Source organism: Castanea sativa, chromosome 4 (assembly GCF_040712315.1).
Source record: "Castanea sativa cultivar Marrone di Chiusa Pesio chromosome 4, ASM4071231v1".
In the NCBI taxonomy this organism is placed as follows: Eukaryota; Viridiplantae; Streptophyta; class Magnoliopsida; order Fagales; family Fagaceae; genus Castanea; species Castanea sativa.
The window spans coordinates 42791563-42907107 of record NC_134016.1 but is presented as its reverse complement, the minus strand read 5'-3'; the positions used below and the strand labels follow the sequence as shown (position 1 = coordinate 42907107).

The following is a 115545-nucleotide window of genomic DNA, read 5'->3' as shown; positions in this document are numbered from 1 at the left end:
CCAAGCCCACTATCAAATTCAGATGATTCCTCTGTTTAGCCTTGCAGTGAAAGTACTTGGTATTTCTGCCTCCTTCTTTAAGCCAGTCATTCCGAAATCATTGCTTCCACATACACTTCTCCTTAGACTGGAGTTTCTAAATTTCATTCCTAAGAGACTGGATTCGATGAGGAGCACTTCTATACAACCCACCTTCCTTAGCTTCTTTTAGATCTTCCAGTTTCTTCTTTAGGGAGCTTCGAACATGGCCAAATGTTTTTCTATTCCAAATCTGGAGATTTTCTTGACAAGAATCAATTTTTCAGTTGAAATCCCTAGCTGTAGCTAGGTGTTGCACTCCTCCCCAAGCATCCCAAATTACTTCTTCACAGGAATTGTCCTTTAGCCACATAGCTTCGAAACGGAATGGCCGGCCCTTTTGGTAAAACCTATTAAATTTATAATCCAAACATAATAAAAGGGGTTTGTGGTCTGAGTGAACAACATCTAAGTGATGAATACGGGATGATGGGAACCGAAGAATCCACTCCACCGATGCTACCCCTCTATCCAATCTAATCCACACATTATGATCACTAGGTCATCTATTACACCATGTAAAGGGAAACCCATTAAATCCTAAATCCTAAATCCTTCAACCTGCAAGAGTCAAGCACATCACGAAACCCTATCATCTATCTTTCTGGTCTAGTAAGCTAACCCTGTTTCTCATCTGCAAACAAAATTTCATTAAAATCACCAATACATAACCAAGGAAGACTGAACAAATTGCTTAAATTTATGAGCAAGAACTAAGAGTTTTCCCGGCTAGTTTTGTTAGGGTCTCCATAAAAACCTGTGAACTGCTAGGCTTCATCAACTCCATGGTCAATAATAGCATCAATATGGTTATTAGAGAAAGATTGCACATCCACATTCATATCATTAGGCCAGAACAATGCTAAACTTCCATCAATATATGACGTGGGACCACAAACAAATTAGCAAATTGGATCTTCCTACCAATCCTATCTAAGATAACTTTATCAACCTTCGTTTCCATTAAAAAACCAAACGGGGATCTTTACTGCGAACTAAAGCAACGAGTTCATCTTCTGTCTGTGGGTTCCCAAGCCCACGACAATTCCAGCTAAGGTAACTCATTGGGAATGGTGGTGTTGGATGCCAGCCACCACCTTAGCATTTTCTTTATCAAAATAACTGCGAAAATTCGTGCATTGTTTTTTACCTCCCTTAGTGTCAGCCAACTTAATGTCCATATGTCTAGCATCAATCATATTATTAGAGCTTGGATTAGTTTTGGCAGGGTCATGTACCAATTTAGTCCATTTTCTTGTGGGGGCAGATAGAGAAGAGTTGTCTACCTTATTGGTGCAATCAATGAGTGGATAAAAGCCAACCTGCATCGGGTTAAGGGCATGAAATTCTAGGGTAATGGACTAAACACCACCTTTATTGCTTGAGTTTGAATTATCCTTGAGTGTCAAGCTAACCACCACTTCTTCCAATTGTGATGAAATATTCTCCTTAAATCTTATGGCATTTTCGGGTCCAACTACAACCACATTGCTTCCACGTTTCAAGTCAGTCTTCAAACTGATAGAGGTTGGCTTAGAGGCATCAGGCATATCCAAAGCGGTTTTTGCCTCCATAGCCGAGGAGGTATCATCGCTGCCTTCACTCCTCATCTCACTAGATTGACTGTTGTCTAGCTTATTACTCGTTTGACCGCCACTTGTTTTCTTTCTCCACCATAGGGCTTGGGTACGAGAGCTCCCTGATATCACTGCCACAGTTTTTCGGCTTTCCCGTATTAGTTCTGCTCTCAGCCAAACTTCACACTCCCACTCACCATGAGTTACATGGCCGCACCAATAACAAAAATTGGGCAACCTTTCATATTTGATACCCACCAAGCCCAGTTGTTTTCCTTCAGATCTCAATTTTGTGCATCGTGGAAGAGGCTTTGATATGTCCATGGTCACTTGGACTCTCAAAAACTCCCCCTCGATCCATCATCCTCAAGGTCTGCCACCTACACTACCACACCTACTGCTTTCTCTATCAATTCCCCAGCTTCATGCGAGAGGCTCTTAATAGGAACATTATGGAATTGAACCCAGAATGTAGCATGAGAATAGGTCGCATGGAGAGCAGTTTCAACATCATGTACACGCTGGAAAGCCACTAGGATTTTATCATAAGACCATGGTTCGAATTCCAAAACTCGCTCAAGATCCAAACAATCGTCAAACTCGAACAATAGGATATTCTCACCAATATCCATTATCTTTAGTTCACCGCTGATCTTCCATAGAGGTTTGAACGTTCATGCAACGGCATCTACGTTCAACACTCTTTTGGTAAAGAACTTACCAGCCAACCGATGAACACTTTATCTTCTTGTCTCAGTACCTTGGCACCACCTTCCTCTTCCTCTGTAAGAGGCAAGCGAGCCCACATATCTTCCAAGGCAGCGATGAAAAGAGACAGACTAGCAGGCACACAAGACAGAGGACTAAAAGCTAAACAGACCTTATGTCCTATCAGACCAATGGCTGAAGGGAACTGAAAACCCTAAACACAAGTAGGGACAAAATTTCACAGATGGCAGGAGGAAAACCCTAACCTTAGCCGAGAGGAAAAGCAAATCCTCGAGACTTAATTGATTTTTAATTTTGAAATGATTTTCTTCTTTAAGACTTTTTTTGTTTTTAGTTTTTTTTTTATTTTTAGGAATGACTTTTCTTGTTTAAAGCATATAATTTGAATTTCAAGCTCAAATTTTTGTTTGATATGAAATAGAATTTCTACTCTAGCCTAACCTAAATGTGAAGCTCCCTCCTAGAGACTTGAACCCCGGCCCTTACCCCCACACTCCACAAGCATTTATACTTGTAGAGTGACCACCGCACCAAGGGGGAGCGGTGGTAAGTTCAAATTTTAATTCCAAGTCTTTATGATTTTAATCTTTTAGGAAATATTTTGTCATTAAAACTAAATTAACTTCCTTAGTTACATTTTCTGGTTTTATTACACCATTTGTCTAATCATAAATTTAATGAGAATCTAATTCCTAATAGTGTATGTAATTAATTATAAAATCTTGAATATTTTTTGCATTTTGAATTTTATTAATTAAAATTAATTTAAAACAGGCAATGACAAAAAATAAAACCAAGTATTTACAAAAAGAAAATTGTACATCATTTATTGTAATTTTAAAAATAATAAATAAGTGAAAAATTGGGTTCTGCCCAAAAATGCGTATGCCAAAAAATGGGTGTGCCTGGGAAAATTCTTAGTACTCCCGGAGCATAAATAAATAAATGATATTCTCTCCTCTTCATAATGGACTTTACCATGTGTTAAACTACCGATTGTTCAAAAATCTTAAACTATTAGGATATGAAAAATTTAATCATTTAACCACACAATTTTAACACTCCCTCTCACGTGTGGGTTGAAACAATCTTTTAATAGTTGAGGCTCAACACGTGAGAATTTAAATGAGAGATAGAGGGGAGGAGACAGGAATCGAACTCTGAATTTCCTACTCTAATACCATGTTAAATTATTGATTGTCCTAAAATTTTAAGTTATTAAAATATGATAAATTTAATCATTTAACTACACAATTCTAATACTATAAATTTAATAAGTGAATTTTACCATAAATATGAAAGATGGAAGGAATGAGTGTCATTCCACGTGCTCTGTGAATTTTTAAATATTACTCATGGACCTGTTCTTCAACGAATTCACATAAAGACATTCATTATCGACAAAAAGTAACACGTGAAGAGCATTGTTCCACGCCATTCAAGAAGCTGTGTACGCCAGTTCTAGGCACACACTTTTAAGTAGATTTAAATATTCATTTAATTTCCAGGATATTTCAATAAAATGCAATCAAGCAACATGTTTTCATGCAATCATCAAACATCATATATCATGCTAAAGACAAAATATGAAAGAATGTAAAAGCGACATATAAACTATTTTTGATAAACACAACATATAAACTATTAAAAATGAAGGAGAAGAAGATTCATATCTCATACGGTTAGCACTTTACAGCGAAGTAGATGATTGATCACTTGGTTAAAATCGACTACCGCAATATTGTGTGTGTTTAGATCACCAATTTGAAACAACTTTTTGGATTGGATTTAGATATTTTGATGTAGACCTTAAGAGCATCTCTAATAGATTCTCTAAAACCAATTTTGGAGAACAACTGCACCAAAAACTCACTCCAACAGCTTTTCTTAAAACAAAACTTTTCCAATTTTTTTTGAAGTTGCTACAATAGTTTTCTTAATTTAGAGAACACTGTAACAATTCCAAATGAATTTTTCTTCTTAAAAAATTTAAACAACCGAATAAAAAACAATTCTTTCTCTCTCCTCTCATCTCTTTGTTTCAGTCTCTTTGCTTTCCTCTCAAAAAACGTCTCACATAATCAAAACACAAAACAAAATCCAATTCTTACAATAAAGTTGAATCAGAACAAGCAAATATTAAAAAAGAAAAGAAAAAGAACATGCCGATCTGACCCAGTCTGGTAGTGGGAAGGAGGACGAGCGGCGGTGGGGCGGCGAACGAGGTAGTGCTGCATGGTGAACACCGATCTCCACCGACTTTGTCCTTTCGGCGACCTCGATCTCCATCGGCCTTCTATCTGTGCAGCAGTCTTTCTCCTTTCCTCTTCTCTTTTCTTTGATGTGAATATGTGATAAATGTGAAGTAAACGTGAGGTTGAGTAATAAATTGGGTATGTAAATGTGTGGTCTTTATCCCTTAGTTTTATTATTTTTTTATGTAATCGTGTGGTATTTTTTCTTTTTTGGGATTCAAATGTGTGGTATTTAATATTAAATATGTTTCTTTTTTTGAGAAAAAATAGAAAGGAATAATTGATTAATTAATTATAAGTTATTAAATAATTATAATAATTTAAAAAATAAGAAGAATTACACAACAATTAATGATTTGTTATGAAAATTTTAGTGAATAAATTCATTCCAAATTACATAGATTTGATAAATTTCAAGACTAATATAGATTTGATAAATGAAAAATAATGCAAGCATGGAAAATATGATCATTAAAAAAAACCATTGGAAAGTATGATTATTGAAAAATTTAAAAATGTTATCATTGGGAGATTTAAAAATATAGTTATTGGGAATTAGAAAAGTATAGTAGTTGGGAATGAATAAAGAAATATTGTTATCTCAAGTGCTTCACGAGATCCATTGAAAAAAAAGACCACCCACAATTTAAAAATCTTTACCCATTGGGAGATTTTAAAATATATAGTTGGTGAGAATGAATAAAAAAAATATTAAAAAAAGAATAAAGAAAGATTAAAGAAATAATAATAATGAATGAGGAAATAATATTTAAATGAGATAGAAAAATGTTAAAGAATCTGTTGGAAAATGTATTTCAAAAAGTAAGTAGGTAATTAGTAAATGTAACTGTTCACTCTCCAAATAGTATAAAAATTTGGAGAATCTGCTGGAGATGCCCTAAAAACTAATGGGATGGGTGAGATGGTGTGATTGAAAGTTGGAAAATGTGAGTGAGAGATAAGTTTCCTAGCAATGGAGTACCAAGAAACTCAAATATCCCACTATAATGAAAATTGAGTGATTTTATTGTACTATCCCATATTGGCGAATGCCACAATATGGATGCATACCCACGGAAAATATTACGTTGGCCTCTTTGGTAAGCCATTGAAAAATGAGCTTAAAATGAGAATTGTTGGGTTATTGGGCCTCACACATGATATTGATTATTTAGGTAATGATTTAGATTTTATGTCATTGGGACCAAGGACTTTTGGGCATAGGTTGAAACAAAATGGAGTTTTTACACTACGAATATTACAACTTTACTACATAAGTCTTACAAACTTATGTGTCACCAACTACAAGAAGTAATTCAAATGTTTGTTTTTAATGTTATTAAAGCGACACAATTTTTTTTTTTTTTTTGTAGCCTCAATTTGTAAGATAAAGTAAAATTTATAGTAATTTTAATTATTTTCCAATGTGAAAAATAATTTATAGGAAAAGAGTGCATACACATGCTTAGGTGTGAGTACACACACTTGAAGCATGCGTATGTAAGGTTTGAACATTCGTACACGTACTTATAGTTTGTTAATGCATCCTAGTCCTAGAATAGGAAAAAATAATGTTTTGATTACCAGAATTGCTCTATTTGATGATTTCCCATGTATGCTACAATTTCATTTGACCCATAAATCCTTAGGATTAGGTTAATCAAGAGTGATTAATTATTTTCTATAGTTGATTTGATTTTCTTAGTTGACTATTCTATATTAGATTTGAATATTGTTTAGATATGATTTCATAAAAAAATATTTTCTTATCGGTGTACATTTAATTTGATTGGCCACTGCTTCTCAAAAAAAAAAAAAAAAAATTTGATTGGCCACTAAATGCTAAATTTCATCTAATGAATTGGTTGACTTTCCTTATTTTACTTTGTTTGACATAATTGCCCACACTTCCATTTAACAAATCTAATTTGATTACGTGCCGAGATACTATATTTGAAACTATTTTTACCATCACGCACTCTTGATGCGGTGGTCACTCCACAAGTATAAATGCTTGTGGAGTGTGGAGGTAAGGACCAAGGTTCAAGTCTACAAGAGGGAGTTTCACACACATATACATTTAGATTAGGCTAGAGTAGAATTTCTATCTTGTGTGTGTGTGTATAATAATTCTTTGCGTATATTTCATTTAATGTAATAATTGAAGGATAAAGTTTAGCAACAAAATTAGTTATATAGTCTTAGGCTACAATCTTATTTAATAACTTTTTATTGGAAGTGAATTTTGACAAATCTACTATTAAATTACATCTTTTTTTTATATCATTCGGACAAAGTTTAGTTGGTTGTAGCTAAGGCTACAATTTTACTTATTAAAATAAACACTACTACATATTTTGAAAATCTAACTGTTGAATTGCATGTTCTTTACGTCTTTAGGGTCCGTTTGGATAGAACTTATTGTTGAAAACTGAAAATCAAAAACTGAAAACACTGTAGCAAAATAATTTTTTAAATGTGTAAATAGTGCTGCGAGACCCATTCTTAATAAAAAAAATTGTTAAAAAAGTACATGCACAGTGCGCGCACAGTACGAGCATAGTGCGTGCACTGTAGTTTTGTCCCCCCCGGTAGCTGAAACGAAAAAAAAAAAAACGCAAAAACACAGAAAAAATGATTCAGATCCAAACGCATTCTTAATACACACATCAAATTTTATGTTAATCAGATATTATTTACTATATGATCTATAACCTTATATTTTATGTGTAATTTTAGACTACAAAAACTTACAATTTAAACAATATATTGATGACATAGTAATTGATCTTTAATTTTCTAAAAATTTTGTAAGTATGGAAGATATAAGAAGAAGATGTAATCCAATGATAAATTTGTCAAAATTTACCTTCAATAAAAATATATTGAGTAAGGTTGTAGCCTTAGGCTACAATCAATTTGCAACTAAATTTTGTCTATATCCTTCATGCTTGTAACATTTCTAGAAATTTAAAGTTCAATATCTATGTCATCAATAAATTATTTAAATTACAAGTTTTTGTAATTTAAAATTATACATAAAATATAAGCTTATAAATCATATAGTGAATAATATCCGATTGACACAAAATTTGACATGTGTATTACGAGTATAAAGAATATGCAATTCAACAGTTAGATTTCAAAATATGTAATGATATTTATTTTATTGAGTAAATTTGTAGCCCTACTCTACAACCAATTTTGTAGTTAAAGTTTATCCATAATTGAATAGTTCAAAATAAGGATCCATCATAATATTTTTCTTATTTACAAATGGCCTAATAACACTAGTAGAAGTTGATCCATTCAATCGAGCAAGCTTGGGTGTTTAACACATTTCTAAGCTCATATTCGAATTTCAAACCTAGGTTTGGTTAAGTTGAACTTTTGCAATGGGATAAAAAATGGTTCATGAACTTACAAATAAGTGGCGACTTTTCTTTCTACTCTAACTTTTGATTTAGTGGCGTATACCCAAATTCATGTTTAAGATGGATCCATTCTGGATTGTATGTAAACACCCAAGAGAGTCATACAACTCGTAGGCATGAAGACATTCACAAAGCATGTCTTAGGGCATTAATCGGGGCATATATTGGATGAGACAAAATGAAGTTTGTTAAACTTTAGACCATGAAATGTGTTATTTGTGGGGATGGTACAAAAAAACGGTTGCTCAATTGCTAGAAATATTTGGATCATGGAATGTGACAGACTTTAGACCACAACTGAACAAGTTTTTATATTTTAATATCAGATTTTATCTTCTTTAATTAATTTGAGCTAATTAGAACTCGTTGGAAGTCATCATCTTTTTAGATAGAACAACCCAATACTAAATGAATTTTGATTAAATTATATTTTATAAAATCTCATTACATCATTAGATATTTTTGTGATTAAAGTATGCAGCAACTCCAAATTATAGTGAATGAAAGTTATTAAATTATAAATAAATAAAAAAACATCTATGAGTCTGCGTGAGGGCTTGAAGCTTGTCTTTTCTTAAGCGAACTAATTAAACAAGTTTTATTATTTTATACAAATTGCCCAATTAAATAACTATTGATTCTAAGAAAAAGAGTAGAAACTATTATTATTTTTTTATATTTTTCTTGAGGAAGTATCTCATGAGATGGACACACAGATAAAAATTTTCGACTTTTCTCATGTTTGCACGAAAGAATAACTAATTCTTGTGCAAATTTTACGTGAATTACGAAGTGATGGATACCTATCAAACATGACTAATTTGTATTAAAAATTAATGTATTTTTTTTTTATAAAAGAAATTCAACGGTGGAGATCAAATCTAAGAAAATAAAAGTAGAACTTATAGAAATAACTTGCTACATTGTACAGATCTAGAAGCACATGGCAATTCAAAAATTCTAGGTCACAACTTAAATAAAATTTTTGCCACAATTGTCTACTTGTAAAGTGTCAGACAATAATCCAGGGGGTTGGCTGAGTTGGTTGAGCTCTCAATCTTAACGTGCTTGTACTAAGCTCGACTGGGTATGCTCTCTAGTTCAAGTCCTGCTACCTGCATTTTGAAAAGAATTTCCTAGGCCAACATTTTAATCCTTCGTAGGCTCACCCAGTGCGAAGAGTGATTAGTCTCTGGTTGAAAACTTTGAAAAACACTGTGGGAAACCAAAAAAAAAAAAAGTGTCAGACAATTGTTACAATATGTTATAGTTGTGGGTTTGTAGCGTAAATTGTGACATTGTCATGGCATTAAAATTTGAGTTACCTTAAAAATCATAAAAATTTTGCCACAACTTTTCACATGACAAATCATGAGTCCAAGTGAAAATGTCAAACAACTTGAGTCTGCCATAATTGTGGCAAAAGTTTTGTTATTTTTATGGTACTATAATTATCCTGAAAACTGAAAAAGTGTGAGTTCCACTTTTCGGTTAGATCTAAGGTTCAATCCCTATTTATAAAAGGACTTATAAGCAGATTTTTTTAAAAAGGAATTATAGGGGAACTTACGTACAGTACTTAAGTTCCCTTTTTAAGATTTTGCCATATGGAATTTTTTTTTCATGAGATGAAAGTGCATTTATTTAATTAAGTAGCCACATGACTAAATCTTAAGAGGAGAACCTAAGGAACAACACATACGGTACTATACCTAATTTTTGTCCATTATAAGTAGATATGAAACTATAAAAAAGGGCAAACTACAATTTACTCACTTTAATTTTGAAATTTGACACTTTACCTATTTGAGATTAGTTATGTTAGAGTTTTGTAACCTACCTATGTTAGAAACATGACTAAATATATAATATTATTCTATTTTTATATCTCTCTCCTCTAAAAACACAAAAAAATATAAAAATATAAGATCACAAATAATTTAGCAAAACACTTGCATCATGTAATTTCAAACCACAAGTTTAGATAGCTTAAGTTATGTTTGGTAACAGTTTTTGTTTTCTATTGTCAAAAAACTTGTTTTTGGTAATATAATGAAAAAAAAAAGTTTTCTTTTATTTTTAAAATAAAAAATATGTTTGGTTAGTTGAAATTACAAAGATGGTTCTCTGAAGAAAAAAAAAAACTAGAATATGTTGTTACTAGGATTTAAACTCTAATGTTAACTCATTAAATGAGACAGATTCATTTAATTTAATGAGCGTTTTCATTGACTTTTAAAAATTAGAAACTGAAAACAATCTTTTACGTGTTTTTAGTTTCCTTCAAAAATTGAATTTTAAAAACTGTTTTTGTTTTCTGTCAATTTTAGATTGCCAAACAAGTTTTTTAGTCTCAAAAATAAAAAATTATTTTTAGAAACAAAATATAAAGGAAAAAAATAGTTACCAAATATTTCCTTAAATTTTAATCAATCTGTAAGTAGATAAAGAATTAAATTTTAAATTATAAGTAACCAACTTAAATTTTAACTAACGTAAAAACAGGAAAGTAGTAATTAGAAAAAAAAAAAAAAGGGAAAAAAAGTTAATAATAATGAGTCTAAATCTTCTGTCTCATTTTTCCTGCTCCACTCTATACTCCACCAATAAAAACTTGTCACGTATTCACCGCATTAATTAAATAATACTATTAATTAATAACGGTAGCATTAATAAGTCAATTAATGATAGTATTTAATTAATACGGTAAATACGTGATAAATTTTTATTGGTGGAGTATAGAGTAGAGCAGAAAAAGTGAGACAGAAAATTTGTACTCAATAATAATTACACTTAAAAAGTGAAAACCATTTCAAGGTCCAAACCAACAGTGAAACTCCTCGAACTCACGCAATGTCAGGTTTTAAAGACACTGGAACGCACAGCTGTGCAAAACCAATGTACAGCTGTCAGTTATTTTCATAATTACACTTTTGACCTTGAATTTTCATAGCTTTACACACACTCTAACACTATAGTACTTAGTACCTACTCACTATTTATTAGACCCACACATCTTGTCCTATTTTCCCTTTTGCCACCTTGAGTTCTTGGCCTAGGGTTTGTGACAAAGTGCACATGGATCTTTGCCTTGACACCCAAATCCCAGAAATTTAGCCAGTGAAATAAGGAGGAAAATCTTGGATATCTTCTGAGTGGTTTTGACTTTGAGAAGATTTTATGGTTTCTACATCTTTTGGGTAGCTTTCAGTTTTGGACTTGGCTGTGTTATGAAGGTAAAGGGTCTGCATTTTTATTATATTTGTACTTTTCTTTGTGATCTTGATCTCAATATATATTTTTCTAATCTGGGTCTTGTTCAAGTTTTTGAATTTCTTTGTTTTGGTTTTTCTGGACTTACCTGTGTTCAGTTAGTTTGTCTTGTTTTTTGTTTGAAGTTTAAATTTTTAGTTTTGGTGTCTTTAACTGTGTTGGTAGTAACGTTAAGTCATAAGTGTAGAGCTTTTTTTGTAGGGGTGTTTGAAAACCTGTTTTTGCTGTTGCTGCTTAGTTTGTGTGTAGTTAGTGTTCAATTAAGCAAATTTGGTTAGAAGCTGCATTGGGTGATACTCATTGGAAGCCCAAGTTAAAAGCCATTTTGCTCTCTATCTGCTGACTTAAGTGACGCCATTATGCAGTACCTTTGAGAATCCTTTAATATAAGTGTGTATAAGTGTGTGGTTGAAGGTAATAATGGAGAGTGACATAAAGTGTGGCTTTGTTTGTTTCTTGAGAGAACTGTTTTAAGAAGTAAATTCTTTCAAAAGGGGAAGGATTTTATTTTTTTGTCCATGTTTGTGCTTAGTTTCATATATTTTATTCATTGTTGGTTTCAAGACTCGAAAAAAAGTGAGTTGCGGTAAGTTGATAGAAAAGAATACATTTGGCTGACTTGATTCCTTTTTTGGCAATCGATAACCTACGTCAAAATTTTGGGACTAAAGTGATTGTGTAGAGGGAAAGGTTAGTGCGAAGGGGAGGAGAGAGGGGAGGTGGTGGTGGTGGCGAAAGTAGTGATTTTTGGTGCGAAAACGAGCTCGGTGTGAGCATTTCAAAATTTTGGGATTGGTTTTGAGAAAAGAGAAGTTGGTATTATTATGTGTGAAAATTCCAAATCCTTGGGTCAAGCTTTTCTCATGAAATAAGACGTTGAAGTTTTTGGGTGGTGGTGGCAACACTAGAGTGAGGTGGAGAGGTGGGAGGTGGAAGTAGCATTGTAAAGGAGGGGACAAGAGGGAGGTGGTTGTGGTGGTGTAGGCGAAGGGGAGGAGGAAGGTGAAGGCATGGGGAAAAGGAAGGGGAAGGAGGATAAAGGAGGAGTCAAAGATTGAGTTCATATAAGCCATTTCCCATCATATGGTGTAATTTTTTATTGACCAAGAAAATGTCTTTTTGTTCACTAGCAAATTTTGGATGCACCAAACATTGAGAAATATAGAAAAAAAAAAATCTCAAAAATGTTTTATATTGAAACAAAATGAGCCTAAGTTGGAAGTAGTTTCCATGTTGAGTAAATAAGTGAGGTGGGAGTGGGAGAGCGAAAGTGTCTATTAGGTCCATATTTTGTTTTAGGTCAATGGGATTACACAAAAGAAGGTAGTCTTCTTTCTACCCATGAAAATCTATCTCACCAAAGTAGTGATTAGTGTACATGATCTAGATCTAGGTGCTTGCATAGGCCTTGGTGGGACGAGTGCTTTCAATATCTTGGATCAATGTCTATGTTATCTAGGTGCTTGCCGAGGAACTTTGGTGAGATGTGGGCTTTTGACATCTTGGATCAATAGGATTAAAATAAAATACGTTGAATGTAAGTTTAGTAAAAAGTAGAAACAGAAATGAAGGGTTTGTAGGATTTTTTTGTTTGTTTAATAGGAAAGGGGTTGTAAGACTTGATGGTTAAGAGATACCAAAAAGTGAGCTTTTAATATCTTGGTCGAATAATTCATAGTTGGAATGCATGGGTGTGCCGATCCAATCGGTGCACTCGATTCTGATACGCACGGACGTGCCTACATGCCCATTCGTGACCAAAATTTTTTTACGGTCCGATTTGGTCCGGAACGAGCTGAAACAAGCCCTGAATTGGTCCGATATGGGCCAAAATAAGTGTTTATAAAAGAAGAAGAAAAAAGCATAAATTTTTGTTAAAACGGTGTGTTTTGACATCCTAGTTTAAAGAAAAAACCCTAAACTCATCTCAAACTCTCTTTGACTCTCTCGTTCTCTCCGTCTCCTTTCTCTCTCTAACCCACGACTCTCCTTCAAATTCCCTCCATCTCTCATTTGCCTCACTGACCCAAGATCACTATCCCAGCTCTTCATAAAATCTTAAACCTTGGTCTCAATCTCTCCATCTCTTGGTCAAAGAAACACTACTTCCCAGCAACTTCATCGGCGAAGTATCACACGGCGGCGGAAGGGCAAAGGTATTCAATATTCACTTTATTATCTACTATTGCTCTTAAATTGGTATATGTTTACCATTATATGAAAAAATATGTTTAACAATATATAGAAAATATAAATAAAAATATATTTAATAATTTATCAATCAACGTATCCCGCCGCATTCGCCCCCTACTTTTTCAAAAATTGCTGAGTTGTTGCACTGTACCCGAATCCAAATCCGAATCCGCACACGTGCTTCCTAGATTCATAGTGATGGATAGTTTGAACTTTGAAGGAGATGTGAATTATGTGATAGAACAAGGAGGATGAAGTAGAGAAACACATATTGTGTGATCATAAAATATCTATCAAGTTAAAAGGGTAAATTTGATAAAACTGCCTAGGAAGCATGGACACAGCAAAAAGCTTAGCACATTTGTGGACACTCCTCAAGCATGGTTGCGTGTGTGTCAATGGGGGTGAACTATCAGAAGCAGCATGGGAAGTGACAAAGGCTGATTGGTCCTTAGGAAGCACAGACATGGCAAAAAGCTCAATGTGTTTGTGTTGGACACCTCGAACATGGTTGCTTACCTGTGTTCATGGGTTGCTTGACAAAAAAATTACTTGGATATTTAGGAAGCAACATGCTCAGAAAACGAGTGTAGTTAAAATGAGAATGTTAAGCTGGATAAGTGAAAATATAAGGAACTTGAGATTTGAAATGAAGAAATTTTCTTAAGGATAGGAATGGTCCCTATTGATGAACAAATGAGGGTGAGTCATTTAAGATGGTTGTTGTGTATAGAGGAGAGCAATTAATGCATCAATGAGAAAGTGTGGATTGATTCAAGTCAATGGCACTAAAAAGCATAGGAAAACCTAACATAGCAAGTAGAATTAATGATGCGGCCATGGAAGCAAATTCGTCTACTTAAGACTCTTTGTCATGTGGCCCAAGTGTGAAGTCCAATTGAAGTGAAAATTATGTGATTCCAAAGGTCTTGTTATATGTGTCATAGGGTAAACAATATTTGGGATTTTTATTCAATAAATTATGATGAATTTTGTATTTAAGGACAGAACTATACTTTCAACAATTGTGGCCAATTTAAGGTATTTTGGTAGTTCAATTAAGTTTAGAATTTCCTAGGAGATCCTAAGTATTTTCGGTTTTATCCTCTTTGAGTCCTAATTGACTTTGAGTCCTAATTGACCTAGAGAAAGCATATGATAGGGTCCTTAGAGAGGTTATTTGGTGGGTTTGGAAAAGAAATGAGTTCCTTTAGAGTAAACTAAGTTGATTAAAGATATGTATTATGGAGCTATAACTAGTGTGAGGACAAGTGGAGGCCTAACATGTGAGTTTCTCATCACTACATGTTTGCATTAAGGATTAGCATTAAGTCCCTTGGTGTATTTTTTTTTTGTAGATGACATAGTTTTAGTGGATGAAACTAGAAGTGGAGTTAATTGGTGAGATACTCTAGAATATTAAGACTTCCAATTAAGTAGGACTAAAACAGTGCATTGAATGATCTAAAATAGTGCATTGACACCCGGTCTTTCTACCATGCAATTCGGGGTGCCTCGAATTCTTTGTTCCCTTGGAAGGGTGTTTGGAAACCAAAAATTCCTAAGCGTGTGGCGTTCTTTTTGTGGATCGCTGCACATGGTCGGATCTTCACTTTGGAGAATCTAATGCTTAAGGGTCGCCCTTTGGCTAATTGGTGTTGTATGTGTTGCTGTGATGGGGAGTCGGTAGACCACCTTCTTCTTCATTGTCCAGTTACTCATTCCCTATGGGCTTTCATGGTTCCCTATGGGCTTTCATGCTTTAGGCTTTTGGCATTAATTGGGTTATGCCGGGATCGTTGGCGGGTTTGTTATCTAGTTGGCATCAGTGGCTTGGGAAGCATAATTTGGAAATTTGGAATATGATTCTAGGGTGCTTAATGTGGACTGTGTGGTTGGATCGAAATCATCGATCTTTTGAAGATAAAGGGAAGACGTTGGAGGAGTTAAAAATTTTATGCTAACGCAGTCTATTGGAGTGGTCTCGTTGTTAGGGTTTTACTGAGTGTTCTTCTCTTTCTGAGTTTTTGTCTTCCCTTAGCTTAGTTTCCTGACTCTTCCCTTGTTATTGTGTTGTGTGTTCTTTTTTCTCTTGTTCTTCATCATCACAAACATTTTGTACTTTAGATTTTTTTTTCCATCTTTAATATAAGATTTCTGATTACCTATCAAAAAAAAAAAAAAAAATTCTAGTAAAAGTAAATATAGAGATTAAGGGGTGGTTAGACTTAAAGGTCAAGATATACAAAAAAAAAGAAAAGAAAAAGCAAGAGCGTTTGATATCTTGAATCAATAATTCATAAAGATGGGGAGATAAAAAATAATGTGATTCATAGGAAAGCAAGGTGGATGAAGTGGAGAACTGTGTGCACCTATGGCCAACGGTAGCTTGGGAATAAAGGAACTCACTACCTTTAATAAAGCCTTATTAGGGAAATGGCTATGGTGTTTTGGGGTTAAGGAGTCACAACTTTGGAGGAGGGTGGTAGCTACGAAGTTTGGGGAAGAGTGGGGGATAGACTTCTAAGTTGGTGAGCTAGGGTTGGGGGAGAGGAGGAGTTGGGATGTAGTTTGGGGAAGAGTGGGGGATGGACTTCTAAGTTGGTGAGGTAGGGTTGGGGAAGAGGAGGAGTTGGGATGTATGTTTTACTTAGGATTGGATTTGGTGGTGGATTTCCTTCATATTTTTGAATCCAATACCCCTTCAACTAAAAATGGGGATTGCATGAAATGGAAGTTGAAGAATGAGGATTTTGATATCATGTTCACTTTCTGCCGTCTTTTTCTTGGAAAGGTATTTGGAAAGTAGAGGTCCTTTGGCGAGTTTCTTTTTTTGTTTGGGCTGTAGCTTTGGGATAAGATACTCACATGTGACAATTTGAGAACTATGGATTTTGCTTTCGTTGACTGGTGTGTTATGTGCGGTTTTTGTGGGGAGATTGTGGATCATTTATTGCTTCATTGTGAAAATACTCATCAGTTGTTGTGTTTTGTTTCTGATCCTTTGGGATTTAGTGGGTCTTATCAAAAACGGTACTTGACCTTCTTTTTGGTTGGTGGAATTAGTTGGGGAAGCACACTTCAGATGTTTGGAATTTAGTTTCGTTGTGTTTGATGTGGTGTATATGGAGGGAGCGAAATAAGTAGACATTTGAAGATGTGGATAGTTTGGATGACTAGTTGATTGCTTCTTTCAATGGTTCTCTATTTGATTGGTCGCAGGCTTGGGGACTCACATCTGGTGAATCCTTCCCTTTGTTTATCTGTTCTCTTCACTCTCGTAATTAAGTGTTCTTTTTTTACTCATTTTCTTTCTTTCTTTGTACTTTTTGACTATTTTGTGCATAAAGTAGTTTTATTTATATAGATTTTTCTTACTTGTAAAAAAAGACAGTGTAATCATAGAATACATATTAAGTTGAAGGGAAAATTTTATAAGACTACTATAAGACCAATTATGCACTATTGTACTAAATGTTGGGCTATTAAGAAGAAACATATTCATAAAATGGGTGTAGTTAAAGTAAGAACCTTAAGAAGGATTAGTGGAAATACACAGAGAATTGAAATTTAAAACGAGGAAATCTACTTAAGATAGGGGTTGTGGTGCGGACACAAGATACAAACCCCCAATTATACGCATGTATGGGAGGAAGAGCAAAAAGAAAACGGCCCAACTCGTGGCCTTATGGATGGAGCCTGTTAGTTATTGGGCTTGAGATTAAGCAAGCCCGAGCATTTAATAGTTAGGGTTTCTTTATGCATTTTGTTGTTAACTATTTAAACACTTTTTCTGATTATTGTAAGACAGCTTTTGATAATTATTAAAAAAACGTGTGTTTTCTTTTACACTGGTGCCGACTCCAGTTTGCTTGGTGCTGACTCCAAGCAACTCTTAGGTGCTGACTCCTAGGGTTTATCTTTTGTTCTATTGTTGTTTAATTGCTCCATTGAAATAGTGTGATTGTCCTACGTCAGGTTGTCCTTGTGATGAAAAGATGAGAAAAAATCACTTGAGATGATTTAGTCACGTTGGGAAGAGAGCAATTAATGCATTAGTTAGAAGGAGCGAGTGGATTTAAGTTGAGGGAACGGAAGAAGGCTGATGAAGAATAAAATAACATTACTTTGAGAATTTAAAAGGACATGTCAATTAAGGAAGTGACAAAGACTATGACTTTGGTTAAAATAGAATGGAGGAGATAAAATATGGCCAATCTTGACAAATCTATTGAGGATTCCTAGCCCACCCCGAAAATTTTTTGACCAAGATTTTTTTTTGGCTTTATTTTCTTGAGTACAAATTAGTTTTTAAGTAGGTTTTAGTTTTCACGTCAAACTAGAAGTTCAATACTACTAGTATTAGAAAAACTTCTTATATGTGTGTATATATTTGTGCTCAATGTACTCAAAGGGAGATAAAGTTGAGTAATAATATATTGAGTGTTCTGAGCATTGAGGCGAGTTAGCCTTTGTGTAATGTTTTTCTCCCTTTCCTTCTCTCTTTTCTTCTTGTTCTTGTGGTACTGTACATGGGTATTGTTGGTAATGCCCTTGAATACCATAAATTCTCTTTTTCCCTTCCCCAACTTATGCTCTTTCTTTTACCCATCAAAACCCCTAAGCCCCACATACTTTCTTCTACCAAGTAGCCATTAAATAACTCATCAAACCATGTTTTAGGCCCAATATTGGAGTATGAAATTCATTTGGAATATTCATTATTGAGAATCATGGTAATATTTTATGACTTAATGTTAAATCCTCTATTACTTTTGATAGAGGATTTGATTGTATGAGATGGCTTTTAAATGTTAAATCCTCTTTTACTTAATGTTAATGTTAAATCCTCTATTATATAACTTTTTTACTTAATGTTAAATGCTCTATTATGTTTGATTGTTGTTCCTCATTGTTTAATGTGGTGTATTTGGAAGGAAAGAAATAGTAGGTGTTTTGAAGACAGTAAACGTTCTATGCCTGACCTCAAGCTATTATTTTTTCTCAGTGTGGAGAAAACAACCCTTTTCTTCAATTTTGAATTTACTTGATTTATGCAATTTTTGTATTTGATCTGTACATCCCTGTATACTCCTTGTGTACTTGGGTGTCTCTTTTTTTATATCAATAAATATTTATTACTTACCAAAAAAAAAAAATTATTACAGAATTTGGTGCTTTGGTGGAGAAAACCATTCTCTATTCTGTTTCCTAGATTTGTGTATTTTTGCCTAATTATCTGGCTTTCCTTGGTACATGCCTGTGTACCAGGGGAGTGGCATGTACAAATTCTTATTTCTTTTTATATGGTTTTTCTTTACCTATCAAACAAGAAACCATTCTCTAGATTGTACCGTGTCGTTTATCTCTTGGCTTATTGATCTTGATGTCTTGGTTGCCTGTTGAGGCTTTGCTTTCTTTAGTTACTCATTGTCACCAGCAATGTGCATTAAAACTTCTTTTACAGTGGTCAAGATGAGTACTATAGACATTGTGGACTTGTCTAGTGATGATGAAAGCGAAGATCTGAATGTGAAAGCTGTTAAGTTGGAGCCTGGTATTGTTGGGGGTAGAGTGCAACAGAAAGAAATTAAGCCTCAACTTGTAAAGCACCAAACATCCAGGACCCAATACAGAAGACAAGAATCTGAAGAAAACAGAAGTTCAAATGCTTTAAGTACTGGTCAAAGTAACTCTAGTATATTGGATCAAGGGCAGTCTCCTTTAGATGATACAAGTCTTTCTTCCTCATCACCTATATGTCCAGCACCACTTTGTAGGCAGTTCTGGAAAGCTGGGAGCTATGATGATGGACTTGGTTCTAAAGTCTCAATTCAAAGTATTATTCTTTCAACCGTTAACATTTCAATATTTGCTGACATGTATGTTTGTTTTACTGAATTGATGTTATAATTGTATGGCCATCTCAACTATGGCTCCTAATCAATTGTCCAATGGATCACTCTGAAGCATTGGTCTTATAAACTTCCTTGCCTGGGCTTCTCAGGGAATGATTATATTAAACCCTCATGTGCTGTGCATGCAAACATCTGCGTTAGAGTTTATCAAAGCTTCATTTATTTTTCTCTGATATTTTTATTATAACAGATGGCAAAAGCTATCTTCATGTACACCCGATGTTCCTTCATTCAAATGCCACTTCACATAAGTGGGCTTTTGGTGGTATGTGTGGCCAACAAATTTTGCTTATTTGATTGTGCTTTTATCTATGACTGGTCATTTTATGGCACTACGTGTTTACCGTCCTTTTTCTGGTTGCTTCCTGTTTGCAGCTGTAGCGGAGTTGCTTGACAATGCAGTTGATGAGGTAAACTTAAATCTTCAATCGCTTTGTATTGTTGTTTTGGTTTCCCTTTGGTACTGGAGTGTGAGCCTTCTGGTGTTGCATATGATTTGAAGGATAATATTGTACTATAATTTTCTATTGGATAGAGATGAATTTTATATATTTCAGTAGGAAAATTAATATATTCTCAAGACTTTCAGATTCAACAATTACTTTCTTAGTTATAAGATTTTTCTCTTCTTTTCTTTCTTTAAAAAATGAAAATGAAAGAGGCCAAGTTGGTTATTTCTTTGTGGTTGTGTTAGGTATATATATTTGTATGTCATCAGACTTATTTAGCTTGAATTGGCAATGGGAATTGGAAAGAAGAATCTTAATCTGTGATATAGCAATCATTGAAACTGAAAGATGAAGAGAGTACTTAGAAGATGAAAAAAATATTCTTATTACACTACAACAATGCCATGCATAACGCCTAAAATGGGCTCCCTTTAGAGGTATCGGAATTTGGAAGCCTTTAAGGTTATAAGCTTCTGCTTGGGGTTTTGTTGAGCAGTAAAAAATAACCTCTTATGCTCCTTTGTATCATATTTATTGTAAAAAAAGATATTGCTGCATTAGAGGACAAGATTATCTAGTCAGGTTCATTTTTATCATATACAATGGTCTTTGTTATTGCTGTTGCATGGGTTGTATATGCTCTAGATGTTCATTGCTGGTGGCGTGATTATGTTTTTCACCGGATTTTTTTCAAACTATCATATCATGTTATGCATTTCACTTTTTTCCCCTTCTTTTCTTAAATTGGATAGATCCAAAATGGGGCCACTTTTGTCATTGTAGATAAAATCACAAATCCAAAGGATGGAAATCCAGCGTTGTTAATTCAAGGTATGTATCTGAAATTTCATTAAGAATATGGCTGTTATTGTAGTCTGTGTCGTCGTCGATAAATTTATTCTGTGATATCATTTACTAACTCTCTTGTTTGCAAAACCTGTTTACCTTTAGATGATGGTGGTGGAATGAATCCCGAAGCAATGAGGCGTTGTATGAGTTTTGGGTTTTCAGATAAGAAATCTAAATCGGCTATTGGACAATGTATGGATAGTAGCATTAATTCTGTAGTTTCTTTTGAATGTCTTCCTTGATATTTATTGGTTTACTTGTAGCCTTCCAGATGGAAACGGCTTCAAGACCAGTACAATGAGACTTGGTGCGGATGTTATTGTCTTTAGCCGCCACCTGAATAACAGGTTTGAATTCAATAGTGAAACTCTTTTCAGCCATATCATTTGAGTTATGTGTTTATTGTTTATTTTTCTCTCCAGTGACTTGTACTAGCTTGCTTGTACACACACACACACACATGGATAATTGGATATGCATACTTTCAATAATGAAAATGAGTGTTCTTACAATTAGGGAGTTTTTACTTCTTTTTAATTCCTTATGATATGTAGCAGTATAAGAATATTATGTGAATAAATGAAACATTTTTTCTAAAACCACTCTTTGCATTAGTTTCAGAGATGGTTACACACCAAATTTTCTGTATGCACGTCTTTAGGATGCTATAAAGGTGTGAAATGGTGTTGTGTAACAAAGGCATCACAGGGGCCCTATATTCTAGTCTCAATTAATCGAAGCTCTTATATAATTGGTCAAAATATTATTAGGAACCTGTGGCTTTGTATATCTGGATTTTTTTTCTCCTCATCATTTAAAGTAACTTTTGGTTTGGTGGATGCATAAAAGTGAAGTTCAGATTGCCAGCTGCATGCTGAAAAAACCAGAGTTTATTCATGTTACCAAGTTTAATATGAATCAGATTAATCCTTACAATTATTTTTTTTCTTTTCTTTGCAAGTGTAAATAAGGGGATTCAACCCCTTGAAGTAAACCCCACAGGAAGGGGGCAGTTGCCATTGGGCCATAAGGCCATTGATGATAAATCCTTACCTTTTTTCCTGCTTTTTTTTTTTTCTAAGAAAAAAAATTGTTAGTGATGGTGAAAAAAGAGTCAGGAGATTCTTGAGCACATCAAAACAGTATACTTCTTTATTCTCAATTACCCAGGAAATTTGACTTTCAAGAAGTTGGAAATTTATTTGGCCTGGGGGTCCATCTGCTTTTCACGTATTCAAGGATTCTATGACATCTTGATCCCTTGCATATTTTCTACATGTGCACTTCTGCATTTTGTTTCTTTATTCCCTGTAATTTGATGCTTTACTCATTTGACAGTTATTTTTAATAATGGTGAGAAAAATATCATTAACATGTGAACAAAGATATTAAGAATAAACTTTATACATCAAAGAATAATAATTTTTAATCTATTTATTCATATTGATTTTGTTACTTTTGTTATTGCCAGTACAAACTTATTGTTCCCTAATATTAGTGTATTCCATAATCAGGATATTGACTCAAAGCATTGGTCTCCTCTCATATACATTTTTATCACGAACAGGCCATGACAGAATAGTAGTACCCATGGTGAGTTTCACTGCTCTACTTCCGGGTCCATGTATTGTGAGTAGTGACATTCCATGTATTTTTGCTAATTTGCATTAAAAAATCAAGAATTGTGAACTCGTAAATATCATTTGTTTAGTGTATGAGTACTAAATGTGTTAATAGGATCTATATTCATGCATTGTGGTGTGAACATCTCATTAGTTATACAGTTAACATGATATGCTATACTTTTAGATCATCACAAATGAATGAGGTTATCATTGAAATCCTTGTTGTTTTGTTCTTTGTTTGACTGCTCTCATGCTTGGGGCTTACCTCATTGTACTTCTATTTTGAAGTTCCCAGACCCCCTTCATCTTCCTATGAGATTGCTTTGTAATTTGATAGATACTTTGTGTTAATCATAGTGCATGGAGTAATCTTCTTTTTTGTATAGATTATACTGCTTATATATAAATAAATAAAAATTGTTCAACACATATGATTAGCCTGGGTAGAGTCTTGTTTTGTGAGAATAAATATTAAATCACAAAGTCATGGTAGGTGTCAATTACTGTGTGGTTTCTGGTTTCACGGACTGTTATGGTGCTGTTTGTTCTTTCACCTTCTCTTTGTTGAGATTTCTCTTTTTTTGAAGTCCACCATGTTGATTGCAGGTAGATTATCAGTTTAATACATCAACTGGTACACTGGAAATCTTGCATGGTAAAGAACATTTTATGTCTAATCTTTCGATGCTGTTGCAGTGGTCTCCATATTCGTCAGAAGCAGACCTTCTGAAGGAGGTAAGCTTGTTCAAAATTTTATTTGTTCCGTTGCAACTTGCCTTTTCGACACTGTATGTTTATATTGTATCTAATTCAAATATTTGTTGTGTTAATATGCAAATATTTTACTGTGTTTATTTGGTTAATTAGACAATAGATTACAAGTCACATTATGAAATTTTTGGGAGAGATTGAACATAGGCTAAGGCACAAAACAACAATATTAGAGGATCAATATGGTTTTAGAGGATCAACATGAAACATACTCAAATACCTATTTTCTTACTTGGTCATATAATGCAAAAATATAGAAAAGACCATAAAGATCTCCATATGCCGTATGGCTTCTATTGAGTTAGAGAAATCTTATTTTGCGGAATCTAGAGAGGTTATGTCGTGAGTTATAGGAAAGAAAGGAGTTCATTTAAAATATATTAAATTGATTAAGGATATGAATGACATAGCTGTAGCTAATGTGAGAACCAGATGGATTAGCTCACTAAATCGATTCGAGAAGAAGTCCCTTGGTGTATGCTTTTTGCAGATGTTATAGTATTAGCAGATGTAACTAGACCTAGAATTAATGTTGAAGTTAGTAATTTTGAGAGATACTTTAGAATTGAAAGGTGGGGATGTAAGTTTAGTAAAAGGAGAAACAAGGATGAAGGGGCTAGATGAAGTAGAGAAGCACGCATAGGGACTATTGTGTGATTGTGGAACATCTATTAACTTAGGGATAATTGTATACAGTTACTATGGGACCAACTTTGCTCTATGATACTAAATGTTAGGTTCTTAAAAAAGATGTTCATAAAATAAGGTAGCTGAAATGAGAATGTTAAGATGGATAAGTGGAAATATAAGAAAAGACCATGAAATATTGGGATTTGGAATGAGGAAATCCCCATAAAGATAGAGACAACTATTGATAAGAGAGAGAGAGAGAGAGAGAGAGAGAGAGAGAGAGAGAGAGAGTTATGGTTTGGTTGTGTGCAAAGAGAGCGATTAATTCATCAGTGAGGAAGAGTGAATAAATTGAAGTTGAGAGAACCAAAAAGGTAGAGAAAGACCCAAAATAACATTAGTAGAGGTAGTAAAAAAGTACATGTCAATTATGGAAGAAATCGAGAGTATGACTTCGGGTAGGGTAGAATGATGAAAAGTTGGTGATGGAACACCGGTGAAATTTTGGCAAGACCGATGGTGTGGGGAGAGCTCTCTTGTTGTTTGTTATCCCAAGTTATTTAGGATTTGTCATAATTGGGAGGTTAGTGTGCGGATTTAATGCAATTAATGGGGTTCTTCATTGGGATCTACACTTTGTACGAGCCATTCAAGATAGGGAATTGGAATCTTTGATGACCTCTATGGATATCATTTATGGTGTGGTAATTAGGGGGACTGGGAGGATAAGATGTGCTGGAAACCAAATCAGAAAAATGGCTTCAAGGTTAGTACTTTTTACCAACTTTTGGGTGCCCCTCCAAGCACCAATCATCAGTCTTTCCCTTGGAAAATCATTTGGGGATCAAAGGCCCATTGAGAGTAGCATTTTTTATATGGACTGCTGCTCTGGGTAAGATTTTGACAATTGACAACTTAGGGTTGAGGAAGTTAAGGATTACAGATTGGTGTTTTATGTGCAAATGTAATGGTGAATATGTTGATCACCTTTTCCTACATTGCTATATTGCTTCAAACTTATGGTCCATGATTTTGGGTTTGTTTGGAGTTCATTGGGTGATGTCAAAATCTGTTGTTGAGCTTTTAGCTTGTTGGCAAAGTTGGTTTGGTCATCACTGGAATAGTCATATTTGGATGATTATCCCCCATTGTTTGATGTGGTGCATTTGGATGGAAAGGAATAGCAGGAAAGAAAGACACCGAAACTTTTATGCCTGATCTCAAGTTATTCTTTTTTAGAACCTTATTGGATTGGTTGTCAGCCATGAGGAATCTTTCTTTATTTTTTATTGTTGATTTTTTATATTTATGTAACTTTTGTAACTGATTGTTTACCGTAGTATATTTCCTGTATACTTGGGTGACTAGTTTTTTCTTGATTTATACAATTTTATTACTTATATTAAAAAAAAATACATATGACTGACCTTGACTAGTTTATTGAGGATCTATAGTTAGACCTCAAATTTTTTGGACTACGTCTTGGTGGTGGTGATGGTGGTTTTTTCCCGACTTCAGACCTTGGAAACACGTGCGCGCACACACAGTTGATCTCTAGGTGATTGACCATTTGGTGAAGAGAATCAATTTGATGATTGTTGCCATTATGGTGGGGGGTGGGGGATACCCCTATATCATGTTTGAGAAAAATGGGTCTCATGTTATCCTGTTGTGAATTTACCAAAATTTCCCACTCATGACCATAGAAATAGAAAGCAGTCGCATAGATGTTTTAACCCCAAGGGGTTGGCTAAGTGGTTCCTATATCCATGAGATCCTGGGTTCAAAACCTCTCGTCAACATCTTGGGGCCACCCCCAGGGGATTCCTCCCTGTAATAAAATGGATACTTATCTAAAAAAAAAAAAAAGATGTTTCTTGCGATTGTCATAGCTTTTAGAGTCCGTTTCAAACTTCAATTCATGTGTACTTACAATTTGATGGCAGTTTGATGACATTGGGGCTCATGGAACGAAAGTTATTATCTACAATTTGTGGTTCAATGACGATGGGAATATGGAGCTCGACTTTCTATTGGATCCTGAGGTTGATATTTCTTTTCGGTATTTTGTTTTTTTTCTCCCCTCTTGCGCTTTTGAAAGTATTTCTGATGATGTGCTTTCTGTGACTTGGTGGTTTCAGGATATCCGTAGTAGTGGGGAGACCAAGAAAATTGGCACACTCAAAGCTTGGAAGGAAATAAATGAACAGCACATTGCTCACCAATACCAATATTCACTCCGTGTAAGCCAATTATAAAGAATAAATACTTGAATCAAATGTATAAGAAAGCAATTTTTTCTTAGTATAGTTTCCTCATGCTCCACAGGTATACTTGTCCATCTTGTACTTGCGGTTACCAGAAAGTTTCAACATAATATTACGCGGGCGAGTTGTTGAGCCTCATAGTATTGCCAATGATCTCAAATTCCCAGAATTCATCTTGTACAGACCTCAATGTGGTGGATGTGTGGAGGTTGTATTAAATTTTTGTCAACTCCTTTCTTTTCTGTTTACTCTCTTGGTCTTTGTTAAAAATATGTGCATTTTAGATCTTAAAGTTGTATCTCTTTTCTATTGCCAGACAATATTGATGGTATCCTCATCAACTGCTTTTATTAGTCTAACATAACTGGATCGGTAATGTTTTCCCTTGGCCTGGCTGTAGAACTCAAAAGGGTTCTTAGCTGTTAAAATCCATTGCATAAAATGTCTATTTGTACCCGAAGGAAATCCTGTTTTTATATTGTGTCATATAGTTTGTTTATCACCTTTAAAAAAAAAAAAAAGGTAAGCACAATACACACAACAATATGGTATTGAATGTGACCTCTCTCCATCCTTTATTAATCATTTTTTTAATATAAATCTTTCTGTGTGTACTTTCTTTTAAACTTTTTCTTGTGATGGTCAAGTGTCTGGCTTGATACATATGTATTTGTATTTCTGTTATAAATATTGGGTTTTACTGTCTATGGGCAAGTCCAAAGGGATTTTCTTTAGAAAGGTTCCTTACATTATCCACAAAAAAAAAAAGGTTTTTGTGGCACAGACCTACTGTGATGCACTTTTATATAGGTTATCAATTTCATTTGGTGTTGATTATAGAGTTTTGATTATTTACTTTGCCTTTCTTTTGGTTAACTGTGCAGGGTGAAGTTTTAACTACAATTGGGTTTCTTAAAGAAGCTCCACAAATCAATTTTCATGGCTTCAATGTGTACCATAAAAACCGTCTAATACTGGTGAGTTCTTGGTTATTAAAAAAATAAAAAATCTGGTTAGTATCTTTTACATTAAAAATTTTCACATTGCATTGGTGTGATAGTGTAATTGTTATAATCTGAGAATTTCTTATATAGTGGGTACATTTGACTTTAGAAAAGTGCAATGACTCTTGATATTAAAAAAAAATGCAATTCAAGGGTATTTGGGATTGAACCCTTGATTTCACCCTCTACCCCCTGTTTATGAGGGAAGGAGGGACCGACTGATTACTTCTGTTGTTAGCATGTAGCCTGTTTCATTCGCTGGTTGGAAGACTGTTCAATTTTCTATCAGTTCATCCCCCTCCCCACAAAATTCCTAATCTTATACTGTTCTCTAACAGCAATGATGTATTAAAGCCTTTGCCATTTTCTTTTCCTCTGCAGCCATTTTGGCAAGTTGTGAGCTATCTAGACAGTCGGGGCAGAGGGGTTGTTGGTAAGAAGCTGATAGAGCCTTCTTTATATTAAAAGTTTTTTCTTCCATTTATAGGTTAATTTTGTTAAAAATTGCAGATGCTAGGTTTCTAATGGTTAATATATTATTTAGGTGTTCTGGAAGCGAACTTCATTGAGCCAACTCATAACAAACAAGATTTTGAAAGGACTTCACTTTTTCAGAAGCTTGAAGGTCGATTGAAGGAAATGACATGGGAATACTGGTAAGCTGTTTTTAACATGAAATATTGTTGTATTTGTTGTGGTTAGGAATATTTCCTTTGCTTTTCTCAGTCTTTCCTTTTTACCTTCTCTTATTCGCACTGTTGTGGATATGACATTTCTAATTTGTTGGTTGAAACTTATCTAGGAGATTTTTATGCATCAATGGAAGTTGATTTCTGAATTTTTAGTTTTACGTATTATTTGGAATCATCTCTACAGCATTTTAGAATATCTATTATATTTTTAAATTCAATATATAAGATTGTTTTCATTATTTTATCTTTCTTCCTATATTGTTTGTCTACCCTAGGAAATCTGATTTTTATGAGGACATCATGTGTTGTCTTTAAAATAAAAAGTTACCAATTCAACATCACCATCATAATTTTTCTCTCTGTAATGTAAATGGAAAAGGAGTATCGGCTTTTCAAAGTATACAATATTGGACATCCCAAAATGGAATTGTGAACATCTAGTACAGAATGGAGATTGTATTAAAATAAGTTACTTTTCTCAACTCTTTTCATCAGTACTTTGGGCTCAATAAGTTTTGGTGAATGCAAACAAATGATAAATTATGGAATTGTAAACTTGAATGAGCTTACATATGCTCCAGTTGTAGGTTAGTCATAGGTTAATGTGTCATAGCATAATTTTGTAATACCTACCTGATGCACATTAATAAACTTTGGCAGGGATTACCATTGTGGGTTAATTGGGTATCAGGTAAAAAAAAAGCCTCGAGTATCAGAGACTCCACAGATTTCATCTCATAGTACGCCACACAGTGGTAAACAACATCCTGTCACATTACATAAAAGTCCCCCTGCTATTGGTAGTATGAAAGCTGCAATTGAAAGAGCTGAACGATCAATACCCAACTCCCAAAGAAGATCTGAACAAGGTACTTTTGAGTTAAAATCACAACTCATTATTTCTAACCATGGTAAATGTCATCCAACTTATGATGCCCTGTCTTGGCATAGGATTATGTGTGAAGAGGAAGGGACAAGATGATTTAATAGAAGTAGAGAAGGCAAAAAGGCAGGCAGTGGAAGTGGTGCCACTAGATACTTCTGGCAGTCAGCTGAAAGATCCAGAGGCTGTAAATTTGTTGCAAGAAAACAAGAAGCTCCGTCTAAAGTGAGTATGTTAGAATTATAGACCCCTATGGTTATCTGCACTTGCACTTAACTACGTAGAGTATATCACATTGAGATTCCTTTTTTATTTTTTTATTTTAAATTTTAGGTAATTTACAAATGCAGCCAGTTGGTTTTGAACTCACAATCTCACCCTCCACCCCTCTCTTACGGAAGGAGGTGATAACATTTAAGATCAAGATCATTTTCTAGATTAAATGGACAATTCAATTGGCTAGAATAATGGGGAATTCAAATTTGCAGAGATTGAAATTTTGTTCATATATTGGTAGATCTACTTCTTCAGTATCATGTTTCTTGGCTGTTGTTACCAAATTTGGCTGATAGAGCCATTTTTCTTTAAAACATCTAGACTAAATTAAAATTTCATAATAAAGAGACTAAGTTTTAGTCATTAACATACCACAACCCTCCTTTTTCCTGGCTTGGGACCAGCTGTTAACAAAATATATAAATTATGAGGAGCCATGATCAAATTAGCCATCAACTCATGCCTACTGAAAACATCATTTGTGTGTTTGTTTTATCTTTTCAGATGTTTGGAGTATGTGACGAGGGAGGAGCAACTTAATCTAAAGGTACTTCTAATCCACCGATAGTTGTTACTAGTATTCTAGATCGTGCTTATGATTTTTTTGCTTGGGTGCTAAAAAATATCAATATTTGTATCCTATAATTATACTGAAAATATTTGGCAATTCGTTGAATAGAAATCTACTTGTACCATGTTGTGTGGACACCCTATTAAAGGACTAATTATCTTATGAGCGAGCAGGCTGCTCACAAGATAACCCCAAGTTGACTCTGTTTCCTGAGGCAGGTGAAGGCAAATTTCTATCCCTTTGGATGGGATTATTAGAAAAATAAATTTGGAAAATAATAAGAATCTTTTGGCTAAGAAAGGAAAGGAATTTTTTATTATCCAATACCCCTAGGCTCATCTCAAAGTTTATGCAAAACAAAGCATCTCTATTTTCTGTCCAAATGTGCTCCTGTCCCTTCTAAAAAAAAAATTTAAAAAAAAAAAAAAATTGCAAAAGTTCCGAACTTTTTGTGATTGCTATGATGCTTAACCCTGCATAGTTCGCGTTGAACATTGAAGTTTTAGATTGCTATCTCGTCTCCTACATGAAAGCAGTGATGTTTATACTTTTTATGACTTTATTTTGACCAGTTAATGAGAACCGTTCTTTTTGTATATACAGGTGACTCGTCTCAAAACTGAAATAGAGGAGGTTGAACATGAACACAAGCGAATGATGGCTGAATTAGAGTCCATGGACAAGGTCAAGGATGAAAAGAATGTATAAATGTAGATCCTGTAGTTTTCTTCAATTCTTTAATTTGTAAAACAGTGTTGTATTCATAGTTCAGTGTAGCCAAACAGCTTTCTTCGTTATAGAGGGGGTGAGGTGGATGAGACCATGACAGCATGCCTGGGCACAGGTGCCTTATTTTTATTCTTTCTTAGTCTAACAAAAAAAAAAAAAAAATATAAAGAAAAAAGGCTGAGGTAAGATTGCTTACCATTCACCCATCACAACCCGTAAAAATGAAACCTTTGTGCACTAAGTAGACCTGTAAATAGTTAGTTACTTCCTTTAAATAATGGAGAAGTTATAAGATATCTATAAATAAATGAAGAATAGAAAAAACAATGTACGAGTATGTATTGTTGTTCCCATATAGTGGCATCGAATTTAATAAGTATTTGAGGATAAACATCCATTATAATTGGAAGGGCAGTGTTTATTTGTACACATTATGTGCAATACACTAAAATTACGACTTTAAGTTATATTTTCAAAGTTGAAAACGTGATAGCGCAAGATGTATGTATTTAAACAATAGTTTTTATTGTTTAAATAACATAACATGTAGGGTCTCTTATCTTCAAACAACTGTTTGCATTTATCCTATGCAAACTCTTTATATTTGTTATTGATAAGTGTGCTAATTGTCTTTTATAAATTTTAAAAGTTAACTTTCATTTTCCTCCGCCAATGGATCAAATACTTCCTTTCTAAAAAGTGAGAAAACATTTTGCATCTAATCTAAAGGCAATGGAAAAAAGATGAACTTTTTTCTTCTACCATTGGATTAAATTGCATCTAGTACAAAATCCCAATTCCATCTAAGAGGTCCTTTAACGATACTATTTCAACGTTTTGTTGTTACTTGTAATATGGATGCCTTTTTGTTTGTGATAATGAAATTTTGTCTTTAGGGGGATGTTTAGTTCAACGCCCGGTTCAGATGAATGGCTGCTATTATCTTGACAATACTTATCAATCTTCATATGTTAACTTTCTCCATTCTAATCAATCCAAGAACGTCTAGAACTTGTAAAAAGCTTATCACAAAGCATTAAAACAAATAAAATATCAAGATTATAGAGAAATCTAAACGAGAGAGAGAGAGAGAGAGAGAGAGAGAGAGAGGCAAGGACCTGGTCGAGCATCAAATTTGGGATTGATTTGGCCCAGAGATAAAGTTAGATTAGATTCATTAGAGAGAGGGACTGGGTTAGGATTTGAAATTTCAAGTTAGGACAATTTTGTAATTAGAATATATTGACATGAATAATTTTGTCAATTGGAAAGATTATCTCATTTCCATAAGTAGGTAAATATAAGATTACAATTATATAATAAGATAATGAGATCACTTTTTCTCAACCAAAAAAAAAGATAAAGAGATTACTATAAATTAGGGTAATATGAGATTTTTGGTAAATTTTTTTCTTCATACAGAGATTTTTGGTAATCTTAGATTATTATAATGTTGTACACAAATAAATGACCATATAGAGTAATGTCGTCATGTGTTTCTCAAAAAGAAAAAAAAAAGTATTACAGTAATGTGATGAACATTCTAAATGCAATGTTACATGTTTTAACGTTGTAGTGATGTAAATTTATCTCTAAATGTAATGTAACGTTGTTATTCCGTATTAACCCCTCGGTTCTAAACAAGGTCTTAATGGACGACCAATTTTGGAATATTGTAAAACAGCTCTTTTGTTATGATTACACAATTTGCCATAACTTGATGATATGCTATGCTTGAATGCTTGACTGTGAGTGAAGAGTCACTTTCTCCACCACCTACAATTGGCCAATTCATAATTGTAGTAAAAGTTGTCCCTATAACTTCTCATTGTAATACCTAAGGCTTTTGGATTGATACTGCTAATAGTTCAATTTTAGAGCCCTCCCATTTTAAATAGGAGTGGCAATAAAACAGAACACAAGCTAATAAAAGGAGAACATGTAGCATGACTAGCGTCAACGGTGAGCTAGAGGAGGGAGCGATGAGGTGAGGGAGGAGAGAGAGGCGAGGTGGAGGAGGAAGCGGCAAGGTGAGGGAGGTAAAGAGGATGGAGTGGCAGCTGAGAGTGAGAGTGAGAGAGAGGGAGGCAGTTGAGAGTGAGTAATTAGAGTTAGGGAAAAATGAAAAGAGAGAAATTGAGAAAGTTAGATATCTATACTTAAGGTTTTTTAATTATTTTATATTATATATGTGTACGGGTTGGGTTCGGGGCAAGTAAGACTAATACTTACACCTGCCCCAAACTTGCTATAAGTGGGGGTTTTAAAATTCATACCTGCTTCATTTATTAAGTAAAACCTGCCCCATTAGGGTCGGATACCCTTTGGTCGGACAATTTTTTTCATTCCTAATTTTAATTACTTTCTTTGGACTAAAATGCAAGCTATAGGAATGTATCCCATGAATGTCAAAGAGACCACACATAATGGGTTTTTTTTTTTTTTTTGAAAAATTGAAAACACTATAGAGTTTCTTTTAGTATTTCCAAATTTATTGGTCATTTAAGACTATTTTTTAGTTTGAAAGAAGTAATGGATTTATATCTTGCATAGTAGATAACTAGATTTCTTGGATTTATATCTTCGCATATGTTATACAATGTTGTTTTATTAGACATACAGTTTTGAAAACAGTAATTTGATGGAAGGATATATTTGATAGAAACGTTAAAGTTTAAAGATTAGAGTGATGAAAATTAAAATTTAAGGACAAAAATGATAATTCACTTAACATTAAAAAATGTAATTTATATTAGCATAATAATAATAATAATAATAATAATAATAATAATTGTAGGGTCGATGGGCCCAAGATTATATATTGAGCCAAAGGCCCAATTTGAGGACACTAAATGGTTCGAGGATGTGAGAATATCGATTCAAGAAGCAGCGTTGATGGGTAAAGAAGCGGAGGCTGATCAAGGTCATCTCGGAAGGTTTTCCGAGGAGAAGTCCGTCCTTGGCTATTTAAAGCCGAGATAGAAAAGAGTTGTCTGATGTCCAAACACGATGTTTTAGGAGATCCTATAAGTAAGGATATGCATGGTGGGTGTACCAGATAGGAAGAAGGGCTATGAAATATCCAAGATAAAGCTGCTACCACCGCATTAAATGCTCTGTAGCTAAATCTCTGGCCGCATTAATGTGGAAGTGATGCTTGAGCATCAGGTTTTAGCCTTACAGCTACCTCCAAAGACTTTAGGGATGAGTTGATGAGGCAAGTATCCAAACCAGTAATCTGATCCATATGTGGAGGATGAAGAAAGGAAGAAAAATGATATAAAAGGAAGAGAAGACTTTCAGGAGGGGAGATCGAAAGGAGGAGAAAGGAAACACTGTAGACATTAAGATCAACATCTGTAACCTGTCTTTAAGAAAGAGAAATACAAGATCTAGTCTCCTCGACTTAAGTCCGAGGACAATTTTTGTTATAAAAATCATCCCATTTGTATGATGTTGCGATTTAACCCATCATTTTTGTTATTTAACGTCACTAGAACCTAGATTTCAAGTCCACTCTCTACAAATTCATTGTATTGGACCTTTTGAGCCTATCCCAATCTTATTTTTGGGTTTGAGTGCAAATTGTGACCTTACAATAATAATAATAATAATATGGGGCACTATTTGAATTTTTTTTATTCAAGTATGAAAATAAGTATCTACAAAATAAAATAGCAACTCTATCATAATGTATTTTTCTTCTCTTTTTGTCATTTCTCACATCTAAATTTTTTAAAATTCACTTTGGTTCAAAAAAGAAAAAGAAAAAAAAGAAAAAGGTTTCAATTCACTTTATTAACTTTAGTTTGTGAAATGACTCTAAAAAAAAAAAAAACTTTAGTTTGTGAAATATTAATGCTTTTCAGTTAAGGTTCTATTTGGTATTGCTATGGGAAGTAGAATTTTAGCTGAAAGATTTTGCAATTAAGACATTTCATTCAAAAGAATTAAATGTTCAGAGCATTTGACAAGCTATGTTGATGAAGTATTTTGAAATTGTTGTCACCGTTAGATCACTAAATTGATAAAAGAGGACATAATAAAGTGAGTTGTATTTCTCTTCTAAAAAAAGTGTCATATTTTTATACTTAACCTAATTCGTTTCTTTTCTAAAAAAAATTAATTAAAAAAAAACCTAATTCGTTCCATTAACGGCCTATATGAAATTATTATTATTATTAACTCTCTTTCTCTCTCTCTATGTGAAAATGGTGGAAAAAGAAAGACGACCATTTATTTCAAATTATTTCTATTAAAATGTCGGTACAATACTTTTTTTTTTTTTTTGAGAATCAATAAATTACTACTATACACCCTTGGTGCGGTGGTCACTCTACAAGTATAAGTGCTTGTGAGGTGTGAGGGGTAAGGGCCGGGGTTCAAGTCTCTAGGAAAGAGTTTCATACACATATACACTTAAATTAGGTTAAAGTAAAATTCTATCTTGTATCAGAAAAAGAGAATCAATACATTGAATATTTTAAAGTTAGAAATCTCATCATTATATTAAAATTGTTTTCAGTTATTAAGGGACCTTAAAACCCTTTAATAAAAATACTAAATGTGTGAAAGTTTCTGCTAAAGAGTTTTAAGGTCTTAAACATTTTTTTAATAAGTTTTTTTTTTTAGAAACTTTTTTTTTTTTGGATAGACTTCCAACCTATGGTGTCCGTTCTTGATGATAGCTCTTCATCATCAAACCAAGTCACCAATCGGTTTTTGGTGTAGGCGGAAATTGAACCCCAAATCTCTTATTCAACCATCAGAGACTTTACCAATTAAACTAGCTGGAACCCACTTTTTTTTAGAAACTTAGTTTTTGCTAAAGAGTTTTAAGGTCTTAAACATTTTTTTAATAAGCTTTTTTTTTCTAGAAACTTTTTTTTTTAGAGAGAGTTCCAACTTATGGTGTTTGTTCTTGATGATAGTTCTTCATCATCAAACCAAGTCACCAATTGGTTTTTAGTGTAGGCTGAAATTGAACCTCAGATCTGTTATTCAACCATAAGAGACTTTACCAGTTAAATTAGCTAGAACCCACTTTTTTTTTAGAAACTTAGTTTTTGCTAAAGAGTTTTAAGGTCTTAAACATTTTTTAATAAGTTTTTTTTTTAAGAACTTTTTAATAGAATGTGAAAGCATTCACATCGGTAGAGCTATAATTTTAGTCATTTGACACCACAAAAAACTACTTTATCTATTTTACCTTCTCATTTTACAAAACTTCTAACATCAATGATTTTATTTTAACTTTTAACGCAATAAAATAATATAAACAATACAATAAAATAATATATCCACTACGATAAAATAATATATCTATTTCAATAAACATCCATCACAACCGCCACCACCAGTCAACCACCGTTTCACACAACCCACCACCACCACCGGTCAACCACCACTTCACACAGCCCACAACTAGAACCACCAAAATTAGGCCACAACTGCCCAAAGAAATAACCCACAACCACAAAAATAAAACCCACAGCAATCCAAGCCAACTTAGCCAAGAAAATCAACAAACAGCCACAAAAGAAAAACTCATGCAAGATCCACCATAGCATGACCCATGAACCACAAGGCACAAACCGATGACCCACCACAACACAAACCGGTGACCCACCACGACATGACCCACGAATCAACAAAACCCATAAACCATCAGCAAAAATCATTCATCAAACATCAACAAACCCCCATTCATCAACTATCAACAAAATCAAAACCCATTCATCAAAATAAAAATAGAACCCGTTCAACAAAACTCAGTCACGGCGACAACGCCATTTTGTCAATCATGGCAAAATCAAAAACCCAACACCGGCAATCATGGGTCTTGGTGTTTGAGATGGAGATAGATTGAGAGACAGAGCAAAGGAAAAATGAGATAGCAGAGAGAGAGTGGCGAAGAACGAAGAGAGATTGGTCGGCGCTGGGTAGGGGCTTTGGTTGGCGCTGGGTAGGGGCTTAGGTCGGCAATGAGTAGAGGAATTGGAGCTTGCAACAGGAAGAAATGAAGAGCGTGAGGATTGAGGGAGAGAGGAGCAACGGGTAGAAATGAGAAAGGAGGAGAAAGAAAAAAATAATAAAAAATTCTAACACTGGAGTGAACACAACATGAAATTTTTTTTACCTTGAATACAACATAAATTTATTTATTTTTTATTTTATTTTATTTTACCTTTGAGCTACAATGCACAACCATCTGTGCATTGTAAGCCAAATTTTTTGGGTATAGTTCCACTATTACAGCTCCACTTTTGTGGTTGGTGGTACTAAAAATAGCAATATAACTTTTTACCACCACCAGTATGGATGCTCTTATAAGTTCTTATCTCTCTTTATCACTAAAACTTTACTACTAAAATTTGGATTGGTTCAAGTTACATCTGGTGTAACTCTAAGTAATGTTACATTACCCAATAACTTGTTATAAAATTCATATTTTGAAAATCCTACCATTAAATTATATGTTCTATATGTTCTTAACATTCATGTTAATTTTTATGTCAATTGGATACTATTTACAATTCGATCCATAAACTCATCTTTAAGCATTATTTTAAATTACAAAAACTTGAATTTAAACAATTGATTGATAACATAACTATTAATTTTTTATCACCTTGAAATTTTGCATAAAAAACATACGAAGATAATGTAATCTAATGGTGGATTTATCAAAATTCGCATTCAATTAAAAAATATTGAGTGATGTAACATTACTTAAAATTACATCAAGTGTAACTTGAATCCAACCCCTAAAATTTAATGGTAATGTAAGAGCCTTAATGCTTTAAAAATCAATATAATATTATAATTACTTTTTTTTATAAGAATGAAATTACTTGATTTCTCTTATCAATCTTTTCTCTCCTACTTGTTGTAAAAATTATTTAAAAAAAATAAAAGACAAAAAGGTTAAAACCATACTTTTTACAACAATTTGTATTTCTATATAACTTATCTCCTAAGGCTTTCTTGCTATTTATAATTCATTTTCTTCCCAAAATAAAAAGAAAAAGAAAAAACTAAAACTCTTTTTCTCTGTGTGATATGATAATAGGTGAGTACATAACTGGCCGACCCGACCTTGAATGTTTTGGGTAGGTTTAAGTCTATTCGGGTTGTGATCGGTTTTTGGGTTGGATTGCGGGTCACTACTCACTAATAGACCCAATTTTTTTCTTTTCAAGAACCCGATTGAGTTTAGGACTCTCTCTCTCTCTCTCAAACTTAACTTGATACTGCCCTTGGATTAATTCATTGCATGTGTTCCTCTCTTTCTTTGTAACTAGAATTTAAATGATTTTGTTATATGAATTGGGATTTGAGAAGATTAGTCTTTTCAATTGATCCTAAGCTGTTCTTTTGTTAAAGCTGGAAGAGTCAGTTCATAGCCATGGCTTTGACTAATTCTATGGGATGAGAATAGTCAGATCTTTTAGTTAATAATCTTTATGACTTTGAGATTAGTATGATGTAAAATATCTTTCAAAATTGAAGTTTCCAGACTTTGATTCCAAAATTAAATTCTATTTTGAATTTAAACTTTGCTTTGTAAGGATATAAATCAAGAGGGTGGAATAAATTCAGATTACATTTCCTAAATGAGTTGGGTCATTATCATTAATGAATTTAATGCCAAAAGAATTTTTTTCTTAAAATCTAAGGGTATGTTTGGTAACTGTTTTTTATGTTTTTTCCCCTTATTTTCTGTTTTCAAAAATAATTTTCTATTTTTGAAACTAAAAAACTTGTTTGGCAACTCAAAATGAACAGAAAACAAAAACTGTTTTCAAAACTCAATTTGCGAATGAAAACTGAAAACATGCAAAAGACTGTTTTCAATTTATAGTTTTCAAAAGAAAAAAAAAAACACTTATTTGATTTAGTAAATCTGTCTCATATAATTAGTTAGCATTAAAGTTTAAATCCTAATAAATCCTAATAATAACATATTTTAGTATTCTTTTTTTTTTCTTCAAAATACTATTTTTTTAATTTCAACTGACTAAACATGTTTTTAATTTAAAAAATACAAGAAAATTATTTTTTTCTTTATATATTTTCAAAAACAAGTTTTTAAAAATAGAAGAACAAAAACGGTTACAAAACATAACCTAAATTTGAAGTTGAATAAAATTTGACAAGTGATAATAGTGTCAGATCCCACTAAGGCTCCGTTTGGGAGTTCATAAGGAAAGTGAATAGAATGAAATGGAATGATCATAAGGGAATGGAAAAGAATGGAATGGAATAGAATGTATTTAAGTAAGGGAAATGAATAGAAAAGAATGGAATGAAATTAAGTAACCTTGATTGGATGTTTGAAAATAAAGGAATGAAAATGAATGAAAATGAATGGAATGTAAGTAATCTTGTTTAGGAGTAACATGGTAGAAATGGAATGGAATCATTTTATGACAATATTACTATTAAACCCCTATTTTAAAATAAAGGGTTGAATAGATAACGGTATTTTGAGAGTTTTAGTAAAAAATTCATTAAATTTAATTTCATTCCCTCACATTCCTCCCAATTTCGGGGGGAATGAAAATTTGAGGTTTTAAGGGAATAGAGAGAAATGAGTGTTCCCTCCTATTCATTTCATTCCCTCCCACTTAAACTCCCAAACAAGAGAATGGATTTTCCATTTCCTCCATTCAAACTCCTAAGCAAACGAAGGGAAAAGTATTCTAAAATTATTCTTTTCATTCCATTCCATTCCATTCCCTCCTCCCAAGCGGAGCCTAAGATTCATTCTTTTTGGAAAGGCATTTGGTCTTCTATGATTCCTCCAAAAATTAAATCTCTTATTTGGAGAGCTTGCAATGATAGCCTTCCCAATAGGACAAAGCTTTTTGATAGAAAGATCTCCAACTCTTTCTCATGTGCCCTCTGCAATGATGAAGCTGAGACAAATAGCCACCTGTTTTTGGAATGCTCTTTTGCACAATCTGTTTGGATGCAAACTCATTTTTGGAAAGGTCTTCGGCTACCCCAACAAATCAGTTTTATTGATGCAATGGAGGCTGCCTTAAAAAATTTGAATTCTTTGGATTTTGACACTCTTTTGTATTGCATGTTGGATGATTTGGACCTGCAGAAACAAGTTGATATTTGAGAATAAAACTCCCTCATTCAAAGATTTATGGGCTCGGGCTGAAACTTACCGGTTAGAATTTGCGGAAGTGCAACATAGGCAGAATCGGATTGCTGAAGTGCAGACAATGAAGTGGCAGCCCCCAATTTCTGATTCAATCCATAAACTCAATCTAGCAATTTCCCAAACGAAGAAGAACACATCTGTGGGCTTTGGTTTTCTTATAAGAAACAATAAAGGTGAAGTTTTAGCAGCATCATGTCATCGTTTGCAGCAGAATTAAACCCCCTCTGCACAGCAGCTACAGTGATGAGATTGGCTCTTTTGTTTTGTCAAAATACCAGTTTCCATAAAGTGATGGTGGAATGCAACTTTACTGACCTTGTAAACCTCTTGAATTCAAATACAATATGCCGTTTAGAAGCTGCCTAGATCATTAAAGATATTAGTTTAATTAGAGAAAGTTTTTCTTTTATTTCTTTTCATAGTGTACCTTTACGATGTAATTGTGCTGCATTAGCTTTAGTTAATACTGCAAAAGAGAATGGGAAGGTCATTGTTTGATTAGAAGAATGCTCATTTTTTCTCTTTTCATTGTACAAAGTGAATAAAGTCCACTATCGTTTATTTTTCAAAAAAAAAAAAGAAGAGATTTCCAATTTGGAAAGAGATTTGAGTGATTTGGTCAATTTTTCAAATTGGAAACAAATTTGGTATCAATGCTAATGTTATAGAAAATAACTCAAAAATAACAAAAGACCCAAAAATAAAAAATGACCCAACGGCCAAAAAAAAAAAAAAAAAAAAAACAAAGAAACCTTTCGGGCGGGTCAATCAACCATGCGATCATGGTGTGTTTTATCGGGTTGGGTCTCGGGTGACTCAAAACCGACCTGACCCGCGATTTGATCACCATTATTATCATCAGAATTTCTCTTGCCAAGTTGTATTCCATGCAGATGAACACACATCACGAGTAATAGGCGTTACATGCATAATATAAAAAAACTACCAAAAAATAAAAATAAAAATAAAATATTTAAGATAAGCTCAACCAACCTAGACAACTTTCCACATTTATTTAATCTTCGGGCAGCTCAACCAACACTGCCCAAACTCCATCCTCGTAGACTCCACCTTGCCCGTTGCCCGAAACCCTAACACTACAGTTTTCCCTAGAAAGTCCTTGAGTTTGAGCCTCTATAAATCCATAGCAATAAGCCTCACTTCAAAACCTCAAGAGCCTCAGCCACCACTTTTTTCTTCTTCTTCTCTATTATTATTTATTTTTTCTTTGAATCTTCTTCTCTATTTGGTGTGTACATGTATGGTGTTCACAATGAAATTTGAAAGCGTTTTGTGTGCTTTTTAGAGCTTGAAAACACCTTGGTAAGTTTTTGTTTTTGCTTTTGCTTTTGTTTTTAATGTTTTGATAACTTAGGTGCAAATTACTTCCATCCGCTTGTGAAATGTATATGGGCATAGCGGCCATAGTTTTGCACAAATTGACTAAAAAAAAATGAAGTGCCAAAAATATTTGTGTGCTTTCTTTTTGCTGTTTCCTACTAGAGGTTCATGTCAATTTTTTTTTGGTTTCATGAATCTCTTTAGATTTTGCCAGCGTACATATTCATTATTCACCATCGCAAAAATTGACAAAGATCTTATCCTCTTCTTAATGAATATGATGATAATGTAGTTTTTACCTAGCAATAATGTTGGTAGTTGAGTAGATATCAAAAGTACTATAATGCAAAAGAATTTGGTTGGCTTAGTAGAATGATAGCGAAGAACGCACCAATCTTTTTAATGGGTTGCTTTCTACCACAATGTCAATCAATCATGAGTTGAAAGAATACAAACTATCATGCCTAACCGAAAATGACCTAAAAAAGAAAAAGTCTGTTCAATTACTTGGTCATCTACATTTTTGTAGAGGCCCTACAGTGTTTGTCGGTAATGGAATCTTATTAGCTTATGTGAGACATACAGAAATTGGGCTTTGAACATGTTCACCAACCATGAGGACTATGACTCAGATTTCATGAGGGGCCTCTTTGATTTTGAAGAAGGCCAATGCAAAGGAGGATTTTTTATTGTGGCTTAGAAGCAAAATGGGCCCATGTTTCTTATATAAACCTCTAGACCCAACAATGAAAATCCTAAAATGGACAATTTATCTCAAACCTTTTTGAACCATCTTGTTAACCGTTCTTACCAGTTCAAGGAAACCATTGTAAAATTCAGTGATTATGTGGACTCTTTCAGATTAGGGTAAGAAATAACTTCTTTTTACTGACTGGAAGCAGCCAAGTCCTTACCGATAACTTCCGGAAAATGTTTACGTGGCAAATGATTTGTATTGTTGGTACACAATGGCTATAATAATAATATAAAATTAAATAATTAAACATTAAAAAAGTCACCTAAACATTTTAATGAAAGAAAAAAAGGCCACTTCGGATAAAATATTCTGAAAAAATTATTTGAATGAAAAAAAAAATCAAAGAAAATGGATTTTCAATAAACTTCAATTTTTTTTTTCTTTTGTATTCTTGCACTTTCTCAACTACCAAACACAAAACCCAGCAAGCAAGAAACAAGACACAAATCACACATTCACACAGTTATCAAAACTATACACAGATCCAACAAGAAGCATCCGTGTTATGATCATATTAGTGTTATAAAGCTCAACTTAGGTTTAATATTATACAAATCTCATTGTTGCGATACTGACTACTCAGATTTTCTCTTCTTCAACAAATAGAAGTCATGGTGAATCACTAGTACCGATGCAACAACAAACCCACTCCTCCAATCACAATAACAGTTGTTTGAACTCTCAGATTTGAACAATTCAAGAGTTTTCAAAAGATGAACAATTCTCAAGCACTGGTCATTCCTTTAGCTTATCCCAATCACCAAAGTACAGATAAAGCTTCAAAGTTTTCAAACTATTCGCTCTGATAATAAGCGGACCGAAGCACCGATAAAGCTTCAAGGTTTTCAGATTACTGTGTTGCTTGCTGGGTAAAGTGTTTGGTAGCTAAGAAAGTGAATGAATACAAAAAGAAAAGAAAATAAATTGATTCTTTTTTTTAATTCATTTTATTTGATTTTTTTTTCAACTAATTTTTTCAGTTTTTTATTATTTGACATGGCCTTTTCATTTTTATTAAAATGCTTAGGTGGCTTTTTTAATGTTTAATTATTTGAATTTAAATTATTATTATAGCCTACATGTGTGTCAACAATGCAAACAGTTTACCACGTAGATATTTTTCGTTAGCAAGTTAACGGTAGGGATCAAATTAGTTGTAAGTTGAAAATAACAGAACCCAAATTAACTGCTATCAAAATATAGGAACTAAATTGATTGTTACCCCAAAATGTAGGGAGCAAAATAGTGTTTTCGCTTAATTTTTTTTTAATTGGTTGGAAGGATCATGTTACTATTCTTCCGTTAGAGCATCCACAGCAGTGGAGCCAAATTTTTAGCTTTTTAGTATCACAAAAAGTCACTTTATCTATTTTACCTTCTTACATCTAATCGCAAGTCACTTTATCTATTTTACTTTCTCACATCTAACCACAGTGATTTTATTTTAGCTTTTAACACAATAAAATAATATAAATACTACGATAAAATAATATATCTTTCAATAACCAAAACACAACCACAACCACAACTACCATCAAAGTCATAGAAATCACTACATAGAGATATGGAGAGAGGAAAAGTAGTGTGAACGCAAAATGAAATGCATAGAAATTACTGCAAAGGGTACAGAGAGAGAAAAGTAGTGTGAACGCAAAATGAAATGCATAGAAATTACTGCAGAGGGTACAAATAGAGGAAAAGTAAAAATGAAAGGTAGAGGAAAGAATAAAAAATAAGAAAAGTAATATGAACGTAAAATAATTTTTTTTACCTTTTAGTTACTGTGCACAGTTATGGTTTTGGACTCCACTATTCCAGGGTACATTTTGAGTTTTAGTAGTGCTCATAAAAATAGTTATATAGCTATTTAGCACCACTATTGTTAGTGCTTAATAACTTTTTTTCACTTATAAAATTAAAAAAGTGAATTCAAGGATTCTCTTCTTGACCCTGATAAATAAATTACTTAAAGGGTTTTCTAAGCTTTCGAAAATAGTATTAAAATAAAAAAAAATAAAAAAAAGTCCCAATGGTTCTTTACATGATCGACTGCTAGGATTGCATAAATAGGGAGAAATGGTAGGAGAAAGGAGGGAGAAGAAAGAGAGACGGGTATTCTTCATTTACACTGCTAGCCCAAAAAAAAAAAAAAACTGATTTAGGTTTATTATTTTCCAATTATCAATATTCTTACACAATTCCTTCTCAAAAAAAAAAAAAAAATCTTTACATAATTTGGTAATTTAATCTTTGTAATATATAAAAAACAATTTAACATAAAGTTTTGACAGAAATTTAATAAAGATACATTATCAGAATAATATAAGGTTGTTTTTCATTTCTTTTATTTTTTGGAGGGGTCATAATCCCTTGGGCTAAATCTTGTCAATGATCGAACAAAAATACTAGGTGATTGATTTAATCACCATAAGGTCATATGTCACATGTTTGTGGGAAAAGAATTTATTTGGTGTTTGGTCGGCCACTCCCACTTGAGAAAGAGAAGCTTCTCAGGCGTCTTTGGAGCATCTCCCTCTAAATCTCAAAATGTTTTTTGGTCATAAACAGTAGCTCTCTAAGCTCAATGTGCTACTATAAATTAGCAACTAATTTTTTTTCATTAAAAAATTCAAGTACCTAATATTATTTCACTTCTTTCTCTTTCTTCTTTGGCTTCTTTTTAATCTCATGCTCTTTCTCCGTTTCTTATCACAGAATAAATGAAAGGAGACTCTACTTCTCAATTTCTTCTCGGATTTTTCTTGATTTCTTCTCAAATTAAATTCCAGCAATGATGGGAACATCAGCTCTACCAACAAAATCAAACAACTAATCAAAAAAAATTCTTCTCTCCTCTCATTCTCTTTTTTCTACAAACGATTGCAAATCTGTATCTTTCACAAAAACGGTCACGAATTTCTCTCACATAAGCTAAAATCAAATTGGTATTCCAATTTCAATCATTTGAATTCATTTTTCAAATTAGATATTTTTGAGTTTAGAAAAATGAGGTTGTGGGGCATGATAGGTTTGTGTTCTGTTAATTGCTCTTGAGAAAGAATAAAGAAATAATATTTAAATGAGAAAGAGAAAGAACAGAGAGTCTGTTAAAAGTGTATTTGAAAAAGTAGGAAGGTAAAAGGAAAATATAACTGTTCACTCTTCAAACAGTACAAAAATTTAAAGAAGCTGCTGGAGATGCTCCAAGAAAGGTTTGGCCCTTCACATCCGCATGTATTACCTTATAATTATTGCCAATTTTGAATTTAATGCTACAAGATAATGAGAACATCCACATGTGGTCTTCGGGACAATAACCTAGCTAGGCTCAAGTCAATTCAATCGACTTAAGGGAGTGATGAATTGTAGGTTCCAGTTAGCTCCATTGATAAAGTCTTTGATGCTTGTATAAGAAATCTGGGGTTCAATCCCAGCTTATACTAAAAATTGATTAGTGTCTTGGTCCGATAATAAAGAGTTATTATCAAAAGCGAATGTCATAAGTTAAAATTCTCTCAAAAAAAGGGAGTGATGAATTGTTAGAAGTCCCTACTTTGCAAAGAAATGTTCACCAACTCACACCAACAACAGCCTATGAATGAGTTCCCTTTTGAATCACAAAGAGGAATGATTTTCCTAACAATCATTGCTACATTGCAATTTTTCTTTTAAACCTCCTCTTAATTCATAATTATAGTTTAAGCTTCTGAGCTTATGACCAACATCACTAGTTGGTCATCGACCTAGAAAGAAATTTGTTTATTCATTATGGATTTTACATCACCAAAGATTTGATAATTTACCACTATTGTTTGGACAGAGCCCTTGTTGTCATTCATCTTCTTCAATCCACCCACCCTACAATTTTTCCTTCAACCAAAGAGTAATAATAGAAAAACATTAATCACTTTTATTTCTTCTCGTGGAGTAAATGTATGGTGCACAAAGCGTGAGTTCTTCGAGTCTCAGTCTAGCAGTTAGGGAAGAAAAATGGAGGAAAGTAAGGCATAACACTCCTATTTACAAAGGACTATTTGAGTGATTCAAAGGAAAGTTCAGGGACATCAGTGAATCCATAAGGCAAGTGTTTGACCTAAAGATCCACTCTACTCCATTATAAAAAGAACGGTATGATTGAGGAAGCAAAACAACAGATTGAAAAGCAAGTCATTAAGAAAGACAACAAAAAGTAGAAAATACTAATAATTGAGTGCTTTCCCATTACTGAAAATTATCTCCACACTTGGCAAGAAATCAAAATACACAACCGCATGGCTGTATTATCCCCCTATCACCACTCCTCTCTCTCTCTAAATTCAGAACCAGCACTAATTTATTTTATTGGGTGAACAAGTTAGAATTTCCAAAAATTAGTCATTGTCTATAATTGGTACTAACCAGTAGATGTCCTGCGCGATGCGCGTATTTGCTATTAGTTATTTTATAATACTCATATTTATTATAATGTTTGAAAAGCTCTCAAAAAAAAAATTATAATGCTTGAAAAATTAATTTCGATTATAAATTATACGTTACTAAAATAATGAATGAAAAAAAAATTGTAACACAATATATCCATAAGTAACTATAATTAATTAGACTCTAAAAATGCCACTATATGCTCTTTTTTGTTTGATCAGGTGTACATGTATATTTAGTTCTTACATTTGACATTTCCAATATAAAATTTTTTATTATTTCTTTTTTTTAGATTTTTTTTTAAAGAAAACATGTGAACTTTTGAAGGCTAAACATCTAAAATTTAAGGTTTATAATTTCTAATTTACAAAACTAAATATACATGCCAAGAGATTAAAAATAAAATAATAATTGAGCAGAGAAATATAAACTTATACTATTTAATATCTCGCGTTTAATTGAGTACCATAATCACTTACCTTTTAGACAAAAAACACCATATGTTGTTAAAGTATAAATAAAGACAAAAAACACATACCTTTTAGAAACATCATATGTTGTTAAAGTATTGTATCAAACTTTGATAGTGTTATTAAGAAACTTAGATCATATGTACTTGAAACCAAAGCCAATTTCATATTCTTTTTTACATTAATTTTCTCACTCTTTGTCTCTCTATCTCTCCAGTTCTATCTTTCTTTTGGCCTTTTGATATTTTGTGAAACTAGAATATATAAAAGAACAGAAAAACTAACATTGAATGAAAAAAACCTTTCATTTTTTAAATTAATGAAATCAAATGCGGAAGAGTTTAAGAAGTTGACAAAGGGAGTAGAATCAAACCTTTTAATTTTCTGCATTTATGACTTAAACTATTTACTGATAAGAAGATAAGATGTGAAAAGCTAAATGAAAAGGTACTCATACAAAGTGCCACATGGCAGAACCTTATGCATTTCCGCATAAGGTCTCTGTTTTTATATATATATATATATATATATATATATATATATATATATATATATATATATATATATTTATATATATTTATATATATATATATTTATATATTGATATTGATTGATGATTGATTTGTTGTTAAGCAGCTACACAAGGTTGGGGTTTTGTCTCTTTGTGTGGATTTGTTTTCAAGTATTGAATTGGACTGCCTCACTAGCAATTAGAAAAGTAATCTTAATTAGAGTAGTAGGTTAAGTTAAACTCCCTAAAGCAAATTTGGGCCTAATTGAGGTCCATAGTCCATACTATAATTACTATTCCAAGCTCTTCACCCAAATTAACACTTCAGCTACTTCAATCCCAATTTTTGATCCGCTAATTAAACAACCCATCTTTGGAGATGTCACATTCTCATTTTTCATGGGATGTGATTACCATTTTGAATTGTGATGATACAAGATTCCACCTAGTGGGAATGTCGGAGTGTTTGTACATAAAATGCACATGGGGTATCTCCGAAAAATCCAGGATCAATGATGTAATTATTTTCAAGAATGATATGCTATAATCAATTATATGCAAGAATGATATGTTATCAGGAATTTGGTACGAATGCGACAAAGAAACTCAATGTTCCTAGGAATCCAAGCTTCTGAGTATATATGATGCTTAATTTCATACTAGTTACCAAGATTCTGAGAACCATATGATCGGTTAAGGTTTTTGCTTTTTAGTGCAACAATAAGCAAAAATTTGTCTTTTGGTTCTAGGATATATGACCAATCAGATGTTTCTAGCCATTAGATTTAGACTTGGCCTTATGCACGTAAAAAGGTGTCCTTCAGACCAAAGCTGAATAAACGGTGCTTGTTTAAAATGAGCAATGTTAAAAAATAATAAATAAATAAAAAAAAGGTAAATTTTCATAACCCGTTAAGATGGCATGTGTAATTGTGTATTTTTAAGAGTTTTGTAGCTATTTTTGGCCATTAGATTTAAATTTGGCCTTATATACGTAAAAATGCGTCTTTTATATTGGAGTTGAATAAACAGTGCTTATGTTAATCGAGCAATGTTAAAAAAACAAATTTTCATAAATTTTTAAGATGGCATGTGTAATTGTATATTCTGAAGAGTTTTGTAAGTCGATTGATACTTTTTAATGTTTTTAATAAAAAAATGAAGATTCAAATCTCCGTATCAAATATATTTTCTTTAAAATGGTAGTGTAAGTAGTTGTCATGAGCCCATTTACTATTTAGTTGGGTGTTTGAGTTGGGCAAACGATTAAGACCAAAACTTGAAAACTTGTTCAAACGAACTCTATCTCAATTTACAATTTCACATGGACTTATCTTTAATGTCATGTTTATTATGAACCAAGCCAATAGTTATGAAAATTTCTTCAGTCTGCTATTTATTTTTATGTGCATGCCTCTATCCCGAGCCAAGTACATCATTAAAACGCTTTCGGCTGCTTTGCATGTCTTGGCCCATTCCTTTTACGGAAGGAAATCAAGCTTCGGCCATTATTTTAATACTAGCTAGGCAGATCTTAGCTCACTTTCCAAACAGACCCTATAAGTGATTTCACAAAAAGGCCATGGAAAAATGGATCTTTAGAAAACACTAAAAAAAAAAAAGAAAAAAAAAGAAGATTCAACCCAAGTGCATGTTTTCTTTAACAGGTACATCTATGAACTCAAAAAGCCAGAACCCTACAGTGCTTCGCAGTTTGAGATTGCAGTATACATCCTTATATATGACACATCCACTTCTTGAAACAACGAGTGATGAGAAATCACAAGAGAAAATATTGCACAACCAAAAACATAGAAAATAGAACAAAGAAATAAAATAACTACATGACTTTAGAACAAAGTACTTTACAGTGCTTCTGAGTCCATTTTGAGTTGGAATATGCATGCTATTCCAGAACTTCGCTTATCTTGTGAAGAAACTGGAGACAAGGAGTTAACTTTCCAGTACTCGCCCTTCCTTCTCTTCTCATCTCCATAGACCCATTTCCCTTCCTCTCTCTTTTTCTCAGTTCCACCACTATCTGCACTTGAAATTGAAACTTCTCTCCACTTGCACCAGATTCTCAACATGATGTAAAGCATCACCAAGCATATCACTGTAGAGATAAAGACAATGACCACTATAATTCCCACCACTTCAGAATTGGATAGCTCTTTTTTTCGCTGCCCCATGGATTCTGAGCATGATAATAGTGGTGGACCACATAGCTTATCATTACCCAAGAAAGAGCTGAGTGGGAAACCAGAAAAGGTTGAAGGAAGTTGGCCTTGGAGATGATTATTTGACAGGTTTAGCATGTGGAGGCTGGTCAGTTCACCAAGTGATGATGGTATTTCTCCTTGGAGTTGATTAGAAGAGAGGTTAAGTCTCTCTAACTTAACAAGGTTTCCAAGAGAAGATGGGATTTCCCCGATGAAGTGATTTTTACTCAAATCCAAGATCACTTGTAACTCAGTGAGGCTTCCTAGCTCAGATGGTATCGAACCTGTCAAGAAGTTTTCTGAGAACCTCAGTTCATAGAGCTTCTTACACTGTTGGATTGTTGAAGGAATGGAGCCCGAAAGGTAGTTTCTTTGCAGTGCAAGGACATTAAGAGAAGTTAGATTTCCAATCTCCGGTGGGATCTCTCCCGAGAGATTGTTGCTATGGAGAGAAAGTTTCAGTAATCTTGAACAGTTTCCAAGCTCTGCAGGCACTGTTCCATAGAACTGATTGGATGAAAGGTCTAACTCACCAAGTTCTTGTAAGCTTCCTAACCATGGAGGCATTGTTCCTGTGAACTGGTTATTGTTAAGTAAAAGGTGTTCAAGTTTTCTTGAGCTTGAGAGTTCAGGTGGCAGTCCTGCTGAGAGATCGTTGAATGATAGATCAAGAAGCTTGAGCTCTGTGAGCTGACCAAATATGGTAGAAATGTTTCCAATGAGATGATTTTGTGCAAGGCGGATACGGCTTAGATTTCTTGACATGGCTAGTGTAGAGGGAATGGAACCTGAGAAGCTGTTGTTTGTTAAGTCTAATACAGTCAGAGCATTTGAACCAGAGAGTGGAAAGATAGTTCCATTAAACCTGTTGTGAGAGAAATTTATGATTTTGAGGCTTTTGAGAAGGAAGAGAGAAGTGGGAAGAGGGCCTTCAAAGGAGTTGTTATAAAGAGTAATGAGGCTCAATTCTGAAAGGAACCTGAATGTGGGTGGCAATGATCCAGAGAGTTTGTTATCTGCTAAGGCCAATAACTGAAGCCTTTTGCAGTAACCCAAGCTTGGTGGTATTGGACCTGACAGGTAATTCTGCCTCAAGTGAAGCAAAAATAGATTCTTAAGCCTCCCAATTGTTTCTGGAATGGACCCTGTAAAACGGTTTCCAAAGAAATCGATTGCTGTCAAGTTTGTGCAGTTTGTTAACTCTATAGGTATATGTCCTGACATCTGATTATCATAGAGGTAAATGACACTCAACATCTGTAGCTTCCCAATCTCCATTGGAATTTCACCTGTGATTAAGTTGTCAAACAGAGAAATAAATTCCAAGTTACTCATGTTTCCTATTTCACGAGGTAGAGTACCGATGAAGCTGTTATTATTGAGTACGAGATCTTTCAGGTTCTGTAGTTTGTCCAGGAGTGATGGAAGTTCTCCTTCAAACCTGTTATCAGAAAGGTCTAATTGTTGGAGTGAGGAACAGTTGAGTAGCTCCAAAGGGAATTTGCCCGAGAGCTTATTTCGAGCCAGTAGAAGTTGTTGCAAATTTGAATTTCTTAGGCAGAATTTGCCTGGAATGCTACCTGTCAAAGCATTGTTAGAAAGAACAAGGGATTCAAGATTCTTTAACTGGCTATTGAGAAGGCTTATGGTTCCTGAGAGATTGTTTTCTGATAAGTCAAGCGTCTCAAGCTGAACCAACTGGTTAAGCTCTGAAGGAATTTCACCACTTAATTCATTCCCAAGCAAATTCAAGTACGTCAGATTGGAGAGACGGCTTAATGCAACAGGAATTGATCCAGAAAGGCTGTTGTTAGCCAGGTTAAGAATTTTCAGTGATTTAAGCAATCCCATCGATGAGGGGATATCCCCTTGGAGCTGGTTGTTCGATGCTGCAAACTTTTCGAGTTCTTCACAGCCATGAATCTCTTCTGGTATAAGGCCACTGAGACTGTTATTCTGCAAATCAAGAAATATCAGATGCTTCAAATTACCAATCCCACTTGGAATGCTTCCATTAAGTTGGCTATAAGAAAGAGCCAATACTCTCAACTCAGTCAAGTTACTAATAGTTGGTGTAATTTCACCTGCCAACAAGTTATTTCCTATTTGAAGAACTTGCAACTTCTTCAGTAGACCAATCTCTGCAGGAATCTTACCAGAGAGGTAATTTGTAAAGAGAAGCAGCATCTGTAGATTTTGAAGCTGTCCGAGCTCTGGAGGTATCGAGCCAGTGAGGGAATTTGAGGACAAATCAAGTATTTCAAGTGAAGTGAGGTGCCCAAACTCATGTGAGAGTGAGCCTGATAGTCCTGAACCAGATAGATTCAAGCCCAGAATATGAGCCTGATCATCTGAACATGTCAGTCCATTCCAGCTGCATATGTGAACTTTGACAGACCAGTTCTCAAGAACTCCTGCAGGATCAATGAATTCTGATTTAACTCTCAGCAGCCAATAAGAATCTGTTGAATTATCTCCAATAGTAGCAGCAAGAAAACTGCTAAATACTACAAGAAGCAACCTCAAGTGAGACATTTGAATGCTGTCCATATCAAAGCCTATGGCCAAGATTGATTTGCAATTCAAGAATCAGATACCTTACTAAAAGATTCAATGTTGTTACTCAGGGAGCTTAATCCTATTTAGAAAGGAATGGCAAAAATAAAAAGAGAAGCTCAAGTTTAACAGAATCAATAGAAGAAGTAGGTATGGATGGAATAGAAACTCAAAAGGAGAGAATTTGAATCAGAGATAAGACAGGTTTTAACTGCTAGGGATGATGGAAGCTAAGGGGGTTAAATAGTTTTATCGAAGTAGGCCTACCTAATCAGTTTGTAAAGGAAACTAATAACCATAAAGTTATTAAGCTTTAGCCTCAAAATTTTCACTTAAGGCAAGAGCTGTCCCTTTTTTTCCCCTCCACCTTTCAGTTCTAATAAAAGGTGTATGTGGCAGTTATTTTCTCATTTGTCTGCTCAAAGCAATTATGCATTATTCTCGCATGTTTTAGTAGCTTGTGAGATGAGCAAGTGCATGGATAAGGTTTTGATGGGCATACTGAAGGAACAAAAAGTTAAGAGAGACCACTTGTGCTGAAGTGAAACATATAATTTGGCCTCTCTCTCTCTCTTTTTTATTATTATTTTTATTTCTTTTTCTCTAGGCTCTACTTGCTGTGAAGTTTAGAATGAATTTCCACCATAGAACAAAAGATTTTCTGTGTCTGTAAAATTTTAAATGAAAAATAGAGAAGGAAGATTCCCTATTATGTGTCACATAAAATTTTGTTTTAGAATCGATTAGAATTATTCCAAAAAAGATTTTGTTTTACTATGTAAGAGAAGTGGTCAAAATAACCTCATGGATTGTCAACCAAATAGGTATAAACCCATCATGTTAGTGAAATACTAGGATGCTTAAGTTGATAATTGGTCACCCTATATTTTCAGCTTTGCTAAACAATTCCTTGACCAAGTTTATTCGGCTATCCAATGGTGAGTATTAAAACATCAAATCAAAAAATAAAAGAATACAATCAATGAATCTGATTAATGCCTTTTTTTTCTTCATGTATTTATTTTATTCCTTTTGCGTGTCTCCAGCTTTGCAAAATTCCATCTCAATCTAATGAGATAATTGACTGTTCCAAACATAAAATCTCCTCACTCTTAACCTAAACTATACCTAATTCCAGATTAAATACAAGAAAAAAACAGAAAAACAAAACAACCACAGTGCTCAATTTCACATGACAATTGATACCAGCTGCATCAATCATGTTCATATACAGATAGATACAAGAGCATGTGAGGTCTGGTGTCACACATCAAGAGCATGTTCATCCTATAAGCCTAATTAAATTTAGCTCTGAAAGACGGTGAGAGAGCCTAATTTTAGTGAATGGATACCTGCTGAAAAAACAACCAAACAAAAGAGGACAAAGAGCTTCACCTCATTTTAATTTTCTATGACCCATAATTTTGTCCTCTTAGCTTTCACCTCTAGTTTTCTATCTTCACCTTTGCTTAGTTTCTTAGGATTTAAGCAGAGAGGGAACCAATATGAATGAGAGCACAACTAGGTGTGTCCCATCAACATTCAGACAAGGAAACAAAGTATGTTCTATCTGGACCATTTGTTAGTTGTTACCCAAGTGCTTACTATTTACTTTCCACACGCAATATGTAGTTCAGAAACATCTTCATGTGTACAAATCTTCATGCTCAGGATATGTCCACGTCCTATTTTTCTCGCATGCCATAAAATTTGGTTTGTGAAATAAACATATATATTACATTCTCTTCATATTCTACCCACATCTACTGCAGATAGTGAAAGCCATGAAGCAAGAAAGATTCCTCTCTTTTTGGTCATATCCAAGAAGAAATATTAATAAATCCTCTTACAAAATCATAAAGCCATGCAAACTCAATATTCCATAAGTCAAATGGATCATTCCACAGGAACTTTTCCATTTTCTACCTAATTGAAAGTCTGAACATACCTACTCTGGAATTTAAAAGGAATTTATAAGATGGTTAACAAAGACATACAGCCAAAGGAGAAGGTAAATTATTGAACACATTGATAATAAGAAACTAATTATATTCTTGTTTTATTTATCTTTCATTTAAAAGGAAAAGGTCCCCAAAAAGTTATATTATCTGGTAATAAATACTATTAAATACACACTATTTGATAAAATAGAATCCATGGCAATATTGAATGAAGGAAAACTATATTTTCAGTAATTGTTTTACTTACATTCAGTGAATCCTTTGTCTGTATGTTAAAACAATAATTTATTTATTATTAATTGAGGACCCCTTAGGCAGAGAAAACAGGCAATGCCATTGCCTAAGTGAAGATATTATATACTATATCAAACTTTGTTGAAAAGGGAATGGTCAAGTCAGATAGTATTAGTATTATTTAGTCTCAACCACTAACCACTATTTCTTTATTATGTTAATCAGCCTTTTCAATGCTTTCATACTCTAATTGTTTGCATCAGTTGTTGACTAATCATGCTAATCTGCCTTTTCATATGATAGAGTTTACATCATTCTTTAATTTATATAAGATGTTGACCAAGGTGCTCTTTAGTTATAGGTTTTTTAGTCTTGGTAGCCAAATATTTTCAGTCCCTATTGGGAGCCAGATCACTACAACCAAATATCAGAAAAGGATTTAATAAAGCTTCTCCATTTTTACACAACCACTTCAATTTTTTTCGTCACCTCTAATTAGAGTATTCATATTTACAAATCTTAAATTTGGAGTGTACTCTTGTATGGAAAATGCAGGAATGGTTCTCGAAGAATTGAAAAATGTAATTCTTTTTATTTTTTGTTGATATGATAAAATTTGAATCTATAGTATCTAGTATTCTAGTTTATGAGAATTACTATTTACCATTGAATTAAGACACCAAAAATTGTTAAAGAATTGAACAATGTATCTTTTTTTATTTATTGATATGATAAGAGATTTGAAGCTACAAGATCTAGTTTTTGATAATTACTTTTTATTATCAAATTAAGATATTAATGATTTTTTTTTAAGTGTGTTTCGGTCACAAGTATATTGTTAGAGGACAATTGATTTTACCAATTAATTGGAAAAATATATTTTGGAATGAAAAGTACATGTTTTTTTTAAGATATGACAAGATGCAATCAAAGTCATCTAAAATTTTAAAAAATTAATCAATTTATTATTTTCAATGTTACTAATAATTATATATAGTATGACTGCATGTTAAATATGGTGACATATTTTTTTTAAGATATGACAAAGATGCAATCAAAGTCATCTAAAATTTTAAAAAATTAATCAATTTATTATTTTCAATGTTACTAATAATTATATATAGTATGACTGCATGTTAAATATGGTGAGTATAGGATCGAAAAAGTTCATTGTCTTCCTTCTCAAAAAAAAAAAAGAAAAAAGAAAAAGAAAAAGCTTAATGCAATGGGAGTAACGTAATGTGAGAGGAGTGCACTAAATCCCCAGCCCCCTTTTGATTCTGCTATTGCCATTCAAATTCAACGAAGGGTATCTGCAAGATGAAATTTTAGGGAAAGTGCAATGAACATTTATGGCAAGAAGGTCAAAAGAGTTGCACCCATATCATTATCTCTTAAGGCCAAACAATTTCATATACATGCGTGGAAAAGAGAGAGAGATGTTAAAGATTTTGTACCCGTGTGGTAGTGCTTTGAGCACTACCTCTTAAAGACTTTGAATTTTAAGGTTCCTTAAAGCCTTAAAGTTCTTGACTTCTTTCACAAAATCTGTCACGTTTGACAATTTGGGAAAGAGTTTTAGGATTAAAAAAAAAACTTCAAATTAAAGCCGGAAGTCTGAACTTTAGAAGAGGGCATATTCTCATTTCGGCTGTATAGTCATTGTATACACGTATGCTCTCACAATATGTGAGATCCACCACATGTTGTGAGAGAGCTGGGTATATACAACCAAAACATAATGCGTACTTTAGAGTTAAAACTCTTCAATATATTATTCTAATTTTTAATATAGATAATGAAATGAAATAAATATCCATATTTTTTTTTCGCTTACCTAGTACTAATAGCTTTTAAAATGGTTAGCAATTATCATAGAAACATCCCTCAATATTTTCTTCTCTTTGCCTTCAGAATCTTCACAGCACCTTAAATATAGTTACTTCTGATTTATGATGCATAATATCATAATTTCACTGATTTTCAATATTGCTAATCAAAATCTAATTTCTTATAGACTCTAGTGGAAGTAGAAAAGCCTTGTCAGTAGGAATTGAATGATCAACTTTATTATAACACGTTTCGTGCAACTTTCTACTTATGTTCTCTTATGGCAGGTTACTGCATTGTCATCCGACATTTTTTGGTGTCATAATGTCATTTCCATCATTCTGTTACACTTGGGTGTCCATTGTCATTTTTCACTGGTATCATGTTCACATCAACCTGACCGACTTTTTGGTTGGCCGACTCATGTACTGTATCAGGTAGGTGGATACAATCATACAATAGCAAATTTCTCTCAAACTTCTTATCTATTTGTATGCATCTAAAAACTGAAATATAATATTTATTGTTACTATGCTTATGTTGAGACACATCAACAGTCATATCATTCACTTACTTCCAACTCTCTCGTTATCTCTCTTTTAACTCTTTTTCTCTCCTCCCTTTTACCATTTCATCATCCCACAACTAACTACCTTAATATCTTTCTTCCTCTATCCCTTTATCTTCCTTTATTTTTGGCTATTCTTATTCTCATCTTCTTATTATAAATTTCCAATTCTCTCTCACATTTTGTGCATAATTTTCTTACACACAAAATGTTATTTCTCTCTCTCTCAAATTTTTTTTTTTTCATTTTTTGGTGGTTTTGATTTCCTATTATGTGACTCCTATGGCTTTGTTGTGCTAGAGAAATCATAGTCCACTCCCAATCCTTTGTGATCATGGTTCAATGTATCAAAAGTTTTTTTTTTTCCACGTATTTATCATTAATATTTGTTTGCAGCTCATTTGCATCAAGCCACATCATAGAATTCATGTTTGTGATTTCAGCCAATCTAATGTAGATATAGGTGTAAGGAATAAGTATACCACCAATGCTTGGGAAGCCCAAGTATACCACGGTTAATTGTCAATTACAATTATTGTTTATGTTATCATTGTTATGTGTTGAACTGAAGTAATGAACTTATATATTTGGCCTAAATTGAACATGACCGTGCCAAATGTTGAGATGCATATCCTTTTGAGTTATCAAATATGCCTAGACCATATGAGTTTCTAAGTTTTTTTTTTTTTTTTTTTTCTTTCTCGTTGGTTGATTATGAGTTCCTTTCCAAAGTATTATTGATAATTGTGAATTGAAAGTTTCATAATTATTTTCCTTCTTTTCTATATATATATATATATATATATATATATATATATATATATATATATATATTTTTTTTTTTTTTAATATTTTTTTTTACATCCTATAATGTGGTTGATGTGGTATGGCTAACCTCATATTGCACTCAAAAAAATGCAAGTATATTTTCAATTATTGAATAATTAACGTTCTTTTGTAGGTTATTGAATTATTTGAATCTCATATTATCAACATAAGTTTTTTTTCAAAGCTTTCTTTAAGTTAATGAATTTTTATGTATTTTAGAACTTGACTAATCAGGCAAGTTATTATTTTACATGGGTTTTCTATTGACACCACTTTATTATCCACCATTGACAACTTAGCACACAAAGTCTTCATGGGAAAAGTTGTCTCTCTAGACTTATTAGAGTCCACCAGAATTTGAATGCAAAAGAGATTTGGGTAATTCTTCTTTCATTTTGTCCACTTGCAAAGCACAAAGGCAGGAGTGTTTACAGAAAAGGAGATATCCTGGGTTTAAACCCAGAACCTTGATTGTAAAGTGCAGAACCAGATGCATGAGAAAAAACAAAAAATGTGAAGCACCTGCTCATGTAAGCTCAACATATATATATAGCAAAGTACAATAATGGTATTTAACGCACATCGCAACCTGCACTTTCAACAAATAAGTCCAACAAAAAAATTATAAGAGTAAAAAAGTTTAAACAAAGTACTCTGGTAGACAAAATTTGCAACATGTTGATGACGGAAAGAGCTTAATGCTCTACAGGCTTGCTCATGTTTTTACTGTACTAGATACTTTCAAAAATGCACATTTGTCAGGAATATGATCAATCTGTAGTTAAAATGTTCTATATACAAGTAACAGTGGAGCTTGATGAACATGTAGACATAGAGCATATCAATTCTCACAAACTCAACTCTCTCCTGCATTTAGAATTTTTTTACTCAATCTTGTGCAACCACCTTTTAATTGCTTCAATATCCTTTTCATTTTGAGTTCCCAGCAGAACATAACTAAGCTAAGAGTCCCCCTCCAGATTTATTACATCACCTGAAACAAGACCAACTGCAGTGTTGTTCTCTACTAGGTGAGGTGATAATTTTACCTATTTTCTGAAATTCTTCACTCCACACTCATGGCATAGAAGGGAAAAACCTCATCAGGAAGCTTGAGAGAGACCATATGCAGATCACCCCAAGGAATTGGAGGACATTCAGCAGCGTACTCAAAGAGCTGTTTATTGCTAAGTTGTGTGAAGTCATTTCAGCTCCTCTAACTGTAAATGACAAGGCTGTCACCAGTTGTGCTGCTCTATTCAGCTGGTGCAATCTATAAACCTGTCAAGAATAAAGACCTCTTTACTTTTTTGGCTAAAGACCTCTTTACTTTAATTGAAGATTCCATGCAGGTCTTTCCCTGACATCACTATTAAAGTTTTTTGAAGGAACACAGTCTTAAAGTCTTTTGACTGATTCAGACCCCAAAACAAAAATGTTTTAAACCATTAACCTGAAAGCTACTAATCAGGCAGCTTAAAAAATAAAAACTCTCACAAATAGTTAAACAATGAGAAAAAAGCATGCATATCAGAGTGGATCAGATTATATCTTTTATCCATTTTTAATACTGAAAGAAATACCGAAACAAGTTTGGTCAGAAATGAGCGGCCTTGCCCTTACCTGAAAGATAATTGGAATAACAGACCATGAAGGGGATTTCTTATATCTTGCATACTGCTCAAATGCAAATTGGACAACAATTCCAACCAGGTATGGAGCAAGAGTTGCAGATGCGGCAGGACCAGTCCAAGGCCAAACCAAACCCATTGTCACCATAGGAATTATTAGACTAAGCACCAGGGCAGCTACCGAAGATATACGCTGTCCTAAATGAGTGACCAGGGTTCTGTTAGTGCCTGTAGCAGAATCTGGCTCAATAGGCCTCCTTAAGTGGTCTATTAGAAGAACAAATACTGCAACTCCACAGTAAAAGAGAGCTTCTGTGAAGAACAATATGAGGAAATCTGCAGATGGAGAACAGAAAATAGCTTAGAGACTGAAACAATTTTAACTCCTAAGCCAATTCACAGAAAAGGATTTAAAAAATAAATTGGAAAAACAGATAAGCCAAAAAATCAATATGCAGTCCATAAGGACAAGCCAAGTTTGAACTTCAGAAATTGTAAAACTCTAGCATTTGATTCTGACCAGTTTAGCCAACTACAGATTGTTCTACCAATCCACTCCATTTTGAACCACATCCTGTATAACCTTTAGGCTCTCACAAACACATTGATGTTATTCCCATCCATGTCCTTGTTGATTATTGCCCTTTCTTTCAAGAAATTTCACCATACCATTACTCATAAATCTCTGTTGAATAAGCTTTTAAGTTCACTTTCTCGAACAGTGCATATATTTTCTAGAAACTTTAGCACCATCATATCCACCTAGTCCTCAGCAACTAAAACACTCCTCAATAAAACCCAAAGCATCCTAAATAATTGCCTAGTGTCCTTCACCAGTAATTGCCATGTCCTTTGTCCCCCCCCCCCCCCCCCCCAATTTCTAAAAGCAGAATAAAATTTCACCTCCTATTACAGTGACACACCTGAAATTACAGGGCAGCACATACAGTGATACATCGCAAGACCTAGACAGATTCTGGAAGAATATAAAAGGTTATATCCAATCCACAATGCTCGCAGTTCTGCAAGGTCTAGGGTAGGTGATTGGAACTTGGAAGGCCGTCTTAGCCTCTCTCTCTCTCTTTGGGAGGCTAAAGCAAAAATGACTAGAAAAACAGATAAACCCCCCCCCCCCCCCCCCCCCCACAAAAATAAATAAATAAAGAAGGAGAAATCACCTTGTCTATTCTTTCATTATCCAATGTCCAATCTTTTGTTTTATTTTGATATTTTGTTAAAAGCATGTTTCAAAAATTCAAGATTCTCACTGAAAATAAATAAGGCAATTCACAAGATCAACATAAGAATGTGGGGTCACCTGTCAACAAAGAGTCCTCAAATATAGTGGATAATATTCTGCGCAAATAAAGTGATGGGAAAATGAAAGAGGCTACAAGGACAGCTGGACCAACAAACCATAGTAGGTTGCTCTGGCTCTTTTGTGGGTTTGATATGACGATATCATTCTCCCTTTGATAAGGACGGTTATAAAATGAAATTAAACCAGGCTTCCCACTAGTTCCCTCAAAACGGATATTTGGACTGCTTGTGGGAGAGGCTTCTACAGCATTAGGATGACTAATTTCTTGCTCTGAAGTATCTGGTTTGACCTCACTGTATTGTGTCTGTTCTTCAGAAGAAATAGCACAAAGAATGCTTCGCTTCTTCAGGAACCCTCCATTTAAATTCAGCTTTCTTGCTATGCACTGGCATGACTTGACTACAATACATATTTAGAGCCTGAATTATCAATGTGGCACTTTTCACAGAACAAATCAAAGTAAACTTCTTATATTTTTGGCAAAAAATACTCAACCAAGTCATTCAATATCTAGAAAGATGAAGAAAGGCCTAGCAGCTATATTCAAAACAGAGTCCAAAAGCTTTCATGTTATTGTGATTTGTATTTAGACTTCCTAGTTTGAATAGTTTGCAGCTAGGTCAAAGAGAAATCAATGCACCACCTAGTTTGCAGCTTAAAGCAAATTTTAGAACTTCAAAAACTATCAAACAAATATGGAAGTTACCTTTAACATAACTTAATTGCTGACAACCATGTTGTTGTCTCTCAAAATATCCTCGTGATAAGCTCAACTGAACATCAAAGCAAAAAAGTTATAAGGAAGACCAATTTGTACTTTTTAAATAAAATTACTTGCACCCAGGGGAGAGTGCCGGGGGGGGGGGGGGGGTTGGTAATCATAAATAAGATTAGGAAAAAATAGCAATTCAAATAACTGAGTTTCTTCAAATAAAAATAACCTTACAAATAATAATGCTAAAATCCACAGAGAGTGATGTAACACAAGTTCTAGTATGGCATCATACTTGACATTAAGCTACTGACATGCAGAAGCACAATTAGGTGTAATACCATGCATCTCATTCATTTTTAAGGCAACAAAACTATAAAAGTGCCCTAAAAGAACTTAAAATACTAGGACAGCAACAGAATCCTCTAGTCTCTAAAAGCCATTCCTTGGGTGTAAGTTTGTATTCCTAATCATCAGTAAAAAAAAATATTAGCATTTATGCAGTAGCCATCCTAGCCATACATTATTTACGCATAGATTTTGCCTTTTCTTTCCTTTCTATATACTCTTATTTATTTAGCACAAAAAATATAGCTAATTAAATACTACCACCAGCTTCTTTGCATAGCTATTTAAAGATCTCTTCAAAGCAAAGCAGTTGTTGAAAATACAGTGACATCGTTTAGGACCTCTATTTATTTATTTTTAATAACTAGCAACAGATGCGACCTCTACCAAAAGGATGAGATTATGGACAAAAAATATTACAATAGGGAATGGGGAAAAGGAAAAGAAAGAAGGAATGCAACCTACTAGGAGGTGACACAGCCAATACAAAAACCAAGCCATTGAACAAAGTTCTTTAAAGGCAAGGTTCTTTTGAACATAGTAAAATTAGTATTATAGGTAAGTTACAAATGCACCTAATGGGTCTTGAACCCACCTCACCCTCCACCTAATACCTATAAGGGGAGGTGTCAGTTGAGCTAAGCTCATTGGCTTGAATAGAGTAGAATTAGTGCACATAGAACTAAGTAATAAGCCAGGCTCCACATTTCCCCTCTGCCATCTATATGGAGCAAAGTTCAGCAAAGTGGCCCATTTACAAGTTATAATGTCTAGAGTTCAGAATCCATGTAAATACATTAAAAGTAATATTTGTACTTCTGTTATTGTTAATAGAGAATGGTCTGGTATTGTAAATGATTATGCACACTTACTCTCCCAGTTTTGGTGTGTAACCTGATAAAAAAGCCGCAGGCTCTATCATCAGTTTCAAATTTTGTTGGCATTGATGATGATAAATTACCATTTATCATAAAACTTTAAGTTAGAAAAGGATGAATTTAACCATTTAATTAATTATTCTAACATTCTCCCTTGCGTGTGGGCCCCAACTCCCCTTAAATACACGCCACAGGGCCCTACACGTGATTTTTAGTTTTTTTAATGGGAGGTAGAATGGAAACAGTGTTTGAACCAGGAGCCACTTGGTCCAATGCCCTTTTTTTTTTTTTTTTTTTAATTAATGGTATTTTATCTAAAAAGTAGATTACTCCATGCTCACGAAATCGTAATGAACACAAAGTAACCTACACAAATTACAAATCATAATAACTAACCAGTTATTCCAAAAGTGTAAGCTTTTAGGAAATGGTGAGTTCAATCATTTATTTGCCAGGATTTTGGCCTCAAAATTCAATTATTCAAAGGTCCATAAAACAAATCCATTTGCAATCAACTGTCTTATGAAAACTGTCTTCACTTTTATTTACTTTTTTTCTCTAATTATAATCTCATGAAAAGTGCTAAGTACTCTAATTGCAACAGACAATGTTCTAATGATACGTATATTCAGCTACACATTGATGTATCACCAAAAAATGCCCATTCAAAGAGAACAACTTAAAAGTGAAAAACAAGTAAGATTAATCTTGCCCCATTTTTGTATTTTGCGTTGAAAAAAACAACAGGGCTCTACAAACAATGCTATCTCTGCGCAATGGACACTACTAGACCACACTGCCAATCTTACTTAATTGAAACTACCTGACCCTCCATTTTATTTTATTTTCTAACATTGGCAAAATCAAAGGCAGTGTAAATAAGCACTGAGAATCAAATTCACAACCCAAAAACAAAACTCATAGCTACTGAAAAACCCTAATGCAAGCACACTCATAACTTTGACCCATCAATTTACTTGTAAAAAAAAATATGAACAGAGTAACCAAACTGGAGTTAGAAGCATACCTGGGAAATTTTCGTGGATTGAAAAGGAGAGGGAACAGTTGCAACAAAACAAGAAAACGAAGAACTAGTTTTTACAGACATGTCTGAAAGCAAAAACAAACAGCACAAGAGTCTGTCACAGACTCAACCACTCCATGTCAATGAATTTTAAAGAAAACCCATTTGATTTGGAGGATATTTAAGAGTACCCATATGGGAATTTTCTCGAGAAAGAAAGGAAATGGTGGGAAAAATGAGGGATTGTGAGTTGTGGGTTTTGGAGTTTTTTAAGAGAGAGAGGGAGAGTAGCGGCTCTCTTTTGGACAATTAGTCCTATTACTAAGGTCACTTATCAGCAAAAAAATAGGTTATTTATAGGCCATTCACTCTTTTCAATTTTTTATTTTTTATTTTTTTGATAACTACAACATTTTAGCATGGTTTTTTACTTTTTAATACCCAAAACAGTCAAAAGAATCAGAAAAATTTGACTGATTTTTGCATTTTACAGGTTTTGGTTGTTTTTATCTGACGAGTTTAGGGTATGATTCCTAGTTAAATCGACCAATTCGATCTAGTTTTTAAAACTATAGATTTTAGCCTTCAAAGTTTTTTATTGAAAATACTACGAAATGTCAATTAAATTACAATATTCTTAACTTAACATTTTCTTTTCTACAAAATTCATTGATATACCATATTCTTTTAATCTAAAATTTAATTCACAGATGATTTTCCACTTATAGTCCCTTAGTTGATGAGACCAAACCAATAAAAAATGACATCATCATATCATTAGTACTAAATACAATCACTTTGAAATTTTGAGGTGGAATAGAAGAAAGCTCTAGGGAAGCAGCCAGATGTGGATGTTCCATCCTAAGGTTGGTACGAATTCGAGTCATTTATTGTGTATCTATGTAAATTTGGATATCTTCAAAAACTATAAGAGGGAAAGAGATCACTTTGAGGATGGGGAGGAAGCATAACATGTTTTGAGTGTATGCTTCCTCCCACTCATAAATAAGTGGATCCCATAGCTGGTGGGTCCTACTAATTGTAAGTGGGAGAAAACATACACCCGAAATATGGTATATTTTTTTAAGAATAAGACCTTTTTTGGGTAGCGCTTACCTATTTTTTGTTATCCATGTGATATACTTGACCATAACAATTAGAGCAACGAAAATTCTCCACTATGTTAGATTCATCTCGCCCATTTTGTTCCTCATTAGTTTTTTCCAACCCATAAAGGTGACAACATGAGACATGGACAAGTTTTGCTCATTTGGACTCATCTTGTCCTGGTTGAGTCCAAACCAACCAGGAATGTGTGTGTATGTAATTAGATATATTTTTTCAACTATATATAATTTAATATTTTTTTTATACAAACCTTATATTTTTACATATTCAATTCTCATTCCCCAAAACACTTGATTTTTTTCTTTAAACACTCTCCCACTTATCATTCCTCTTCTCGTTCATCTCGATACAGATAGCAAAATACCTCTAATCCGCCCTGCCCCCTCGATGCACCTAAAGACTAAAGGCATGGCTATGGATGCCCATATTTCATGCTTGCTCATATTTCTAGATGCGCCTAATTATTAGTGGGACTATGGGAGGTGCTTCTTCTTTTTCTTTTCCTGTCTCAATTATGCACAGATTCTATATTCACATACAATATTAGAAGTTGCTATGAAGAATGAGTTTTATCATTTTTATTTATTTATGCAAAATTTTAAAATATTATATTTAGGGTAAAATACAAAAATCACCATTGAGGATTGGGTTAATGTCAAGCACTAACAAGATTTAAAAAAAAAAAAATCTAATCTCCCCCCAAGTTCAAAGAACACTTGCTACCCAAGTCCTCTACTTCTCTCTCCATCTCTACCTATTATTCATCTACCATTTGCTATCCAAGCACTCCCTCGTGTTTGAAAATTTGGTTTTTAGGCAAAATAAAACAAAGTTAAGTGTTGATTGGGCTTAGGGGAAAAATTAGATATTTTTGAAAAATCTTAATGTTGCTTATCATTAGCCCAAACTTTAGTGTTAGTTTTTATATTTTACCATTATATTTATTTACATTATTATATAAATATTAACTAAATTATTTATTAGTTCACTAGTGCAACTATGGTCAAACTCCATTCGGATCAATAACCAATCCCTTTCTCAATTCTTAATCAGATCTTGTTATAAACCATGTTGGTAATGTTGGCCCAAAAGTTTAAATCCAGTCCATCTACACCCCTCCTGAATTCGTGAAGGCCTAATACCAACTCATTTTAATTTTTGCGTTGGGCATAATCCGTATAAATTCCACTGTTGGCCAAACAAACCAGGACCAAATATAGTGGAAATTGAAGATGCTATCTCATGGCCCATTTCAACTTTAGGACCAAAAGGAAAGATCTTAGATACCGAATAGGGTGGTGTCATCTACAAAACTAAGAGGATCACCAAACTACATAATAGTATACATGTTGGTTTCAATTTTATGTTATATTGTTATCAACGTACTTAGAAGTTTGAACTCATTCAACATAAACTTAAGTTGCTTCCTTTGGATTATGCTTTAGATCAAGGCATAGATGCTTCCTACATTTAAGTTGTATATTACAAAAATTGTTATTTATTAATATTTTAATGAAATATAGTGTAAAATCGATAATTTGATATGAGCTGTATTGAAAAACAAGTATGGGTTTCAAAAAAAAAAAAAAAGCATGTAAAAAAAAAGTAGGTTTTTATGCTAAAATGGACAAATAATTTTGCACGAGCTGATACAAACAAATGCTCTTAAACACGATTGTCCTTTGCCCCTATAGCAAACAAGCTAAACACAATAGTCCATACCAAACCTGCAATGACATAAAAGACAAAGAAAATATGCTTCACTTAGTACAATTATGCTACTTTTTATATTGGCTTCATCATATAGATTGACAACAATTATAAGATATTTTCAACATATATTAAAACAATTAAAAAAAAAATGATAATTGACTTAAATGTAGGGGTACAAAGGAAAGCAAAACTCAAATGATTCAGCACTTGACATAAATGTTGAGTAACTAAAACAAATGAATCAAGAATTGATAACAGGTAGTGGTTAGTCAAGAAGTGTTCATTTTACTATTAATCTTCCAACAACAGAGTGAGATCCATCCAAGAATCTCTACCATATCCATATTTTGCCTTAGCTCAAATGCATCATAAATCATAAATCTCTACTTCTTTGGCCTTCCCCTTTCGAGTCTGCCACTTAAATCATGTCAGTAGTACTAGCAAGAAGCTCCATATTCTAATTACAAAAATTATTAAATGACTAACATGCTAATCAGTGGACGCTAAACTAAATTTCTACAGGAAAGCATTGTCTCCAATTTTTACTGTCTATCGACTGTTGTTCTTGATTATGTTTCATTTACCCAAAAGTGATTCTGCCAATTACATTCAGCAGTTGTTTGACATATAAGATTTTAACCTATCTATTGTTAGTAATTGTTAGATATATAAGTATATAATCTTAAGGTGTAATTACGTCCAATCCCTTGCAAGTGGTACAAGGGAGAACCATTTCAAATTTTATATATACATATCTGGTGGGTGCAATTCACCTCATTTGTCTCACAGTTTTTTTTTGTTTGTTACTTTTTACTTTTTCAACTTTTACTTTTTACTTCTCATAAAGTTTATTTAACTTTTTTTAATTAATGGTTAAGAGTGAAAATTATTTTCTACAACTATCAATCTCAACCATTAAAAATAATTGCATCAGGTGTAATACCCTAAGGTATTGCACTTGATCTCAATCCTAAAGAAGCAAAGATTGTCAGACAAGCAGTGAAGAATCAAGTCCTTCATTTATGAGAGAGAACAAGCGCGTAGTTGCTGAGAGCTATAAACAATGGTGTGTGTGACCCAAAATTTAGCGTACTTCAAGTAATTGTAGGGATGATGTTTAGAAAACTTTAAATACCATAAAATGATGACATTTTGGCCTAAACATTAAATTTAATATCAAGTTCAAAACGACGTCTTTTTAACATCAGATTAAAATTAAAAAAAAAACTATGGAACAACATCATTATATCCTAGGTTAAATATTTGCTCTCTCATACTATATCAGACACGCACTCTCACTCCTCGTCCTCTGCCCCTCACCGCTACTCACTGCCGTCGTTCTTCTCCTCTCTCCATTTGTCAAAGTTTAGTTGATTGTACAGATAAGAAACATAAGGAGAAGTCAGATGCAAGCAAGTCAAGATGAGTTTGTTGAAGAATGTTTGAGGACATTAGCTCAGACAGAGAGGCAAAGCATTGGAGCAGAGTATTAGAAGACTTGTGGATGAGCTTACTAAACGACTGATGTAGCAGATACGACATGTAGTTTAGGCTTAGATCAATTAGAAGCTATTTATTAACACATGTAGTGTAGTGATTGGTTGTAGGTATTGGATCCGTATAGTTTGGAGTTAGTTAAGGGTTAGTCATTTTCATTCCTGTACTGGCTGTGTTATATAAACCTCATGTACATTCAATTTGTTAATTAATAGAAGTATTACAAAGTTTCTTCAATCTTGATTCTCTCTCTAGTTTCTCTATTTCCTAGCTCTCTATTTTCTTATACCATTTTGTCACAACAATTCTCTACAAATTTTCTAAAGATGGTTTTGAATCTCAATACCTAGTGGTTAGGGCTATAGATTACTATGCTTCTCCAATTCTCCTTGCTAACAAGTATGTGAATTTATTTGATGCTTAATGTTAGACTACTATGTTTTTCGTTTCTATGCTTTTTAGAAAGATTGTGAATTTTGGTTTAAGATATTTTTTAGTGGGTATTAGAGAAATATTATGAATATGCCTGTTTCTTTGTTTTTTTAAAATGAATATTTGGGTTGAATGATTCATGAGTTGTTTCATGTGGTTTTGGGTTTTTTTATTTTTTATTTTTTTTTATAAATATTTGGACTGCATTTTTTAACCAAACTAACTACACTGAACCGGTATGTTGCACCGCACCTTGCATAGACCGGTTCCCACCCCTCCACAGGTGAGTTGCGGTGCTAAATAGACCCCCAAAACTGGCCGCCCACACGCACCATTTACACGTTTATATTTAGTTCGTATGTCTAAAATAGACAACAAATTTTACATGATCTTATGCCAATCCTCTAAATTTAGCTTAATTTAAATAAAATGTCATATATAGTTTCTAGATAAGTTGTTTTTCTCTCTCACGTAAATGCACTACTCATAGTCTATACATGCATAATTGTGACAAAATGGTGAATTTTATCTTATACTAAATTTTTTGGATTCATTGCAATTCTACAATACTTCTCTATTTATTAAGACCAGCATTTAAAATCTCTCACCATCTCTTTTCTCTCTTGTTCTCATCAGCCAAAACAACAAGTCTTTCTCTCTCTTACTTTCTTGCTTAGGTGAGTCCTCTCATTTTATTTCTTCACTTGTTATGTTGGGTTGACACATAACGCAAGTGGTAGATCTGTATGGTTAATGGTTTTGAGATTTGTGTGTGTGTGTGTGTTTTTTTCTCAATTTGATTAGATCCTTAGGGTGTGTTGTGTTTGTTTGGAGGTGAAATAGGGTGGATGAAAAACTTTGGAGAAAAAATGGAAAAAAAAAACTTTTTTGGAGTGTGTTTGGTTGGGTGGAAAAGAAGAAAAATAAATGGCGGGGTCCAGGTGTTTTCTCTCCAATCCTACCAAAAAGTTTTTTTCTCAAAATGAAAAGAAAGTTGAAGGAAAAAAAATGAGGTTGCTTAATGGACAAAAATACTCATATGCAATTGCATATGGGCAATTTGTCCCTCTTTTTTTTTTTTTTCTTCGCTTTGCTTTGCTTTCCTGGGCAGTGACACGTTGCCTTTTTTTTTTTTTTTTGGTGGGGTTTCCTGAGCTGTGGGTGTGATAGTTTTTTTTTTTTTTGCTTAAGTAGACGTGATTTTTTTTTAACATGATTTTTATTTTTTAATAAATTGGGTGATTTTTTTTTTGGATTGTTTCACTTTTTTGTTTTAATTGGCTATCATTTTTTAACAAGGGTATATGAGTAAATTTATACAAACTTACTTTTTCAATCCCTCCACTTTTTCATTCCCAACAAAACAAAAATAAGAGAAATTAAAATATTTTTTATCCTCTCACTTTTCTATCCTCCTACCATTTTTATCCTCCTACTTTTCTACCACTCCAACCAAACGAACCCTTAAACTATGTGGCCAAGAAATAAGATAAATCCGAGGCGAAGAAAGAAAATGAGTTCAAGAGAGTTCGTATGTGCTGATTTACATAGAAGCTGATCATATGTTGGAATTAGGGGATTAGGAAAAAAAAGGTAAAAGAATAGGAATGTTTGTATGTTATAAATTAACTTCATGTTGATTTTGATTAACAAAAAAACCCAAATAAATACTTCATTTCTAAAATTTTTCTAAAATTACTTCATATTATATTTTAGAGCAAAACTTAAGTACACTACTTAGTTAGGTGTTGTTCTTTAGGTTATTCTTTTAAGATTCTGTCATGTGAATATTTTCTCATGAGATGGAAGTATATTTTTTAGTTAAGTAGCCACATGGCTAAATCTTAAGAGGGGAACCTAAGAAACAGCACTTAAGATACTGTATCTAAGTTTTGCCTTGTGTTTCAAATGCTTGCTGGACTTTTTGTTAGATGCCTGTTGGTTGTAGTAGCTGCTACGGTTGAAAGCAAAAACAAAATCGTCAGAGGTGGCAAGCTGTTACAACTATCTCCACAACAGCTAATCCATATGAAGGATCAAAAGATGGAGGAGGATAAGATTTTCTTTAATTAAATGTTTGGGTGTGTAGAGGGTAAGATTTGACATATTTCAAGTAATTGTAAGGGTGGAGTTGAGAAAACTTTAAATACCACTTTCATAAAAATTTAAAAACTTATGGAAACAGTTAATTTCTTTTTTCTTTTTCCATAATTTTTTTTACAAAAATTTCCTAAACCAATAGTAGCTTTTCACTTATTTTAATAGTACTCCAAAAATACATATGGCACCTTATCATTTCAAGTAATGAATCTTATTAATTAAATTTATTGTGAAATTCACCATTCATTCTGGTCTTTTGTACAATTTTGTTAAAAAATTGCTATTTAAAAAAAAAAATTCTCACATGAAAAAATCTATAAAATTAAGACAAATATTTTTATAGATTTTTATGTAAGACTTTTTTCTTCAATTATTTTTTCATAGTTAATTGAACACTTAATGAAAATTTTTTAATGGAATTGGACGAAAAACTTGAATTTAATAAATTTAAAACTTAGAGAACTTATATGAACAAAATTAAAGTTAGAAGATTGAAACAAATTTCAGACAAACTTAAAACGTGCAATTTGCATTTTAGTATTTTATTTTTATCAAGGGTGTCACTTTCTTCAGCACCATTGTTTTGGGTACCGCAAGCCTGTACATTTGACCTTGATATGCAATGAATAGAATTTCCCTTTATATAAAATTTACATTGACAAAGTTTTTTTTTTTTTGTGTGGAGAATCCAATATCTTGATTTTGTACTTGCACTCTTTCTCCGAAATACATGGATTTCTTTCACCCCAAAAAAAAAAAAAACATGAACTTCAAAATAATGTCAAAAATCTCAGATCATGAACTCAGGCTCTCAACATACAGCAACTCTCTCTCTCTCATGTTTAGACACCCCCCTCCCACCCCTTTTTCAAAAAAAAAAAAAAAACCAATAAAATTACATGAGATACAGATAAATAGATGGTAATACTGGGTGGATCTCTTCAAATTTGATTGCCTGTCATCCATACTAGCATACCCATAGAAAATCCTACAAATAAATATATTCAATTTAGATTGACAAAAGCTCAATAGTAAAATTAAAACTATAAAAGAAAAAGAGAAAACAAATTAATAATTATTTTCATATGTAATGTTTGAAATATTACAAAATTTACGGCAATTTAGAAAGAAAAAAAATGTCTATCTATGTGGTATGTGATGACATACGTATGTGATATCCATGAGAATTGAGGAGAATGGTAAGGAGGAATTAATCTTAAATGTTTCAATTGAAAATACTAAAAAATGTCAATTACTCTTGATATCAAGGTTATTATATGGTCACTTTATATACCAAGATTATTATATAGTCACTTTACTCACTTGCATTGATAATAGTACTATTTTGACAATTAAATCAGCGAAATTAACTGTTTTTTTTTTTAAAGGAAAATGTAACATATGAAAGATGTATCTAAAACGCTACCTGTTAATGCGCTCCCCATAGACCAAGTTCTTCTACTTGATGAAGACTTGACTGCACATTAATGCAAAGATCACTTATTGTTATACAGTACTTCAGTATAACCAAGTAATTCAATAGGAATATCCATCCATTAAAAAAAAAAAAAAGGAATATCCACTATATATATACTATATAGTATGCAACGAGAAGATAAAAGACTAATATTTTATTAATCTAATCATCCAATTATTAGACAAAATTCAATTTGATATTTTGATCCCTTAATTATTAGTATTTCTGTCAATTCAGTCTCATAATTTTTAAAATCAAGTCAACGCGATCATTGGATCTCAACTATTTAAATTTTAACAGAATAAATAATCTAATCATCCAATTATACGGCAAAATTCAATTTGATATTTTGATCCCTTAATTATTACTAGTATTTTTGTCAATTCAATCTCTTAATTTTTAAAATCAAGTTGACGTGATTATCGGATCTCAACTACTATTTAAAATTTAATAGAATTAATAATTGAAATCGACTTTATTTTAAAATATTTATATTTTCCATAACTTTTAACCACAATCTCTATAGCCGAATCAACTTGCTTTTGAAACTTTTAAGTGCTAAATTCTCATAATTAATAGTTGAGGGACTAAATTTTGACAATTAATAGTAAAGGAACTAACTTAATAAAATTAAACCTAAGATAAGTAATCATGATTAAAACACTTATATCATTGATAATGATTATGAGTGTTTTTGCCTTCAATGACTTTTGAGTATCTGACATTGGCTAGACAAACCACATGTACAAATAAACATATACATGGCGCATTTACCTTGCATCCAACACAAAAACATTAGCCTAAGCAAAGCTTGATTATAATTATTCTATTGAGATTCATGAATACATTTGGATTGTAGGATTTGGGCATGTAAATTTGGCTTTGAGTTATTAAAATTCAAATATCTTGTGTTGATAGTTTTGAAAAAGGTTAAGGCTTTAAATTTGACAAATCCATCATTTTAAAATTCTTGGATTTGAAATAATATTTAAAATTAATGGATTTGAAATCATGAATTTTAAAATCTATTAATTTAAAATCTAAATTCAGATTCAAAAATTCACAAACACAATTAGTGTTTGTTATGGACAACACGTGCAGTTTGATGTTGAAAGATGTTGATGTTGAAAGAAAATCAAAGCCTTAAAAATTGTCTAACCTGAATCACAATTTGATGTGGAATTGAAGTTCCCACACATGCACATTTGCCTAATCCCATCAGAACCATACCCACAAGTACCACCAGTGGCCTCACACGCATGGCAGAAATCATCATTCTCTTGGACTGAATACTTCACACGTATCCCATAAGACCATCCATTAGGCCCATCCATTTTCAATGGGGCCAAACTATAAGCACTACTATACCCTTCACACTCAAGCTTAGTGAGGTTTATGGACTTGATTGCCTCAAATGCCAAAGCACAACACTCAGGTGGGCCAGACCCATAAGAACCCGGGCCCACTTTTCTATGGCCCACTAAGTCCCATGCTGGACAATCATAGTACTCCTCACACCCCATGCCTGAAACGTTTCTACATGGCAAGTGCTTACCTGGGAAACCTTGGAACAATGGTGATCTAGCTGAGCAACCTATTAGCATGAACACATTGTCTGCAGTTGGATTCATGTATGGTTCACGCCACGGCTCGACCGCGAAGCCGTTGCCTTTGCCCCCTAGCACAATGGTGTCACATGTTGACAGGTGAGGGTCATGAAGTGTGAGAGCTTGATAAGCATAGTCTATTTCTAAGACCCGGTAAGAACCAGAGCTAATGTGGAACATTAGGACATCATTCATGCAAAACAATAGGTCTCGAAAGCCTGGATGGCCACAGCCATATTGGAGTGCAAATGGGTAATCAATGGTTATGTTTCCACAATAAGATCTACATGTGTTAACATGGATAGTGGAACTAATTACTATTGGGATTATTAGTGCTTGAATCAAGAGGTAAAGGGAGGTGAAAATGTGTATATTCATGGCTTTGAGTGAAGATTGGGATGAAGAAGTGAGAGGAAAAACCAAAAAAAGAAAAAATTTTGTGTATTGGGAGGAGGAAGATTGTTAAGTATGGTGGTCTAGTGGGGATGCAAATGATAGTTTTCTTGGATAGTTGAGGTCCTTGAGAAAATGTGTAAGGGCATGAATTGGGGGGTACTTTATTCACATGTAGTGTTGAGGAATCTGGTTGAATTGTCTATGGGTTTTCCTTTTCTTTTTTGAGCATAATTATTTGTTTTTAAAAAAGTTCATTCGGCTGCCTTTTGAAGCTTTGTTAGCTTTAGTTTGCTTTTTGGCACTGTGATATATAATATTGGGTTGCTTTAAGTCAAGCGCCATGCTTCTCTGTGACTAAAATAGTGTGAGTGATCCAAAATTTCAATTAAGTAAAGAAATTATGAAATGATGAAGGCACAGTTAGATTTATAATGATTTGGCCTTTGGGGGCTCCATGACTGAGCATGTAAGTAAGGCACATAGACATCTTTTTGTCTTGTCAGATGAATGGTATACAGGAAGTCAATTTATGAATGGATCACTCTCTCTTTATTAAAGTTTGGTGATAGTTCAATCGTGAACATAGTATTGGATGATAATTGATGAGTGTAAATTTGTAACGGTCGTCCATAAGATAGATGGACAAAGTCATAAATGTCATTAAATGTAGGTGACAACTAAAAGAGTAACATAAGGATCCTTATAGACGAATGCCCACTGAAAATAATAAAACTCAAATACTTATGACAAATGTCAAATGTTCATTGCAAGAATATGTATGAGGGCTATAAAGCCAACAAGATACGGAAGGAAAAGGTACACAATCTGATATTCACAGCTACTTGCCATTTTTAACTCTCTTATTGATCTTAGCAAATGAATCTGTTTACCTCTTTCTAACTTGATAATTAGAGGGTCTTTAGCCAATACCACACCGGTATTCCTCCTTTTTATCTATTCATAGTCTTTCTTTGCAGATTTACTAGCAGAGCAACTTGTCATCGTCCAATTGATGAATTTTTGCTTCATCAATAATGTTTCAAATTAAAAATTGCAGTCTACCTTGCTACACTTTTTTTTATTTTTTATTTATTGCCTCTTTCTTTTAATCTTCAAACAAAATAAATTGCTATGACAATTTAATGTGGACAAAAATCTGCAGGCTCTTCATTTCTTTTCCCCTTTTTTCCTTCAATTTTTTGGAATAAAGGAGATTCGTTATGGAATATTTTTTAAAGAAAATTTTACACTTACACAACTATATAGGCAGAAGGCTGCAGGTTTTGCATTGAACATTATCAGCTTTTCTCTTTTCCCAGAAGGCTGCAACTATAAGTTTTGCATTTATCTCAAACAAAAATTAAAGTAAAGAAGATTAAAGAATGTAGCATTTTCCAATGGGAGCGATTAGGTTAAAGATGATGAAGCTATTCCATATTCTTCTTTGAAAATTATCCATTGCAAAATTGGCATTCTTTATTAAGCATTCTTAAGGCTGCATATATTCTATTATGCATTTATGCTCATAAGAACACACAATCAAACAAATCCAATTTAATGGATTCTTATATTTTTCTATGGAGCTGAGCCGAATCAAGTCACAGACCACTCAAGCTTTTCAATTTGAAAAACAACAAATTGTGAAATGAGATTGGGTTTAGCCTTCGTGAATGATCTCGAATGTGCCTTTAAGCCTATCTTAACTTGACTCAATCTTAGAGCATTTTGCTTAAACACACTCTGATAAATATTAGTATTATCCCAGCCCTTTCTCATAGGAAGGAACAGGCTCAAGTCCTGGGTTTAAAAATTCTATACGGGTTCTTTGAGACTTTTTAGTGCCTTGGATGAGATGCTTTATTTTTCAAACTAGACTTTTTTTCTCCAAAATAAAAAAACTGAGTATTCATAGTCATAGACTTATGTGGTGTTTGGTACGAGGTAATATTTTAGGATTTTTAAGAATGTTTAAAGATTCCTATGTTTGGTTGCAAATCACGCTAGGGAATTAAATGTCAGGGGAATCTGGATTCCTCCCTTAAACCCCTCTTAGTAGGAATGTTGATTCCCTTTAAAACAGATGGGAATTCAGATTCCCAAGCTTAAAATAAATTGTATTTTTTATAAATTGATAATTTTAACCATTTTTCCTTATCATTTAAGCAATTAAGATAAAACATAAAACAAATTATTATGGATTAAAATTTTTTAAAAATTATTATTAAGAATAAAAGTATTTGAGAATTTAAATAGTTATTTTTGTGTTGTACCTGTCATTTTGAAATGGTAGACTATAATTTAAATAAATTTGTCATAATTAATAGTTTATATTTGGTTTTTCATTATTTATTTAAAGGAGATTTTTTTTAAAGGACTTGGTAGTTCACATTTAAATCTAAGGATAGAATGAGAAAAAATAAATAATTCATTTAAGATTCCTGAAAATAAATCAAACATTATCATCTCACATCCCTAGAAATATTAAGAGATTCCCAATGAAACCAAACCTAGGAATAGCTACATTCCTAGGAATGTAATTCCTAATAATCACATTCCTAAGAATCTAGATGCCAAGAGTAATGTGGATTCCCTCATACCAAACGCCACATCATAGTCTTGCTTACCATCTCAAAGCGCTGAAAATGCATTCTACCTTTAGAACATGGTTTATAAAAATTTCACACCAAGCTAGAATTGAAACCTTTAATTTCTTTTTCATAAAGCTTAGGTTCAAAATAAACATTATTAATATATGGTTAGTGCCACACAGCCAATCCTTGGCACTTAAGTCCAAATTTAAATTTGAAGTCATATATAGAATGCTCAAACTCAGTTTAGTTTTCATATGATTCAATTAAAAAAAAGGTTTAGTTCTTCATATTAAACCTTGAAGGAGCCTCTAATTGTCAATCTTCGAGCAATTTCAATCCTATTGACAAGTTGGAAAGAAATTTTTCAAGAAGTGTAGCTTTTTTTTCTTTTTTTTTTTGCTGATTGCGTTTTCCTCATGATGTGAAACCGTTACAAATCTCAAAAATAAGATTGGCTTAGCTTAGCTATTCAGTTTGAGGGAGCCTTATGTTTTGTGAAACTTGGCTCATATTCAACATATTATGTGAGAAATTAGTTTTGGACATGGATTTTTTTTTGGGGGGTCTAAAATAAGAGAAATGATATGTTCATAACATTTTTATAACAAATTTTAAGTAACAGGTTGTTACTAGTTGTTATTGTTGGGTTAAAAAAGTAATCTTAATGCTAAATTCAAATTTGAACTAATAGCAACTAACCACTTATGATTTATTATAAAAATGTTGTGGACATAACACTTTTCCTAAAATAAAGGAACTTTTAAAAATTAAAAAAGAAAAAAAGGACCTTGATTGAAGATCATATCTTTCGAAAGTTGCAATCATACCATCACAATATAAATCACATGAAATTAAAAAATAAAATAAATATTACTAGAACCAAATACCATGTAAAGTTAATAGAATAATTATTCCAAATTTTTTTTTTTAAGAAACAGTAATACTTATTGGTACACACGAATATAAAAGTAGTATATAAAGTTTTTTAAACAAACTTAATAAGCAAGAGAGTACAAGAAAGTTCCAAGTTATTATATTTTTAGTAGCGAATTTGAATTACTCCTACAATCCATAGCTTATTCCATTTTTCTTCCACACAAATTACATGGTATTTCCTGCCACATTTAAGAAAACACAATATTCAGTAGATGAAAGAAACAACATCAAACCAAATTTAAAGCAAAAGAACAAACATTTTTACTAGAAGAATTCAAAATTATTTTTGATAACAACTAACAATAAAAATATGATTGGTTACCTGTTGCTTAGGAGAGATCCAAGTTAGAAAAAGCTCTCTTGATACTCTAACATAAACAAAGACCTTCTTTTAAGATTTTGATCAGCTTTGAAACAAAACTCCTTATAACCAAAAATATTTCTAATAAGTTGAGCATTCATTATGAAGATGAAAATTTTAAAAAAAGAAGGGTATTCCATGATTTTCACTTTCTAGTTTAACTCCTTTTCTAGAACTCACTAGGTGCAATGTTTAAAATAGGTGCTGCACTTAAATTTATATAGGCCTGAAGGTATGTTTTCATATGCTTCGCAACATCTAAGTTGTAAAATATTATTTATTAGGACATGATATGCTCAAAATTTCCAGCGCAACAACTATAACTATATTGTTCTTTGCTCCTCTTAATTCTCCATATTTGCAAAGATATTGTAATATCACCTTCCTAAATTAGCTAAAACTCACAACTTTGAATGGATTATTTTTCAATTGCACACCAAATTTTCTTTCTTAAGCTTACGCAAGAGAAAAGTAATTATGCTTATAAGGTAAGGAAGAAAATTGGAGTGATGTTCAATACTCGTGCATGTGTTCATTAAAAAGGCGTGGGGTTCATGGGAGTGCATGTATCCAAAGATAAAAAAAATCCAGATTAATTAGAATTTGAAATATACGGATACAATTTATTACCATCATGTTAAGATATCAATTGGTTTATATTTTATGTAGGTGGGATTTAATCACCCATAGATTATTCAAACATATTTATCGGTTGAAATAACTTGAACCCATTTACCTACTTTTTTTTTTTTTTGATAAACTCATTTACATAATTAATTAGACCTTAACTAATTAAGAGCTTTGTAATTCAACTAATATCACTTAGGCTTTGTAGCAATGGCGTAGCGGATGATATCTAACTAGAATGCAGGGCCAGAAACCTTGTATATATAATTAAATCCTTCTATTTCCTACTATAAGTGAAATCTAATGTTTTGTTGCAATATAGCCACCTCCACAATTTTTTTCCCCTCTCTAGGACGGGTGAGGAGGCATTCATTCAGGAGTAATTGATGGTATACCTAAAAAATCCAAAAACTATTAGCATCATCAAATCATGGAATTCTTTAATTGTTGCTAAACTATATCAAGGGTTTAATATTACAATTTTAAGGCTTATCATCCAAAATGTAAAATTAAAATTAAAAAATTAATCTTTACAAGTGTTTAATATTTATCCCTTCCAAGTAAGTTGGACAGATCTCAGTACAACACATGCTCTATGAGATAACTAGGGTGAGATTCCATCAACAAAAAAAAAAAACAAAAAAAAAAAGCTTTAATTACTATGTGTAATCTTGATATCGTAGATTATGGACGGTCATTATTCGATCTTGTTCTTTTTGCAAGAAATCTAGTCCACTATCAAAGTCCAAATTACTGACTACACAATTTTATCTAACTTTTGGTACCCCTTCAACCTTCCCAAACAAAACAATACTGAACTACAAAATTATTCTGATGCCATCAACAAACACCACAAAAAGACAAAGCTATTGCTACTCATATCAGCCTTTATTATTGCAATGTTTTTTATTTTTTATTTTTTATTTTTTACAATATAGATATTCTACTCTAGCCTAATCTAAGTGTATATGTGTATGAAACTCTCTTCTAGAGACTTGATCCTCGGTCCTTACTCCTATACCTTATAAACATTTAATACTTATAAAGTGACTATCATGCCAAGAGGAGGAGGCATCTACATTCTAGGAACTAAAAGAGTAAATGTAACAGGCTAAACAGTGAAGAAATTTTTTTTATCAATTTAGATAAACATTAAATAAAAAACACAAGAAAACAAAGAGTTGCACATAAATAAACACAAAAATAAATACCACTAGACTTGTCTCTATCGCTTGCTAATATTAGAGCTATAGCATCTGATAAGTATGGCATGGCATAATTTGCAATACATGAGTTTGTCATCAACTCCAACACCCACTTCTCATACTGTACCCCATGTCACTAGTAATAGTAAAAATCTTTCATGGACAAAAGGAAGCCATTCATTACCTCTAATACAAAACAAAGATTAATTTCCTTTTTCTCTCAGAAAGAGAGTCTAATACAAGGGTGAGTAATTCATTCATATACACCAGTGGTCTTCTCCTCAGTAGAAACATTAAGGCTGCCATTGATATAATCAAGGATGAACCCAAGATTTCATGTTAGGAAGGGCTAGACTATAAGCGAAAAAAGAAAATTCAAAAAATTTCAAATAAGCATCTATATAGTATAAATAAACTATCAATCAAGATAAATACATAAAATTATTGTTCCTTAATATATTAGAATGCAGTTATCTACCAACAAAAATAAAAAACTATTTTTCTTGCATCTCTATCTCTCGCCTATTCCCTAGTATTGCCCAACTACAAACAAACAATAAAAGTGTCAAATACCAAACAATATTATATATTTTTTAGACTCTTCTCTCTCTATATATATTATAACTTTATTCTAAAATTTTGAATTCTGTTTCGGAGATCATTCCATGGAATTTTTCAATATTTGGAGTATATTGGTGCACTATTCTGAAATAACACACAAAATAAATATAGTTTATTTATTTATTTATTTTTTAGATCTTGATAAAATGAAATAGATTGCTTATAAAATGTTATATACATAAATTTTGGTATTTTTGTAAATAAGCAAACATCTTTAGGGTATTTGGTACATACATTTTGAGAAGTTTCCAAACTCAGCTTTTCACTCCTACCCACGTGCCTGGTACTTTTTTCTTTTATATTCATTTCTCATCTCAGTTTAACACTACTATTTCACCACTTCAAACCCACCTCTGAATCTCCCATCTTTTTATATATTTGTTTTCCACCATGCCTCTATCTAGCTTCATTTTCTTCATTATTTTTATTTTCACATCCTTGGTTCACTCTCTAGTCTCTACTCTCTCCGGCCTCTATCTTTCGGTCTCTCTCTTTTTTATTTTCCTAAATTTGGTTTGTACGTAACCGTGGGTTAAAAGGGTTTTAAATGGGTTTTTAGTTTTCTTTTTTAGTTGAACTGGGCTTTGGGCTGGCTTGGAGGGGCCGGGTAATGGGGTTAAGGCTTTGAAAAGAGGAGCCAACTATTAAAGAGACAAAATATCCCTAATAAAAAAATTTTGGGCCAGGGTGGCTCGGTTCCCTTGGGCCTCCTACGGTCCATCCCTGGATGTAATGAAATACTTCGGGTCAGTTTGTTTTCCATCTCAAACTCATTTTTTAACATTTTAAATATCATTACACACATTTTCACATACTTTTTCACCAACACATATTTCAGAAAACTACAAAAATTTCATCTCAAACTACTCTACCAGCTATTCCCTTAATGTTTCCACTAAAGAGAAGACCAGCGGTATGAAAAGGTAGATCACTACCCAATCAAGAGATTGAGAGGATGGTCAAGGATGCATAGAGATACAAGGCTAAAGATGACAATTGTCAAGAGCCTCTTGTAACTTAATATATAGGCACCTTTAACAACAAGATATACTTATCCTAAACTTAGTTTCTATTCATGAGCTGAGACGCTAGAATTTCCTAAGGCTAAGGACTCCGTAACAACTACTAAACTCAACTCAAATACATATAGTGAAGTGCTACATCAGTTCCTAGGATCTTGCAATATCCCAAACCACCACATATGTTTGATATTTTCTATTGTATTCCGCTTGGGACTGACCATTTCTGAAACGATCTTACTTCATAGCAACTAAAATTTACATTAATTTAGTTTTTTCGTCCCTAATTTTTTTAAAGAAGTTTATTTGAAAACACTTCCTAACTTAAAATTTGTTTCTAGTTAATTTATATTCCAAGTGTCAAAACTTATTTTAATAATTAGTAAAGAAACTGGCATGCATGTTATATGAATTTCATATAACCTTTAGAGAGAAAATAATATATTGGCCAAAATATCGAGCATGTGAGTCCCACATCACGTGTTTATTTTAAATAACTATTTTATTCTAATTTTGTTGAGTTACAATTTATATTAATTTAATTTTTGAAATTATAATAGTTTTAACATAACTTTTACTTGCACTTAGCTTCAAAATTTACCGATGAAATTGGATAAGCTACGCACCTTATTTTAGTTTTATTATTATTAGGATCAAACGACACAAAATGCTTATCAACTCAATTGAACCAAATCATTCTAGACTCAACTTTACTCAGGCATGCTCAAAACAGCTAAGTGATTGTTTGGAAACAATGGATTGAACTGGATCAAATGGACCTAGATGAACCAAATGGTCTAAATTGGACCGAAATGGACCAGATGCACCAAAGTGGACTTAATGGATTGAAATGGGCCAAAAGGACCAAATGAACTAAAGTGGACCCAAGGGACCGAAGTGGTTAGAATTGGAACGAAATGGACCGAAATAGATCAGATGGACTGAATTGAACCAAAGTGGATTGAAGTGACCGAAATGGATCAAAGTGAATTGAAAGAACTAAAGTGGATTGAATTGAACCAAACACCTAATTGGACCGAAATGGACCAAATTGGACTGAAGTGGGTGTTTAGTATCTCTCTTTAAATTGATGAAAATGACATATGGTTCTCTAAGTAGAAACGGAACTAGAACCTTCAACCTGGCCTTCAATACTACATTAGCATATGGATATTATCACAGTGGTGAAAATTAAGATTTTTTTTTGAGTATAAACGAAAAATAAACAAATAGTATTTCCACCAAAAATATTCGTATTACTTGTATTTTCTATTATAAGTTACATTAAGGTTTAAGATAGGTAAAGTCTTGGTAATGAAAGTGATGAACCTAATATTTGGTAAGTTACAATTATGTGTGTGTGTGTAAAAAATTGAAAATGATGAAAAGAAAATAATGACATGATTGCTAATATAGTTCAATAGAAGTATAGCAATAATAAATAATATGCTTCAAATTTTAGATATTATATAGATATATAAATAAATGTGATCGGATCAGCCAATCTTGAGGTGAAATGTAGTTTACTTAATTTTTTGCCATTTTGAATGATACATGTCAGCCATTCACCAATGATAATTTAACCTAACTTCCTATTTGCAAGCTGATCATTCAAGACTAAAACTTAAGAAAATATCTTATTAAAAATAAAAATAAAAAATCAAGAAAATAATTTGGTTCATTAGCGAGCTATAGTTTGCCTTTTGGCATTGCAACCCTCACCAAATTGAAGAGAGAGAGAGAGAGAGAGAGAGAGAGAGAGAGAGAGAGAGAGAGAGAGAGAGAGAGAGAGAGAGAGAGAGAGGAAAAAAATAATAATAATGTCACCTCGTTGTTTTATCATAAAGTGCAAAATTTCCTGCTTCTCTAGGACTGCAATAGTAGATGTAATTGAAACATTTCGAGTGAAAAGTAGAGATGAATTGACATGTAAGAAAGAGTAATGTTAAGATACATAAAATGGCACAACTTGTGTCACAACTCATCCACATGGTGAGTTGTGAGTGGTAAAAATGTGTCCCCATATGAACCCACCATTACACCTTTACCACTCACAACTCACCATATGAGCAAGTTGTGGCACAAATTGTACCAATTTATGTATCTCTAGCGTTACTCTATAAGAAATGTTGTAATATATGTCCAGCTTGTAGCTTAAATATCATGAGACTCTTTGACATGGTTGGATATGTGAAATCTGATGTTTTGTTGCAATAGCCACCTCCACAAATTTTTCCCCCTCTCTGGGACGGGTGAGGAGGCATTCATTCAGGAGTAATTGATGGTATACCTAAAAAATCCAAAAACTATCAGCATCATCAAATCATGGAATTCTTTAATTGTTGCTAAACTATATCAAGGGTTTAATATACAATCTTAAGGCTTATCATCCAAAATGTAAAATTAAGATTAAAAAATTAATCTTTACAAGTGTTTAATGTTTATCCCTTCCAAGTAAGTTGGACAGATCTCAGTACAACACAACTCTATGAGATAATTAGGGTGTGATTCCATAAAAAAACAAAAAGCTTTAATTAGTATGTGTAATCTTGATATTGTAGATTATGCACTGTTGTTATTCGATCTTGTTCTTTTTGCAAGAAATCTAGTCCACTACCAAAGTCCAATGACTATTGACTGCACCATTTTATCTAACTTTTGGTACCCCTTCAACTTTCCTAAATAAAACAATACTGAACTACAAAATTATTCTGATGCCATCAACAAACACCACAAAAAGTAATAAAAAGTTACGAAGCTATTGCTACTCATATCAGCCTTTATTATTGCAATGTTTTTTTTTTTATAAGATAAAAATTTTACTCTAGTTTAATTTAAGTGTATACGTGTGTGAAGCTTCCTCCTAAAGATCTGAACTCTAGTTCTTATCCCCCACACCTCACAAGTATTTAATAATTGTGAAGTAACCATCGCGTCAAAAGAAGGAGGCACCTACATTCTAGGAACTGAAAGAGTAAATGTAACAGGCTAAACAGTGGAGAAATTTTTTTATCAGTTTAGATAAACATTAAATAGAAAACACAAGAAAACAAAAATTTGCACATAAATAAACACAAAAATAAATACCACTAGACTTGTCTCTATCTCTTGCTAATATTAGAGCTATAGCATTTGAATCTGATAAGTATGGCATGACATAATTTGCAATACATGAGTTTGTCATCAACTCCAACACCCACTTCTCATACTCTATCCCAAGTCATTAGTAATAGTAAAAATCTTTCATGGACAGAAGGAAGCCATCCATTGCCTCTAATACCAAACAAAGATTAATTTCCTTTTTCTCTCAAAAAGATAGTCTAATACAAGGGTGAGTAATTCATTCATATACACCAGTGGTCTTCTCCTCAATAGAAACATTAAGGCTGCCGTTGATGTAATCAGGGACAAACCCAGGATTTCCTGTTAGGGAGGGCCAGACTATAATCGAAAAAAGAAATTAAAAAAACCTCAAATAAGCATTCATATAGTATTAACAAACTATCAACCAAGATAAATACACAAAATTATTGTTTCTTAATATATTAAGATGCAATTATCTGTCAACAAAAATAGAAGACTATTTTTTTTTTTTTTTTTTGCATCTCTATCTTTGGCCTATTCCCTAGTATTGCCCCACTACAAACAATCAATCAAAGTGTCAAATACCAAACAATATTATATATTTTTTATAGACTCTTCTCTCTCTATATATTATAACTTTATTCTAAATTTTTTAATTATGTTTCGGAGATCATTTCATGGAATTTTTCAATATTTGGAATATATTGGTGCACTATTCTGAAATAACGCACAAGATAAATATAGTTTATTTATTTATTTTTTAAATCTTGATAAAATGAAATAGATTTCTTATAAAATATTATATACATAAATTTTGATAGGGGTGTGCAAAAAACAGATGAACCAAAAAAACCAGTCGAAATTGACTGAACCAAGTTCAATTTTTTGGTTCTGTTTCGGTTTGAATTTTAGAAAACCGAAATATTTCGGTTTCGGTGTTAGATTTTTTCAACCTGAAACCGACCAAACAGACTGATATATATATTTATTTATTTATGTAACTTTAAGACATAACTAATCAGTGGCTTAGTGGTATGCTCCTTGAGTTTTGGCTAACTGATATGATATAAATTCTCCTATTCTTCTCTTTTCTTTTCTTTAGCCGCCCGCTTTCCTGATTTTCTCTCTATCTCTCTCTACACTTCTCGCTTTAGTGCCTCCTTCCCCAATTTTCTCTCTAAGTCTCTGCCCTTCTCACTTCAGCCGCCTTATTTTTTTTTCTTTTCTTTTCTTTCTTTGAGTCCCATGGACCATGGCCATGCCTCACTCTTCTCTCTGAGTCACATATCTCTATTCTTTCTTCAATTCAGATTGAAAAATTACTACAGAGACTTGGTGGTAGGCTCAAGCATGGTGTAGGCTTCTGCTATGGTGTAGAAATGGTAAAGTTCTGTCTGGACCCTTTTGCTAATTCAAAATATTTTCAATTTTATTTTGAAATCTGTGTGTAAATTGTTGAATAAATATTGTTGAATGTTTTTCTTTCTCTGTCGTTCTAATATGTTCAACAGCTCTCTCTCTGTTACTCTATTATTTTGTTTTTTTTATATGTGATTAAAGTTAGGGTTTTTAAAATCTCAATAACCCTCTCTTTGGAAAACTGAAAATTGACCAAAACCGATTGAAACCAAAATACACTAAAACCGATTGATTTCCAGCCATTTTAGTCGGCTTTGATTGAGAATTTGACAAACTGAAATATTCGGTTTCGGTTGGCCATACCCATAAAAACCTACCGAAACCGAACCAAACACAACCCTAAATTTTGGTATTTTTGTAAAAAAGCAAACATCTTTAGGGTATTTGTTACATACATTCCAAGAAGTTTCCAAAATCACCTTTTCACTCCTACTTACGTGACTGCTACTCTTTTCTTTTTATATTCATTTCTTATCTCAGTTAAACACTACTATTTCACCATTTCAAACCCACCTCTAAATCTCCCATCTTTTTATATATTTGTTTTCACCGTGCCTCTATTTAGCTTCATTTTCTTCATTATTTTTATTTTCACATCCTTGGTTCACTCTCTAGTCTCTACTTTCTCCGGCCTCTATCTTTCGGTCTCTCTCTCTTTTTTATTTTCCTAAATTTGGTTTGTACGTAACCGTGGTCCGTGGGTTAAAAGGGTTTTAATGGGTTTTTACTTTTTACTTTTCTTTTTTAGTTGAACTGGGCTTTGGGCTGGCTTGGAGGGGCCGGGTAATGGCATTACAAGTTTACAACTAAAATTTACACTAATTTAGTTTTTTCGTCCTTAAATTTTTTTTTTAAGAAGTTTATTTGAAAACACTTTCTAACTTAAAATTTGTTTCTAGTTAATTTATATTCCAAGTGTCAAACTTATTTTAATAATTAGTAAAGAATATGACATGCATGTTATATGAATTTCATATAACCTTTAGAGAGAAAAAATAATATATTAGCCAAAATATCAAGCACATGAGTCCCACATCACTTATTAATTTTAAATGACTATTTTATTTTAATTTTGTTGTGTTACAATTTATATTAATTTAATTTTCAAAATTGTAATAGTTTTAACATAACTTTTACTATCACTTAGTTTCAAAATTTACCGATGAAATTGGATAAGTTATGCACATTATTTTTGTTTTATTATTATTAGCAAGGATCAAACAACACAAAATTCTTATCAACTCAATTGAACCAAATCATTCTAGACTCAACTTAACTCAGGCATGCTCAAAATAGTTAAGTGCCTGTTAGGGAACAATGGACTGAACTGGACCAAATGGACCTAGTCAGACTAAATGGTCTAAATTGGACTAAAGTGAACCAGATGCACCAAAGTGGACCTAATGGACTGAAATGGGCTAAAATGACCGAATGGACTGAAATGGACCTAAGGGATCAAAGTGGACCGAAATGGACTAAAGAGACCAAATGAACAAAGTGGACTGAATGGACCAAAGTTGACTGAATGGATTGAAGTGGTTAGAATTGGAAAAAAATAGAATTGAACTGAAGTGGACTGAAGGGACCGAAATGGTTCAAAGTGAACTGAAGTGGACTTAATTTAATCGAAATGGACCTAATTGGACCAAAATGGACAAAATTGGACTGAAGTGGGTGTTTATTATCTCTTTCTTTTTAAATTGATGAAAATGACACATGGTTCTCTAAGTAGGAATGGAACTAGAACCTTCATCCTGGCCTTAAATACTACATTAGCATATGGATATTAACATAGTGGTAAAAATTAAGATTTATTTTTTAAAGTGAGTATAAATGAAAAATAAATAAACAGTGTCTCCTCCAAAAATGTTTCTATTACTTGTTTTTTCTATTATAAGTTACATTAAGGTTTAAGATATGTCAAGTCTACCTTGCTACACTTTTTATTTTTTATTTTTTTTTATTGCCTCTTTCATTTAATCTTCAAACAAAATAAATTGCTATGACAATTTAATGTGGACAAACATCTGCAGGCTCTTCATTTCTTTTCCCCTTTTTTCCTTCAATTTTCTGGAATAAAGGAGATTCGTTATGGAATCTTTTTGAAAGAAAATTTTACACTTACACAACTATATAGGCAGAAGACTGCAGGTTTTGCATTGAACATTATCAGCTTTTCTCTTTTCCCAGAAGGCTGCAACTATAAGTTTTGCATTCATCTCAAACAAAAATTAAAGTAAAGAAGATTAAAGAATGTAGCATTTTCCATTGGGAGCGAATAGGTTAAAGATGATGAAGCTATTCCATATTCTTCTTTGAAAATTATCCATTGCAAAATTGGCATTCTTTATCAAGCGTTCTTAAGGCTGCATATATTCTATTATGCATTTATGCTCATAAGAACACACAATCAAACAAATCCAATTTAATGGATTCTTATATTTTTCTATGGAGCTGAGCCGAATCAAGTCACAGACCACTCAAACTTTTCAATTTGAAAAACAACAAATTGTGAAATGAGATTGGGTTTAGCCTTCGTGAATGATCTCAAATGCGCCTTTAAGCCTATCTTAACTTGACTCAATCTTAGAGCATTTTGCTTAAACACATTCTGATAAATATTATTATTATCCCAGCCTTTTCTCATAGGAAGGAACAGGCTGAAGTCCTGGGTTTAAAAATTCTATTGAGTTTTGATACAGGTTCTTTGAGACTTTTTAGTGCCTTGGATGAGATGCTTTATTTTTCAAACTAGACTTTTTTTCTCCAAAATAAAAAAACTGAGTATTCATAGTCATAGACTCATAGTCTTGCTTACCATCTCAAAGTGCTGAAAATGCATTCTACCTTTAGAACATGGTTTATAAAAATTTCACACCAAGCTAGAATTGAAACCTTTAATTTCTTTTTCATAAAGCTTAGGTTCAGAATAAACATTATTAATATATGGTTAGTGCCACACAGCCAATCCTTGGCACTTGAGTCCAAATTTAAATTTGAAGTCATATATAGCATGCTCAAACTCAGTTTAGTTTTCATATGATTCTCAAAAAAAAAAGTTTAGTTCTTCATATTAAACCTTGAAGGAGCCTCTAATTGTCAATCTTCGAGCAATTTCAATCCTATTGACAAGTTGGAAAGAAATTTTTCAAGAAGTGTAGCATTTTTTTATTTTAGCTGAATGCGTTTTCCTCATGTTGTGAAACCGTTACAAATCTCAAAACTAAGATTGGCTTAGCTTAGCTATTCAGTTTGAGGGAGCCTTATGTTTTGTGAAACTTGGTTCATATTCAACATATTACATGAGAAATTAGTTCTGGACATGGATATTTTTTGGGGAGGGTCTAAAATAAATGAAAAAATGATATATCCACGACATTTTTACAACAAATCCTAAGTGGTAGGTTGTTATTGTTGGGTTAAAAAACTAATCTCAGTGCTAAATTCAAATTTGAGCCAAAAATAACTAATCACCTATGATTTATTGTAAAAATGTTGTGGACATAGTACTTTTCCTAAAATAAAGGAACTTTTAAAAATTAAAAAAGAAAAAAATGGACCAAATCATATCTTTCGAAAATTGCAATCATACCATCACAATATAAATCACATGAAATTAAAAAATAAAATAAAAAAATTACTGGAACCAAATACCATGTAAAGTTAATAGAATAATTATTCCAATTTTTTTTGAGGAAACAATAATACTTATTAAAACACATAAACACCAAAGTAAGATATAGAGTTTTTTAAACAGGCTTAATAAGCCAGAGAGTACAAGAAAGTCCCATGATATTATATTTTTAGTACCTAATTTGAATTACTCCTACAATCCATAGCTTATTTCATTTTGCTTCCACACAAATTACATGGTACTTCCTGCCACATTCAAGAAATTACAATATTCAGTAGATGAAAGAAACAACATTAAACCAAATTTAAAGCAAAAGAACTAGCATTTTACTAGAAGGATTCAAAATTATTTTTGATAACAACCAACAATAAAATCATGATTGGTTACCTGTTGCTTAGGAGAGGTCCAAGTTAGAAAAAGCTCTCTTGATACTCTAACATAAACAAAGACCTTCTTTTAGGATTTTGATCAGCTTTGATACAAAACTCCTTATAACCAAAAATGTTTCTAATAAGTTGGCATTCATCATGAAGATGAAAATTTTCAAAAAAGAAGGGTATTCCATGATTTTCACTTTCTAGTTTAACTCCTTTTCCAGAACTCACTAGGTGCAATGTTTAAAATAGGTGCTGCACTTAAATTTATATAGGCCTGAAGGTATGTTTTCATATGCAACGTCTAAGTTGTAAAATATTATTCATTAAGACACGATTTGCTAAAAAATTCTAGCCCAACAACTATAACTATATTGTTCTTTTTTCCTATTAATTCTCCATATTTGTAAAGATGTTGTAATATCACCTTCCTAAATTAGCTGAAACTCACAACTTTGAATGGATTATTTTTCAATTGCACACCAATTTTTCCTTCTTAAGCTTACGCAAGAGACAAGTAATTATGCTTATAAGGTAAGGAAGAGAATTGGCGAGATGTTCAATAGTTGTGCATGTATTCATTAAAAAGGTGTGAGGTTAATAGGAGTGCAAGAATCCAAAGAAAAAAAAAATCCAAATTAATTAGAATTTGAAATATATGGATTAAATTACCATCATGTTAAGATATCAATTAATTTATATTTTATGTAAGTGGGATTTAATCACTCAGACCATTCAAACAAATTTATCGGTTAAAATAACTTGAACCCATTTACGTACTTTTAAACTCATTTACATATTTAATTAGACCTTAACCGATTAAGAGCTTTGTAATTCAATTGGTATTACTTAGGCTTTGTAGCAATGGCGTAGTGATGGCGATGAAATCCAACTGAAATGCAGGGCCACAAACCTTGTGTATATAATTAAATCCTTCTATTTCCCACTTCAAGTGAAATCTGATGTTTTGTTACAAGGGCCACCTCCACAAAATTTTCCTCTCTCTTGGACGGGTGAGGAGGCATTCATTCTGGAGTAATTGATGGTACCTAAAAAATCCAAAAACTATCAGCATCATCAAATCATGGAATTCTTTAATTTTTGCTAAACTATATCAAGGGTTTAATATACAATCTTAAGGCTTATCATCCAAAATGTAAAATTAAAATTAAAAAGTTAATCTTTACAAGTGTTTAATGTTTATGACACCTTCCAAGTAAGTTGGACAGATCTCAGTACAACACAACTCTTTGAGATAATCAGGGTGTGATTACATTAAAAAAAAAAAAAAAAAAAACTTAATTAGTATGTGTAATCTTGATATTGTAGATTATGCACTGTTGTTATTTGATCTTGTTCTCTTTGCAAGAAATCTAGACCACTACCAAAGTCCAATGATTACTGACTACACAATTTTATGAAACTTTTGAGAATCCTTCAACTTTCCCAAATAAACTATACTAAACTACAAAATTATTCTAATGCCATCAACAAACACCACAAAAAGTAATAAAAAGTTACCAAGCTATTGCTACTCATATCGGCCATTATAACTGCAATGTTTTTTTTCAGTTTAGATAAACATTAAATAGAAAACACAAGAAAACAAAGAGTTGCTCATAAATAAGCACAACAATAAATACCACTAGACTTGTCTCTATCCCTTGCTAATATTAGAGCTATAGCATCTGATAAGTATGGCATGGCATAATTTGCAATACATGAGTTTGTCATCAACTCCAACACCCACTTCTCATGCTCTACCCCAAGTCACTAGTAATAGTAAAAATCTTTCATGGACAAAAGGAAGCCATTCATTACCTCTAATACCAAACAAAGATTAATTTCCTTTTTCTCTCTAAAAGAGAGTCTAATACAAGGGTGAGTAATTCATTCATATACACCAGTGGTCTTATCCTCAGTAGAAACATTAAGGCTGCCATTGATGTAATGACATCCTTAACGTTTCCGCTGAAGAGAAGACCTGGGGTGTGAAAAGGAAGATCGCTACCCAATCAAGATATTGAGAGTATGGTCAAGGATGCATAGAGATACAAGGCTAAAAATGATTGTCATGACTTATGAGCTTTGTAACTCAACTGATTGGCACCTTTAACAACAACATAAATTTATACTAAACTTAGTTTCTATATATTCAGCTGAGACATTAGAATTTCCAAAGGCTAAGGATTCGGTAACAACTACTGAACTCAACTACAGAGAAGTGCTACATCAGCTCCTAGGATCTTGCAATATCCCAAAGCACCATATATGGTTGATCTTTTCTATTGTATTATGCTTGGGCCTAACCATTTGTGATACGTTCTTACTTCATAGTTCCTAAAATTTAGATTAATTTAGTTTGTCATCCTTAATTTTTATGAAGTTTATTCAAAACATTACACATTCTAACTTTCTATTTATTTCTAGATAATTTTTATCTGAAGTGTCAAACTTATTTTTAACAATTAATAGAGAATCTAACATGCATGTTATACGAATTTCATATAAAATTTTGAGAAAAAATAATATATTCTCCAAATTATCAAGAATGTGAGTCCCAAATTACGTGTTTAAATTAAATTGACTATTTTATGTTAATTTTGTTGAGTTATGATTTATATTAACTTAATTTTTGAGATTTTAGTAATAGTTTTAACATGACTTTTACTAGCACTTTGCTTTAAAATTTACGGATGAAATTGGATATTGTGGGGAGTAAAAGGGCCCAAGCGGGCATTTGGGCCTTTGGGCTCAAGCAAGGAGGGCCGATCTGTTCATGAGCTAAGAATTTGTTAGCATTGCGAATCGGCCCATACGCCGAGGGTCCGAGGACACATCCGAGGGTCCGAGGACACATCCGAGGGTGAGTTTCTCCTCGGACAGACACAAGAGAACTCGAAGATTCACTACGAAGGTCAAGGTAGAATTCTGGAAAAACTGTTGGTTAAAAGGGGGAAACCCTGAACCTTCTAGATACACCAGTGTTAGAAAAATATCAAGAGCAAAGGCTGCCACCTCCGCATTAAAGACTCTGCACCTACCTCCTTGATCGCATTAACGGGGAAGCGACCCGTGAACAGTAGAACTGAAACTTCTAGTCACTATTCAAAGGTACTAAGAGAAGAAATATCTAGAGGGGAGGGGGTTTAAGCAACACGTGGATAAAGTATCAGGAAAAGAAGTATTTAAGGGGGATCAGTCAGTAACCAAGAAAGAAATTAAGAATTGTAATCTTTAAGAAAGAAAGAGAAATAATACAGAAGTAGTCCTCGGCTCACGTCCGAGGAGGTTCATCTGCAATTATCATTCATTATTTACAAGTGTTTGCACCCCATAGCCTGTTATCAAGTTCTCAGTACTTCTAATCTAGATTTCAAGCCCACATTCTACAAATTTCATTGTTTAAGGCTCATTGGGCCTGAGCCCATAATAATCTTTGGGTCCAGGTGCAATTGTGCACTTACAAATTGGCACCGTCTGTGGGAATCTAGTCTGAAAGGAGCTGGGATACGATGGCAGGCCTAGGTTCTCACCATGCAGAATCACAGGGATCACAACCGAAGGATCATTTCGAGCGTCTTGAGTGTCAAATGGGTCGAGAGGGAAGCGTCCATACAGAATACCCTAGGGCTAGCCATACTCATGGCGGGGGTAGCACCACCCACGAGGATGGTGCTAAAGCCATGCAGAAGGAGATTAGTCGTTTGAAAAGAAAGCTGCGCCGTGCCAGACGTAGGCCTTCACCGTCCTCATCTAATCCTTCCTCAGCGGAGGTCCGGGGAGGTAGTTACAACTCGAGGTCATGCTCACCCCCCAGCGCAATGTCCTCTTGTGAGGAGGACGACCCGCCAGCTCGCAGACACAAGAAACTTCCTTCCAGGGGCATGGGGAACGATGCTATGAGTCGGGCGTTGCACCAACTTTCCAAATCTCCATTCTCACGGAGGATTGAGAAGGGGAGGCTCCCAGGAGATTCACCCAGCCCACCTTTACCATCTACAATGGCCGGACTGATCCGGTGGAGCACGTAAGTCACTTTAACCAGAGGATGGCGGTGCACTCTCACAACGAGACCCTGATGTGTAAAGTTTTCCCCTCTAGCTTGGGACCTGTTGCTATAAGGTGGTTCAATGGCCTTAAATCGGGGTCTGTAGGTTCTTTTGGGGAGCTTACTAGAGCATTCGCTTCGCGGTTTATTACGTGTAGCAGAGTGCCTCGGCCATTGGACTCGCTGTTATCTATGACCATGAGGGAAGGGGAGACGTTGAAAGCATACTCCAACCGGTACTGGGAGATGTTTAACGAGATAGATGGTGATTTTGATGAGGTGGCGCTCAATACCTTTAAGGTAGGCCTTCCTACTGATCATGATTTGAGGAAGTCCTTGACCAAAAAGCCCGTCCGCAGCGTACGTTGCCTCATGGATCGAATTAATGAATACAAAAGGGTAGAGGAGGACCAGCAGCAAGGAAAGGGTAAGGAGAAGGTTATCCCGCAGGAGAGAAGGGATTTCAAGTTGGACAGATACCACAACAACAAGCCGAGGAGAGATTACATCGGGCAGTCCGGCTCGGCAGCAGCTCAGGCCGTGAACACTGTGTTCTGAGAACCAGTACACTAATTATTGGAGAAAGTTCGTAAGGAGCCCTTCTTCAGGTGGCCTAGTAAGATGGCAGGAGACCCCGCAAAGAGGAATCAGAACCTCTTTTGTCAGTACCATCCGGACGTGGGCCACACTACCGAGAATTGTCGGACCCTTTGGAACCACTTGGAGCAGCTTGTCAGTGAAGAAAAACTGAAGCAGCACCTGTGTCAACCTAATGGGTAGGGCAGTCAATCCGGCTCAAACAATCAGAAGAATAATCAATCTCAGCCGGCATTGGGAACAATTAACGTTATCTTCGCTGCACCTGGTAGGACTGGCTCAGGTCCCACTAGGGTAATGGCGGTTTCCCATTCTCAGGCCGAAGAGGTTGAAAGTGACTTTACCCGTCTTGGGATTTTCAGAGGAGGATAAGGTTGGTACCATTGAACCCCATGACGATGCTCTTGTGGTTACTCTCAGTATAGGGAATTATGATGTGAAAAGGGTGATGATTGATCAGGGCAGTGGTGCAGATATCATGTACCTTAATTTATTTAAGGGGCTAAGGTTGAAGCTGGAAGATCTTACTCCTTATGACTCGTCACTCATAAGCTTTGAAGGAAAGTCCGTTGTGCCGAAGGGACAGATTCGTTTGCCCGTTCAATCCGGCTCAGAAACGGTGGAGGTGGATTTCATTGTGGTTGACGCGTACTCCCCGTATACAGCCATCCTCGCCAGGCCATGGCTGCACGCTCTGAGAGCCGTCTCCTCTACCTTGCATGTTAAGGTTATGTTCCCCTCTGGGGAATATGTTGAAGAGATCCTCGGCAGCCAATCGGTGGCCAGACAATGCATATCGGCCGCAGTGCTTCATCAGACAGAAGCCGAGTCATCGGCTTTGCTCATCAAGGACTCATAGCAATTAACAGCTCCGGATGCTCTTTGTGAAGATTTAGAGAAGTTTTTGATAGCGGATGACCCAGAGAGGTTCTTCCAAGCTGGCATACGTTTGCCACACCAGGAGAAGATGGGGTTGTTGGAATTTCTGAAAGGTAATATTGATGTTTTTGCGTGGGACCCTTATGAGGCTCCAGGCGTAGATCCGAGCTTCATTTTTCATCATTTGAATGTCAACCCCACCATTGTTCCGAGAAGGCAGCCACCTCGGCGTTCTTCCAAAGAACATTCCGAAGCTGTCAGGAAGGAGGTGCTCAAACTCAAGAGGGCTGGGGCTATTAAAGAAGTTTTCTACCCCGAATGGTTGGCGCATACGGTTGTGGTAAAAAAGAAGAATGGAACGTGGAGAGTATGTGTGGACTTCATAGATTTGAACAAGGCCTGCCCCAAGGATTCGTTCCTAATGCCGCGTATTGATCAGCTTGTGGACGCCACTGTCGGACATCCTCGTATGAGTTTTTTGGATGCCTTCCAAGGTTACCATCAGATTCCATTGGCATTGGAGGATCAAGAGAAGACTGCTTTCATTACTCCAACAGGGAACTACCACTATAAGGTCATGCTGTTTGGGTTGAAGAATGCTGGGGCTACCTACCAAAGAATGATGACCAGAATGTTCGAACAGCAACTAGGGAAGACCATTGAGGTATATGTGGATGATATGGTGGTGAAGAGTAAAAAAATACCTTCACACGTGAAGGATCTAGCCGACACCTTCCAGGTGCTAAGAAAGTATAGGTTGCGCCTTAACGCCTCAAAGTGCTCTTTTGGCGTGGGATCTGGAAAGTTCTTGGGATATATGATTACTCATAGAGGCATAGAGGTAAACCCAGCGCAGGTCAAGGCTATTCAGGATTTGCAGCTGCCTCGGAACCCAAAAGAAATCCAGAAATTAACCGGAAGAATTGCTGCACTAAGCAGATTTATCTCTCGGTCAGCTGACCGGTGCCGTCCTTTCTTCCAATTGTTGAATAAATGGAAAGGGTTTCAATGGACCGAGAACTGCGTGTTAGCCTTCCAACAGCTTAAGCAATATCTTTCTCGGCCACCCATTTTGTCTCGCCCCGAGGCGGACGAGGTCTTGTTTGCTTATCTGGCAGTGGCCGTCCATGCGGTCAGCCTGGTCCTCATAAGAGATGAAAGCGGGGTGCAAAGACCGGTCTACTACGTTAGTAAGTCTTTGAATGAGGCTGAGGTGCACTATCTACTCTTGGAGAAAGCACTTCTGGCCATAGTTCATGCTACGCGGAAGCTTCCTCATTATTTCCAGTCCCACACTGTGGTGGTTCTGACCCAATTTCCTCTCAAGGCGGTGTTACGCAGCGCCGATTACTCTGGTAGGGTGGCAAAGTGGGGAACCATTTTGGGAGCCTTTGACGTTAAATACAGGCCTCGCATCTCGGTGAAGGGCCAGGTCCTTGCTGACTTGGTGGCAGAGTTTACCGAACCATTGCTAGAAGAAACCCTGAAAGAAGCACACATGGATGAAAAATCAGTTGGTGTGATCACAGCCGCAGCACCTCTGACTTGGAAAGTGTATGTGGATAGGGCAGCTAATCAGAAAGGGTTTGGTATCAGACTTGTCCTGATATCCCCTGAGGGAATTGTCTTCAAAAAATCTCTAAAGCTGTCGTTTTCGGCTACTAATAATGAGGCCGAGTACGAAGCAGTCTTGGTGGGCATGAACATGGTACATAGGATGGGTGGAAAGGAAGTCCATGCGTTCTCGGACTCCCAGTTAGTGGTTGGCCAGGTCATGGGGACCATGGAGGCTAGGGACCCAAGAATGCAAGAATACTTGGCCCAGGTCAAATGTCAGCAAGCTAAATTCGATTCCTTTGTCTTGTCTCACATCTCTAGGAGTGGAAACACCCATGCAGATTCTTTGGCCACGTTAGCAACGTCTTCGGCTCAGGGTTTGCCCAGGATTATCCTTGTAGAGGATTTGCTAGAGCCAGCTCTTATCGCTGTCAACGCAGCTCGCATCCATATGATAAGGCATGGACCTAGTTGGATTGACCCAGTCGTATCTTTTCTTAAGAACGACATCCTTCCTAAAGACAAGTCTGAAGCAGATAAGATACGTCGAAACGCGCCACGTTTCTGGTTGTTCGAGGACCAGAAACTGTATAAACGATCCTTTTCAGGACCGTACTTGTTGTGTGTGCACCCTGAATCAACAGAAACACTTCTGGAAGAACTGCATGAAGGGATTTGTGGGAGCCACACCGGGGGAAGATCCTTAGCCCACAGAGCTCTGACTCAGGATTATTGGTGGCCCAATATGCAGAGGGAGGCTCAGGATGATGCTCGAAAATGTGATCAATGCCAGAGGTTCGCCCCTAATATTCATCAACCTGGAAGGGTTCTCAACCCTCTCTCCAGTCCTTGGCCTTTCGCACAATGGGGATTGGACATAGTGGGGCCATTTTCGAGGGCTGCAGGAAACAAAAGATGGCTTTTCGTGGGGACGGACTACTTCACTAAATGGGTTGAGGCCGAGCCCTTAGCAAATATCAGAGACGTTGATTCCAAGAAGTTTGTCTGGAAAAACATCGTCACTAGATTTGGTATACCACACACACTTATCTCGGACAATGGCGTTCAATTCAACAGCAAGGCTTTTAGGAAATATTGTGGTGATATGGGCATCATAAATAGATACTCCACCCCAGCTTATCCTCAGGGAAATGGGCAGGCCGAGGCCATTAACAAGGTCATAGTCAGTGGGCTCAAGAAAAGGTTGGATGATGCGAAGGGCAGATGGGTAGAAGAACTCCCACATGTTCTGTGGACGTATCGAACTACACCGCGCAGGTCCACGGGAGAAATGCCATTCTCTATGACTTATGGAGCCGAGGCGGTGATACCTCTGGAATCTGGTTTTCCCACCCTAAAGACGAGTTCTTTTAGCCCGGAGAATAACGATGGCCTCCTAGAGAAAGGTCTTGATTTAGTTGAGGAACGGCGCGAGGCAGCTATGGTCCAAATGGCTTATTATCAACAGAAGCTTAAACGGGGATATGATGCCCCACGTGAAGCTAAGGCCACTCGCACCTGGGGATCTTGTACTAAGAAAAGTTGTGGGCACTTCTAAGAACCCAGCTTGGGGTAAGCTAGGACCAAACTGGGAAGGCCCCTATCGCATTGTTTTAGTAGCAGGCATAGGGTCTTATCGGCTAGCTGACCTAGATGAAAGAATTGTACCACGCCCATGGAATGTAAATAACCTTTGAAGGTATTATTATTAATAAAATGTGCTTTTGTTAGTTAACAGTTCAAAGTTATAAATACCTCAGGGGTTTGAAGTTACTATTCTTAAGTGTCAAACAGAAACTTGGTTAAGTATGGTCCTCAGACCATAAACCTTGTGGAAATTGATAGCTTATCATTTGTTAAACAAAACCTTAGTTATGCCGAGTCCTCGGACCTCCTACTTTGGGAAAATTAACATTTGAAGTTACTATTCTTAAGTGTCAAACAGAAACTTGGTTAAGTATGGTTCTCGGACCATAAACCTTGTGGAAATTGATAGCTTATCATTTGTTAAACAGAACCTTAGTTATGCCGGGTCCTCGGACCTCCTACTTTGAGAAAATTAACATTTGAAGTTACTATTCTTAAGTGTCAAACAAAAACTTGGTTAAGTATGGTCCTTGGACCATAAACCTTGTGGAAATTGATAGCTTATCATTTGTTAAACAAAACCTTAGTTATGCCGGGTCCTCGGACCTCCTACTTTGGGAAAATTAACATTTGAAGTTACTATTCTTAAGTGTCAAACAGAAACTTGGTTAAGTATGGTCCTCGGACCACAAACCTTGTGGAAATTGATATCTTATCATTTGTTAAACAGAACCTTAGTTATGCCGGGTCCTCGGACCTCCTACTTTGGGAAAATTAACATTTGAAGTTACTATGCTTAAGTGTCAAACAGAAACTTGGTTAAGTATGGTCCTCGGACCACAAACCTTGTGGAAATTGATATCTTATCATTTGTTAAACAAAACCTTAGTTATGCCGGGTCCTCAGACCTCCTACTTTGGGAAAATTAACATTTGAAGTTACTATGCTTAAGTGTCAAACAGAAACTTGGTTAAGTATGGTCCTCGGACCACAAACCTTGTGGAAATTGATATCTTATCATTTGTTAAAAGAGAACCTTAATATCTTATTATTCAGACATTGTTCTTATGCTTATCGCATACTTTGTGGAAGTCAAATGCCTTACCATTTGTTAAATTAGATCTTAAGGTAAGCAGCTGTAAATATCGAAACAAAGATTCTGTAAGGTATGATCTTCGAACCTTATACTCTACTGAAATTGATATTTCGGATTACAAAGTTTAGCTATCATGTGGGCTTTCTAAGTAAGGCACTGCATACATCTAAGCTAAGTTAGTTTTTGCCAGATTCTTGAATGATATACTTTGCAAAGCAAGTTTGCATATGGCTGTTTAGAAGTTATAATTGTTTGACTGTTGGAGTTAAACTTATTTATTCTGTTCTTCCTTTAACTATGTGTTAGTGAGAACTTTCATGACAAAGCACAAAAAGAGCAAATTAAAATAAATACAACATGAATGAAAGTTGAATAAAAATTGTTCTTCATTAATTATAAACATAATACATCATTATGTAAAGAAACTGCAAGTACAGGAAAAAGTCCTATGCTAGGCCCTAGGCTTTGGGAGAGGGGTCTTGGAGGGAGCTGTTGCCAGCCTCTGTGCTCTTCAGCTCCAACTCAAAGGCAGACAAGACTCGTTTCCCTTTGTCTATTGGAGGAAGGATGGGCTCCACGTTCTGGTTTGGCTCCTGCTCGGCAGCTTCACACCCGTCCTTCTCTTTATGGGAACCTTCAGGTTCTATAGGATCAGGAACGAGTTCTAGCACCACGGGAGGAAGGGCAGGAGAGGCAACAACAGGAGGGTCTTCTATCTCCTGTATGTCTAAGGGAAGCCAAACGCTCTCGGGCTTCCTTAGCTTGGAAGCTTGAGGAACCCCTGCTGCGTTCAAGGCCTCTCCCCAGACCTGTTGACAATACTCTCGGCACAAGGCCGCGAAGGCTTCTGTCAACTGTTCCTGCATTGCAGTTACTCCCTCCTGATAGCTGGCCTGCTTAGCGGCCTCTGGTGAGCGCTTGTGGGTGCGAGCCTCCTCCTTCATCCGCGTAAGCTCCTTCTCCAAGTCAGAGCGTGCCCGTTGGACTTGGGAGAGCTCGTCGTCCTTTTGGCGAAGAAGCTTACGCTGCCCCTCCACTTGGTTCTCCATCGTCCTTAAGCTAGCCTCGGCACCATCTTTCTCTCTTTTTAGATCGGCCAGCTGCGATGTGATCTTCCCATTTTCTGCTAGGGCCTGGCGTAGGGACCTCTCTGTCTCTTGCCGTAGCTCTTGCTCCATTCCAGCTCACTTCCGAGAATCCTCCACGAACTTCTAGACCGCGAAAACTTCTTGGATGGCCTGCAAAAGAAAATGTCAGGGGGTTAAATATGATAAAGTATTTACAAATAAACCTAAAGCGTAAGTGTGAGGTGGAATTTACCAGAGCTAAATCCCTTTTCAATGAAAGGAACAGCTGCGGCTGGCTCATCTTCTCCAAGGCTTCCATGTCCTTGGGCAGCAGAAGAGGACGCTCCAACGCCTCGGCCAGGTGGAGGGCATGGCCTTGTTGGAACAGCCTGATGTTGGACTGGAGGGGAATTGGCGCTCCATCCAGTCTCAGTTCGGGAGACCACATAGTTGGGGCTCAGCGCATCTCGGCCACGTCTCTGATCTCGCCGCTTTCAACCGAACAGGCGCGCCCTTTGCCCTTGTCCAGCTTCTGCTGCTGAGCCGGCGGTGGCTGCTGTTTTGGCTTCTTTGGCTTCTTGCCACCAGCCCCCTCGGCCTCCACCTTCCTTTTCTTCTTCGGATCGTCGGCAGGAGGCTTGGGGTCGGCTGGAGGAGGGGGTGGTGGCAAGGCAGGGGGAGCTTGGGATCCCCTCGCCACTTTTTTGGCAACTTTCTCCCCTCTCGCAGTCAGGAGGTCCTTAAGCACATCCATGTCCTCTTCAATGGAGCTGTCGTCTGGACGTGCTATCACTAGACCGGCTATCCTAGAGGTCTTGGCGGCTTCCTCTTCCTCGTCGGAGAGGACGACAAACGAGCTTCCACGAGGCCTTTAGACGTCCTCAAGTTGAAAGTTATTTATCTCCTCGTCCAACGTGTTTGACGAAGACACTTGCTCCTCTGGGACAACTGTTGCCTGAGAGTGCGTGGTGAGGGGGATTGCTGCAATGGTCTGTGTGTACAATATGGTGTGGGGGTCGTCAAGAATGTCGTGGTCGGCTAAGAAGTGTGGTCTGGCTACGTGAATCCTTCTTTGCCTCCAGTCACCCGCAACGATGGCGTTCTTAATCTCTTGGAAGTCCGAGGAGATAGGTTCGTACCCCAATATCAAATGAGCCGCTCTCAGTTGCAAATCTTCACTCACGAATACCTCTGAGCGTAGCACTCAATTCAAATCGGCAACATTGCAATGGCTCAGGCGCGGGCAGACGTATTGTTTATCTGTAAAGAAAGACACCAAAACAGACAAATATGGTCAGATTTGTATGAAATGTAATAAACTAAAGTTAAAATGCTTAGTAAACGTAAATAGACGTTTAAACATGTTTAGATGGAGCTATGGGGCGGGAAGTTAGATCCTAAGGAGTCACACTTGGATCTCCCCACTCGACTGGGCAGTGGGGGCCGTCGTGCCAGTTGCCTGAGGCGATGAGGTAGTCGTCCTTCATGCCTTTATTGGACTTAGGCAGACAAGAAATCAACCTAACTACGCTAGAGCGGGATTTGATGTAATAGCCTACCCCAGTAAGTTTATGGCACTAGTACATAAAGGCGACGTCATGCCAGGTAAGGTTCAAACCCATCTGCTCGTTTAGAGCGTCAACGCTTCCTAAGACTCTAAAGACGTTGGGAACGCACTGGTCGGGTCACAGCCGGTGGCTGCGGAGGTATTCCCTGGTCACGCTTCTCATAGGGAGGGTCATCCCACCTTCTATGAAGGCAATCATGCGAATGATAACCTCTCCCGTTTTCCTAGACCCAGCTACGACTTCCGCCGGACAGTATCTTAAACCTACGTCGCTGGGAATGTGGTATTTGGCTCTGAAACCTTCCATCCCAGCGGCGGTGTTAACTAAACACTTAAATCTACCCATCAGAAAGGAACGAAAGACTAAGTTTTAAGGGAAAGAATGGTTAAGATGGGAGCCGAGGACAGGATCTGAGGAGAATGGGTTAAAGAAAAAGAATAGGAACTTACAAGTTTGAAGTTGTGCGAGTTTCCACGGATTTCTGCAGAGAAAAGATGATTACTGATGTTTTGATGGGATTAGCCTCTGAAGAAATAAATGAGGGCGCAGGTTCCCAAAGCGCCGCGACGTGCGGGAAGTGGCCTCGAAATTGCATTCGTCCCACCCAAATTTTCAGGGGGTAACAAGGGCCGTTAGATGCTCATCTCACCGTCGAGCGTGGGGGACAAGGTGTAACTTACGGTAATAAATGCGCGCGTTTTTGAAATAAAAACTGCCAAGTGGCATCCTCTGGAACACGAAACAAACTCCACACATGCAGTTATTTACAAAACGTGTGGGGTAAGTTCTCGTTGGATCAAAACCCTCTTTTTCTCCTCGGATGTTGAAAAATAGAGTTTTGAGGGGCTATTGTGGGGAGTAAAAGGGCCCAAGCGGGCATTTGGGCCTTTGGGCTCAAGCAAGGAGGGCCGATCTGTTCTTGAGCTAAGAATTTGTTAGCACTATGAATCGGCCCATACGCCGAGGGTCCGAGGACACATTCGAGGGTGAGTTTCTCCTCGGACAGACATAAGAGAACTCGGAGATTCACTACGAAGGTCAAGGCAGAATTCTGGAAAAACTGTTGGTTAAAAGGGGGAAACCCTGAACCTTCTAGATACACCGGTGTTAGAAAAATATCAAGAGCAAAGGCTGACACCTCCGCATTAAAGACTCTGCACCTACCTCCCTGACCGCATTAATGGGGAAGCGACCTGTGAACAGTAGAACTGAAACTTCTGGTCACTATTCAAAGGCACTAAGAGAAGAAATATCTAGAGGGGAGGGGGTTTGAGCAACACGTGGATAAAGCATCAGGAAAAGAAGTATTTAAGGGGGATCAGTCAGTAACCAAGAAAGAAATTAAGAATTGTAATCTTTAAGAAAGAAAGAGAAATAATACAGAAGTAGTCCTCGGCTCACGTCCGAGGAGGTTCATCTGCAATTATCATTCATTATTTACAAGTGTTTGCACCCCATAGCCTGTTATTAAGTTCTCAGTACTTCTAATCTAGATTTCAAGCCCACATTCTACAAATTTCATTGTTTAAGGCTCATTGGGCCTGAGCCCATAATAATCTTTGGGTCCAGGTGCAATTGTGCACTTACAGATATGATATGCACATTTTTATTATTATTATTATTAATAAGGATCAAATATCATATCATTTACTAATTCAACCAAATCATTCTAGACTCAACTTAACTCAGGCATGCTTAAAACAACTAAGTGTTTGCTTGGGAACAATAGACCAAAGTAGACAAAACGGACTGAACTAGACCAAATGGTCCGAGTTGAACCCAATGGTTTGAATTGGACCGAACTGGACTGGATGCACCAAAGTGGACTTAATAGAGCGAAATTGACCAAAAGGACCGAATGGACTAAATTGGACCTAAGGGACCGAAGTGGACCTAATGGAGCAAAAGGACTAAATAGACTAAAGTGTACCTAAGGGACTGAAATGGACCAAAAAGAGTTAATGACCAAAGTGGACTGAATGGACTAAAGTGAGCCTAAGGGACTGAAATGGATCAAAAAGAGCGAATGACCAAATTGGACTGAATTGACCGAAGTGGACCAAAATAGACCAAAGTTGACCGAATAGACTGAAGTGGTCAAAATTGGATTGAAATGGATCTAACTAAACCAAATGAACTAAATTACACCGAAGTGGTTTGAAGAGACTGAAATGGACCGAAAGGACCAAAGTGGACTGAATTGGTAATAAAAACTGATGATTCTATTATGATTGGTAAGTTACAATTATATATTATTAAAAATGATTAAAAGAAAATAATAATATGACTGCTAATATAGTTCAACAAAAGTATAACAATAATAAATATTACACCTCAGCTTTTGGATATTATATAGAGATGTAACATATCAATGAAACCATTATTAAATAAATGTGATCGGATTAGCCAATCTGGAGGTGACATGTTGTCTACATAATTTATTTTTCCATTTTACATGAAACATATAAGCCATACACCAATGGTAATGTAACCTAACTTCCTCTTTACGAGCTGATCATTCAAGACTAAAAATTAAGAAAATAAAATTAGTTCATCAGTGCACTGTAGCCCCCACGTGGGCTACAGTTTGTTTCTCTTGGCATTGCACGCCCCACCAAATAAAAGATAAAAAATACACTAAATAATGTCACCAGTTGGCTGTTCTATCATAAAGTGCAAAATTTCCTGCTACTACATGTTTACAGTAGTAGATGTCACTGAGACAATTTTACGAATGAAAAGTAGTAGAAATGGATTTGCATACTTATATTGTCATGTCGTATTCGTACCAGCACCTGTGTCCGTGCCTATTCTTCTTTCTTCTTAGAATAAAGGAGACTTGTTTTGGAATCTTTTCTAAAGAAATTTTTACACTTACACAACTATATAGGCAGAAGGCTGCAGGTTCACATTATCAGCTTTTCTCTTTTCCCAGAAGGTTGCAACTTGCAAGTTTTGTATTCATCTCAAACTAAAATTAAAGTTAAGAAGATGAAAGAATGTAGCATTTTCCAATTGGAGTCATAAGGTTAAAGATGATGAAGCTATTCCCTAATCGACTTTGAGAATTATCCAATATACCCTTAATCGTATTTTTTTTTATTAAGCAATCTTGGCCATATATATATATATATATATATATATATATATATATATATATATAAACCACTCAACTACTCAACTTGAAAACTCAACCACTTGACAAATGAGTCTGCGTTTAGACTCTCTGAAAGTTATCAACTTGTGTAAATATTTGATTTCTGATATTGGGTTCATATCCAACCTATTGTGTGAGAAATTAATTCTTAATATATGGACACAAAAAAAAGGCCTAAAATAAATGGACCTTGATTAGATGTTATCTTATATTATTAGCCATCATGCTCTTCTAAAAAATAAAATCGCCATCATGCTTCACAATTTAAACCGCATGATGAAAGACGCATAGAGAGTATAATACAAGAAGTCTTCTTTTTTTTTAATGAGAAGCAATTTTATTAAAAATGAGACATTGTCATTATTATTTTATTAATACAATCATTTTACATCTAGGGAACTTGGATTACTCTCTTAATTAATAGCTTTCCTCATGATGCATTTTCTCACAGTACATGCTAAGTCCTGCCACATTCAAGAGAGGCACAAGATTTAGTACACGAAAGGGGAAAAAAATTAAACCAAATTTAAAGCAAAAAAAGCTAACATTTTTACTAGGAAAATTCAAAATTATTGAAAATAACAATTAACATTGAAAACATGATTGGTTACCTGTTGCTTAGGAGAGATCAATGTTAAAAAAAGCTCTCTTGGTACTCTATCATAAACAACGACCTTCTTTTAGGCTTTTCATCAGCTTCGATACAGAACTCCTTATAACCAAAATAGTTTCTAATAAGTTGAGCATTCGTCATGAAGAATAAAATTTTCAAAAAAGAAGGGTATTCCATGATTTTCACTTTCTAGTTTAACTCCTTTTTCTAGAACTCACTAGTGCAATGATCAAAATAGGTGCTGCACTTAAATTTATATAGGCATGAAGGTATGCTTTCATATGCTTCCTATGCAGCATCTAAGTTGTAAAATGTTATTCATTAAGACATGATATGCTCAAAAATTCAAGCCCAACAGCTATAACTTTATTGTTCCTATTAATTCTCCAATTTTGCAAAGATATTGTAAGATTACTTGCCTAAATTAGCTAAAACTCATAACCTTGCATGGATTGTTTTTCAATTGCACACCAAATTTTCCTTCTTAAGCTTACGCAAGAGACAAGTAATTATGCTTATAAGGTAAGGAAGAAAATTGGAGTGATGTTCAGTATTCGTGCATGTATTCATTTAAAAAGTGTGAGGTTCATTTGGAGTGCATCTATCCAAAAAAAGAAAAAAGAAACGAAAAATGATATGTCCACAACATTTTCATAACAAATTCTAAGTGGTAGGTTGTTACTGATTATTATTATTGGGGCAAAAAAGTAATGTTAGTGTTAGGTTTAAATTTGAACCAATTACAACTAACTACCTATGATTTGTTGTGAAAATATTGTAGATATAACACCTCTATAAAAATAAAAAAAAACTATTCCAAATTAATTAGAATTTGAAATACATGGATCCAATTTATTATAATTATTTAATTATTATCATCATGTCAAGATTTCATTTGATTTATATTTTATGTACATGGGATTTAATGAACCATCTATTATTCAGACAAATTTATTGGTTAAAGTAACTTGAACCCATTTACATACTTAATTAAACTTTAACTAGTTAAGAGCCTTGTAGCTCAACTATAGTATCACTTAGGCTTCACTGCGATGAAATCTATGGAATCTAACTAGAACTAAGTCCTTCTATTTCCACTAAACCATAACCATGAATGTCATTGGGGGTAATCAACCAAAGAGAATTTCCTGGTAGAATTGAAGTAGCTGTATAAAGAAAACAAGTCAAACAAATGAATCAAGCCATGGAAGATTAACCACAAGAACGCAGACAACTCAATTTGAATACCAATTTTTAAATTGTGAATTTGTAAAAAGATATTGGAGTTCTATAACTGGAAAAACATACTCAGATCAGTAGAGCTATTAAGGGCTCGAAGGGTTTATTTAGTCAAATAAGAGAACAATCCTATTGGTTGCTTTTATGACAAGTAATCATTATTTTTAGATATATTTCTTCTAGAGTTTTTTTTTTCCCTTTGATTACACTCTCCTTGAATCCTAAAGAAGAAAACTATTCTAGTAGTCAAGATAACAACAAAATTCAGAGGAGTTGCTATGTTTGTTTAGCTCCTAGGAAAAAAGAAACCTCTTTGTTCAAGGATTGAATAATAAAATAAAGTTAAATGATGACATTACCATATTAATTTCCTTCTATTTTCCTTAGCAATGAAACAGAGCAATAAGATGACTTATATGCAAGTCTAAATTGTGAGCCTCACCTTGGTTCTTACCATCATCAGACAATGCTGGTGTTGCAAAAGTAGATGTGTTTGAAAATGATATCCCCAGGGCTGAACAATCCATTCTAATTGCACCTAAAACACAAATACTAAAACTCAATGTTGGGGATTCCCTTTTGACATACCACTTGTACATAATACATTAGATATGTTAATATAAAGTTTTAACTGCCCACACCTCATTCTTAAAAAAAAAAAAACTGCCCACACCTAAATGTATCACTTTATCCATAACAATTTTCTTTAGCAACTTGTAGGTATGTGCACTTACAATCTTGGAAAAATGGCAAGGAAGTAACATTGAGTATATTACAGTAACCCTTCGCACATTCAAAACTGCAAGTGAATTCTGATGTTTTGTTGCAAGAGCCACCTCCACAATTGTTTCAGTGGCAGACCTCAGCACAACACAAGTCTATTAGATAATTAGGGTGTGATTGACATACATCACCAACTTTAATTGGTATGTGTAATTTTGATATGGTAGATTATGCACTGTTGTTATTCAATCTTGTTCTCTTTGCAAGAAATCTAGTCCATTACCAAAGTCCAATGACTACTGACTACACAATTTTATCAAACTTTTGGGACCCCTTCAACTTTTCCAAATAAACCATACTGAACTACAAAATTATTCTGATGCGATCAACAAACACCGCAAAAAGTAATAAAAAGTTACCAAGCTATTGCTACTCATATCAGCCATTATTACTGCAATGTGTTAGGTTCTAAAAGTTTAGAACAATTGGCAAACCGTAAACGCAATCTTGTTTAGATATAGATCTTAGAGTCTATAGGTATTATTAGACAATGCTCAAGGTGATACAAGTCAAGATCTAAGAACAAGCAAGCTATGGAAAAGAGAATTCGAAATTTGCTTGGTTAGATCGATCAAAGAACAGGCTCGACCAATTGAAAATCGTAGACATGTGTTTTTCGCAGAATTTTTATTTAAACCCAATTGCTCATTAAGCCCCAAAAGGATTAGGGTTTCAGACCTACTTCTTCTAGTATATAAAGAAAATCCTAAGCATGTTTTTATAAGGCTTTTCAGAGAGAGAAGAGTGTGCCTCTTTTGTATCTGGGGTTTTATACCCAAAAAGCTCTCTCATATCTTCTACCGGTGTTATTCCTTGAAGAATCTCAAGATTCGGTGTTGTAGAAGTTGCTGCCTTCTCTAGTCATCAAATGTGCTGATGATCTAAACCTTCAAGGGTGGTCTTGGAGTCACAAACAAGAAAGTTTGTGTTGATAATCTTTTGAATGGAGCCTCAAAGTCACAAGTGTGGGTGCTTGTGTTGCAAAGGCCTAAGAAAGAAGTAGTCTATGGATTCGGAGCTTGCACGTGGTCGTGTCAGTAAGTTCTACATGTGGTAGCAATAGGATGTTAGTGGTCTAAGTCTTATTGTAAACTTCAATTCTTTCTAGTGAATTTTCTTTTTACCTTGAGGATAGCTAGGTTAAATCTTCCCTAGGTTTTTTATTGGTTTGGTTTTCCTAGGTTATCATATCGTTATGTTATTTACTTTTCCATTGCTTTGCACGATATGATTTATGCTTGTTTAACCTAGACATAATTTATTTAATAATCAAGTTGGTTGATTAATTAGGTTAAAAAATCTAGTTTACAGGAATCTAAAAACTTAACACAATGTTTTGCTATTTTCAAACAGGGGAAGAGGAGAAGGCATGCATATACATTCTAGGAATTGGACGAGTCAATGTAACAGGCTAAACAATGGGGAAACTTTTTTTTTTTTTATCAGTTTAGATAATTAAACATTAAATAGAAAACACAAGAAAACAAAGAGTTGCACTTAAATAAACACAAAAATAAATACCACTAGACTTGTCTCTATTCCTCGCTAATATTAGAGCTATAGCATCTAATAAGTATGGCATGGCATAATTTGCAATACACGAGTTGTCATCAACTCCAACACCCATGATGAGAATCAACAAGCATTCAATGATCCATTGCATGTTTCAGTTGGGCCTATTACAAGAGCAAGATCCAAGAAGATCAAAGAAGTACTTAATGGGCTGATTCAAGAGATTTAGGCTGATTCTAGCACAGGACATTCCAAGCTTGGCCCAAAGGAAGATGAAAACATAATAAATTTAATTTAAGCTATTGAGGGTTGATTTGGCTTAATAGGGAGTTTTTATGGCGTGGATTAGTGGCTAATTGACTTTCCAGCTCTATATTAGTTAATGGAGATTTTTTCCTATTCTGCAGCTGCTATTTCAGGCCAAATCTACCTAAATTTAGGGCTTTTATTATTTAGAACGTTTTTTTAGGTATTTTTCTTGTTTTTAGGTGCATTTAATGCTTTTTAGGTCAAATTTGATTCCTGATATGGTAAGGTATCAATTAGGAGTTATTTTAGAATATATTTTCTTGTTTGTCAAGTTTATAGAGCCCTTAAATAGGCCCTGAAGTTTGTAAACGTTTTTCATATATTATTGAATAAAAATCAGAAAATGTGAGGCTTTGCTCTTCTTTTGATTCTTCAAGAACTGTGAACTTATCAGGGATTCTTCCTTATGGCGTTCAAACTTTATACCTTTGGTTCGTGATTCTTTATAATCATTGGGTCTAGGTCAACTTATACCTTTGGTTCGCGTTTTGATTATAAACGTTGGGTCAGTGTTTCTATCAAAAATCTGAATTTTAGCTTTTTTGGGCAAATATTCCAATATTGTTTGTTGGCTCTCAAAGCGTGTCGATTGAGGTTCGCATTATTTTTCATACTCTACACCAACTCACTAGTAATAGTAAATCTTTAATGGACAAAAGGAAGCCATCCATTACCTCTAATACCAAACAAAGATTAATTTCCTTTTTCTCTAAAAAAGAGAGTCTAATACAAGTGTGAGTAATTCATTCATATACACCAGTGGTCTTCTCCTCAGTAGAAACATTAGGCTTCCATTGATGTAATGGAACACTTTATGTTTCCACTGAAGTGAAGACCTGTGGTATGAAAAGGAAGATCACTACCCAATCAAGAGATTGAGAGGATGGTCATGGACGCATAGAGATTCGGGGCTAAAGATAATTGTCATGAGCCTTGTAACTCAATTTATAGGCACCTTTAACAACATTACAACAACATATACTTATCCTAAACTTAGTTTCTATTCATGAGCTGAGACGTTAGAATTTCCTAAGGCTAATGACTCGGTAACAACTACTGAACTCAACTCAAATACATACAGAGAAGTGCTACATCAGCTCCTAGGATCTTGCGATAGCCATCATTCTCTTTCAAAATAAAACAAAATTGTCATCATGCCTCACAATTTAAACCACATGATGAAAGAAGCATACAGAGTACAATATAAGAAGTCCTTATTTTATTTTATTTTTAATGTGAAGCAATTTTATTAAAATCAAGATATTGTCTAAATGTAATTATTTTTTTCTAGGAAACTTGGATTACTCCTTTTAATTAATAGCTTTCCTCATGTTGCTTTTGCTCACAGTACATGCTACGTCCTGCCACATTCAAAAAAGGCACGGGATTAACGAATGAGGAAGAAAAAAAAATTTAAAGCAAAAGAGATAACATTTTACTAGAAAAATTCAAAGTTATTCACAATAATAATTAACAATGAAAACATGATTGATTACTTGTTGCTTAGGAGAGGTCCAAGTTAGAAAAAGTTCTCTTGGTATTCTAACATAAACAACGACCTTCGTTTAGGCTTTTCATCAGCTTTGATACAGAACTCCTTATAGCCAAAAATGTTTCTAATAATTTGAGCATTCATCATGAATAAGAAAATTTTCAAAAAAGAAGGGTATTCCATAATTTTCACTTTCAAGTTTAACTCCTTTTTCTAGAACTCACTAGTGCATTGATCAAATAGATGCTGAACTTAAATTTATATAGGCCTGAAGGTATGTTTTCATATGCTTCCTATGCAGAATTCTCAGTTGTAAAATGTTATTAATTAATACATAATATGCTCAAAAATTCCCCAACAACTATAACTTTACTATTCCAATTAATTCTCCATATTTGCAAAGATATTGTAAGATCACCTGCCTAAATTATCTAAAACTCATAACCTTGCATGGATTATTTTTCAATTGCACATCAATATATTTTTCCTTCTTAAGCTTCCACAAGAGACAAGTAATTATACTTATAAGGTAAGGAAGAAAATTGGTGTGATGTTCAATACTCAGTGCATGTATTCATTAAAAAGGCGTGAGGTTCATTGCAGTGTACATATCCCAATTATTCAGACAAATTTATCTGTTAAAGTTACTTGAACCCATTTACATAATTAAACTTTAATTGGTTAAGAGCCTTGTAACTCAACTAATACCTTGAAATTAAATTGTATAAATTTGTAAATAGGTTCATATGATATCAAATTATTATTTATAGTTTATTGATAATATAAATAGTTGGGTAAATTGCAAATTACACTCCTGAAGTTTAAGGTTGATTGGACTTTACTCCTCAAAGTTTCGAAAACTTGATTTTACACCCTGAAGTTTGGTTCAGTTAGCAATTTACCCCCCCACAGTTAATTTTTGCAGTTAAGTGACACATCATCATGCTGAAATGTTTTATTTTTGACACATCATCATGCTGATATGTTTTATTTTTGACACATCATTATGCTGATATGCATCAAAACTAAGTAGTTTCAAGGCTAAACTTAAAACAAAAACCCCCCCTAAACAGCACAGTTTCATCCAAAATCCTAAAATCTAAAAACAACCTCACACGACAAAAAACTCAGTTCCCACAAACTAAAACCTCACGAGTCACAAACCAATCATCTTGGCAGCATCGACGGAGAAGGCTCCAGCAATGGTGAACCTAGACCCAAACCTCTCTTGCTCCATTTCACATGTGAACCCAGACCTAAACTTGGACGGAGCAATGAATCTCCGCATGTGAAACTCCATAGAATGAAATGGAGAAACATGATATGGATAGTTCAACTGAGAATACATTATTCTTAGGTGTGCTACAACAATCAAGAGGGTCAGCCCGAACAACTTTAGTATGATTGGCACACTTTTCCTTTGATTGCAAGGTAGGGCCAAATCGAGCACCAACACTAACATTCTCACTGTCTTCTATACCATTAATCCAAGTAGGAACTTTTACCTATGTAACAAATTGGATCAAGCCTATTATGTCGTAGTCATAGTAATTATTTATACTTAATAAAAGAGAATACAATTTAAGCACCATGTGCTTGACAAGCTTAGGCTCGGTTTCATAGCCAAGAAATTGAGTATTATAAAAAAAAAAAAAAATTCAAGCTTTTTCACGCATGAAACAGAGCAGGAGAGGTTTGGATTTGGGTTTACCACCGTTGGAGCCTTCTCCGCCGGTGCCACCAGGATGATTGGTTTGTGACTCGTGAGGTTTTAGTTTGTGGGAACTGCATTTTTTGTCATGTGAGGTTTTGTTTTTAGATTTTAGGATTTTGGCTGAAACTGTGCTGTTTAGGGGGAGATTTTTGTTGTAAGTTTAGCCTTGAAATTACGTAGCTTTGAAGCGTACCGGCTCTTTGCTTGATTATCACTAAAACTGCGTAGTTTTGAGGTTGATTTGTCAAAAATAAAACATATCAGCATGATGATGTATCACTTAACAACAAAAATTAATCATGGGAGGTGAATTGCTAACGAAACCAAACTTCAGGGTGTAAAATCAAGTTTTCGAAACTTTGGAGTGTAAAATCCAGTCAACCCTAAATTCCAGGGGTGTAATTTACAATTTACTCTAAATAGTTTATTCATGATAAAAATTCATAGAATTATGAAATGATAAAAAAAATTTAGTCATGATTTTATTGTATAAGCCAAACTTGAATATGTAATCTTGTTTGGTAATAAGCTTGAACTCAGCTCATGTTCTAAATAAAATGCAATGAATAAACCTAGGTTTATAATACTCGGTTTGACTCATTTACACTTTACAATATTATTTAAGATAAAAATTACTTTTTTGGCATCTCGGATGTTCACGACATTTTTTTTTAATGATAAAGAGATTTTGCAGACTGGACAGTCAAAGACCAAACTTAAATCACTAGGCAAGCGATGGGAATCGAATGCTTCTGGACTTAATGACTGAAGTTTGAGTTTGCATAAACATTGAAAATGAATTTCTCAAGGCATATCACCTCCAATCTCTACTCTATAGCATCAGGTGAAGAAAAAATTTCCAAGCAATATTATATAAACACTGACAGCTTTGTTAGTAAAATATTGGTAGTCCATAATCTTATATAAGGCAATATAATAATAAGAGCAATAGAGATCTAAAAACAAAGGTGAGCATGTTAGCAAATGTTATTTATATTAATTCATTCATATAGGACACAAGAAAAAAAAAATTACCCAAAAATAAAAACACTAGAATTATCTCTATCCCACAGGAATTTCTAGTTTTGTTCCCACTTACACAACTATATAGGCAGAAGGCTGCAGGTTTGCATTGAACATTATCAGCTTTTCTCTTTTCCCAGAAGGCTGCAAATATAAGTTTTGCATTCATCTCAAACTAACATTAAAGTTAAGAGGATTAAAGAATGTAACATTTTCCAATGTGAGCGATAAGGTTAAAGATGATGAAGCTATTCCCTATTCTTCTTTGAAAATTATCCAATATACCATTCATCTTATTTGCAAAATTGGCATTCTTTATTAAGCATTCTTAAGCCTTCATATATTCTATTATGCATTTATGCTCATAAGAACACACAATCAAACAAATCCAATTTAATGGATTCTTATATTTTTCTATGGAGCCAATCGAGCCGAATCAAGTCACGGACCACTCAAACTTTTCAATTTAAAATTCAACAAATTGTGAAATGAGATTGGGTTTAGCCTTTGTGAATGTTCTCGAATGCGCCTTTAAGCCTATCTTGACTCAATCCTAGAGCATTTTGCTTAAACACACTCTGATAAATATTATTATCATCCCAGCCTTTTCTCATAGAAAGGAACAAGCTCAAGTCCTGGATTTAAAAATTCTGATGAGTTTTGATACGGGTTCTTTGAGACTTTTTACTTTTTAGTGCCTTGGATTTCAAACTAGACTTTTTTTCTCCAAATAAAAAATATGAGTATTCATAATCATAGTCTTGCCTACCATCTCAAAGTGCTGAAAATGCATTCTACCTTTGGAAAACGGTTTATAAAAATTTCACACCAAGCTAGAATTGAAACCTTTAATTTCTTTTTCATAAAGCTTAGGTTCAAAATAAACATAATTAATATATGGTTAGTGCCACACAGCCAATCCTTGGCACTTAAGTCCAAATTTAAATTTGAAGTCATATATAGAATGCTCAAACTCAATTTAGTTTTCATATGATTCTCAAAAAAAAAGTTTACTTTTTCATATTAAACCTTGAAGGAGCCTCTAATTGTCAGTCTTCGAGCAATTTCAATCCTCATGTTGTGAAACCGTTACAAATCTCAAAAATAAGATTGGCTTAGCGTAGCTATTCAGTTTGAGGGAGCCTTATGTTTTGTGAAACTTGGTTCATATTCAACATATTACGTGAGAAATTAGTTCTGGACATGGATTTTTTTTGGGGGTCTAAAATAAAGGGACTTTTAAAAATTAAAAAAGAAAAAATGGACCGTGATTGTAGATCATATCTTTCGAAAATTGCAATCATACCATCACAATATAAATCACATGAAATTAAAAAATAAAATAAAAAATTACAGAAACCAAATACCATGTAACGTTAATAGAATAATTATTCTAAAATTAATAAGCAAGAGAGTACAGGAAAGTCCCAATGTATTATATTTTCAATAGCTAATTTGAGTCACTCCTGCAATCCATAGCTTATTTCATTTTGCTTCCACACAAATTACATGGTACTTCCTGCCACATTCAAGAAAGCACAATATTCAGTAGATGAAAAAGAAACACCATTAAACCAAATTTAAAGCAAAAGAATTAACATTTTTACTAGAAGAATTCAATATTATTTTTAATAACAACTAACAACAAAAACATGATTGGTTACCTGTTGCTTAGGATAGATCCAAGTTAGAAAAAGCTCTCTTGATACTCTAACATAAACAAAGACCTTCTTTTAGGATTTTGATCAGCATTGATACAAAACTCCTTGTGACCAAAAATGTTTCTAATAAGTTGAGCATTCATCGTGAAGATGAAAATTTTCAAAAAAGAAGGGTATTCCATGATTTTCACTTTCTAGTTTAACTCCTTTTCTAGAACTCACTAGGTGCAATGTTTAAAATAGGTGCTGCACTTAAATTTATATAGGCCTAAAGGCAGTGGCAGAGCCAGAATTTTGGTTCAGAGGGGGCAAAATTAAAAGACAACATTTAAAGTAAAATAAATCTAAAAAATATTGATCGATAATAATAACAAAATTAATAAATAAATTATAAGAAAATAAATATATTTCATATCATTAAAATAAA

General features: G+C 34.2%; 4 protein-coding genes across 4 annotated transcripts; 1 reads left to right on the top strand and 3 right to left on the bottom strand.

Moving 5' to 3' along the window:
• The first annotated feature begins 11059 nt into the window (after positions 1-11059).
• On the top strand, positions 11060-30511 carry LOC142631787 (protein MICRORCHIDIA 6). Its single transcript, XM_075806104.1, has 19 exons — positions 11060-11309; positions 19007-19378; positions 19648-19722; positions 19833-19867; positions 20659-20737; positions 20858-20947; positions 21027-21102; positions 22270-22348; positions 22987-23115; positions 25728-25826; positions 25923-26024; positions 26110-26256; positions 26933-27025; positions 27434-27485; positions 27597-27708; positions 28405-28613; positions 28696-28852; positions 29408-29450; positions 30078-30511. Exons 2-19 carry the CDS (start codon positions 19015-19017, stop codon positions 30180-30182), a joined length of 2046 nt encoding a protein of 681 aa, XP_075662219.1. The 5' UTR covers positions 11060-11309; positions 19007-19014; the 3' UTR covers positions 30183-30511.
• A 17999-nt stretch (positions 30512-48510) lies between these two features.
• LOC142630428 (uncharacterized) lies at positions 48511-52060 on the bottom strand. Its single transcript, XM_075804426.1, has one exon. The coding sequence runs from the start codon at positions 51649-51651 to the stop codon at positions 48745-48747; it is 2907 nt and encodes a 968-aa protein (XP_075660541.1). The 5' UTR covers positions 51652-52060; the 3' UTR covers positions 48511-48744.
• A 5673-nt stretch (positions 52061-57733) lies between these two features.
• Positions 57734-63321, bottom strand: LOC142630369 (uncharacterized). Its single transcript, XM_075804360.1, has 5 exons — positions 62996-63321; positions 60737-60803; positions 60028-60429; positions 58702-59045; positions 57734-58359 (listed from the first exon to the last, which is right to left on the bottom strand). The coding sequence occupies exons 1-5, from the start codon at positions 63074-63076 to the stop codon at positions 58156-58158; spliced, it is 1098 nt and encodes a 365-aa protein (XP_075660475.1). The 5' UTR covers positions 63077-63321; the 3' UTR covers positions 57734-58155.
• A 7153-nt stretch (positions 63322-70474) lies between these two features.
• On the bottom strand, positions 70475-73457 carry LOC142632020 (uncharacterized). The gene is made up of 3 exons (XM_075806443.1): positions 72499-73457; positions 71289-71339; positions 70475-70850 (listed from the first exon to the last, which is right to left on the bottom strand). The coding sequence occupies exons 1-3, from the start codon at positions 73322-73324 to the stop codon at positions 70804-70806; spliced, it is 924 nt and encodes a 307-aa protein (XP_075662558.1). The 5' UTR covers positions 73325-73457; the 3' UTR covers positions 70475-70803.
• Positions 73458-115545: the final 42088 nt, after the last annotated feature.

Coding starts and splice junctions, on each gene's coding strand:
- LOC142631787 (XM_075806104.1), top strand. CDS start 19,015: ATGAGTACTATAGACATTGTGGACTTGTCTAGTGATGATGAAAGCGAA. Junction 20,948..21,026: donor TAAATCGGCTATTGGACAAT/GTATGGATAGTA, acceptor GTAGCCTTCCAG/ATGGAAACGGCTTCAAGACC. Junction 28,853..29,407: donor AACAAGAAGCTCCGTCTAAA/GTGAGTATGTTA, acceptor TTATCTTTTCAG/ATGTTTGGAGTATGTGACGA.
- LOC142630428 (XM_075804426.1), bottom strand. CDS start 51,651: ATGGACAGCATTCAAATGTCTCACTTGAGGTTGCTTCTTGTAGTATTT.
- LOC142630369 (XM_075804360.1), bottom strand. CDS start 63,076: ATGTCTGTAAAAACTAGTTCTTCGTTTTCTTGTTTTGTTGCAACTGTT. Junction 59,046..60,027: donor TGAGGACTCTTTGTTGACAG/GTGACCCCACAT, acceptor CTCCATCTGCAG/ATTTCCTCATATTGTTCTTC. Junction 58,360..58,701: donor TTATTCCAATTATCTTTCAG/GTAAGGGCAAGG, acceptor TATTCTTGACAG/GTTTATAGATTGCACCAGCT.
- LOC142632020 (XM_075806443.1), bottom strand. CDS start 73,324: ATGAATATACACATTTTCACCTCCCTTTACCTCTTGATTCAAGCACTA. Junction 71,340..72,498: donor CACATCAAATTGTGATTCAG/GTTAGACAATTT, acceptor ATTAATGTGCAG/TCAAGTCTTCATCAAGTAGA. Junction 70,851..71,288: donor TATGGGGAGCGCATTAACAG/GTAGCGTTTTAG, acceptor ATTTATTTGTAG/GATTTTCTATGGGTATGCTA.